Source organism: Myodes glareolus, chromosome 12, assembly GCF_982192425.1.
Source record: "Myodes glareolus chromosome 12, mMyoGla1.1, whole genome shotgun sequence".
In the NCBI taxonomy this organism is placed as follows: domain Eukaryota; kingdom Metazoa; phylum Chordata; class Mammalia; order Rodentia; family Cricetidae; genus Myodes; species Myodes glareolus.
Genome location: NC_142037.1, coordinates 22,394,921 through 22,516,923, shown reverse-complemented (window position 1 = coordinate 22,516,923; position 122,003 = coordinate 22,394,921). Strand labels below are relative to the sequence as shown.

General features: G+C 40.2%; 1 protein-coding gene and 1 non-coding gene across 4 annotated transcripts; one reads left to right on the top strand and one right to left on the bottom strand.

Annotated features, from left to right (window-relative positions):
- Positions 1–13,483: 13,483 nt before the first annotated feature.
- Positions 13,484–13,591, bottom strand: LOC125405464 (U6 spliceosomal RNA). The gene has a single exon (XR_007233574.1). It is a non-coding gene; the product is annotated as a U6 spliceosomal RNA (small nuclear RNA).
- A 15,558-nt stretch (positions 13,592–29,149) lies between these two features.
- Positions 29,150–116,286, top strand: Xpo4 (exportin 4). 3 transcript variants are annotated; one of them, XM_048442033.3, is made up of 23 exons: positions 29,157–29,320; positions 46,021–46,126; positions 51,348–51,489; positions 55,619–55,757; positions 66,369–66,485; positions 67,188–67,341; positions 77,940–78,052; positions 82,147–82,304; positions 82,541–82,715; positions 90,718–90,894; positions 91,441–91,583; positions 92,036–92,181; positions 93,048–93,225; positions 98,312–98,471; positions 99,036–99,205; positions 101,259–101,433; positions 103,409–103,702; positions 104,435–104,615; positions 106,680–106,798; positions 107,992–108,122; positions 108,783–108,900; positions 109,664–109,756; positions 111,628–116,286. In XM_048442033.3, the coding sequence occupies exons 1-23, from the start codon at positions 29,252–29,254 to the stop codon at positions 111,823–111,825; spliced, it is 3,456 nt and encodes a 1,151-aa protein (XP_048297990.3). In that variant the 5' UTR covers positions 29,157–29,251; the 3' UTR covers positions 111,826–116,286. The 3 variants fall into 3 exon arrangements, with proteins under 3 accessions (XP_087768251.1, XP_048297990.3, XP_087768250.1); XM_087912124.1 differs by lacking the exon at positions 29,157–29,320 and adding an exon at positions 51,083–51,237 and having other exon boundaries at positions 46,015–46,126; XM_087912125.1 differs by lacking the exons at positions 66,369–66,485; positions 67,188–67,341; positions 77,940–78,052 and having other exon boundaries at positions 29,150–29,320.
- Positions 116,287–122,003: the final 5,717 nt, after the last annotated feature.

The following is a 122,003-nucleotide window of genomic DNA, read 5'->3' as shown; positions in this document are numbered from 1 at the left end:
TGCTTCTCTGCAAACAACCACTCTTGCCTTAACATCTTTTTAAAGATTTATCTTGACTTACTTACTTTAAATATTTTCTATTAGTAGCTGTGTATTATGGTCATTTTTAAATATTCTCTACTTCAACCTCTGTTTCTCAATCTATTTCTGTCGTAATCTTTAGATGATGAGTTTTCAATTACTTAATATAAGTAATATAATTACTTAATATAAGTAATATTAAGCGCATATGTAAGTAGTCTTTGAACCAAATAATGTATCATGGTTATGTTGATTTTTCCCTTTTAGAATTGTTACCTTATTTTTCTAATTCGCATTACTGTCTAAGCCTTCAGAGGGTTTGGTTTTGTTTGAGGTTTTTCCTCTTATGGGGGTGAAGGACCCACCCTCCAGCCCACCCCACCCCGTTTCCTGTTTCAGTCTCAGGAGCATCTGTGCAGAGCCAGGCTGTTTCCAGGAGCCTGGATGAGGTTGCTTCCCAACCCTGACAAATAGCTGTCATCTCTGGAGTTCTCTTTGTCTCTCTTCCTGGGCTGGATCTTATTTTTGCCAGATGCCAGACCTTTTATGATTTGTGCCTGGAAAAATATTTGTATGATGAAAATGCGCCCTTTTCTACCAGACTGAAAATGTGCTTGGGTATAAAATTCTAAAGTGAAAATCGAGCATACAGCCTTTGTCCGTCATCCCTTTTTCCCTGCTTTCAGGGTTACAGGCATCTAATGTCGTTCTGTTTGGTTTGTTTGGTTGGGTTTTTTTTTTTGTTGTTTGTTTGTTTGTTTTTTTGAGGCCGCCACACTGTGTAACTGGCCTCAAACTCATGGTCCTCCTACCTTTGGCTCAAACAAGTCTCATTACGGGTGTGTGCCACTGGGTTCTGCTCCTCAGGCTTGGTGGTTCCTTTGCTCTTAAAGGCCTCTAGGATGCTCTCTTTATGTGTCATGAAGATGTTCCTTAACAGATCGTTGACTTCATGCCTCTGCATGGTACTGAACCCTCAGACCTGTCAATCTCACCACCCATACCCTTCAGTTTTTAGACATGTTCTGCTATAGTTTCTTTGACCTTTATTCTGTGTTTTACATGCCTGTATCTTGTACAATGAATCTCCTGGACACCTTCCAGAGTTCTTAGGCTTAAACCTGGGTGTCAGGAAAGCCCAAGTGACTTTTTCCTTTATTCTCACCCCCAGTCTGTCAGCACAGGAGATTTCTGTGACCTCAGAAGGTAGGGCTATCTTCCTCCTGCAATCCTGTATCCCTACAGAGCAGCCAGTTTTCTAGTGTACCTGGACCCACGAATTCCTCCACTTCAGCCAGTCAGAAGCCCTCTGTTATGTCACCTAACCTGACTAAGCACTCTGAACCAGAGTCCCATGCTGGGCTTGCTGGCACATACCTTTAATCCCGTATTTAGGAGGTAGAGGTATCTTTGTGAGTTCAGGGTCAGTTGGAGAAACACAGTGGGACCCAGTCTAAAATAAATAAATTGGAGTTCCATAACCTATCTCTGGCTTTGATGGATTTGCTTCAGTGGTGCTACCCAGGTATAGTCTAAAGGGTATTACAGGGGCTGGAGAGATGGCTCAGAGGTTAAGATCACTGACTCTTCCTAAGGTCCTGAGTTCAATTCCCAGCAACGACATGGTGGCTCACAACCATCAGTAAGGAGATCCAATACCCTCTTCTGGCCTGCGGGTGTACATGCAGGCAGAATATTGTACATACAATAATAATAAAGAAAGAATTTTAAAAAAAATAAAAATAAAGGGTATTACAGAGCCCAAAGACAAAGCAATACTGAAGAAAGGTACAGGAGGAGGGTCTGGGCTTCTATGGCCTTTCTGGGTGCCACCCTTTAGGACTCAACATTTAGAAGCTCCCCAAACTCTAGCCTTGAGAGTTTGTATTACAAGGATTTCTTTCCATAGTCATGTGTATTTACTAGATTTCTTTTGCTGTAATAAAGACATGACCCAAAGCAACTTGGGAAGGAAAGGCTTTATGGTAGCCTACAGTCTTAGTCTATCATGAAGGAATTCAGGGTGGAGCCTAGAGGCAGGAACTGAAGCAGAGACCATGGAGGAGTGCTGCTTACTAGCTCACTCTCCATTGCTTGCTCAACCTGCTTTCTTTTTCTTTTTAAGCAGGGTCTCACAATGTAGCTATGACTGATCTTAAAACTCTCTGCATAAGCCAGGCTGGCCTTGAACTCATAGAGGTAACCCTTGCCTCTGCCTCTCAAGTACTGGGACTAAAGGCTTGTGCCATCACACCCGGCATTCAGACTGCTTTCTTATACACCTCAGTGATGTGGGCTGTCCTGTATATGTGTTGCATTTGTTGGTTGATGAATAAAGCTGTTTGGGCCAGTGGCTTTGCAGAGTAAAGCCAAGTGGGAAATCGGAACAGAGATAAAGACTAGGCAGAATCAAAGAGAAGCACAACTTACCTGGTAAGTCACAGCCTCATGGTGATACACAAATTAATAGAAATGGGTTAACTTAAGATGTAAGAGCTAGTTAATAGAAGCCTGAGATGATAGGCCAAATGGTGTCATAATTAATACAGTTTCTGTGTGATTATTTGGGTCTGAGTGGCCAGAAAACGACCTAGCAGTCTCTGTCTCTACCTCAGGACCACCCAGGGGCAGCACCACCTTCTTGAGGGCTAGACTCTCACAAATAAATCATTAATCAAGAAAATGCCCTACAGACGTGTGTACAGGCCAATCTGACAGAAGCATTTTCTTAATTGAGGCTCCTCTTCCCAGAGGACTCTAACTTGTTTTAAGTTGATTTAAAAACAAACAACACTAACCAGGACAACATGATTGATTCCATCCTGGCCACAGAGGTCAATGTACCCCTCAAAGGGCTGCAAAGTCCCAACCTTAATCCTACCTTGGTTTTTCAGCTGACTAGTCCCCATTCTCTGCCAAGGGGCTGGCAGGCAGAAATCAAATCCTTCACATAGAGAATGACATGTATCACTTTAGAGATTTCAGGGATTAGCCTGGCGGTGGTGGCGCATGCCTTTAATCCCAGCACTCGGGAGGCAGAGGCAGGTGGATCTCTGTGAGTTCGAGGCCAGCTTGGTCTACTAGAGCTAGTTCCAGGCTAGGCTCTAAAACTACAGCAAAACCCTGTCTCGAAAAACCAAATATATATATATGTATATTATTAATATTAATATATAATATAAATATAATATATATAATATAAAAATATATATGTCAGGGATTGGGGAGTTGTTGCTGTGTTAGGACTGTATTTAGGAAGTACATGTATTGGAGTGTATTAGTTCTGTTGCTCACCACCGTGACTGAAGCCCCTAAGGAGAGTGTATTTGGCTCATGGATTCAGAAGATCCATCATGGCAGAGAAGGTAGGTGGCAGCTGTCACATTGCATCCCTACATGGGGGGCAGGGGGAACTGGAGAGTTGGCTCAGTGGTTAGGAGCACTCACTGCTCTTCCAGAGGACCAGGATTCAATTCCCTGGCGGCTCACAACTGTCTGTAATCTCAGTTCCAGAGGACCTAAAAAACACCAATGCACATAAAATGAAAATAAATTTTAAAAATATAAAAAGGGTGAGAGAGTACACAGGAAATGATCCCCATAAAACCTCAAGCCCTACTCTCAGCAACCCACTTATTAAAAACTTCACAACCTTCCCAAACAGTGCCACCAGCTGGGGAACATGTGGGCTTGGGCAGGACATCTTACCATTCAAGCTACAATAAAGATCAAATATATATTTCAGAATATCACAGCTTGCCATCTGTGTCCCCTCTTCTACCATTTCCTGGAAGATTCCAATGACTTGACCATTCAGGACTATTAAACTTTTGGAGGAGTAGGCATTTTTTTTTTCATTCCCCAGAGCTCATCCTTGTTTGTTGATCCGTTAGTTTTGTCTCACACCTTTAATATCTGTCTTCATCTCTCTGCAGTTATTGCGTCAAGGTGGTCTGGGCTGCTTTCCAACTTGTCTCTACTCCCTCTATTCTTTTTAAAAAGCTTTGTGCTGCCTGTGTATTTTGTTCTTTCACTTTCATTTTGGAGGTTTTCCTCATATGACTCTACCTTGTTTGTTTGAAATAATAGCATTACTGGGAGTGGGAGGGTGTTGGGAAGAGGGGTGGAAATGGAAACTTTTATAATTTAATAAAATTTACTTTAAAAAAAGAAATAATAGCATTATTAAGATATAATCACTTATTATAAGATTTGCTCATTTAAAGTGTCCAGTTCTACCACATCTGTAATCCAGCACTTGAGAGGCTGAGGCAGGAAGATCATGAGTTTGAAGCTAGCCTGGGAAACTGCAAAAGATCCTATGTCAATAAAACAAAACAGGGAGTCAGAGAGATGGCTCAGCAGTTAAGAGTACTGGCCCCTCTTCCAGAGGACCCTGGATCCACAGAGGCGGACAATAGAACAACTCCATTTCCAGGAGATCCATCACCCTCTTCTGGCCTCCAAAAGTACTGCATGCACATGCTACACAGACACACAAGCAGGACAACACCCAAACTCACAAAATAAAATAAAAAGTTAAATACACAGGCCATCCAAGGAAGACAACAAAAAGCACATAATTTTGTAGGTCTTAGCATGTGCATGTAGCTGCAAATGATAATTGTATCACTCTCACAAAAACCCTGCCCCTTCAGCCATCCCCCTTTCTCTCCCACCTATGGATCCCCTCGGGAAGCTGTGGTCTCCTTTTGAGCTTCATGGATTTGCTCTTCTAGTCACTACCCCATCAGTAACCTTAAGTACTGGGTCCCATTGTGTTCAGTTTCTTTCGATGTTTAGCAAAATGTTTGCTTGGTTTATTCAGGAGCACCTGTCAGCACTTCTTTGCTTTTATGGCCAAGCAGAATTCTGTTACCTGGATCTGCCACCTTTTATTTGTTCGGTCCTCAGTAGATAAAATTTGGATGGTTTCCACTGTGGGTCTTTCATGAAGAGTACAGACAGACATGTTTTCATTTCTCTTGGGTGTCCCCTGAATGTGGAATTGCTAGATCAAATGGTAAGTTTGTGCTTAACTTCCGGGGCACTGCCAAATTGCTTTCCCAAAGCAACTGAACCAGCCTCCATCGCCCCATGGATGCAGGACAGCACCGAGTTCCCCATCCACACTGACACTCATTACCTGCTTCTATCCTGTGGCATTTCACTGTGGTTCTGATTAGCATCGCCCTAAGGGTCGAATGGGACTGAGCTGCTTTCCATGTGCTTCTTAGTTATTTTTGGATCCTTAATGGGAAAACGTCTCCAGATTCTTCACCTATTTTTAATCAAATTTTATTTCACTCATGTGGGTTGTGAAGGTGGTTTATAGATTTCATGAGCAAGTGCCTTAGCAGGAATATCATTCCCAAACACTATTTACCATCCCTAGAACATTTTGATTTTCAGGGTTTTTTTTATTGCTTTTGTATGCATATGGATGTTTTGCCTACACGTATGTGCACCATGTATGTGCAGTGACTGCAGAGGCCAGAAAAGGGCATTGAATCTTCTGGGACTGGAGTTAAGGATGGTTGTGGGCCCCCATGTGGGTGTTGGGAATTGAACCTTGATCTTCTGGAAGCTCAGTCAGTGCTCTTGACCACTGAAGCATCTTTCCTTTCTCTCTTTTCTTTCTTACTTGCTTATTTATTTCCTTTTTTAAAGACTTTTTTTTAATGTACATTGGGGTTTTACCTGCATGTATGTCTGTGTGAGGGTGCCAGATCCTCTGGAACTGGAGTTACAGACAGTTGTGTGCTGTGGGATAATCCTTCTGTACACTCTGAATTTATATTGCTATGATTGGTTTAATAAGCAAGCTGACTGGCCAATGGCTGAACAGGATAAAGTTAGATGGGAAAGCCAAATTGAGAATGATGGGATGAAGGAGGGTGGAGTCAGAGGAGACAACCACAGAGGAAACTGAAAGTGAGATAACAAGTCATGAGTTGCATGACACAGCATAGATAAGAAATGTGGGTTAAAACTGGGCGGTGATGGCACACACCTTTAATCCCAGAACTTGGGAGGCAGAACTCTGTGAGTTCGAGGCCAGCCTGGTCTACAAGAGCTAGTTCCAGGACAGGCACCAAAACTACAGAGAAAATCTTGTCTCAGAAAAAAAAGAGAGAGAGAGAGAGAGAGAGAGAGAGAGAGAGAGAGAGAGAGAGAGAGGTGGGTTAAGTATAAGAGTTAACTAGTAACAAGCCTGAGCTATTGGCCAAGCATTTGTAATTAATATTAAGCCTCTGTGTCAGTTACTTGGGAGCAGGCACTCAGGACAGGAAAACTTCAAGAATTGTGACCTGCCATGTGGGTGCTAAGGAATTGAACTCAAGTCCTTTGGAAGAACAGCCTGTTCTCTTAATAACTGCTTCCTTATTAAACTCTTCTTCATTTCTTTGTTTTTTGGAGACAGGGTTTCTCTATGTGGCCCTGGTTTGTACTGGAACTCAATTTGTAGACCAGGCTGGCCTCTGCCCCCTGAGTTCTGGGATCAAAGATGTTCTCCACCATGCACAGCTCTTAGTGGTGTCTTCTCAAGCACAAATATTTTTAATGATAATAACGTTTTTTTTTTGCAGTCCTGGGCTCTACCAGTGAGCTCCATTCCTAGCTTTTCTGAACCCAGGTCCTCTAGAAGAACAAGTGCTCCTAACCTTTGAGGCATCTGCCCAGTCCTTGTATTGGTTTTCTGAATACTAAGACAATTCAATGAGAAAAGAATAATCTTTTGGGGAAGGGAATTAAGTGGGAGTAGAAGGGAATTAAGAAAGGGTAGTTGTGGAACTGGAAGGATGGACTCAGCGCTTAAGAGCACTGCCTGGTCTTACAGAGACCAGGGTTCAGACCCCAGCACCCACATGGCAGCTCATAACCATCTGTCACTCCAATTCCAGGGGATCTGATGCCCTCTTCTGACCTCCGTGGGTACCAAGTATGCATGTGGTGCTGTACATACACACAGGCAAAACACTCAGAAAATAAAAATAAATTTAAAACATAAACAACAAAAAGCAGAAAATCAATTGCATATTCAAGGAACCTAGTTCCATCTCAAGTATTAAAATAAATAAATAGGTCATAGATCCAGAGGTTTATTTCTAGACCCTCAATGGTGTATAACTATCCCTTTGCCACTTTTTTAAAATCATTGTTTCCATATTTTTGTCATTGTTTTCATATTGTTGCTTTGGTATTTGTTTTGAGACAGGGTCCTACTCTATAGCCCGACCTGAAACTCACTATGTAGATCAGACTGACCTTGAATTCACACTGAATTTGCCAGCCTCTGCCTCCTAAGTGTGCACCACCACACCTATCTCCACCTATTTTTTTTTCTTCTTTCCTTCCTTCCTTCTTTTGTTTTGTTTTGTTTTTGACATTGGTCTCACTGCTGCTAGCTCTGGCTGGCCTGGAAGCTGCTTTGTAGACCAAGCTGGCCATGATCCCACAGAGATCACATGCTCTTTTCTCCCCATCTGTTCTTCCTTAAAGCACCAAGCAAACCAGAATCTCCACTTGTAGTTTGTGAGTGCCTGTGTCCTCAGTCTCTCTCCGTTTGAGGTTCTGAGTCAGGGTCCCTCACTGAGTCTGTTGCTTGCCATCAGACTGTGGGGATCCTTCAGTCTCTACCCTCTCCCATCAAGTGCTGGGACCATAGGCACATGCCAAGCTGCCTGGCTTTTTACAAGGACCCAAACGGAGGTCCTTATGTTTATATGTCGGGTACTTACTAAGCCATCTTCCCAGGCGTACTGCACTCTATTTTAACTTCCCTTTCCTTGGCCTTCATCTTCCTTATTCACTTAGCTCTTTTCTTCTGAGGAAGAGAGAGAGCCAAGGTAGGAAGTGTGGGGCCTCTTGAGTTCTAGCGGCTTCGACCAGGAAATCAGCTTCCTGCCTGGATCCTTCTAGACATCGCTGCCAGTGGGAGCTACCTGGTGGCCAAGGCTATGTGACGAGGCAGATGCGTCAGGTTTGAAAACTGGCTTCGGGCTGAATAATTCAGACTGCCAAGATTGTTCCACTTAGTACTGTGGCTTCCTTTTCGTTTTCAGACATGTTCACTAGCATATGGCAGTTAGAAGAAACAGTGGACTTTAGTGGAACTTGTGGCTCACACCTGCAGTCTCAGTGCTCAGAAAGCAGAGAGGCAGGAGATCGCTGCAAGTTCAAGAGCAGCCCGGGCTTACAGCGTTCCTGGCCAACCTGGGCTACAGTGTGAGATCCTATCTCAAAGGCCAATAGCACTTGGGAGTCAGAGGCAGATGGATCTGAGTTGGAAGCTAGCCTGGTCTACAAAGTGAGTTCCAGGGAAGCCATGGTTACACAGAGAACTCCTGTCTCAAAAACAAACAAACATAAAAACTGTCAAAAGTAAATGAGTAAATACAGAGGATTTATTATGGGGATTTGATTATAGCTTCTCCTAAACACCTTTCTTTCTCCTCTTTCCTTGCTTCCTTCTTTCCTTCCTTCCCTTTCCTTCTTGTTTCCTTCCTTCCTTCCTTCCTTCCTTCCTTCCTTCCTTCCTTCCTTCCTTCCTTCCTTCCTTTCTTCCTTCCTTCCTTTCTTTTTTGAGACAAGGTTTCTATTACAGCTTTGGCTGTCCTGGAACTCACTCTATAGCTCAGGCTGGCCTCAAACTCACAGAAATCCACCTGCTTCTGCCTCCTGAGTGCTGGGATTACAGGCATGCGCCACCACTGCCCGGCTAGATGCTGTTTCCAAATAGTATTTTTGTCTTGTCTGTTGAGAGTACTGTTTATGTGGTTGCAAAACCTGTACTTCAGACTAAAGCAACAGTCGGGATCCACACAGTTTCTTTTTCTACCTCCATTTGACAGGTGATTAGACTCTCACCTAAGTCTGTTGCAACACCGTATCCAGGCAGACCAAATTCAAGAATCCAGCTATGAATCCTTCTGGTCTTCCACCACGGCCTCTCCAGAATCACTCTCAGTTGTGTAGCAGTGTGCTTGGAGAAGCCCGTTCTCCCATCCTACCTCCATTTCCTGGGAACTCTACCTTTTGGTTGACACCCAGTTCAGCTCTTCCTGACAGACCCCTCAGCCTTTCCTTCTAACCCATCTCCATCCCTCTGTGTCAGCTGCCAATCTCCAGAAACACTTTCTACCGGGGACCTTGGGACTCCAGTAGGCTGGAACTCGGTAGGCCACTTCGGCGGTCCTCCGTCAGGTTCTCTCCAGACTTACACTTGGTCCTGGAGCAGCCAGCTTGCAGGAGCCTCTACTCCCATCCACCTGCATTTCCTACAGATCTCAGCTCTTTCCCGAAGCCCCTCTCAACCTTTCCTCCTAGGCCATCTACATCCTTTCTGTCACCCACCAACCCGCAGAGGCCCACAGCCGGCACAATGCCTAGGATCCAGAGGGCAACAGCAACAAAAGAATGGAACACCCACCCAACAAAGACACCACCAAATACGGACACCAGAAACACTTCAAATGTAAGTCCGGATGCCTGATTCCAGACAAAACACAAACAAGAACAGTCAAGACACTATGCCCTCACCAGAAGCCATCAGGCCCTAGTAAGTGTGATGATAGAGCTGAAACACAAGACAAGAACTTCCAAATAGCAACCACCAGTATGTTCGAGGACCTTAAGGGATACGAATAAATGTTTCGGTGGCATAAAGCAAACCATGGGACGAAATAAAACAATTCAAGACATGAAAGTTGAATTTCAGAAAGAGATAGAATCACTACTGAAAACTGAAACAAATAAAACTGGAAATAAAGATTTTACAAAGTAAACAAAATAATCTCACCAACACTTTACAAGGCGTGGAAGAAGTCAGGTGTGGTGGCGTATGCCTGCCTTTAATTCCAACATTCAGGAGGCAGAGGGAAGCAGAGGCAGGCAGATCTCTGTGAGTTCAAGGCCAGCCTGGTCTACTGAGTAAGTTCCAGAACAGCCAGCCAGGGTTACTTAGTGAAACCATGTCTCCAAAAAAAAAAAAATTGGAGGGGAAATAGACAAGATCTCCTGAGAAAATTGGGAGCTGGGGATTGGGGGGAGAGAAGGAAGGAGGGAAGAGGAGGGGGAGGGAAGAGGGAAAGAGAGCACGAGGGAACAGGACAGTTGAGATGAGAGGAGGACAGAGAGGGAGAACAAGGAAAGAAATATCTTGATTGAGGAAGCCATTAAGGGGCTAGTGAGAAACCTGACACTAGGGAAATTCCCAGGAATCCACAAAGATAACTGCAGCTAAGACCCTAAGCAATAGTGGAGAGGGTGTCTGAGCTGGCCTTGCCCTGTAGTCAGATTGATGACTACCTCAACTGTCACCATAGACCCTTCATCCAGCAACTGGTAGAAGCAGATGCAGTCTGCTAAGCACTGGGTGGAGCTCCCAGAGTCCAACTGAAGAGAGGGAGGAGCAATAATATGAACAAAGGAGTCAACACCCCATGATGGGGAAACCCACAAAAACAGCCACTGGCAGTGGGACCAGGATTTATCCCTAGTGCTTGAACTGGATTTTTGGAGTCCATTCTCTTAGGAGGGATACCTTGCTCAGCCTAGTTATAGCGGGGAGGGCCTTGGTCCTGCCCCAAAGTGATGTGCCAGACATTGTTGGCTCCCCATGGGAAGCCTTACCTTCTCTGAGGAGGAGATGGGGGGATAGGGTGGGGAGTGGAAGGAGTGCCTCAGAAAACAATAGAAAAGATTGTTTAAATAAATAAATTTTTTTAATGGAAGAATTTCAGGTGTGTGGAAGACAAGATAAAAGAAATAGATAGCTCAGTTAGGGAAAATGTTAAATCTAAAAACATCCAGGCACAAAACATCCAGGAAATCTGGGGCGCTATGAAAATACCAAATCTGTGGATAATTGGTGATAGGAGCAGAAACACAGATCAAAGGCACAGAAAATATTTCTTTAAAAAATCATAAAAGGACATTTACCCAATCTACAGAAGGAGGCATCTACCAAGGTATGAGAAACATACAGAATGCCAAAGAGACCGGATCAGAAAAAGAATTCCCCATGACAAATAATAAATACTAAATGTACAGATCAAAGAAAGGATATTAAAAGCTTAATGGGAAAAAGACCAATTAACACATAGGCCCCTTGGAATAACACCTGATTTCTCATTGAAGACTCTGGAAGCCAGGAGGGTCTGGAGAGACGCTGTACAAACTCTGAAAGACCAGAGATGCCAGCTCAGATTTGAATACCCAGGAAAACTATCACAACTAACGAGAAAGAAAAACATTCCACAATAAAACCAAATTTAAGCAATTTCTATCTATTAATCCAGTTCCACAAGGACACTAGAAGGAAGACTTCAGTCTCAAGACGTTAACTATGTGCAAGAAGACACAAGGAATAAATAATCCCAAATTTGTCAATCAGAGGAGAAGAAAACCCACACCATAACAGCAGAATAGCAGGAATCAATAAACACTGCCCATTTGATAACTCTGAATATTAATGGTCTCAATTTCCCAATAAAAAGACATAGACTAACAGATTGGATTAGAAAAAAAACAACAGGATCCATCATTCTGCCGTGTCTAAGAAAACACATCATCATTAAGGATGGGAAAGGATGGTGTGTTCCAAACAAGTGGATCCAAGAAGCAAAACAGACTTCGAACTAAAAATCAGAAGAGATAGGGAAGGGCACTACACATTCAGTAATGGGAAATTTACTAAGAGGATATCACAGTTCTAAATATTTACTCACCAAACATAAGGGCAACCAAGTTCATAAAAGAAACACCATTACAGCTCAAATCATGTATCACATAGTGGTAGTGGGGACTTCGATACCCCACTCTCACCAATAGACAGGCCATCCAGGCAGAACTAAGCAGAAATGCTGGAGCTAAATAATGTCATAAATCAAATGCAGACAGACAGGGTCCCAGCACTGAGAGGGGGAAAGTCAAGGCAAGCTCCCCTCCCTAACCAGGAAGTTATCTTCAATTGACAGCCACTTGCAAAAGAAAAATCAGTTTTCTCCAAAGGAGGTCCACTGGGTTTATAAATCAGAGGCGGGGGTAGGCCCCATGCTGAGCAGTACCTAGCCAACACTAAACAAACTCAGTAGTTTTCTGGTAGTTTTTTTTTTTTTTTGTCTTATTGGTCTTTTGCTTGTTTATTTTGTTACCCGTTTTTGTGGATTGTGTGATTGTGTGTGTGTGTTTCTTTTTTATTTGTTTAGTTTTTTTTTAAGAAAGAAAGAGGATGAAATTGGGTGTATGATGGCTGTTCTTAATTGTCAACTTGACTACATCTGGAATTAACTAAAAGCCAAGCATCTGGGCACATCTATGAGAGACTTTTTTTTTCTTAGTTAAATCATGTTAAATGAGAAGACCATTTTTTTTTTGTTTTGTTTTCTTTTGTTTCAAGACGGGGTTTTTCAGGGCTGGAGAGATGGCTCAGCAGTTAAGATCACTGGCAGTTCTTCCAGAGAACCGGGGTTCAATTCCCAGCACCCACATGACAGCTAACAACTGTCTGTAACTCCAGTTTCTGGGGATCTGATACCTTCACACCAATCCACATAAAATAAAGTTAAATAAACTTTTTTTAAAAAGGGGAGGGGTTCTGTGTAGCCCTGCTTTCTTTTTAAACCACCCACTTTTTAAAAAAGTTATTTTTCTAACTTTTTCATTTTTCCCTTTTATTGAAAATAGAGAGGGCTGGAGAGATGGCTCAGTGTTAAGATCACTGGTTGTTCTTCTAGGGGACCTGAGTTCAATTTCCAGCACCCACATGGCAGCTCTCAACTGCTTTTAATTCCAGTTCCAGGGGACCTAACACCCATAGCAAAATACCAATGTGCATAAAATAAAAATAAATACATTTTTAAAAAGAAAGAATATAGCATATTTTTCCATACAATATAGCCGATTACAATTTCCCCTCCTCCACTCCTCTCGGTTCCTCCCCACTTCCCTTCCCATCCAGATCCGCTCCCTTTCTGTCTTTCACTAGAAAAGTAGCCTTCATTTATACCAACAGTATGCTCTCGGAGAAATCAGGAAAAATAATGTATTCCCATAAGTTCCCCTAAATAAGTATTTAGGAACATATCTAACCAAAGAAGTTAAAGACCTCAGTCAGACGTCGTTGGTGGTACACGCTTTTCATCCCAGCACTTGGGAGGCAGAAGCAGCTGAATCTCTATGAGTTCGATGCCAGCCTGGTCTGTGGAGCAAGTTCCAGGACAGCAAAGCTACACAGACAACACCGGCTCCAAACTGCCTCCCCTAAAAGCTAAAGACTTCTATACTGAGAATGTCAAGATATTAGAAAAGAAAATCGTAGACGTTAACTAGACCTTGTGGGTCATGACCCCTTGTGTGTGGGGGGGGGGTTGCAGTTGTTTTTTTTTAATTGCTCTTTTGGCTCTTTGATCTTTTGGAGACCTACCACCTAGCTACCAAATAAATCATATGGAGGCTTTTTTTTTTTTAATGCTTCATGAATTTGCATCTTATCCTTGCACAGGGGGCCATGCTAATCTCTGTCTCGGTCCAGTTTTAGTATGTGTGCTGCCGAAGAAGTGAGCACTTGATGCCCTTTCTTTTTTTAAAAAATTTATTACATATATATATATATATATATATAGTGTTCTAGGCACCAGATCTCATTATAGATGGGTGTGAGCCATCATGTGGTTGCTGAGAATTGAACTCAGGACCTCTGGAACAGCAGTCAGTTCTCTTAACCTCTGAGCCATCTCTCCAGCCCATATGGAGGCTTTTTATTACTTATGAATGCCTGGCCTTAGCTTGGCTGATTTCTAGCCAGCTTTCCTTCATTTAAATTCTCCCATCTACCTTTGGCCTCTGGGCTTTTTTCCTTTTCTTACTTCTGTAATCTTGCCTTAAACTCCTACTCCGTGGCTGGTTCCCAGCATCCTCCTCTCCTTGTTCTCTTGCTCCTTGATCTTTTCTCCTATTTATTTTCTCTGCCTGCCAGCCCCGTCCATCCTTTCTCCTGCCTTGCTATTGACCATTCAGCTCTTTATTAGACCAACCAGATGTTTTAGACAGGCAAGGTAGCACAGCTTCATAGAGTTTAAAGAAATGCAACATAAAAGAATATAGTACATCTTTGTACCATTAAACAAATGTTCCACAGCATAAACAAATACACACTTTAAAATAGCATTCCATAACAGGGGTTGAAGGATCCTTTCACAAGGGTTGCCTAAGTCCACTGGATTACACAGATATTTACACTATGATTCATAACAGTAGCAAAATTACAGTAATAATAAAGCAATGAAATAACTTTATGGTTGGGGATCACCGCAACATGAGGAACTGTATTAAAGGGTTGCAGTGTCAGGAAGGTTGAGAATCACTGCACTGGATGATGGAAAGACAGTTCATGTTCTGTGATTGGCAGGATTAATCTTGTGAACACGACTATATTTCCAAAATTTGTTTGTATATTTAATCCAATGCCTATCAAAAGTCCAATATCATCTCTCACAGGTTTAAAAGAAAACAGAACAAGTACATGTGACCACAATAGTCCATGAAAAGCTAAAGCAATTCTAAGGAGTAAGAACACAGCGGGAGGTATTACAATACCCAACTTTAAATCATACTTTAGAAATATACCAATAGGGCTAGAGAGACGGCTCAGAGGTTAGGAGCATTGACTGCTCTTCAAGAGGTCCTGAGTTCAATTCCCAGCAGCCACAGGGTGGCTCACAACCATCGATGAGATCTGGTGCCCTCTTATGGCAATCAGGCATACATGCATACAGAACACTGTACACAGAATAAAATAAATCTTTTTTTTTTAAAAAAAGAAAGAAATATAGCAATGAAGACAGCCTGGTACTGGCAAAAAGTAAACAGGAGGACTGGAGAGATGGCTAAACATTAGAGGCCAGACACAACAACAACAACAACAACAACAGCAACAACAACAACAACAACAACGCATGCACAGGAAGAGCAGTGGAATAGAACAGAGGACCTGGAAATAAAACGACAAAGTTATGCCCACTTAATTTTTGAAAGGAGAAAAAAAAATATACATTGAGGCAAAAGATAGCCTATTCAATAAATGATTCTGGAAAATCCTGGTTTTTACCTGCAGAAGAATGAAAATTGAATTCATATCTTTCACTGTGTTCAATACCAATTAAAAAGGACCAAAGACCTTCACTTAAAACCAGAAACACTGAAGCTTCTATGAGAAAACACAGGGGTACCTTCAAGATATCGGGGTAGGCAAGAGCTTCCTAAGGAGAACAGCACAGGAGTTGCCCCAAGTATCAGCAGACTGGACTACATGAAAATAAAATGTTTCTGTACAGCAGAGGGAGCTATCACATAGCAAACACCACACAGGGTGGGCCAGAATCTTCACCAGCTATATTCCAGACAAGGGACTAATATCCAGGGTTCACAAAGACTTACAGTAATTAAATATCAAGAAATAAAACCGCCAATCATCAAATGAACGCGTGAACTTAACAGTTTTTTTTTTAAAAAAATGAGAAGCACAAATTGCCAATAGATGGTTTTAAACGTGTTCCAAATTCCCTACCAGGGAAATGCAAATTAAAGCTACTTTGAGACAGCACCTCAGCCAGCCCAGAACGGCTGTCATCAATAACTGACAACAAATGCCGGAGAGACTGTGCAGAGAAAAGAATCTGTGCTCACTGTTGGCAGGATGTAGATTCATAGCCACACTGTGGAAGCCGGTGTGTAGATTTCAGAACTGTGAAAATAGAGCTGCCATATGACCCTGCTGTTTCTCTCCTTGGCATCCAGTACATGTATAATTAATTAAACAAAAGATCAGTTATTTGACAAGATAATAAGATGGCAAACCCTTAGCCAAACTAATCAAAGAGAAAAAATTAATAAGAGTTGAGATATTGCTGGGCAGTGGTGGCACATGCCTTTAATCTCAGCACTCAGGAGGCAGAGGCAGGCGGATCTCTGTGAGTTCGAGGCCAGCCTGGTCTACAAGGGCTAGTTCCAGGACAGGCTGTAAAGCCACAGAGAAACCCTGTCTCAAAAAACGAAAAAAAAAAAAAAAAGAGTTGAGATATTACAACCTGCACTGATGAAATGCAAACAGCAGAGGGAGATGTTGCTACGCTTTTGCAAGGGTGATCTGAGCTCCATCAAATTTCTTGGCATTGTTTCCGTGGAGACAAAGGCAGTTCAGCAAGCTGCCTGAAAACTGCAGCTTTTTTTCCCCAGGGATTTCTTTTTTATGTCTGTGTTTTCTAGGAAGGTATTGTTAACACTACTCAGTCACTTAGAAATGTGACATATTTTGCAACTTTCTATTACACTCACATTTTCATTAGGTGCTACCTTTCCTCCAAGGTGAAAACATAACAGAATAGCTAGACACTCTTAAATGACGTAGTGTTTTACTGTCCTTGAACTACTGTGAGCATCCATATTCATTTATTTCATGTTAAAGCAACGAAATGATAGTGGGCAATATTAATCTGGAGCATAATCTGAGCACCATTTTGCAGATATTGAATGGCTGAAATTAAAGCCTAAATGTTTGCCAAAGCTACAGGGGGTGAAGTGTGTACAGAAGTTGATCGCAAGTTTTGATAATGTCAAAAGAATAAAGCAGGGGCTGGAGAGCTGGCTTAGAGGTTAAGAGCACTGGCTGCTCTTCCAGAGGTCCTGAGTTCAATTCCCAGCAACCACATGGTAGCTAACAACCATCTATAATGAGGTCTGGTGCCCTGCAGATCAGATCTGCAGGCATACATGCAGGAGGAATATTGTATATAAAATAAACAAATTATATATATATATATTAAAGCAAAGAGGATTATCTGGTTTGGTTACATACTTTAGGTCATTATTATTTTTTTAACTTAATTTTTGCACCATTGAACCTCTAGACTGAGAATTTGGAACTTTGGAGAAAGAATTAACACCATAGGAAAAAATATGTCATTGCTTCAAATACAGCTCTTTATTTTGAATAAACATAAGGACTGTCCTGATTATGTAGACTTGACACAAGTTAAAGTCATTCAGGAAGGACTTTCAATTGAAAAAAAAAATGCTTCTAAAGAGTAGGCTATACGCCTGCAAGTTATTTTCTTATTTTTTTTCTTCTTTTTATTGGTATTTATTGAGCTCTATATTTTTCTCTGCTCCCCTCCCTGCCTCTCCCCTTCCCCTTCAATCCTTCCCCCCTCCCCCCAAGGTCCCCATGCTTTCAATTTACTTAGGAGATCTTGTCTTTTTCTACTTTCTACTTCCCGTGTAGATTAGATCTATGTAAGTCTCTCTTAGTGTCTGCATTGTTAAGACATTTTCTTAACTGGTGATCAATGTGGGAGGGCCAAGCCCATTGTGTGTGATATCAATCTTGGGCTGGTGGTCTTAGGCAGTATAAAAGAAAGTAGGCTGAGCAAACCAGGAGGAGCAAGCCAGTAAGCAGCATTCCTTTACGGCCTCTGCATCAGCTCCCACCTCCAGGTTCCTGCTCTATCTTCAGTGATGAACAGTGAGGTAGAAGTGTAAGCCAAATAAATTCTTCCCTTCCCAAGTTGCATTTGGTTGTGGTGTTTCATCACAACAACAGAACTCTGAGACAGGATAGAGTAGGAAAAGTTGCTTGGAATACTCTTTGATAAGAAGCCTTGAGGGTTTGGGGTGTGGGTCAGGGACACAGCACTTGCCTAGGACATTATAAGACCTTGGACTTGATCCCAGGCAAGATTAAAGACCAACAAAACAACCCCCAAAGTGGGGCTTGAGCTTTGTTGGGAGAAAAGTAAGATATGCATCTTCTCTGGAGACAGAGCTCCTGCCAAGGTGAGGACAGAGCTCCAGGGTAAAATGTCTGCTTGTGGATTTGAGTCTGTGGTAATTTGAATTGAGAATGACTCCCATGGGCTCATATATTTGAATGCTTAGCCCCCAGGAAGTGGAACTCAGGATTAGGAGGCAGTCTGCTGTGTTGGAGGAAGTGTGTCACTGCGGATGGGCTTTGAGTTCCTATTTCTTTGCTCTGCTGTCTGTGGATCAGGGTGTAGCTCTCGGCTGCTTCTCCAATACCAGGCCTGCTGTCATACTCCCCACACGGATGATAGTAGACTTCACCTCTGAAACTATCAGCAAACCCTCTATTCCGTGCTTCCCTTCTGAGTTGCCTTAGCCATGGTGCCTCTTCAAAGCAGTAGGACAGTGACTAAGACAATGACCAAGCACTGCAAAGGTTTATAAATTAAATCTCAATTTTTCTTCAAGCATTCGAGTATTCAGCATAAGAACTAGGTGACACACTGCAGAACCCTACAATGATAGTGGCTCCCTTGATTTCAGTCACTGTTGGAGGAGAAACTAACAAGGAGCGTATGAAGAATACTCAGATTTTAGTTGGATAAACTTTAAATAGAAAAAAATATCCCAGTCCTGTGGCTCCTGTTACCACTGAAGGTTGTGCAAATGCCCTGGGTCTGGACAACCACCTGAGACCATGTTGGTGTCCGGGAACCTTGCTGCTGACAAGGGCCATACTGATCTGGGTGGTCTGTGGTCAGTACCGGGGCCTTGGTGACGCGTGGGCCCAAGCTGCTATTGAGGGCCAAGCCTGGGGCTGTGCCCCTGCGGCTGCTGGGGTCTGTGATGATGTCCATGGCCTGTGTTGCCATAGGGGTTCATAGAAATCATGCGTGTTGAAATCCAAGGGGCTTGTGCTAAGCCAACCCCATTCCTCACTGGCCCTTGGGATAGCTGGCCCGACCCCTTGCTGGACACTACAGCAGAATTGGCCCACCCCAATTGTAGAACTAGACCCCTCCCTCTTACGCCCCCCCCCCAATCGGGAGGGATGACCCCGGCCCCACACTTCATCATGGGCATGGGAAATCTAGCCTCAATGGCATGGGTCTAGGAGAGCTTGCTCTGTCCCTTGCCTGAGGGGGCAGTTCCAGTGGCCCAGACCCACCAGCTCAGTTACCACCCAGACCCACATCTTGGACCTTGGGTTGACCCACCCTAACATCTGCCCCCTCTATTACCTGCTAGAGTTCATGAAGGACTGGTTCTGTGAAGAGTCACTGCAGGATCCCCATGACCCAGGGCACAGCAGGCTATCTGGGAGGAGCTTCAGTGGGAGTCCAGTGATGATGCTGGGCCAGAGGCCTCCGTGTCTCACGGCCAGGAACATGTTACGGGTGGTTCTGATTGGACAAAAGAGTATCCTGTGTGACACACCGCAGCATCCAGTGCCACTAGGCTGGATGAAGAGGTGTTGGAAAGACGGAGGAGTGAGGTGAGTTTTTGTGTTTGATTTGTTTTTAATTGATTTGGGGGAGGATGCTACCGGGGTGAAGGGAGGGTACAAAGGACTGGGAAGTGAGTGGGATTTGGGTGCATGATGTGAAATTCCCAAAGAATCAATAATTATGTTATTAAAAAAAGAAAAAAAAATTCAGGTGGGAAAGTAGCTTGGAGAGTAAAGTCGGGCTCTTGTTAGGGGTCACTGTTTTTAGAGATTAAGCTGAGGAAGGTTATAATGAAGAAGTAAAAGGAGAAAGGAATGGGGTGAGAGAAAGAAAAGATGTGGGAAGTCATTGTCAGCCACTAAGACAGAACATCTTGTTGTGCACTCCCTGTGTGTGTGTGCGCGCGCTATATCCCCTTAGAAAAAGCAAGAGCCTTCTCTCCCTCTTTTTTCTTCTGCTCTCTCTCTGTTCTCCATCCCCGCCCTCCTATAAACCTCTCAGGAGGGATCTGTTGCTCGGTGTGACTTTGTGGAGTCCCTTTATTTCAGCTTATGATCCATCATTGAGAAGCCAGGGAAGGAACTCAAGGCAGAAGCCTGGAGGCAGGAACTGAAACAGAGATGGTGGAGAAATGCCGCTCATGCATTAGTTCTGCATGGCTCCCTAGGCTTGTTTTTTTCTAAAGTACAGGACGCTCTGCCCAAGGGAGGCACCACAAGGGGCTGGGCCCTCACATTTAAATCATTAATCAAGAAAATGGCCCTCTGGGTGGTGGTGGCACACACCTTTAATCCCAGCACTTGGGAGGCAGAAGCAGACAGCTCTCTGTGAGTTCGAGGCCAGCCTGGTCTACAGAGTGAGTTCCAGGACAGCCAAGGCTACACAGAGAAACCTTGTCTCGAAAAATCAGTAAAAAAAGAAAAAGAGAGAAAAGAACCATAGCCACGCCCCTAGGACAGTCTGATGGAGGCAGTTCCTCTTCTCAGTTGTCTCTGGTTGGCACCAAGTTGACAAGACTCCAGTACACTCCCCAGTCCTGCAAAGACGCTTTTATTAGTCAGCTTTGTGTGGGCTACTGGTGGGAAGAAGAAAAAGAAACGCTGTCCAGCTTATAGTTTTGGTGATTCAAAGTCTAAGACTAGGTAGTGGTGGGCATTGCTAGGCTTCTGTGACCACGGGGAACTGCCACGAGAGAAGGGCATTTCAGAGCGTAGTCGGACCTCCAGGCAAAGTCGAGAAGCTGGCAAGGCTCCGCAGCTTTGAAACATTTATGGACGGTGCAGTAGCAGCTCACACCTTTCATTCCCGAACTCAGTGGGAGAGGTGGGCAGGTCTCCAAGCTCGAGGCTAACCCAGTCTACAGAACAGGACCACAAAAAACTCTTTAACAGGACTTATCGATATAGTCATGTGATTCTGGGCTTTTGTGTGTGGTTTCGATGTTGCTGGGGATTCTGATCACCGAGCCAAGCTCCTCTCTTGTTTTAAGTCTATTCTGATTTCCAATGTTTTTATGATCCAGTCATGGTAGAGTGTGTATTCCTATGATTTAAATTTCACCTAGCTTATTCAATGTACTGACATAAAACTATTTACAGGGGCTGGAGAGATGGCTCAGTGGTTAAGAGTACTGACTGCTCTTCCAGAGGACTCGGGTTCAATTCCCAGCACCCATATGGCAGCTCACAACTGTCTGAAGATCCAGTTGCAGGGGATCTGACACCTTCACACCAATGCACATAAAATAAAGTTAAATAAACCATAAAAAATATTAAAAAACTATTTACAGTATTCCCTTTCCCTATACTCTTTCTCTGTAAAATCAGTTGTAATGAACCAATTCATTTATGATCACACTTTTTTTTTTTAAGCAAACCTAAAGGTTTGTTAATTTTGTGGATATTTTCAGAAAACAAATGCTTAGTTTTGTTGACTTTATATGTTTTTTAGTCCTTTATTTCTGCTTAAAAATCACTATGTTTATTTCATGTGTATGTGCATGTGTGTGTATGTGTATATATGTGTGTGTATGTGTGGTTAGAAGATAACTTGGTAGCTGGTTCTCTCCTTCTGCCATGTTGAACCCCGGGTTTGAACACAGGTCATCAGATTTGGTGGCAACCACCTTTACTCACTAAGTCAGCTGGCCCACCTCTCCTTAATCTTTTTCTTCATTCCTGCAGTTTTAGTGTAATTGTTTTTTTTTCCTAATTTAAGTTTTTTTTTTAAAAAAAAGGATTTATCTACATACTTATTTATTTATTTTTGGTTTTTCGAGACAAGGTTTTTCTGTGTACCTTTGAGCTTGTCCTGGAACTTGTTCTGTAGACCAGACTGACCTCGAACTCAGAGATCTGCCTGCCTCTGCCTCCCAAGTGCTGGGATTAAAGGTGCGCACCACCACCCCCCAGCTGGATTTATTTTATTTTTGATCAAATGTCTAAGGACACGAGTGCAGGAGCCCTCAGAGAAAATTTCCTGGAGGTGGCATTACAGATGGTTGTGGAAAAACTAGATTTAAGTACTGGTAATTGAACTGGGGTTCTCTAGCTCAATACACTCTTAACTAATGAGCATCTCTCCATCCCTCTAGTTTAAGTAGCCAGCCTACTCTTTCTTTTTCCCCTTCTTTTCTATTTTTTACAAAGTCTGTGTAGTCCAGGCTGACCTTCAACTTGGGGTCTTCTTGCCTTCATTCCCGGATGGGAAGATTGAAGGCTTGCACCACTAGACTCAGCTCTTCTTTTGGAGTGGAAGGATTGCTTTTGTTTTTTGAGACAAGGTTTCTCTGTGTAGCCCTGACTGTCCTGGAACTCACTCTGTAGACCAGGCCAAACTCAGAGACCTGCCTGCCTGTCTCCCAAGTGCTGGGATTAAAGGTGTGTACCACCACTGCATGGCATTCAGTTCTTGTTTTAAGAAAATGCTTATAAATACACATTTTCCTTTTCTAAAAATTACATTTATTTAGGTTGTGTGGTGTAACGCCTGCATCTGTGTTACCCTCTTGGTACAGTTCGCATGCCACTGCACACCGTTCGTGAGTCGGGCAAGGGCCTGGAGATTGAAAGAACACATGAGACCTGGGTCCATTCAAAATGAGATCAGCCGAATGCCATTTATTCAAACTTAGGAAAAACCTTATACACCTAGCTGCTCCACAAGGAATTCCTCCCAGGTAGGTGGGAAATTGCCACACCCAAGATGGAGTAAACAATGCCCTATAGCTAATCACCAAGCAGGGCAGAGGGAGCACAGGAACAAACAGGAAATGCTGGCTGGCCAGAGACTACTCAAAATGAACCGCGGGAGCAGGGGTAGACCCATGGGCCCTACAGTGTGGGGGTGTGTCATGGAGCATCCTAAGTGTCAGAGATCTCACAGAGATCTGCCTGCCTCTGCCTCCTGTGTGCTGCGATTAAAGGCATGCGACACCACCGCCCAGCTATAAATTCCTGCATATCTTACTAATCTGTATATTGATCTGTTAGTCTTATTGGTATCCTACAATTTGGTTAAATGCTAACTATTCAGGTTATACAGACAACACAAGGGAAGGGCTCAGTTCCAGGTTTCTTGACATCAAATGCCAGTCACAAGTCCATACATATGATCTATTGGCTTTAAATTGAGAGTTAAAACAAGCCCCTGCTCAGGTTTGGTAACTGACTATAATAAACCACAAAACCTCAAGAAAAAAAAACCAAATCTTTATTTAGTTTCGTTTCCTGTTGATGTGATAAAACACCTTGACAAAAGCGCTTCAGGAACCGGGTGATGGTGACACAGGCCTTTAATCCCATTTAAGCCCAGCACTCAGGAGGCAGAGGCAGGTGGATCTCTGTGAGTTCGAGGCCGGCCTGGTCTACAAGAGCTAGTTCCAGGACAGCCAGGACTACTACACAGAGAAACCCTGTTTTGAAAAACAAAAAACAAACAAACAAACAAAAAACGCTTCAAGAAGGAAGGAAGAGTTTGGAGTTTGCTTCAGCTCACAGGCCGAGGTACATCCCCACAGAGAAGTAAGTCAAGGCAGGTGCTTGAGGCAGCTGGCCACATCCCATCCACTCCCAGGAAGTACCCCTTCTCCTCAGAGCCCAGCTAGTGAGGAGAAGTTCTGACCCTAGCTGATAACCAGATGATGTTCTCAAGCTTTCTAGGTCCCCCATCTCGTCATCTCATCAGCTCAAGCCTGAGGTGTACCGAAAGTGGCTTGTCAACAGCTCAGACCTGAGGTGTACCGGAAGTGGCTTGTTAACGGTAACTAACGGTAACTCCAGTCACTCAGGGAGTTCCCAGGCTTTTGGGTGCTCCACGCTAAGAATCAGAAGTAAAGGGCAAACACGTGTTTAAATAGCTGGACTAAAACAAGCAAGAGGACAGAAACTTTAAAATACGTTAGTTGTAGGGTGGTGGTAGCACACACCTTTAATCCCAGCACTCGGGAGACAGAGGCAGGCAGATCTTTGTTGAGTTTGAGGCCAGCCTGGTTTACAAAGAGAGTCCCAGGACAGCCAGGGCTCCTGTTACACAAAGAAACACTGTCTTGAAAAGACAAAAAACAAAACAAAAATGTTAGTCTTTTGTTGTTGTTGTCTAGGTTTCTCAAGATTCCCTGGAACTGGAGTTACAGCTGTGAGTTTCCAAGTAGGTGCTGGGAATTGAATCTGAGTCCTCTGGAAAAGCAGCCAGTGCTCTTAACGGCTGAGCCATCTCTCCAGCCCCTACAACCAAGTTCTTAAGTGATTGCCATACTGCTACGGCCTTACATTACAAAGTTATCTCCACGTACTATGTTCTTTGAATCTCACATATTTCCAATGGCCTTCATTTCACAGAAGACCAAACTGTATTAAGTACTCAGGAAACAGTTGACAAGATACAGAGCCAGGAGTGGTGGCACACACCTTCAGTCCTAGAACTTGGGAGGCAGAGGCAGCTGGATCTCTATCAGTTAGCTCCAGGCCAGCCAAGGCTACATAATGGGACCTGGTCTAAAATTTGGGGAAGGGAAATGAAAAAGAAAAGAGTAATTGAGCTAGAAAGAAAAGCAGCGGAGAGATAATGCAAACCCAATGAACTGACTCGAATTTCTAGCCTTTGTGTATCTTCCACAAGAGATTCCCCGACTCTACTGCAGGCACTGCCTTGGTCCAAATCAATTAATATTTTAAGGGTATTATTTTCCATCTGGAAATCCTTAAAATATTTTTGGTTCCAAATTATTTTTTAAAGACTTATTTATTTATTATATATACAATGCTCTGTCTACATGGATGCCTACACATCGAAAGAGGGCATCATATCCAGTTCCAGGGGTGGGACTTGGGTCGCCACAGTCACCAGGGCAAGTGCTTTTCCTTGCTTAGTTATCACACTGGCCACAGAGTTGTGAGCCACCAGGTGGTTGCTGGGAATTGAACTCATCAGTTCCAAATTCTTAAAATAACCCATCTCTATATTTTAAAGTTATACACAACAGTTGGTCTTCCCTTTGTACCAGATGTCGCAGCAGCGGGGCTAGGTAGTTGTTTAACCAGTGTTTCCAGAAAGTCACAAAATAAATTTGGCCATAAAAATAAAACAAACCTGACCAGTTTCCACTTTAAAAACACCAACAACCTTGTATTTCCTTGGAAAACGACATAATATATTCAGTTGATCACTACTGGTGAGGAACAAGCAGGAGTATTTTGAAGGCGATGGTCTGACAGACGTAAGAAAACTCTTTTGAAAGTACAGGGGATGTATCAGAGAAAGTTTAACACCTTTTATTCAAAAATTTTTGAGATTTTATTTTTATTTTAAGTGTGTGGGTGTTTTGCTTACACATATGTCTGTGTAGCATGTCCGTGCCTGGGACCCACAGAGGCAGAAGAGGGTGTCGGGTCCCCTGGGACTAGAGTTACAGAAGGTTGCAAACCATCCTGTGGGTGCTGGAAATTGGACCTGGGTTCTCTAGGAAGGGCAGCCAGTGCTTTTAACCTGAGCCCTCTCTCAAGTCCTAATATTTACTACTTTAAAAAGATTACAGTGTATGGTGGGGGGGTGCGTGTGCCACGGTCCAGGTGTGAAGGTTGGAAGACAGCTCGCAGGGCTGGTTTGCTCTTCCCACCGTCCAGGGTTCCGGGGATCACATTCTTCAGGCGTGGAGCAATGCCCTCACCTGCTCACCTACTGGTTGTCGGGAAATGTTCTGGATTTGACCCTTTTCTAGGCTCTAAATATTTTGCTCATGGCTAGTAATATCCACTGCTTCGATTTTACGTTATGAAAAGCATGTTAGGCTAGAACACTATTCCTATTACCCCCCCCCCCCCCATGTAACCATCATCACCGTCTTAGTTTTCCAATTCCCTTTATTTGACTGTGTATGTGTATGTACAGGGACTTGCATGCCCCAGTGTGCACATGGAGGGCCAGGAACTCATGCGCTGCTGCAGGGAGCATCCATGCGCTTGTGTGCACAGTGCTGGAGGTCAGGCTTTGGGCCTGCCAAGGGCCTGCCAGTTCTCATTTAGTTGCACGAAACAAGTGCTTGGCCACCCGAGGCCCACTCTAAAGCATTATTACGCTTCAAACATTTTTTTAAAAAACAATATTCATTCATCATATTTTGGCAGATATATAATGGTATCAGCTAGAATCATTTTATATTTTTTTTTGCAGCTTGCTATAATTGGCTAAATATTTATTGAGCATCCATTATGTGAAGCACTAAGATAACTGCTTAGGTTCTTAAATTCTTTAAAACATATTTATAGTTGGTCACATCCCAATGGCTTGGGAGGTCACCGGGCCTAGGGAAGAACCTACAACCACTGTTTTGCTAAATGACATATTTATGCTTATAGCCATATATTAGTGCTGCCCCCGCACCTTGATCAAAGAAGTTTCTCTCTGTACTAGTTAGCATTTAGTGTAGACTCGTAACTGGTTAAAGTGTTGAGAATAAGTGTCTACTGAGGTCTCAGTTCTAAATGGGACATATACATCAACCCTTGTCCCCAAGGTTTAAGTATCATCCAGGAAGAGGGGAAGAAAGAATGGAAGAGTCGGAGGGTCGGGAGGAATGCTGTGAGATGCCCTCTGATGGACACGGCATGGTCACTGCGTCCAGGAACACAATGCAGCTATGATTTCCTGTCAAGAACATGTCAACGAGATCGGTCAGAATTCCAACAAGCAGCACTAATTAGTCTCAGGGGCCAGGGCTGGAGAGATGAACTGGCGGTTAACAGCATTGGCTGCTCTTTCAGAGAGAGGACTTGGGTTAGATTCCCAGCACCTACATGGTTGGCTCCTGCTTGTCTGTAACTTCAGTTTCAGGGGATCTGACACCACCTTCTGGCCTCCATGGACACCACCCATGCACCAGGTGCACAGACATAAACATAGGCAGAATTCTTGCACACATAAAACAGAATTTCTTGTTTTATTGATATTTATTGAGCTCTACATTTTTCTCTGCTCCCCTCCCTGCTTCTCCCCTCCCCTTTAACCCTCCCCAAGGCCCCCATGCTCCCAATTTACTCAGGAGATCTTGAGTAATCTTCCCATGTAGATGAGATCTATGTAAGTCTCTCTTAGTGTCCTCTTATCTAAGTTTCTGGGATTGTGGTTTGTGGGCTGGCTTTCTTTGTTTTATGTTTTAAAACCACCTATGAGTGAACACATGTGATAATTTTCTTTCTGTGTCTGGGTTACCTCACTCAAAATAATGTTTTCTAGCTCCATCCATTTTCCTGAAAAATTCAAGATGTTATTATTTTTTTCTGCTATGTAGTACTCCATTGTGTAAATGTACCACATTTTCCTTATCCATTCATCAATCGAGGGACATTTAGGTTGTTTCCAGGTTCTGGCTATGACAAACAAAGCTGCTATGAACGAACATAGTTGAGCATATGTTCTTGTGGCATGATTGAGCATCCTTTAGATATATACCCAACAGTGGTATTACTGGGTCTTGAAGAAGGTTGTTTCCTAATTTTCTGAGAAATCGCCACACTGACATCCAAAGGGGTTGTACCAGCTTGCATTCCCACCAGCAATGCAGAAGTGTTCCCTTTTCTTCACAACCTCTCCAGCATAAGTTGCCATCAGTGTTTTTGATCTTGGCCATTCTTACAGGTCTAAGATGGAATCTCAGAGTAAAACAGAATTTATATAATATATTGAGCCTTCAGGCTGGCCCAGGTGCACACAATTCTTAACAGGAAAAGCAGTCATGAATGGCATCTTGGCTAACTTTAACATCTGGTAATGAGGTCAAAGGCACTTCTTTTATTTCTCAAGCAATAAAACATCTCATTAATTTACTTTCTCAAAAATAGTAAAGATGTCAAACTAAAAAAAAAAAAATTGGCTGAGCATGGTGACACACGCCTTTAATCCCAGTACTGGGGAGGCAGAGGCTGGTCAATCTTTATGAATTCGAGGCTGGCCTGGTCTACACAGTAAGTTCCAGCAGCCAGGGCTACATAGAGAAACCCTGTCTCAAAATAAGGTGTGTGTGTGTGTGTGTGTGTGTGTGTGTGTGTGGCAGGGGTGGAGAGATGATTCAGTGGTGCTGCTCTTCCAGAGGACCTGGGTTTAGTTCCTAGCACCCACATGGCAGCTCACAACTGCCTGTAACTCCAGTTCCAGGGGATCTGACACCTTCACACAGCCACACATGCAAGCAAAACACCTAGGCACATAACATAATAATAAATAAATCATTAAAAAGATACAGTTCTATTGCAGAGACACAAAACCGAAAAGAGAGAGAGAGAGAGAGAGAGAGAGAGAGAGAGAGAGAGACAGATTTATAAGTCTCAGGGAAAACCAGAGAGCTTCAACAGAAGGAATTCACAAATGGATGTAGCCCCAGAAGGTAAAAAAAGGCACTCAGTAGCAGGTTCAGGAAAAAGAGCAGGAAGAAGTCAGCTCAAAACAATGCAAGTACTTCACCCAGGCAGCCTCTTGAACATTGAACTAGCACTGAGCTAGCTAATGTCAGGAGCACGTGCCTGTACACAGGCTTAGAAAAGAAAAATTAAGACAGCAATAACGACGACAACAACAAAAGCCCTAAAGAACGGGCTAGAAGTCCGTGCTGCAGTCACTGTAAAGCACCTTTCACCACAGAACCTATACTTAGCATTGCTATTATCAACCCCTGAAGCACAAAGCTGGTGGCTGCGAGCTCTTAGTGGATTCAGGAAGTCAAACCAAAAAAAGAGAGTGAGGTTGCACGCCTTTAATCCCAGCACTCAGGAGACAGAGGCAGGCAGGTCTCTGTGAGTTCGAGGCCAGCCTGGTCTACTAGAGCTAGTTCCAGGACAGCCAAAGCTACACACTGAGAAACCCTGTCTCGGAGGAAGGAAGGGAGGGAGGGAGGGAGGGAGGGAGGGAGGGAGGGAGGGAGGGAGGGAGGAAAATAACCAAGCCTTTTATCGTCGGATGCCCGCCCATTCCTCACAGCAGGAGCAGGAAACGCTAGAGTTTTGGGTGTAGGTGCACCTAAATGAGAGCACCGGTAGAGTGCTTCCAAGGCTAAGAGATGCTGCTCCACGCTGGAGAGCCTACGCCAGGGACAAGATGGGTACCACACTGGCTAGACACCTGTACCTTGCCCCACACCTAATGGGCTGCGCGGCGAGAGTTCGAGACCGCGGGGCCCGCACGCCGGGAGCCACGCATGCGCAGAGCTCAAAGCAGCGCGGGATGCCCGGCCGCGGCTGACAGAGCCAACCCCCCGGCCTCGTCCGGTGCCGGCTGCCGCCGCCCTCACCCCAGCGCCGCGACCCGGCTCACGCTTCTCGCCTGCCAGCTGCTCAGGACTCGGCGGTGCCGTCAGACCGCTGAGGGCGCGACGCCGACGGCGGCTGCGACGGCCCCGGAGGCGCGAGAGGCGCCGGGGTCGCGGCGGCGATTGGCCGGCCGCGGCGCCTGCTCCCATAATGCAGCGCATGGCGCGTCATTGAAGAGAGACCATGATGGCGGCTGCGCTGGGGCCCCCAGAAGTGATCGCTCAGCTGGAGAACGCGGCCAAAGTTCTGATGGTGAGAACTCCGGGCCCCGAGAACCGCAGGATCCGTGGGACTCCGGCTGGCTCGACAGCGGCAGGCCTGCTGTCCGCTGGCCTGGCGGCCGGGAAGGGCCTTGGGATGAACCCTGAAGTGGTGGTGGCGTGGCGCAGGATTCTCCATCCTACTTTTCTCCTGTCTTGGTCCCTTACTTTCTAGAGCTTGTCCTCTTCCCTGGCCGCCCTATCCTCTGCCTGGCATTGGGGTGTAGTGGTGTAGGATGGAGAGTTTCCTGTGCCTCCTGCTTCGCCCTATATATACCGCGCTGGGCAGACTGGGTAGCAGAGCAAGGCACGGGAGGGAGCTAGGGGTGAACCCCGCAGGACTTGGGTCAGGGGTCAGTCTTGGAACTGTGTGCATGACGTTGAGTAGTTGATCCCGTTAGGGGAGGGATGGCACAGCCTGGGTGCTGTTCGCAACCCTTGTTCCCTCGTGCATCGGGTCCCCTAGCTCTTTGCCTGACATGCAGGCAGCTCTGGGTAACCGCAACCGGCACGTGGACGGAGCGGAGCGGCAGGAAGGAGGGAGGCCAGTCTTTGGGACCAAGGTCGTTGGGGCCAAACTTGGTCCAGGACCGAGCTCCGTGTGTGTTTCGAGTATTGGAAAGCTGACTCTATGGTACTCGGTAACATCAGTCTCACATAATTTGATGAGGGTGTTTGAGCAGGACGAGTCAGGATTATAAACAGTATTTTCTACACAGGGAGCAAAAGTAAGAATAAACTTCGTTCGGTTACTCAGTCAACTGTGTGTCTTATGTTTGCTGGCTCAGCTTGATTTCTTTCATTTTTCTTTTTGTAATTTATGACAACTGCGTTTGTAGATTATTTTTGAAATTTATAGGTCCTTTTTTTAAACTTAACGATTTAGACTTTCTAAGAATTGAATGCAGCCCGATTTTTTTTTTTTTTTTGTACCCCGGACTCTTTTACTTTTAGGTTAGTGAGGATTGTGTTGGAGCATCATGTTTAAGAATATTTTAGCTAGGGCCTGGAGAGCTGGCTCAGTGGAGCACATATGCTCTTCCGGAGGACCTGAGTGGGTTCCCCGCACCTATGTCAGTTGGTTCCATCCACTTGTACCTTCAGTTCCAGAGCACCTGCACTAACATGCACATACCCACGTATGGAAATAAACACATAATTAAAAAATAGATAATGTTAAAACGTTTAAAAATAATGCTTGAACCAATTCTAGCGTTGTTATTAGTACCGTCCATTAAGTTTTGTCTTCATATGCAGTATCAGAAGCTTTAGCTTTTGGAAGGTGAGAGGAGGGGCTGGAGAGATGGCTCAGGACTTTAAAACACTTGTGGCTTCCTCAGAGGACCTGGGCCTGAGCACACGTGGTGATTCACAACCATCCTTGACTCTGCTTCCAGGGAATCCAATGACCTCTTCTGACATCCACAGGCCATGCAGATAAAACTTATAAATAAATCCTTAAAAGATTTTGGATTAAAAATTTAATTAAAAGCTTAATAAAAGTTTACCAAAATCTCCAAATACAGCGTCCCCACAATACCTGAAAATTTCTGAGGAGTTAGGGCTATTTTTTTTAATTAGATTAAACAACACAGCAGTGCTCTAGTATTTAAGTTGATAGGTTACTTGATGGTGTACATCATTGGCCTCATGGAATGTAGTATTTGTGCTTGGCAATGCATCCTTTTTCTTTCCTGGTAAGGCTGGTTTTTATCACAATGCTTATATGTGGGTAAGAAAATGGTACTAATATTCTATTAATTGCTAGAGTTTGGGTCCTATCTTATGAATCCCTGTAGCAACTTTGCACTGTTGAGAGAAACTGAAATTCAAAGCAAATTAGTGATGAGACTGATCAAAACTCAGTTCACCAGACACCCCCATTTCAGAATTCTGAACTCTTTACTTTGTAGCATAGGCTAGGTTAGAACTCATCGTGTAGGTAGCCCATGCTGGCCTTGACCTTCTGGTGGTGTTCTCAGAGTGCTGGTTATCACAGGCATGAGCTTTATTCTTTTGAATTTTTTATTCAACATGTTGTTTCTCAAAACCATATTAATTATCCTGTTACATTTTCTTATTTGATGGGAGATTTCTGTAGTGGTACATTTATAATCAGGCCTTGTAAGGTTATGGAGTAAAGTACTGAACATAATGTATTGGACCTACGGGGTGCCAGGTAAAGAGGGTTGGCGAGATGGCTCACTGGATAAAAGTTTGTGAGTATGCACAGAATAAATGTGAAAAAAAGTCACGGTATTATCTGGCATAAGGAATGATTTTTGTCTGAAAGGTATTAATAAATGCTTTCTGTACATACTACTTTATTCACGACCAAGAAGTTACCTGCTGGAAAGTAAATTTGAAGGTAGATGAGCTGGAATGATGAAGGGCTATTGTAATTCAGCCATGTGTGTACAAGTAAAGTTAGCGATTCTGAAAACATGGTGGAAATGGGAAAAAAAGGTTGGTTTTTGTTTTGAGATAGGGTCTCACTTTATAGCATTGACTGGCCTGGAACTCCCTGTGTAGATCAGGCTGGCCTGCTTTTGCCACCAAGTGCTTGATACCACCATATACTCTGGAAAACATGATTTGGTTTTGAGACAGTGCCTGTCCTGGAACTTGCTGTGTAGTCTACACTGACCATTAATTTTCTATTTCCCTGCCTCAGCCTTCCAAGTACTGGGATTAAATGTATGCCCCACCTTGCCTGCCTGGAGAAGTATTTAAATATGCTTCCCAAATTAACTTTTTAGAAAGATTCAGGTTGTTGACCTTTTTTTAAAGCATAATTTTATTGATTTGTTGGGGATTTCACATCATACACCCTAATTTGGCTCACCTAAGAGTCCCTCAGTAAAGGGTGTTGGCTTTTGCTTGAGGAATTTAACTATTTTTTTTTCAAGAGGATGGTAGATATTTTACAGAGTAAAGCCAACCATACTCTATGCTAACATTCTCTTCATTTAGTGTTTTCCTGATGTCAAATTTAATCAGGTTACCTAAATGTAGACTTGAAAACTTGATGTTGAGTATACATATTTTATGACTCACAAATTATAGGAGAAAAATGGAATGCATTATTTTAAGTAAATAATACACTATTTTTTCCACCCTGTTCTCTCTTCTTATGTAATCTGCATAACAGTTTAAATAGGCTTTGACCTTTTGCACTGACTTTTCCAGCACACAATTTGTGGCTTTTCCTTTTCCTTTTTATCTATCTATCTATTTTTTTTTGGGGGGGGGGGACAGAATTTCTCTATGTAGTTTTGGAGCTTGTCCTGGAACTATTTTTGTTTGTTTGTTTGTTTTTTTTCTTTTTTTTTAAGATTTATTTATTTGTTATGTATACAACATTCCATGTATGCCTGCACACCAGAAGAAGGCACCAGATCTCATACAGATGGCTGCGAGCCACCATGTGGTTGCTGGGAATTGAACTCAGGACCTCTGGAAGAGCTGCAAGTGCTCTTAACCTCTGAGCCATCTCTCCAGCCCCTGTTTTGTTTTTTTTTTTTTCAAGTCAAGGTTTCTCTGTAGCTTTGGAACCAGTCTTGGAACTCACTCTGTAGACCAGGCTGGGCTCGAACTCACAAAGATCTGCCTGTCTCTGCCTCCCAAGTGCTGGGATTTAAGGTGGTTCCACCACTACCTGGCTCAGAATTAGTTTTTTTTAGTTGGCAATTGTATGTATTTTGGGGGGACCAGGTAATGTTTAGATACATACATATATATTGTGTAATTCCAAATCATGTCTTTTTTCTTAAAGAAAACTATAAGTGTGTCATAGCTCACACTAAGGCTGGATTTGTAGTTTTGCTTTTGTAGGTCAGGTTATTCTATTTTCACAGATTTGTGTAATTGTGTTAGTTGAGCATAATTTTATCAACAAATAAAGAGAAAATGCCTTTCAAATAAGAAATAGTTAATAGAAGAGAGATGGGGATTTTTCTCTATTCACTTGTAATTGTGGGAAGTCAACTTGGCTCTAAAATAATAATATTTCAGAGTAGAGCCTTTCAGAGTTTAGAATGTGTATAATTAGTCTTGGGTGACTGTTAAAATTGCAGATTCCATTGCTTTGCTTTGCCTAAGAAGTCCTGATTAAATAGGCAGTATTTCATTCTGTTCCCTGGTCTTCAATGGCTGAGAACCTTTAGGTCTGAAAGCTCAGCAAAGTTGTTGGCCCCTGCTTTACATTCCAGCTGTAAGGCTGTTCCCACTAACTGTCTCGTTTTTCTACTAGGGCTGCCTACATAATTTGCAGGGCCCACTACAAATGAAAATGTTGAAAAAAAATGAGCTTGGAAGTGCTGATAAAAGTTGTAAAATATAAAGCACTTTCTTGTTAAATATTTATTATAAAATGTGGCAGGAAGATGGCTAAGTTGGAGAAGTGCATGCTGGGCAAGCATGAGAACCTCCATTCAAATCCTCTGAAGCAAGATGCAGAAGGGCATGTGTGTAATCCCAACACTGGGAAGACAGACAAGCAGATCCTGGAGCTTGCTGGTCAACCAGCTTAGCGATTTGGTAAGCTCTGGATCCAAAAAGAGACCTTGTCTCAAAAAGACAAGGTGGAAAGCAGTAGAGGGAGGCAGTCCACCTCTAGCCTCCACACGGCATTTGACAGTCATCTGAGGCGACTGCTGTATTTGAGCAGACTGTGCAGTAGAGGAAGGCAGGCAGTCCTATGGGAGAGTCCGGAGATGGATTTCTCAGGTTTGAACAGACCTGCTTTTCTTGCAAAGGCTAGCAGCAAGCTTTGGCTAAGGTCCTGCTTGTCAAGCTTCGTAGTGCACTTCTCCTGCTGCACATCTCTCTGGCCACTGCAGTTTTTTTATTCTTCTATTTTTCATCCTACCACAAGGACACAGTTCCTTCTGCCTGAAGAGTGTTCTTTACTTTTCAGGGAAGCTTTCCTTTGTCAACTGGAAGGTGAGGTTCATCTGCTCTATACCCCCTACATTCAGAATGCTGTTAGACTCTTAATATATGTTAAGTTTGGGGACCCTGCTTGCTTTCCCTTGACAGTTTATACCTAGCATCTGGCATGAGGCTTGTCATAGAGCAGTTGCTTTAGTATTATGTTGAATGAAGAAAATGAATGACTAAATGCAGAAGGGAGTGGGATGTTGTGGCTCAGTGGGAGTGAGCAGGTATGGCCTATATATACTAAGTCCTTTTACCACCATAATTACTGTGAGTTTGCCTATCCGTGGGTCTTGGGAGTTGTCGACTGTCAATAGAGGTGGTGAGTGAGAATGTGAACAAGACTAGGGTGGGAAGTATATTCTTAATTTTTTTAAAATTTATTTATTTTGTATATAGTGTTCTGGGCACCAGATCTCATTACAGATGGGTGTGAATCATCATGTGGTTGCTGGGAATTGAACTCAGGACCTCCGGAACAGCAGTCAGTTCTTTAACCTCTGAGCCATCTCTCCAGCCCAATCTTAATTTTTTTAATGCCAAAATAACTGATGAGGGGGAAATGACTGTATATGTATTTGGGGAAGCTGAGGACTACTTCCCCAAACAGGCTTAAACTTTTTCTCAACATTCATCTTACAAATTAATCAAAACTATTGTAATCTGTAATATAGTCATGTTTAATTATAAAATTATTTGCTTTTACCTACCAGGTGGCATCATAGAAAAGTTGTGTGTGTGTGTGTAGGCACATGTTGAAGTTATTGAAATCATGAAATAGTAAAGGTCTGGAATATCTGTTTTTTTTTTCTCCAACAATGATGGTGTGTGTGATATTTAACAAGTCAGTTAATGTTGGTGTCCTCTAAAATAGAGTAATGAATGGGACTGAAGACACAGCTGAATGGCTAACAGGTACTGCCCTTAAAGAGGACGTAACTTCAGGTTCTAGCACCACGTTAGGTGACTGACAATCTCCTTTAACTCCAGTTCTAGGGGATCCTATGCCTCTGGCTTCCAAGGGCACCTACACTCATATGTACACACACAGAGACCCCTCCTATACATAATTAAATAAATCTTACAAAATTAAATAAATTAGGACAATGAAATCATAAAAAGAATAAAACAGAAGTAGGGGTCGGTTCAGCAAGTAAATGTTCTTGCCATCAAGCCTCATGATCTTAGATTGATTCCTGAGACCCACATGGTAGAAGGCAAGAACCAACTCCTGTAAGTTGGCTGAGGTACACACACACATACACACCTATACAAATAAATAAAAGTAAGAAAAATTAAAATAAGATGCCTTGAGAGTTATAAAAGTTTAAGTAATTTATGTTAAAAGTGCTTAGTATAATATCTGGCACATAATAAGTGCTTTATAAATTATAGCTGGGTTTTGTACCTTAATGTATCATATAACCTCACATCAAAACATATAAAATCAAGACAGTCTTGGAGTACTAAGTAAATACTTATCAACTTAACTCTCAAGTACTGTGAGCTGCTAGCACTTGCTTTGCTCTCCAGTGTGGCTGTTGACATTTGCAGTGGTACACATGTGCTAGTGCGTCACATCCAATATGACTTGGGTCATAAAAAGTCAATATGACTTGGGCTAGAGAAAGTGAGGGGATTAAGGACAGACACACAGACACATGTACAGTGAAGCTAGGGTCAAGTGGAGTTCTCTAATGTTTCCACTCAGCTAACACTTCAAACTGGACCTCAGTGTGTTTATTAGGTATCACACAGGGCGAGGGGCTAGCTAATTTGGGTAGGAGATCTCTGTACATAAGCAATATCAGGCTGTGAATATCCGGGAGGAGGAAGCTACATCTTCTAGTTTTGGCACACATTGTTCATACGCCATACTTGGACTCCCAAGAAAGGCTTTACTATTTCTCTTTAGACTGGCCCATATGGGTAAATGGCTTTGTTGGTTTTCCATGGGCTAATTGGTCTTGGAGTCTGCAACAGTCTGTGCCCATGTCAAAACACACAAAATTCACTCAGGACTTCCTTTGTACCCTAGTGGCTGTGTGTTATACAACACATGTCTTTGTGTATCTCTGCATTCATCTTCTGTTTTGTAAATTACTGATTCCTATTTGAAATATGCTGATTTAAATTTCTTCTAGTTGTTGGCATCCCCACTGTCCAAATGCACTAGTAATGGATTCTAGATATCCGTTTTTAAAAGGCCATATATTCTTATTCTGGTTCCTTTTCTTGGTCTTGCATCTTCAAAACATAGTACTTTATAAAATATCAATAGTACACACATTGCTAAAGAGAAGATGGGCATAATCTGTTGCTTTATGAATGTAAATTTCATTCTTTAGACTTATAAAACAATTAGAATGGTCACATAGGCTGGTTATGGTGTGTATACTTTTAATCTCAGCACTTGAGAGGCAGAGACAAGTGAGTTGTGGGTTTGAAACCCCATCTGGTTTAAATAGTGAGCTCCAGACCAGCCGGGCTACAGTATAAGACCTCATCTAAAAAAACAAATGAATAAACAAACAAAACAGTTGTAACTGGAGGTTTCTCTCCAGCTCACCAGTTCCCGAATAACTACTCTCAGGCTTAATATTAAGTATAATGGCTTGGCCCATAGCTCAGGCTTCTTATTGGTTAGCTCTACATATAAATTAACCCATTTCTAATAATCTGTGTATTGCCATATGACTTTCTGGTGTTACCTGTTCTCTAGTACATCGTTGTTGCTCTGGTGGCTTCTGGCATCTCCCCAACTCTGTCTTCTTTCTCCCTGTATCTCTGGATTTCCTGCCGAGCTATATTTTGTTCTGCCATAGGCTAAAGCAACTTCTTTATTAACCAATGGTAATAAAACATATTCACAGCATACAGAGAGATTATCCCACAGTACATAATGATCAAACATTGATTTTTAAAATATGATTAAATGATTAAAAATCATTTTTTAAAATGATTTAAAAAATCATTGTTTTATGTACATCTGTTTTTAGCATAATTTTATTTTTAAGACATCTATTTTTAACATATCTTTATTTTGAGACAGTTCATACTTGAACTGCCTCAAAGCTGAAAATATGTTATCACATTTGTGTATCCACTTGTTATATTTGTTTATTTTGAGGCAGGATCTCACTGTGTAGCCTTGACTGGTGTGGAGTGTGAAGAGATCCACCTGCCTTTGCTTCCCCAGTGTAGGAATTATTGGTGTGCACTACCATGCCCGACCATGCACGTGTTATTTGAGATAGGGTCTCTTGTCAGGACCAGGGGCTGATTAGGCTCTGCTGACTGTCCAGACATCTGACTCTCTGCCTCCCAAGTGGAGGTTTACAAATGTGCCCCCCACATGCAACTTTTGTGTAGGTGCTAGAAATGGAACTCAGCGCTTTACTGACTAGGTCCTTTCTGCAGCCTCTTCGATGCCATTTTAGCAAAACAGGTTGCCCTGTATTCTTGACACTGAAGTAATTATGTCAGACTGGATAAGAGTGCTTACTTTGTTAAAAGAGTAAGAAAGGTATTATTTTTATTCTTTTATTTATTGTTTGTGTGAATGTATACATGTGTGCATGGACACATGCATGTGTGCAGTTGCTTGTGCAGTCTAGAAGAGGGCATCAGATCCTCTGAGTTGCCGGCAGTTGTTATGGGTGCTGGGAAGTGAACTCTGATCCTAAGACTTAAATCATTTCTGTAGCCCTCCTTCTTTATTTCTTTCTTTCTTTCTTTCTTTTTTTTTCTTTTGTTTTTGTATTTTGAGACAGAATTTCTCTGGAACCTGTCCTAGAACTTACTCTGTAGACCAGGCTAACATCGAACTCACAGAGATCTTCTGTTTGCTTATTGAGTGCTGGGATTAAAGGTGTGCGCTACCACCGCCCAGCGTCCCTATTCTTTAATTGGTTGTATAATGTGAGATGTATTTGTTTTTGACCTACTGGTACTCTACTGTTTTTATGTGGTTTTAGCCAGAGAGTTGTTTAAAATATTCAGTTAGCTGTTTGATGGGGAGTGGAATGCAGGGTTTCAAGTTAACTGAAAAGTGCGTAGATTCTCGGACATATCCACATGCCCAATTTCTGGATGTTTTTAGGATTTTTGTTTTTTGTTTTTCAAGACAGGATTTCTCTGTGTAGCCCTGGCTGTTCTAGAACTCGCTTTGTAGACCAGGCTGGCCTTGAATTCACTGAGATCTGCCTGCCTCCCAAGTGCTGGGATTAAAGGCATGTGCCACCATCACCTGAATGTGCCCAGTTTCTACATAGCAAATCTTAGTGCGTTTCGTTTAGTCTTCCGAAAAATATAATTGAAGCTCCCTTTAACATTATTCCCTAGTTTATGTTTCTTCTTCCACAAAGATACCTTAAACTCACTCTATTCCTGCTTCAGTGTTCTGAGTGCTGGCATTACAGGTGTGTGTACTGCTATACCTGATTTTGAGTATTTTTTGTGTTTATTAGTTGGTTTTACTTTCTACTTTAAGTTGTCTAGCACAATTACTAGCCATTTTTCTATTACATTTTGATTTACTTGGATTGGATTTGACAGTGTAGAACACGAAGTCCTCAGAGAACAGTATCTTCAGAAAGATAGCTTTGGACTGACAAGAAGACTCAGTGGGTAAAGGCACTTGCCACCAAGGGCCACGAACTGAGCTTGGTCTCCGGGACTCACTATGTGGAAGGAGTGAGCTGAAGATAGCTTTATTTCTCTTTTTCCATAAAGTCTGGAGTTAGCATCAGTGTTGCTGTGGTGAGTGATTCTAGATGCCAATAAGTGCTCTAGATTTTTTTCTCGCTGTTTTCTTAATCTCTTGGAGTGGGGGAGGTGGGGAAGGGGCTTCCATCTTCTAGTTTATGGCTTTAGGAAGTGAGCAGAGCTATACAAGGCATGCCATTTCAAAGGAGAAGTAAAAAATGTATTTGCACCTGAAATATTCCATCCAAAAGTTTGCTAATCTCATATTGGCTGGAATGAATCTGATAGCTGCTCCTACTGAAGAGAGGATTGCAAGAAACTCAGCAGGTGCATTGCTCTATGACTAAAGTCAAGATTGCCTTGCAGTAGAAGAAAATGCTCAGATGTGGAGGACATAGGTGTCATCTTGTTAAAGTGTTAAAAATCTTAATTATTTAGTGTGTGTATATGTGTGGCATACTCTTACTAGGGAGTACATGTGGAGGTCAGAGGACAACTTGCAGGAGTTGATTAATCAAACTCAGGTTGTCAGACTTGGTGGCTGTCTCACTGATCCTTTTAAAAAAAACAACTTAGAAGAATTAATTGCAAAGTGTTAGTTTTTGTTATGTGTGTCTTACTCCTTTGGTAGAATTTCAGTTTTTTACTGAATAGCCCTGTGTTAATTTTAATGCAGTCTCTCTCTTCTAAAGATTGACTGATATTTTACTTTACTTGCAGTGACTTTAATATTTAGAAGAGTAATTGTGCTAGTTGAATTTATTAATTTTGAAAAGGGATTTGTATTTGCTATTTATTGTTTAGGAAGTTTTTTACTGCCCTGACAAACCTGTGTTTTCTTCCTAACATTTTATTAATGTTTCATTTTTATTTTTTTTATTTTTTTTTAAAATATTTTTTTATTTATTATGTATACTATATTCTGTCTGTGTGTGTGCCTGAAGGCCAGAAGAGGGCACCAGACCTCATTACAGATGGTTGTGAGCCACCATGTGGTTGCCGGGAATTGAACTCAGGACCTTTGGAAGAGCAGGCAATGCTCTTAACCACTGAGCCATCTCTCCAGCCCAATGTTTCATTTTTAAATCTTAAATTCTCCTGTGTACAAAGTGAATTTATTACTTTGTACGAAATGTGTAGATTATCTAGTTGTTACTGCACTGGCAGCCTGGCCTGTCTGACCTTTCCTCACTGATGTGTCTTACTTAGGTCATGGTCTGTTCCTGGGTGTTCTCCGCATGGTTTTCTTTTGCTTCAGAATGGGGTGTGTGTGTTAAAATCTTTGCTCTAATGCTGGCTTTGAATTTTAACCATTCTTTCTTAAGTGTCTGTGTCTGGTTTGGCAAACTTTTGGCCTTTTTCATGGATGAGGACTGCTGCGATTTTAACAGGGTTGTATTATTGTTAATTTTGAGAGAACTGTATGCTTACTTTTAAGTGTAGTAGGTCCTAGGTAGTTGACTTCTCATTGCCAACGGGAATCTCTGAAAGGCAGATAAGTATCTATCCTTGAGATTTCCCTTGGACTATTGGTGCCCAGAGAGGGTTGGAAGCCAGGCTGCTTTGTTGTATGTCTGCTTCTTGACATTAAAGTGGGATTTAAGTTGTGTAAAGGAGTTATGAGATAGTGTAGAACTGTCTGCAATCAGGAAAAGATTAAGATAAGATGAAGGAGAAAAGATGAGAAATATATAAGGCTGTGTGGGAAAGGGGGCACACGAGTCAAGACAAAGTTGTAAGGAATATTTTGCAATGCATTGGAGAGGGTGGTAGAAAATGAAGAGTCTTAGCAAAGGTAGATACATGGAGGGTTCAGCATCCTGGGAGGTGTTTAGATACGTCTCATGTATTACCCAGCTTCGCTCTTGGTATATAGTCACTTTATTTATTTTTTAAACTTTGAGAGTAAGAATAAGATCACTTCTGGAAGAAAGTTTGTCTGAGAAGGGTGGACTGAGAGGAAGACATAGTTGGTAGGAAGGACAATTTTGAAGTAACTACTGAGGAGCTTGAGGCATTAATCAGGGCCATCCGGAGAACTTCTTATGGAGCACTGTGAAACACGGATAAATAAGTTTATTATTTATTTAATTGTTTGGGTTTTGTTGGTTTTTGTTTGTTGTATTTTTGAGAGGGGGCTCACTATCAGGCTGACTCCTAACACAAAGATCTGTCTGCCTCCCTAGTGCTGGGAAATGAGGTCTCTATGTAGGCCAGGGTGGCTTAGAACTCAAAGAGTCATCTGCCTCTGACTCCTGAATGCTAGGATAATAGAATAAATGTAAAGTATCAAAACATATTATCCTATATGAGTAGTTTTAAATTTAGATAGGAACAGTTCTAAGAGCCCAATGTTCAAGAAAATGTAGTGAAAACTTAAAGTTGAATAAATTCTCATTGAAATCTTCATTGATTGAGTCAAAAGCTACTAATATTTGTGTGTTTGGGTGACACATCTGTCATTTTGTAATTAGAGCATGAAACCATCTATTAAAAAAGCTAAAAAAAGTGTTAATTAGATCTTTATAACTTCAAACCATGTTTTCTACTCTCATAGTGTGGTTTTCTGTCTACAAATAGTACCTGATTATTCAATACGACTTTAGCGTCCCATCTTCCATCTTTCATGAATTGTACATAATATGTATAGGAAGCCAGAATGTTAGTTAGCATTTTCTGCTAGTTAAACGAGGCAGAACTCAGTTTACCTCTAGGTTAAACACTGATGTGTACTTGAAGTCACATTCTTATTGACTTGGCTCTCTTGGGATTTTAACAATTTCCAAATCTTGATTTCTCCATTTAAAAGAGGGAGATAACTCCTACAAGGATATTCCTGGAACTAATGAGCTAATATGTAAAATTTAGCATGCTACCAGATAGTTTTTTTTTTCAGAACTCAGATCTGATCTACCAGATAGTTTTATAATGATTATAACTTTATGACTATTATTGACAGTTTAGAACAGTCATGGCTTCCTAGGGAAAGAACTGGAGGTCTGTAGAATGGGGATTGGAATTGGTGACTGTTCCGAAGAAAGGCTTAGCAGCACAGCAGTAGAAGCAATTAGAATAAACTGGTGGATGCAGGGTTTATGATTGGTTAATTCCTGTCTTGTCTTGTAGAATCATGTAAGTGCATTACTAGTTCTGGCATAGTGCTAAGCATACAGTCCATGTCAAATACATTCTGAACAGATGCTGCTCAAAGTCTTTGAACCCTATATATTATATATTCAGCATACTAAAAACTAAGCATGTCATTTAACCCCTGCATTGGTAAATAATCTCCAGATTTCCAGTTTTGGGTTCTTCTGACTTGAGTCACTGTCGCTTTTTACCAGATTTTGTGAACAGATCTGCTTGTCTGTATTGGTAGGATGGTGAAGCTGGGGACAGAAACATCAGTCTTTTGTATTGGATTTGTGAGCGTTTGGTCCCACAAGTGCTCTTTACCATGGAGCCATCTCCACAGATTTCTTGGAATTTACTGGTGGAAATAATTTACTGTTTGAAAGTCGTTGCCAAATCGTTTTAAAGAACTTTTTTAAAATTTTTTTATTGATATTTATTGAGCTCTACATTTTTCTGTTTTCCCCTCCCTGTCTCTCCCCTCCCCTCTTTAATCTTCTCCCAAGGTTGCCATGCTCCCAATTTACTCAGGAGATCTTGTCTTTTTCTACTTTCTTCTTCCCATGTAGGTGAGATCTGTGTAAGTCTCTCTTAGTGTCCTCTAAGTGTTGTCTAAGTTCTCTGGGATTGTGATTTGTGGGCTGGCTTTCTTTGTTTTATGTTTAAAAACCACCTATGAGTGAGCACATGTGATAATTGTCTTTCTGTGTCTGGGTTACCTCACTCAAAATAATGTTTTCTAGCTCCATCCATTTTCCTGAAAAATTCAAGATGTCATTATTTTTTTCTGCTGTGTAGTACTCCATTGTGTAAATGTACCACATTTTCCGTATCCATTCATCAATCGAGGGCCATTTAGGTTGTTTCCAGGTTCTGGCTATGACAAACAAAGCTGCTATAAACATAGTTGAGCACATATCCTTGTGGCATGATTGAGCATCCTTTAGATATATACCCAAAAGTGGTATTACTGGGTCTTGAAGAAGATTGTTTCCTAACTTTCTGAGAAATCGCCACACTGACATCCAAAAGGGCTGTACTAGCTTGCATTCCTACCAGCAATGCAGAAGTGTTCCCTTTTCCCCACAACCTCTCCTTAATAAGTTGTCATCAGTGTTTTTGATCTTGGCCATTCTTACAGGTGTAAGATGGAATCTCGGAGTTGTTTTGATTTGCTTTTCTCTGATGACTAAGGATGTTGAACATTTCCTTAAGTGTCTTTCAGCCATTTTAGATTCCTCTGTTGAGAGTTCTCTGTTTAGGTCTGTACTCCATTTTTTAATTGGATTATGTGATCTTTTGGTGTCCAATTTTTTTGAGTTCTTTGTATATTTTGGAGATCAGACCTCTGTCTGATGTGGGGTTAGTGAAAATCTTTTCCTATTCTGTAGGCTGTCGTTTTGTCTTGTTGACTGTGGCCTTTGCTTTACAGAAGCTTTTCAATTCAGGAGGTCCCATTTATTAATTGTTTCTCTCAGTGTCTGTACTGCTGGGGTTCTATTTAGGAAATAGTTTCCTGTGCCAGTGCGTTCAAGGGTACTTCCTACTTTCTCTTCTGTAAGGTTCAGTGTGGTTGGTTTTATGTTACGGTCTTTGATCCATTTGGATTTGATTAAAGGACTTTTATAGTTGTTGAGTCTACATATTCTTTTTTACTGTTTAATATTTTTATTTACATGATTGTAAATTATACAATTTCTACCATTTAGTATTTTGTATAAAACCATTTACAATATGCAAGATTTTCAAATTCAACAAGAAGTATCAAAAACTACATGTATGTACCAAGTTTACAGGCTATGGTTAAGCTTTATCTTTTTTTTTTTCTTGGTTCTGCTCCACGGGAGGTTTTGTTTGTTTGTTTGTTTTTTTGTTTTAAAAATACTTTCAGGAGAATAAACATCCAACCCGTTTTCTCAGCTTTAAAAAATGTGATTAGAAATATACAGTTTAATAAAATATAAAGACAGTGGTTGATCAAGTACTGATTCATCAGTTACACTTTAAAACTTAATCATCTGTACATGAGTGTACAATAAAGTTTTCAAACAGTGGGTGTAAAACTGCAGTACTTTACATTCTTTTACTATTTTTTATTATATATACAATGTTCTGTCTGCTTGTCTGTCTGCCCACCAGAAGAGGGCACCAGGTCTCCTAGATGGTTGTGAGCCACCATGTGGTTGCTGGGAATTGAACTCAGGACCTCTGGAAGAGCAGCCAGTGCTCTTAACCTCTGAACCATCTCTCCAGCTCAGTACTTTACATTCTTTATCACTAGCTGCTCTTGAACTTTTGTGCTCAAGTGATCTTTCTGCCTCAGCCTGGCAAATACCTGGGACAACAAGCACACAGAGCAACAGCTTTCTTTCAATAAAGAAATCATGGCTCTGGATTTAGGAATCTGAAGTATATTCTGTCCTGCAACATATGTTGACCTGGTGATTTTATTGTGTGTATAATATCCAAATAGGTGGTGGTTACATTTTATACTATACATTAATATATTCATACCTTTACTTTTTATAAAAGTGAGTAGTGGAGTGGTTTAACCCCATTAGCTGTAGAAAGAGTTTTTATTTATAAAATAGCTAGCATAAGGACCATGAGAGGAAAAATGATCCAGACACTCCCCAGGTAACCCAGTGTTGATTTGTACACACAGCTGTGAGTGGGTGGTGTTGACTAAATGCAGTGTTAATGATGGAAACCTTGAAACACAGCTCATTCTGTTCTCCTGGTGAGAACAGAGTTTGCAGGCAAAAGGACAGAATTTGTAATGTAACTAGTTGCTCTCAATTTTTTGTTACTAAATCCAATTAAACTCAGTTCTGTAATAGAAAGTTTTTTTTTCCTGGAGAACTGTAGAGGGTGCTGTAACCTTAGGAATAATGTGCACTGGCTTTAACTAGTACAGGCATTCACAGGGCAAGAGTGTCACAGTGTTCAGAGAGACTGATAACGCATAATATGTTACCCTGATTATTTGAAGAATGTGTTTTCATCTTTAAGATTCTTTGTTATTGTTAAAATTACACAATCTCTCTTTTCCTTCCTTCCCTCCTTTTCTTTTCTTTTTTTTTCTTTTTTTCTTTTTTTTTAGATGTTGTCTCATTATGACAACATGTGTCCTTGGCTGGCCTGGAGCTTTCTCTATAGCCCAGGCTGGCCTCAAACTTAGATCTACCTTCCTCTGCCTCTCTTCAACGTGGGTGACACCACACCCAGAACAGTAGCCTTTCTTAATATGATCCAGGTAAATTGTAGAACAATAAATGTTATTTCCAATATCTTCCCCTTCCCTCCAGTTATATCAGAAGATAGTCCAACCATGGAATGGGAATATATATTTTGGATAAGTATGCTTTAGCAGAGAAACAGCTTTGGAAGATAGGCTATTGCACCAAAGCAGAATTTAAAAGTCTAGGCAGACTTCAGACGTTGTTTTGGTAAAGAAGATATCTTGCTTTTTGGCTGATTGAATTTAGTATTCAGAGAATTTATAGTGGTCTATGAATTCCAGGTAACATTTGCAGATTTTTAGTAACTTGGATTCAGTTTCCTCAGTACTGAAGAGTTTTGACATTTGAAGTTAGTTAAATTAGTCTGAGTGGTAGATTTTGAAGCAAAGGGTGAGGAGATCACCTATCTTTTAAAGTAGTTCCTTTTCTAGATTTAGGCAGCTTTGAACAGTTTCGGAGACAAAGCTTGTTTCTTTGTTTCTTCCTGGAACTGTATTTTTATATAATTTTTTTAAAGTTCTGTACTGTAGTTCCTTAAAAACTTAAGCAAAAAAAAAAAAAATCCCTTCTCCCCTCTCCTCAAAGTGAACGGTTTTTCTCCACAGTGGGTGGATGGATCAGTGTCGTACAGGCTTTCTCATTTGGTTGCTCTGTCTTTGTTTTTGCTCTAAAGGCCCCACCTTCCATGGTCAGTAATGAACAACGCCAGCATGCAGAGCACATACTCCTATCCTTTAGGAAATCCAAATCACCATTTGCAGTGTGCAGGCATATTTTGGGTAAGTTTTCTCTTTAAAAATATTTTGGCATGATCAACCGTTTTCTTTCTGTCTTGAATGTTAGTTGTTATAATCCCTTTTAATCCCTTTGTGCAGTTAGTCCCTTTCACTAATGATTTTCTATTAGGTTTGGGGGTAGTTATATATTTTCTCTCTTTTAGTTGTTTTCCAGTTGTTCTTTTAAAAAACTGGTTTATATTCAGCTTCCTTATATCCATATTAGACACTTCTGGGAAAGTTATCGATATAATAAATAAAGCGGTGGTTTGTAAATTTTGTCAACTTACTTTATGGGTTCTGTCTGACACATAATTTGGAATGGTCTCTTTCAAACAACTCTAGGGATGGTAGGTCTCTTGTCAAAGATGGCATTTTGTTAGAGCTGTATCTGATAGTGCCATTTGCCTCTTCTATATTTTTTGATAATAATAAAAAGGGAGATTTCATTCATTGTTTTTATTTATTTAGTTATCTATCTATTTATTTACTTGTTTGGGTTTTTCAAGGCAGGGTTTCTCTGTGTAGCTCTGGCTGTTCTAGAACTCACTCTGTAGACCAGACTGGCCTAGAACTCACAGAGGTCCATTTGCCTCTGCTTCCCGAGTGCTGGGATTAAAGGCGTGCGCCTCCATGGCCCAACATTGTTTTTATTTTATATTTTATGTTGGCCTTTTTGCTTAGTGGGAGGTATCTTTCTTATTGCTCATACTTAAGCTTCTTAAAAATTTTGAGTCCATTTATTGCTACAAAATTGATGACTTGATAGGATCTAAAACATCTGTTTATTCTTGTGATTTTGGTAGGGTTTGTCTGTTACCAGTACTCTGGTTTCCATACAGAAATAAACTATGATGATGATCATCTCTTCTAAACTGTTTTACATATTAGGGCTTATGAAGTGAGAGATCTTGGGTCATAGTGGAAGAGTTCTGTTGAATTATGAGATCTGGCTGCCAGTGGTGCGTGCTGCACATTGTCAGCTTGAAGAGGTCGGCCTCTCTGGACCTCTGCCATCTGTGAAATGAGAATAATGACGCCATATGCCTTCGTGGGCAGGCTTCTTAAGGTCTTGGGAGATGCTGGTGTTGTCATAGAAAATAAATGTGTGAGCAATAAAGTAAACATAGTCACATTACTTTATTTACTAGGATTTTTGTTTTTTGAAGACGACCATCTAAAATACATGGCTGTTTTTTCTGACAGAAGCTAGAAACAGTAGGAAGATTTGTCTCATTCAGATCTTACCTTTAGAGCAATAGTTGTAACAGCTGTCTTTTCAATGCAAAGTGAGGCCATTTATGAACTTACCAGTGGTCAAGTTTTATACTTGAATGGATTTGTTTCTATTGCTAAAAAATGTGTTCTTTTACTTGTACAGTATATTTAATTAATGCTAAATAAAAAGAACTAAGATATCAACCTAAAGAGTTTAAAGGGGATAAGAACTCATCTTACCCTGAAATTATTCTAAATCAACAGGTGTGAGAGACCATTGTGTTAAACTGTTAACCTAAAGTAATTGGAATTTGAGGTTCACTTGAGATACTTCACCTGCCTCATCTAGGGTTCCCCAGTGTGTCATCTGACTTTCTGTTGAATGCAGCTGTCAATGTTGACTAAGTTATATGCATTTTGTTAGCACTTATTTTCTTATAGCACTCTGTTTCAGAGCGTGTGTATTTATGACGTACGGTGCTTTCATAAGGTCTCAGCGTGTCTGGACACACTGGAAAGAGAGAGCAGTGTCACGATTTCTAGTTGTGCTTAATCCTGGTCGTGCTTTCAGAGTCAGCTTGGGTTTCACTGTCTATCATTAATGTATTGCAAAGCCCTTGATTACATAATGTTTGCATCTAAACTTCACCAAAAATCTTTTTTAACCCCTTACTCAGTTGCCACCAGCACAGAAGGGCAAATTCCTCTAAGAAGACTTCTCATACGAGTGGCAGTCAATCACAACTCAGAATTTTCACATTCTTACTTAGGGGTTAGATGTCATTTTGTAGAATGTCTGGGAAATATATTCTGATAAAGGGGAGATTTTTCTCTTTCATGCTTCCCTTCTTTGTCCTCTTAAAACTCTTCCTTTACTGCTGACTTCAGGTTTATGTGTTTCTCATTTTTCCTCACTTCTTTCTCCTACCCTTTTGTTTCCCTTTTAGTTTTTGCTTTCTTTGCTCGTGTGTGTATGTGTGTGTGTGCGTGCGTGCCTCTGTGTGTGCTCCTCTGTGTGTATCTATGCCTCTGCCTCTGTGTGGACGTATGTGTGTGTATACTGCATGCTTGTGTATTTCCCCTCGAGTGAACTTTTAGATTATTTCACCTAAGAAATCTTTGGCACTCAGGAATCTACTAGTTTTTTAGGGTTAAATTTTCGTTTAAGAACAAACAAGCCTGAGTTTAATTCTTGCTAAAGAAATAACCAAGAAATGTGAGGAATTGGCCTTACTACTTCTGAAGTCACCTCTGTAGCACTTCTTTGCCTTCTCAGGGAGACTTGGATTCCATTCGCTTACCTTAGGCAGCCAGCACACAGTGAAACAAACCAGAATATCCAATAGGGCCAGGAAACGTGACTTCTCTGTATTTGGAAAATTGTCTTTGGTAACACTGTCAATTTTACCTTTCAACTGAGACTTTACTACCTTTGGTAGGTGTAGGTGTCATTATGCTAGGAGAGCTGGCATTTCAATTTACAGCCGTATGATTTGAACAGAAGCCTTTCAGGTCAGACTGCAGTGACTGATCATCTTTTGTTTTTAGAACACTTTTTGATTAGTTTAACTTTATTACTCAGTTCACTTTCAGTTTTTCTCCAAAGAGTGCTGTCATGTTTGAGATAAAATATAATTTATTATAAGCTGGGCAGTGGTGGTGCACGCCTTTAATCCCAGCAGTTGGGAGACAGAGGCAGGTGGATCTCTGTGAGTTTGAGGCCAGCCTGGTCTACAAACTGAGTCCAGAACAGCCAAGGCTGTTACACAGAGAAAGTGTGTCTTGAATGCTCACCCCCAAATGATTCATAGTCCATAACTGTTGAAGTTACTGTGGTAGCAAAGAAGACAGATGTTCTACAAAGCAACCCCAAGCAGGTGATTGCAGCGCTGTTGTAGCCAGCAGCAGCTCTTCCTCCAGGGAGACAGACATCCTAGCTGAGTTGTCAGCTCAGCAGGAAGACCTTGCAGTGTCAGACATCTTCATGGAACAGTGAGACTGAGGCTTGTGTGTATGAAGAAGCTCTGCTAGTGAGTACTGGCTAGCTTGCAGAGCGCTCTAGCTCCACTTACACGTTTATGCTATGTGTAAATATACTCTTTGGGTAGCTAATAATAGTGTTTATCAGAAACTGCAATACTTTTGAAAAAGTCCTACTTTTCAATTTAGAACTTTACTTTCTCTTCCAGTATTTCTCCTTTCTTTAGACAGTTTCTTAATAAATTAGACCTTCATTTCCTGCCATGTAGAGGTAGATGTTGAAAAAAAGTTAAAAAGTGTCTCTTGAAAACTTTCAAATGTTAATTCTTGTGTAGAACAGAAAAAGGACTAGGGTAGAGGCATATGTAGTTTAAAATAAGGGTGTTTCAGGACTCATGACTGACAAAAGTGCCTACTTGGTCTTGCCTTTGGTGGCATGTGCTTAGCATGGATTAGTGTTACTTAGGGAGTCATGTGACCGCACATTTCCTCTCCATTGGGACATCAGCTTCTGCATCTGTAATACTGTTCCTAACATCCTGTGAAGCCTTCGTATTTTACCTTCTTCAAATCTGTAGTTAAGTATTTCATTGTAGGTGGACACGAAGACAAACCATCATCCTCTCAGAGAAATCTATAGTGAGATTCTTTAACTTCACCAGACACAGTCATATTTCTTCTTAAGAGAGATAGATATACTCTACCCTCACTCTTGGAAAGTTAAACTTTTTTTTTGGTAATGAGATCACATTTTTGGAAACTATTCATTTTTTTTAAAAAAATTAATCATTTATTGTATTTTAAAGTTTCTAAATTTTTGTGACTTCTAATCATCAGTCTCAATCAGTTCATGTTAAGGTAGCACAGACTAATCAAAAATGTAGAAACAAAAGGCCCAGATTGGTACTTTTACTTTTGCTGTATTCAGAATTCCTGTCTACAGTGACATACTCTTAGTCAGGGCGCACCTTTTCTCCTGTATTTTCATAGTTAATGTGTTAGGAACACTAGCAACATTTTTAATGACCCGAGTTTGAGTTAGAAAGAAAACGGTGCATGTCAGTACTTCTGTCTTGAGTTCTAGAAGGCACCATTCTAGGCCTGGAGTTTATTTCTTGTGGCTTTCAGATACTCATACTCAGTGATCTTGGTACATAATCTGAAGTCTATTCAGACTTAAGAGTTTCACATGGTTATTTTGTAGACCTTCCGAGAATTTCTACTTTTTCTTGACTTCATTTTGACTGTTTCTCCCTTTTAATAATGCTGTTTGAAAACTGTAGCAGTATACACTAAGAGAAAAAATAGACAATTAGTATAAAATATTTCTAAGGTGTGTTAATTTTCTATTTTTTCTCTGGTTTAGGTTTTAGTTCAACTCCTCTGAGTTTGCCAGGTAGCTGGGTTTCTAAGTGTAGCCTCGGGATTACTCAGTTTGATCAGTACTGCAATCAGAAAAGTAAGGAGAACTTCTCACCTTGTGTAAATGTGGCTCATTGTACTTGACTTGAGACAAAGACCTTCCATGTGGCTGTTTATTTCTGAACTTGCTATTGAGGTGGGCCATCCTGCTGAAGGCTTACTTAAAAGCTGCAGTATTTTGGCAGCATGACTCATCACAAATAGTAATGTTCAAAGACCAGTTTAATAAGATATTTTTCAAATAAAACACTCCAGTTTTGCACAGGGTGAGAATCTTAGTACGCTTTCTGATTGCTTCATATTTTTATTTTTACCTTTTAAAGCTGTGTTATTTTTTAGTTCTTCATGCTTTGGAAGTAACAGTTGAAGAGAGGTGAGGAAAGTTTGTGAAAATTGTGATCGGTGATTAGCTGCCACCTGCCTGAGGTGTCTTCTGAGAGGAACTAACCTCTTTGTGGTGCTAGAGCAAGGTCACTGGATTAAAAACAGAACAGGTAACCATCTTATTCCTTGTCTGAAAAGTTCTGTCTTAAAATTAATAAATGCAAAATACACAAGATCATATGAATTACTGTTTAAAGAGAAATTTTAATTTTCTTCCCAGAAACGAGTAAAGTGGACTATGTCCTTTTTCAAGCTGCCACAGCCATAATGGAAGCAGTTGTCCGAGAATGGGTTCTCTTGGAAAAAGGCAGTATCGAGTCGCTGAGAACATTCCTCCTAACCTATGTCTTGCAAAGGCCTCAGTAAGTACTTGGGGCGGCACTGCTAAAATACCCTTGTTCAGTCTGTGATCTGTCCTTTTAGAGATCCCTTCTTAATGATGATGTTTATGGGCAAGCTCTATGCTAGGGCTTGTAGTTTGAAAATTCATATATGGGGCTGGAAAGATGGCTCAGTGGTTAAGAGCTTTGCCTGCTCTTCCAAAGGTCCTGAGTTCAATTCTCATAAACCACATGTGCTCACAGCCATCTAATGAGATCTGGTGCCCTCTTCTGGCCTGCAGGGATACATGCAGGCAGAATACTGAATACATAAATAAATAAATCTTTGGGGAAAAAAAAAGAAAATTCATACATCTCATTGTAGTTTGCTTTCATACTTGATGAAATCATAACTTTCCTTAAGTTTCTGATACTAAAGAAAATAGTTTTATTGTTGAATTTTGGAGAATTTGGTTATAAATACAACTTTACTTTTGACTTTGTCAGAACTTACCTTTACTTGTTCTTAGGTGTGTGGTAGGGTATTTTATTTCTTTTAATATGTTTACGAAGCTTAGCATGGACTAAGTAATATAAGATGTAGCTGCATATCCCCAAGAGGAAGAGGAAGAAATTAAGCCATCAACAAGCCAAATGGTACATGTGTGTGCATAGAAAATATTTTAGAAGAAAAAGCGCTACATTCTTTGTTTACTTTGAAAAAGGTCAGATTTTAGGAGAGGTAAAGTGAATTTTTATTAATGCTTAAACATTTTTACAAGCCTATGCGTTTGTTCCTGTATGGAATAGACACATTCTTGTTTTATTTTAGTGATAATGATGGTTGTTTTGATCTTTACCCTGGCAAAATAATTTGAAATAAAATTTGATAGTGTATTCTCATGGTTAAAAAGAAGTTGAGAGAAATCTTTGCGTTTATATTTATGTAATAAAAGGAACTAAACATAAAGTCTATGTTTATCTGTAGCAAGAGTTTAAAGAATTAGGGGCTGAGTATGTATGTAGCTCAGATTTTCTGTTTTGTTTTAAACTAGGAGGGGCACATCACACCTGATTTCGAAGGCAAAGGCAGAAGGATCACTTCAAGCTCAGGGCTAGACTGGCCTACAGTATAAGAGTATTACTAAAAACTGAAAGAAAAAAAGAAAAGAAATAGTTGTATGCCACTAGTAGCTTTAGTATTTAGACCCCTATGTCTGACGAGCAGTCTTTGTGACACCCTGTTCCCAGGTCTAGGTATTGTCATAAAGCCTCTTTATTTCTCTTGGTTTTTGTTCTGTTTTCACTTTAATCAAACAGTGATTTGATGGCACTTTTCATGTGATTGAGTCAACTGTTGTCACGGGGTGTCTTTCCTAAGTAGTTGGGGTCTCAGTAGAATTTTTAACCTCCTTGGCAGCCTTTCCCACTCCATTCCATGAAACCCAGAACTCTGAGAACTGGGGTAGATGTGATGTGGGAGAGATATTCCTTGATGTTTATGTATGTGCTTTCTTCTACTATCCAGATTAATTCCATTCTCAAATCATTTTGATTAGTTTAGAGACTATTTTAGAGTTGATTACGAAAGGTTCTGTGTTGAAATAGTTCACTTGATTTTCCCCAACTGTGTGTGTGTTAGTGCTGTGTATGGTATCAGGAGGTGGAACCCAAGGTCTTGTGTATGATAGGTAAGCACTGCCTCTTCCCTACACTATTTTGAGTACTTCTTAAAACTTTTGGCAAAGATGATACAGCAGCACAGTGAACACACACACCCCTTTCCTGGTAGAAGCTCAGTTAACTTGTTTTCATTTTTGTTTTTTGAGACAGGGTTTCTCTTGTAGCCCCTGCTGTCCTGGAACTCATTCTGTAGACCAGGCTGTCCTGGAACTCCACGGGCCTTTCCTCTGCCTCTTGAGCTGGGATTAAAGGCGTGTGCCACCACCACCTGGCAACTCAGTTAACATCTTGTCACATCTGAGCAAACTGCCATGCATAACTACAATGTTGTCATCTTAAACTTGAGTGTGTCTTTCCTGAGACCACACTGTCAGTAGTCTAATATCATTCTGATTGCATATTCTGAGTTCCTCAATTATTTTACTAATGTTAGGTATATCTTTCCATTATGGGCCATTTTTCTTATTAATATGCAGTCTGTCTCTTTGTCTCTGTTAATGTTTGCTTTCTATCATTAGGTAAAATATGTTGTCTTTTAGTCCAGGATTTGATTACAAGTTAGATGTTATGTTCATTTATTATGCCAAAGTATTTTATGTGCATGAATAGTTTAATTTTTATTAGATGTATTTATTTTATATGTTTGAGTTTTTTGCCTGCATATATGTCTGTACCACATGTGTGCCTGTGAAGGTCAGAAGAAAGTGTCAGATCCTCTAGAATTGGGGTTATAGATGGTAGTGGGCCACCGTGTATATGCTGGGAACTGAACCCATGTTCCCTAGGTCAGAAGAAGGTGTCAGATCACCTAGAATTGGAGTTATAGTTGGTAGTGTATGTGCATGAGCCTTAGAAGGGCGGTAAGTGCTCTTGGCTGCTGAACCATCTCTCCAGCTGCTTTGTATGGATATTTTTTCTGTATGTGTACATGCACACCATGTGTGTGCCTGGTGCCCCAAAAATTCAGAAGAGGGCTGGAGTTATAGGTGGTTTTGGGCTACTAATAGGTGCTGGGAACCAAACCTAAGTGCTTTGCAAGATCAATGAGTACTCTTAACCACTAAGCCAGCTTTCCAGCTCCTGTTACATCCCTTTAAAGTCAGAGTAATTCTGCTCCTTTTTTTTGGTCTTTAATGACATTGACATTCTTATTTTATAGAATCTAATTTTTCTAATGCACTTGCTCGTGTGGATTAAAGTCAAGTAGCAAATTTGGTGTACTATATAGGTAGGATTATTATATTATATATAGATAGCTTATGTTGTACAGTCTAGTGTGCACGGGTCCTCACCACTACATGTACAGGTTTGTTACACTGTGTCTCCTTTCCAAGGGGCAGATAGCATAATAGTCAAGAAAGAAATGTGCCTTCCTGTTCTGCTACATTGACTCTGTGACCTTGCCTGATATATGTGACTAATATTTCTTGCTAACTTTCTGATAATTAATGGAGTTAACAGTGTTTTTTGAACATGTTAATTTACAAAAACCCCTGCATAAAGCTCAGTAAATGTTTTAATTTTCTGATCCTTGCCAGTAGAGGTTTTGTTTTGTTTTGTTTTTGTTTGTTTGTTTGTTTGTTTTTTCCCCATTTTAGGCAGGGTCTCACTATGATGTCCTGCCTGACCTGGAACTTACTATGTAGAGTAGGCTGGCATTTAGAGGTTCAATAGCCTCTGCCTTCTGAGTGCTGATATTAAAGGCATAAGCTACCACCCCCAGCCCAAATCTGTATTTTGTAGGAATATTTTGACTTTAGTCTTGATGTCGGGACACATGCTTGAAAGTAAATGTTCAATAAATGTCTTCTATATGGTAAATTCTGAGTTTTACGTACACTAGTGTGCTTAGAGTGGGGTGGTGATCTTCAGGGTAGAGTTTAGTTGTAGCAGGTAAGTCATGCCACATGCTGGTGCCTTGAGCCCTTATGATAGCTTTCTGCAGGAAGTGACACCACAGTTTTAGCAGAGGGAATAGACGTTCATAGGCCTGGCAGTATAAGAGTGTGGAGCCAGGAACTGAGGTTCCATATGCCTGCTGTACTGAGTGTATGAGGTCAGAGAGCAGAGAAGGCACTTGGCTATTTAAAGGCGCATGAACTGTATGTATAACTTAAGTCCAAACTGAAACACATTTGAAAGGAAAAGTAAGCATTATTAATAATTAATCAGGACAATAGGACATTGGGACTCTTCCAGGAAATCTGGGATTGGTCTTGTTGCCTATGGTAAGGGATGTGACATGTCCCAAGGGTGCAAGGGCACATCTTTGTGACATTTGAGAGGTTACATTATAAGGTTGCTGTTTCTGTAGGCTGACCTTTAGGAAGGGGTTCCGAAGAGGCATTTAAGTCTCCGTGCTCTTGTGATCAATAGGCTTTTACAGAATGCCTTGGCTGGGAATGGATGTTTGTACTGTCGCTCAGAGGTGCCACCTATCTTAATAGTAGATATAGGTAAATGTTTTCACACTTTTTATGTTTTGCAGCCTCCAAAAATATGTTCGGGAACAGATTCTATTAGCAGTAGCAGTAATTGTAAAACGAGGATCATTAGATAAGTCAATTGACTGCAAAAGCATTTTTCATGAAGTCAGCCAATTGATAAGTAGTGGCAATCCCACTGTGGTAAGTATGCTAACTGCTTGTATCTATAAAAATTTTTCATTTTGCCTATCACAGTAGCATTTTGGCAATAGTATAAAACAAAAACATACAAACTAATGTGCCAAGCAGTCTTATTTGTTTAGGCATTTCTTCTGATTTTTAAATATGTGTGTATAATACAGATAAAATATATTTAGCCTTTTTGTTTGAGTCTATGTTTTTATATGTTAGTACTGTGCTCATAATCATTTTAATTGATTGTAAAACGTGATGAGTGAATATATCGTGATATTCTTTTTTCTGTGGGTGGGGAGACTTGGGCTTAGCATGTAACCCTGGCTTGCCTGGGATTCAGAGATCTGCCTTTCTCCCTCTGCCTTCTGAATTCTGGGATTGAAGGCATGTGCCACTGTACTTGGGTTTTCATTATTCGTCATCATTTCTATTGAACATTTCCCCACCCTCAGTTTTAATAATCATTGGAAAGTACCAATAATTGTAGATACGGTTGAGTTAAAAATAAGTGGTATCTGGCATAATAAAAATCATTAACTACACCATGACTTCATCTGTCAGGTGAGCAAATGTCAGGCTGTTGTTCTTGACCAAATTACTTCAGGGAGCATGAGTTCCCCTCCTGTCCTCATTTCGGGAATGTCTGGTTGTAGTAATTTTGCCAGAGGCTGGAGAAGCAGAAGTTGGTATTACAGACCAGCTCTGATTGACCCTTCTAGATCTGTCCCTCTAGAACTGGGATTGGTAGTGCCTGGCAATAAGTATCAGATGTTAAATATTCTTGGTAGTTTTTTTTTAAACTATTCACAATTTATTTTCTTGAATTACTTGAGAACTATCTGTGTGAGGCTCTACGCCATTCCTCAGGACTCTTCTGTAAGAGTATGGCACTTATTTATTTGTCATGGTGGGACTTGAGCCCAGACCCTTGACAGGCAAGTGCAGTGCTACGGAACCACACGCCTCCCTCATGTATAGACTATCTCTGTTTCTGATGTAGATCTGCACTAGTGTTAGAGCAGGTTGTAGAATGATGGTCACATAACTTACATGAACTTGTAGTGTTCCCTTTTATGGTAATGATTGCAAGTGCAGCCAGGTGCTTACTACCCTGGATGTCCTGAGTTAAATTACTGCCTCCCCCTCCCCCCTTTAGTTTTTGCTTTGGGACATCTTGTTGCATTTTGATAGTCTGGCTTGTTGCGGTGGACAGGGTTCGACTGGAACTGTGACACCGAGACTGTGAATAATGCTTCCTGGGCAGTTTGTTGGTTCTTCCAGCTGGGGCTTTAGTGCAGGAGTCTGCAGCTTATCCTTGCCCTCCTGCTTGTCTCTTGGCACTGGGAGAATACAACATAGGTAACTTGTCTTGCCTTTCCTAGTCCCTGATGGGGACTGAGTTTTCTTCTTTTTCCTTACAAAAAAGTAAGTTCCTTACAAAAAAGTTTGATGTAGCACAAAAAGTAGTTCATGGCAGCTTGATAATTAGACTTGTTTGAGCCACCAAAATAATTATGTTCTACAGGTGAAAGAACAGACAGTGTGGTTAGGAAACATTTTGCTATACCCACAATACATACATTTGGATAAATTTAATATCCTTGATATTCTTTAAATTGTCAAAATAGACACCCCCACACATATATACCCTGCTCCCATACCTCACACATACATACCTGCCCTCCCCCTCATACCTCACACATAGAGTTTTTGAGACAGTCTCTTATACAGTGAGCTTCAGACTAGTCAGTAACACAGTAACAGACTGTCTTTGAACTTTTTCTTTAGTTTCCAGTGCCCTAGAATTGAAGGCATGTGCCACCATATACAACAAGGTTTTCTTTTTAAAGTAAAATTTCTAAATAACAGGACCAAGGAATTCTAAATTATTAGCATTTCAGTATGTAGAACCATTTTCAATGATAGGATGGAATGAGATCGCTAGCCACATTGAAACAGTAAATTAAAAAAAAAAATCTCTATATTCAAACAGACAAGCAAAAAGCAGCCCGGTGGTGGTGGCACAGCTCTTTAATCTCAACACTTAGGAGCCAGAGGCAGGTGGATCTCTGTTTTGCAGACCCTGGCAGATCTTTCAGTTTCTGGACAGCTTGGTCTACAGAGTGAGTTTCAGAAGAGCCAAGGCTACACAGAGAAACTTTGTTTCGAAAAACAAGCAAACAATCTCTTTGTTTATGTGTTGAGTGAAAAGCACACATTGCCATTTGTGCTTGTCCTTGCAGAGAGGTGTGAAACCAGCCCCTTTGGAAGATCCAGAAAATGAGATTACAGACTGGTGAAATGTTCTCATTTATCTTTCTCTTGAATGATGAAGAATTTGTGGGAATGGTCCAAGAATTTAAGGCTTCATTATAGTCTCAGAGACATGAATAGCCTTCAAAGGAAGGAGTAGAGCTTTGGTAGGAAAGTAGCTGGAACAATCAATAGCCAGAAACCTTTATATGGTGGTTTTATCTGATATATGAAGAGGTGCCAATTTTCCTTAAAATCTCCCATTTGCTATTGTATATACATGTGTGTATGCCATAGCACTTGTGTGGTTAAAGGACATCTTTTGGGAGTCAGTTATCTCCTTCAATCATGAGTTCCAAGGATAGAACTCATGCCAGGTTTGGTGGCAAGTACCTTTATCTCTTGAGCCATCCAGCTAGTCCTATTGATGGTTTTCTATAGATTAAGAAAGAGTTGACCTGAGGAGCTATTAAGTCAGATAACTCAGTTCCCTCATGTCACTTCTAGAATGTAAGCTCCATGAACCTTCACTGGCCAGAAACTATAGCTTGGCTACTTCCCTTCAAAATATTGGTGTTGGTTATCTATCTTCCTGCACTAGTCTCATGAACATATTTACATGGGTTTTGGGGCAATTAGCAAGTGTAGAACACTGATTTTTTTTCTTGCTTTTTTTTTTTTATTAATACTTAGTTACAGCTCTGTCAAGTACTATCTACTTAACTGGAACAAATAAACACTGTAAATTCTCTGGGCATTAGTTTCTTAGCATGTAAACCAGGTGTCCTAATATCATCTCAGAGGCTGCTCATGCAGCAACTGTTTGTACCATGTTCCTAACAGCCTCCCAACCTTTCTTTGCAGAATCTTGGAAGCATCAGCTCTAATAATTCACCCTGTATAACTATTTCAAGTGTTGGTACACTTTCCTGTCCCATCTGCCTGGTCCCAAATAGCCACTCTGAGGCTTAATATTAATTACAGATGCTCGGGCAGTAGCTCAGGCTCATTACTTACTAGCTCTTACATTTTGAGTTAATCCATATTCCTTATTTACAATCTGCCATGTGATGGTACCTTTATTAGTATGGTACATTGATCTCCTGTTCCCTCTGCATCTGCTGGTGAGTCCTCTGACTCTGCCCTTCCTCATCCCATCATTCTCCTTTTTCACCTAACTTTATCCTGTTCAGTTATTGTCCAGTCAGCTTGTTTATTAAACCAAACAAATCATAGCAACACATATTTATACTGTGTAAAGAAATATTCCACAACAGACAACCGTATCTGCCGGTGAAAGCTAATTATTGTGTATATACAATAGCCCATAGCTTAGCTTTCCTTTAAATGCTTTAAAGAATTATGATGTGGTTTCTTGCAAGTCATTTTATAGGAAACTTCATAAGCATGTAAAACATTGGGAGTGGACATTTGAGCATAGTGCCTTGCTTTATCGCTGTAAAGATAGAGATCTTCAACCTTCATAAAACTTTTTTTAAAAACTACTTTTTTTATTGAAGATAGTTTTTTTTAAATACAATATATTCTAATTATATTTCTCTTTCTTCAATTCCTCCCATATCTTTTCCAGGCACTCAAATCCACACCCTTTCTTTATCATTGGAATACAGTTATCTGGACTGGTGGTGGTAGCTCATGCCTTAAATCCCAGCAGGTGGATCTCTGTGAGTTCCAGGCCAGCCTGGTTTACAGAGTGAGTTCCAGGACTGCCAGGGCTACACAGAGAAACCCTGTCTCAAAAAAAAAAAAAAAAGAAAAGAAAAAGAAAAGAAAAAAGAAAGAAGAGAAAAAAATAGTTATCTAAAAATAATAAGACAAAACAAAAACAAACCAGAGTAGGACATTAAACCTTTTCTTAGATGGCATAGCTTTCTATGTGCCATGGTATATTGTTGGTACAATTGAGAACTATGTCATTTCATGCTCATCTTTGTGAGCAGGCTGCCTTCCGTGATTCTGATGAATACTGTGTTTATTTCATCTCAGTTGGGAACTGTCAGGCCTACTGTCAAAACTAGTTTGAGAGAGCTAGGGAAGTTCTCTTTCCTAAAAAAGTGGCTTAGGTTATATTTTTTTCTTTTTTGTTTTTTCTTTTGTTTTGCTTAAGTTTTGAGGCTGACATAGAAACTACAATTTTAATCTATTTCATTTTTGCTTTATTTCCTTTGGACATAATAAGCTAAGCCTACGTTAAATCATTTTGAAAGATGGTTAATGCAGCATTTAAGCCTCCTTTCTTCCTGTTTTTCATGTTGAGCAGAAGTGGGTGAGAAATTCACTTGTCTACCCAGGGCTGCCCCTGGATGTGATAGCCTAGTTAATCTCCCTTATCGCAAAGTCTCATTGATGTTTTCTTAGAAGAGCAGCTGGAGGTCTGCTACATAGTATGGCAACCTTTCATACACTTTATTCTTGGTAATAGAGATCCCGAGGCAAGAGCCAGGCTATTATAAGAGACAATCCTCCCTCTGAACAAGAGCATTCTATTTTGTCAGCTGGAGTCTTGTGCTTGTGAACGAGGAAGGCAAGCTGTCTCTGAGGTTTTTTTTTTCATCAGCATGAAATGAATGACTTTGACGAGAAGTATGAGTGCTATTGTAAGAATTTTAATATGAAGACAGTTTTTTAAATTGTCACCCAGTAAGTAAACTTTTGAATTTCTAGTACTTCAATGAAAAGCCATACTATGTAAACAGTTTCCTTTGAGAGCGGGTGTCATGTATCTCAGCTTGAGACAAAAATTTGGGATACAGCCATGGATATCTTAGACTTCTCCATCTCCCAAGTACCAGAATTACACCAACACCCAGTTTTATGCAATGGCTGCAATCAAAAGCAGAGCTTCATGCATGCTAGGCAAGCATTCTACTAGCTGAACTGCATTCTCAGCTCATGAGTTGTAAGATTGAGACTTTATTGCACTGTTTTTTATTTGCTTTATTGTTCTAAATTTATAAACAACAAAAATGGGAGTAGAATTTAAGAAGGATTACTCAGTAGTTCATAGCACTTACTATTCCTGTAGAGGATCTGGGTTTGGTTCCCAGCACCTACATGGTGGCTCACAACTGTCTGTAATTCCTCTTCCAAGAGTTTTGATGCTGTCTTCTGGTTACATTCCTAAACGCAAGCACTCACACACATAAAAATTAATCTTTTACGAAAATATTAGGAAACATTCATTTATTTTCTTCCTCTTCCTTTGTCAACAATACAAGTAACTGAAGATTCATTGATTCAAGCAGTATTTAACAATCCTCTTCTTATTTCTAAATGATAATTTATCTTGCATTCTAATTGGACAGAACTAGATGGTAGTTAAGAGGTAGGACCAAAACAGCCCAATTTAATGATAATTATAAAAATACTGCCTTCACTCTACCTTATTCTAATTGCTGCATTTACATAGTACTTACTGTACCATCCGTACTACTGTGTATACTACGGCACTACGCCTGTAGTTTATCGGCTGCACTACAGGACCATCCATGAGCCGTGCAAGGGCCTGGAGATTTAAACACACAAAGACACACAGAGACATGGGTCATTCTTGAAACAAGAATGCCCCTTTAGGCACTGGAGAGATGGCTCAGAGGTTAAGAGCACTGGCTGTTCTTCCAGAGGTCCTGAGTTCAATTCCCAGCAACCGCGTGGTGGCTCACAACCATCTATAATGAGATCTGGTGCCTTCTGGTGTGCAAGCATACATGTAGGCAGAATACTGTATACATAATAATTAAATCTAAAAAAAATAGAATGCCCCTTTATTGTCTACCAGAGCCACTTATATATGGATCCTTAACTGATAGCCACGCCCTAGGCAAACCCACCAGAAACCACTGCCATCAGGAACTCCTGAGGGTCTCATGTTCAGAGTAGCTACAAACACAGGAAAAACAAGTTGTTTTGCTCAGAGCAGCTGAACAAGTTGTTTATAGGAAATTCAGGGTCTGGGTTTACAGCCCCCAACACTTAGCAATTTATCATTGCATTTGAACCCACCATAAGTGGATTAGAGATGAGACTTTATTAGCATGATAATGAAATGCCTTGCCTACAATTAAATGAAAAACAGAATGTTTGAATTTACATTTTTCTGTTTCTCTGGTCTACACAGTAGGCATCTTGTATCCCTAAGGATTCCTACAGAGTATTTTTATTTATAATGTATCTCAGACACCAGCACAATAGATTTTGTTACTTGCTTTCTAAATTAACAAATGAGAATGATCAGTAAACTGTCTGCTGGTGGTGTTATGTTGCCAACTTGAGGGAACCTGTGAAGCAGACATAATCGGCAAGCAAGGAGAGCTGACATCCTTTTGTCAAAGGACTTAAGGCCTTTTTTCTTGCGTGGTTTCCCAAGTAGTCATTTATTGACATATAACTGATATAAAAGAACTTCTTTTAGAAAAATGTAAAAAGTGTAAGTTTTTTAAATGTTTTTGTTGAATTTAGAAACTACCAGATGCAAACTTATTGAATTTAGAAAGTAACATATGAATTTATTCCTTATGATCTTAGATAAGTGAAGCATTCTTGTGATAGCTTCTTAAAACTGAATTGTGCTTGTAGTTTCAGTCAGATCCCTCTTTGGTATGAAAATCTTCTGTTTCTTGGTTTTCATCAGATTTCACTGAAATTCCAACGACAGCTTTTGCTTTTGACCTCTGAAGTATCAGAGTCATTGTCTATAGTATAGAATGCTATCTGGCCGGGACTGCCAGGGCAGGGATAACACTTAAAAGTGCTGGTCGTTGGAGGGAGAGTAAAAGGCACTGCACTGTGTCTCTTGAGCACTGAATGCCTGCAGCAAGCAGACAGGAACCTTCTCCAGTGGTAAGTGAGACCCACAGTTGGTGCTCTCTCCCAAGCAGAGTTGGTAGCTCTTACTTCTGACCTGGGAAATTCTCTACTGGCGCTGCTTTTTACTTTCATTACAGTATAATGAGTGAGGGTAACGTGTCGTTGTAAGGGGGTTAAATGTCAGTTAAGTACTAAAAGTGAGTAAACATGGGAACCCAGAATCTTACACGTTTATGGTGTTCTTAGTTGTCTTGTGAATAGGGAGAACTATTGTTGATATATAGCAGAGTGCTTTGCTTTGTTCCTTTATAATCAGGTCTTGATTCACTTTCTCCAAGGAATGAGTTTATTTATTTGGCAGTCTTTAGTTAGAGTAGTAGTGTAATTAGAGTTCATGATGTTAATCTCGTATCCATACAAGATTTTCAAATTAATGAGAGATTGAATTCTTCAGTGTTTGTAGTATTTGAAAATATTGCTGAATTCAGTTCTTTGGAAAGTGATGATTTTAGGTAGGGCTCACAGTGGCTTTGCTTTCTCCGTATTGTAGAATTGTCTTCATGGATCTCCTGTGTTTCTAACTGATGTAGTGAAATACAAAAGTTTGTACTTAACCATTTCTTGTTTTAAAATTAAATGGAAAAAGGAGTACAAAGTTTATAGATTGTTATCTATTCTGTAACTAATACGGTACAAACACTAAGGAATTAAAAGAGCTATAAATTACTGTTTCAATAATAATTCAGACAAAAAGATTGTAGGTAATTTTATCTTCTTTGAACTTTCTTAACCTTCTAGTTTTTCTAAGATTGAGATCATACTGTATCATTTTCATAGACTGAGAAAATAATTTTAAAACCTGTGATGAGAATACATTTTGTTCTTGATGTTCATGTATTGAGAATAAGGGCTAAAGGAGTGTTCGTCTGTAGGATCCCTTTCCACTTTTAGGAGTTCTTTTCTCATTTTTCCTTAATATACAACTACTCTGATTACTGGGAGTGGGATAGGAGAATGAGACTATATGCTCACTTGCCTTTAAGGGTTAATGTCTGCATCCTAAATGTGAGCTTGCTTGTGGGGTAGCTCTGTTTACTGATGCAGTCAGCCTCTTGGCTCCCCGTCTGCTGAGCTGTACTGTGTAGCTAAAGGAAATGTACTTGTGGGACGACTCAGTCACCCAGCTAAGTTCTTTTCAGCTTTACCTTGGTTTTTTCCTCCATTCATTTGGCTATGAATATGAGCTTAGGAAATATTTATTTAATATGAAAGGAAATCTTTATTGTAAATATATGTTTTAATAATTAGTTAGGCATTGTACTAATAATCTGAATATGATCATAGTTTGAAACTATACCACTTTGTGAAAGTACCAGAAACCAGCCTGCATTAAGTTATAATGTTACTTGTGCAAAGGTATTTTAGAGCATTCTTAGTAAGAATGCTGGCAGTTTGCCTTTAACAAGCTTCTGTTTTCATGTAAGTTCATGTGGGAACTGTGTTCCGTGACTGATAGCTTACCTGAGATTCCGAAGTTAATTTTCTTGTTTTAAGAAGATATTTTTTCAAATATTTTAACTCTTGATAATATTATAGACAATAAGGTCTTATTTAGAAAGGATGGATGAAATACTAAGACTAACTTACAAAAATATAGGCTACTAAATATTGTCTTTAGAATTATAGAGTCTTAGAAGTTATTAGGTCTAGTGAGTTAATATTTTCCTACAAGTTTTATTAATTTAATTTAATTTTGTCTATTATTTTATTTAGTGTATTTCCCCCTCTAAATCTCTCATAAGTGCACACAAGTGTGTGTGTGTGTGTGTGTGTATTTCTACATATAATCACATTTGCAGATGATCAATTTTATTTGACTGTATCTGTGACACAGTGATAGCTTTCTGGGGAGTATATTTGTGGCAGTGTCACAGTATATAGTCTTAAGCTGGCTTCAAGTGATCCCTTTGCCACAGCCTCCAAATACTGAGGATTTGAAGAACTATGGACTATGATGCTTCTATGCTCAGCTGACACCTGGCACTTTAACCATTTAAAAGGAAGCCATTTTAAAGTGAACATTATTTTACTTGATAACTGTCTGAAATCCCTTTGAGCAGTAAGACAGGGATGATTTTCTCATTATGAGAGGCTTGTACCTGATTTCTCAAACCATCTTCTTTAGTCTACAATGGTATTTAAACAGGCACATATTTTTTCTTGAAGATTTAGAGCTGAAAGAACTTTTGTATTAAAGTAGTGTATATTTTGAAATAAACTCTGAATGTGTGTGTGGTGGGGACTGGGCTAAGTTCATTTCTTATGAGGAGCATTTGCCACAATGACCCAGGTTCAACTCTCAGTACAGCCAATTATTAAAAACCCAGGTGTATATGTGTGCACAAAGACTAAGAGTATCTAGAGAACGTGCATCATTTTAGAAGGCACCTTTGATAGATAACTTCCGGACTCTCCAGCCTGTATGAAGTTACATACCTGTGCTTATTTTCATTGATATTAAGAGGTAAACAGTAACTACTTCCTTTAAAAATTTGAAAAACATTTTTAAAGGAAAATTTTAAGTGCTTTTTAAAAAGTAGGTTTTTTTTTTTCCTGTGTAACTGTCACTTACCTTAAGCAAATATCAGCCTTACAGTCTTTAGGAATTTTAACTTTATATCTATTTGCTAAGATTTGCCAAGCTAAGCATCTGTAAGGTCAAGGTACTAACATCAGAAGCATTTCTGAACAAAGATGTTGCAGTTGGTGGGGTGGGTCCCACTGTGTTCAGCTGTTGTATAAGCTTGCAGAAATAGTATCATCTTGACTTTAATCTTTCGGTTGTTCAGAGGTAGTGTGCATATTTCTGTTTAACCCCTGGAAGTGCGCCAAAATAATTCATATCTTATCTCCATCCTTATTACCTTGGCTCTAAATAATCTGTGAATAAGATTAATGAGTGGTATTCTATCTGGTGGATCCAGTGAAAAAGAAAAGTTTCTTTCTTTGATTTAAAAAGTTTTGAGGTACTGTTTGATATTTTGGAGACTAAAGTCTGTGTTACTTTTCAACTGTTTGAGAATGCTTTTACATTCATCAGAACATAGAGTGGGATACCCGAGTCTGAATGTTGGTGGCCTCTGGTAATAATCTATCTTCTTCAAGTCATGGTCCTTTTAGGTGTAAAAGGAATGTATGGGTTGTTGTGTAAGTTAAATGAAACAGGGCATTCAACAATTACTTAATTACTTAATAATTATGTAAAATATCAGTTGAACTCTAGGATTGAGTGAGTCGTGTCTTGAGCTCCAGTCCTACACTGATGTGCGCTGACTTGCGCTGAGGTGCGCTGTTAGCATTTACCACATTACTTTGCAAAAGAGAGCAAGTCGTCTTAGTTGCACCCAGGTCTCTGCTTGGCAGTTAGAAGCTCCAAAGCTCAGACAGACAGCATACAGAGAATATATTTGAGCAAAATCTGTTGAAACAAAGCTTTGAAAAAAGTCATGCCTTACAGTTATTTCTTATTGAATTTAGCAAACTCTGGCCTGTTCTATTCTAACTGCACTATTGAGTGAGTTCTCAAGTTCAAGTAAAACTAGCAACATTGGACTGAGTATGGAATTCCATGGTAACTGCAAACGAGTCTTTCAGGTACTGTTTTTTTTTATGTTTTAATTATTAGACAGTCTACTTTTTGCCCAGTTTATTCCTAATGGCAAAAAAATTTGTTTTGAATGTTTGATAGCTTACGCCTGAAGACTTGTATTGAGATTTCAATATTGGATATAGTAAATAGGAGGGTTTGTTACTGTAATTGGTAAGTTTATTATTCAAGACTCATCTTTAAACAGCAAAAAGAGAATATTATAATAAATATCCTTAGCTTATCATTTTATCGTGTTTAGCTATAACTATTTCAGTTGATAGGATTCTGCTGGCCTTAAAAATAGAACTGGCACAATGCCGAAGAGGGTCATGCATTTAAAATGTTATTGCAGATGGTGAGGGCTCTTTGTCTCTCGTGTGTATTGTTTGGCTCCGGAGTAAAGTTATGTGAAGGCACTGGCTTGAGTCCTAAGGCTCTGCACTATAGCAACTGACTCTTCCAGCTCTACAGTCACATTCACCTTCACAGGGTTTCCTGCATGGAGGAGCCTTTATATTACAGTCATTGGTACCTCTTGGAAGCACACTGATGTAAATTTTGGTTAGAGGCTTCAAGATGGAAAACATTCTTAAAGAAGTAGAGCAATCTAATGGAAACCTTAAGGTTCATGTTTGTTTTATGGTTCTAAAAAGGAATGCATTTTGATTAAGTGTCATACAAAACTTTGTGTGATTTATTGAGCATAGGAAGAAGACCTTCGCCAGATCTTCATGTTAACGGTTGGAGTTCTGCAGGAGTTCAGCAGGCGGGAGAATCTCAGTGCTCAGATGTCTTCAGTGTTTCAGCGGTACCTTGCACTAGCCAACCAAGTCCTGAGCTGGAATTTTCTCCCTCCAAACTATATCCTTTTCGTAGTGGGAAGGGCTGTGTTTGTGGTGACTTTGTAGAAGACTTAATCATAAAGCTCAGTCCTTTATAGTCTTAGCTTTTTTCTTCTTTTTGGAGAAATGGAATTTTATTATACCATAGTATAGTAAACTATGTAGAACATGTAAAGTTGCATTTACTACTTTTTTGAAGAGAGTTGAGTATATGAAAACATTTGGTGTCTAATAAGGCTGTTGCTGACTGAGGAAGGAAAAGCCAAAATGTGCAAAATGTATATTTATTCAGCATTAGAGACATTTTCTTCTTGGATATGTGATTAAATTAGATTTTGTGACTGGCTTTCTTTACTTAGAAAGGGTCTGGTTTTGTCTTTATGAATTGTTTAAGTGTATGTATTAAGTTAGTGATAGGCTCTCGGTCCAGAGCATTTGCTGCCAGGCGTCTCGTTGTGCCTTAGGGGACTGTAGTGCCTGCTTGTCGCATTGTTCATTCAGGCAGACCTGGGTTCAAGCCTTAGTTGATCTCCAGCAAATTACTGAACCTTTTTTAATAATAATTTTTCCAAGCAGAAAGAGATGTTGGTTGTTGACTAAATTAATGAAACAGCATAGTTAACACACTCAGTTAGCAGCTCTTGGCATCTTTGAGTAAAATGGTCCTACAGTTAACTCCCCATGTCATGCTCCTTTTATCTAATGCACTTGTGCCAGCTGTAGAAAATTAAATATAACCTGTTCTAGATGTCTTTAATCAGCCCTTTCCTGGGGCTTTAAGAGAGTTTGTTTCAGAGGAAATTGCTGTTTCTAAGATTAGAAATGGAGAGTTCTGTCAGAGCTTTAGAATGAAGCTCATCTTTGTTTCAACAGAGTCAAGATCTGCTGCATTTGTGTGCATAGGTTTGAGACCTGTAAAATTGGAGACTTAAGGTGCCTGGTAAGCTTTGATTTTCAAGTTACTATATTTACCTACTAGAAAACTAACTGTGAGAGGCAGGTGGTATGAGATAAAGTGAGCCACTGACTCGTTAAACCAGGAATTCTCCAGGCTTCTTTGCCAAGGGCAGTCACATTGGAATGAATGAAGCTTGCTATCAAGTTAACTGTATTCTCCTTTTATACCTATCCTTTATCTTTCACCCATTAACCAACTTTCTATATTTAATCTATAAATTTCTTTTTTAAATATTTATTTATTTTTATGTGCATTTGGTATGAAGGGGTCAGATTCCCTGGAACTGGAGTTATACAGACAGTTGTGAGCTAACACATTTCAAGAGATCTGATGCCCTCTTCTGGCCTCCTTGGACACCAGATACTCACTTGGTGTACAGGCATACATGCAGACAAAACTCCAATGTACATAAAATAATACATATCAAGCTGGGTGGTGGCACATGCCTTTGATCCCAGCATTCTGGAGGCACAGGCAGGCCAATCTTGAGTTTGAGGCTAGCCTGGTCTGCAGAGTTAGTTCCAGCGCAGCGAGGACTACACAGAGAAACCATCTTGGGGGTGGGGGGAAAGTCATTTATGGTAGTACAGGTCTGTAATCACAGAATTCACTTGAGAGACTGAAGAGGGTGGATTACTAGCAGTTCAAGGCCAGCTAGAGTTACATAGCAAGACCAAGTTTCAAGAAAACCAACATACTAAGACGTTGAAAAAACTTGGAACAGATTTTAAATTACCAGTCCATATGGAGCTATCAAAACATTAATTATGTATGTAGTGAAATCAACAAAAATTACACTGCATATATCATAGCCAATTCTAAAGTGTCTGTTTTAGAGGAAAATATAGTTGACAGAGAGTTACTGTTTTGAAAAGAAAAACAGTTCTCTAAGAGTTTGAAAACAAAGTTTGTCTGAAAGATACACACTCAAAATATTTTATGGCATCTGTAGATAAAGCATTGGACAAAAGCTACTGCAGTGTTACCAAAGAAAGTAATTCCTCTAAAGGTCTTGAGGGTGACTGAATGAGGTGTGCATCCTGAAATCTCAGCCTTCAGGGGTAGAGTCTAGAGAATCAGAAGTTCAAGGTTATCCTCTACTATGTTGTGAGTTTGAGACCTGCCTGCGATATGTGAGATCCAAAAGAGAGGGGCGGGATCTGAAAAGATGTCTAATCTGGTAAAAATGCTTGTTACTCTTCCAGAGGTTTCAAGTTTGGTTCCCAGCACTGATGTTGGACATTTCATAACTGTCTGTCTGTCTGTCTCCAGGGGACATAATACCCTCCTCTGACCTCCACGGATACCCATACACACATGCATAGATACACGTATACATAAATGATGCTTTAAAAAAAAAATCTGGAGGGCTGGAGAGATGGCTCAGAGGTAATTAATAAATAAGTCTTTAAAAAAATCTGGAGACACTGGCATCGAATGCTCAATTCTCCTGCCTCAGTTTCGAAAGTTCTTGTATGTACCACCATGCCTAAGTCTTGAGAATATTTTTCTACTTCATGCTTATGAGTGAATGTTTATGTGACCAGTGAGTGATTGGTATTGTTCCATATATTGGTGGGCTGGACTACAGCTCTGAGTACTCTTTTGAGTAGGTAATTTTAACATATAGATGTAAGTAATATTTAAACACACATTTTAAAAAATTCGTGGGACTAGGGGTAGACATTATACTCATTTACCTCTGCATATTATTGTGTATTTTTTTATTGTGAAGGTACGAGCGACTTAGCCCAGTGGTAGAGTTCTTGTTTAACATGTGCAAGGCCCTGGGTTCAGTCTCCAGCACTGCAAAAAGGTTCTTTGTCAGTTTGACACAAGGGTCATTTGAGAAGAGGGACCCTCAACTGAGAAAATGCCCCACCAGATTGGCCTATAGGCAGTGCCATCTCTAGGTAATTGGTCCTAGATTGTTGAAGAAATCAAACTTAGCAAACCATGAGAAACAAACTAGTAAGCCAGCACATGTGGTTATAGTGCTGTGGTTAAAGTTATATATCTTTACTTTTTGTGGTATCCTTCAAAGCACAAAAATTTATAGTTTTGATGATGTTTCATTTACCTAACTTTTAAAAATTTGTTATTTTTTTTTAATCAGAAACAATCTGATCCATGGTAACAAGGGTTTATAGTCTATGACTTCTGTACTTTTTGATTCACCTTGAGTAACTTTTCATGTGTAGTTTGAGGTGATGAGTCACCATTATTCATATACATGTGAGTATCCAGGTGTCCAGCAGGTGATTATTGACTACAAAAGTGGAAGAGACCAGGATGATGTCTGATTAGTCAGTGAATGCTGGTGTCTCTCTAGCTAGTCTTCAGTTTGGAGTACTGATGGATCAGTGTGGGAGAAACTATTTCTTGGAACCACTGGTTTATAAAAACAAATATGCTTGTTCACCCTGTCTCCTATGTATTTATTACCACCTACTAAATACACACATGGTAGGGTGAGCAAGCTACAGTTGTAGTTCTATTGGCAGTTCATGGGAAGAGACCAAAACCACTGGTAAACTCTGAAGAGTACATAGGAAGGCCTACAACAAAAGTTATCAGGCCCCAAATGTGAGTAGTCATCTACACACAAATGCATGTGAGTGTTCCCAGGAGTTCCATAAAGTGGAAACAAACCCAAGGTCCGTCAGGTGATAAGTGAATAAATAAAATGTGGTATATCCATAAAATGGATATTATTTGTTTAAAAAAATGAAGTACTTATACATGCTAAAACAGGAAAACTTTGAAAACATTGTACTAAGAAAGAGTCTGTTGTGAAAGAAGCCATTTAGAGAGTACTTGAATACCTGATCACATTTATGTGTGATGTTCAGAATGAGCAAATTGGAGACAGCTCACAGTGGTCACCAAGAGCGGTGGTGTTTGGGAAGACACAGGAGATGAGTGCAAGGCATACCAGACTTCCTTCTGGGTGATGAGTCTGCTCTAAAATTAGATATGTTCATGGTACACAACTGGGAAGATAGTAAAACTACTGAGTCACCGAACAAGTTGTATAATATGTGAATTATGTCTCTGTGAAGCCTTTAAAAATATCTGGCGAGCCAAGGTTTATCACGCTGCTTTACTGATTAGGTACACTCCTTCACGTGCCCATTAGTAGAATTGTATTGTGGGGGATGGTTTGGAGCGAAGATGCAATTTGGGGAGTCATTACTGTTATGTGGGACATTGCAGGACTGATCCCACTTCCTTAATTTCAAAGAGCTTTAGAAAGCCATGGTCTTGGAAAACAGAAAAAAACCGAGGAGACTGAGAAGACCAGCTGAGTGCATGGAGAAGAAAAGATGAGTGTGTCAAATAAAGGTAGTCAGCACCTATTCCCAAGGGTAACTGGGAGATTATTTTCAAATGTTACAGTTAATTGAACCTGTGGGAATCTGTTTGAGGGAGAAGGGCAAAGCTGTACCTTAGAGGCAGATTGTGTCTAGAGAGTGAAGAAGTAAGGTGAGTGTAGATAATCCTCAGAACATATCAGCTATACTGCTGCCAGACTGGAAGAAGTATTGGAGAGACGGAAAGATCTAGAAAAGGTGTGATGCTGCAGTGCTAGGCCCGTGACACAGATGCTAAGACAGCCCAGGCTCAACTGAGGTAGTGAGGAAAGTAGGAAGCCACTTGGTAGTGTGGGATGCACGCCTTCATGAATCAGGGTCTTGTTAAATTCTGGTTGGATCTGCCCTAAATCTGTTCGAAAGTGGAGGAACACCGTGTGGAAATCAGCATCTGATAAGAATATTTAAATACAGATGGAACACAGGGTTGTGAAGTATTTTCTTCTGTCTTCTCTGAGTAACTAGTTTTACACCAACTAATGCTTCTGTTGCTGTCTGATTAGACACGTTGGAAAGAAAGCAAGTAAAATGAGTAATCAGTATTTGGAATTATATATGCATTATCCTTTCCAGGTGTGTTTCCACATTTCAAAAAAGCTATCCAAAAAGAAACAGAATTTCTGATCCTGGGTCATTGGGAGGAAGGAGTCATTGACAAGCAGACTCTTAAGTCTTTGGGCACAGTTAATTTTGCTAACTGTAACCTGTACAATTGTTCAGGAGATTCTGATTAGTTTTGTAGCTCTTAGATGTGTTGTTCCTGCCCGCCTTTCCTCCTGTCCATGCTGTGCCCTATTCTCCCCTGGGTTCTAGACCCAGTGCTTCTATGTCATTGCTGTAGAGGGGCATTTGCAGCGCAGGAACAGTGAAAGTGCTCAGAGAAAGGAAGGTGGACCCAAAGCCAGTTTATGTTCTCTTTCTTTCCCACACAGAGCTCATAGTACTTTGTGTAGTTTGTGCAAGAGCAAGAGGGATGGAACGAGTAATTTTTAAAGTCTAATGAATGAACTTGCTTTCACAGTCTTAGCTTAACTACTTAGAAACTTAGGCCAGGGATGTCTTAGAAGCTGAAGCTTGTGTGTCATTGGGAACTTGAGGCATCAGTTTGGGCAAATCTGATTTAACTACTATAACTATAATACTTTTCGGTAGAAAATGATTTATTTAAAATTATTTAGCACGTGTAAGGAATTCTGTCTGCTGAGTTCTTAATTCCCTAAGCAGCCTAGGTTATTTTGGTTCAGTCATTCTCTGTGAATGCCACAGCAAGGCAGTCACGGAGTGTGCTTTGCAGCTTAGAGTATGGTGTTCCTTAATTTGGACAGTGGTGGTGGTGGGACTAGAGCTGCCTCTGGGTTATGTATGTCTTTCCCACTCTAAGTTTGAGTGACAAGCGAGTCATGAAATCAGGACTGTGTACACGTGCAAAGTTTAGGTTTATTCATTCCTAAAATGAATCCTTGGAGACCTCTGTGCATTTTAACTCAGACAGCAGAGTCATTGTTTTTAGAAAGCACATCATGACCATGGGAGTTTAACCCTTTGCGCTCTGTTGTTGTTGGAGCTTTTTTGTTTGTTTTGTCTTGTTTTTTCAAAACAAGAATCTTTGTGTAGTCCTGGCTGTCCTGGAACTTGCTGTGTAGACCAGGCTGGCCTCAAACCCACAGAGAGCCACTGGGAAATTTTCTGTACAAAGCAGTTGTCACCAATAAAAAATTACTGGTCCATTCAGTTGAACATACAAAGGCAGTTTTAAATGGTCTTCTGGCAGTGCTCTTGGTATTGTTATATATTTGTTTAGATAAAAATCACATGTTCCCACTGAGAGAGAGAGCTGAGTGGTTAGGGTCAGCCCTGGAATGAGGGTTAACAGTGTGGTCCTGCATTTCAGCTTGAGCTGTTTTTTAATTCCTTGAAAGAGCAAACGTGGTTGTTTGAAGGAAAATGCAAAGCCACTGCCCCCCCCCCCACACACACGAGCCTCACATTCTTAAATGCTTGGTCCCTAGTTGATAGAAATTTGGTAAGGTTTAGGAGGTGGAGGTGTGGCTTTGGTGAAGGTGGTTTGTCATTGGGGCGGGGTGGGCTTTGAAGTTTCAAAAACCCATACTATTCCTAGTTAGCTTTTTCTGTTTCATACTTGTAAATAAGATATAGACTCAGCTACTGCCTTAGCTCCTAATTAAGTGCTTTCTTTATATATATATATATATATATATATATATATATATTTCCTTGGTCATGTGTTTTTTCACCCAATAGGAAAGTAATTAAGACAGTGAACTATGCTTTCTCATCTCCCACCAGCTTTGATGGCTAGCCCTGCTTTCTAATGCATAAGATCGTCGGTGTATCAGAGTGGAGTGTAGAAGAGTTTGAGGCATAGAAATCTCTGGGCCAACCTCCAAAGCAGTGAATGTCCTTGTCATCAGTACCCAAATGTGCGGAGCTTGACTAAATGAATGGAAATGTCATTCAGTTGGGTCAGCATGTTAAAGTTATTTGAACATTTGCTTAGACTCTGGTTCTAAAGTTCTCTTAGGGTTGCTGTGTCTCTGCATGGTTTCAGGAGTTTGCCTGGCTGGGTCAGTGAGGGAATGAAGAAAAGAATAATACACAGACAAGTTGAAATCAGGTGGACTAGGATTTCTGATAGAGTAACCGCAGCACCTAGGAAGCTCAGCACAGCAGTTGACCAAGGAGACAGGGATATATGGCCTATGAGTAAACATGGAGGCAGGATTTATGGTATACTGCTGAATTGAGGAAGTAGGTTTAGCTAATCTTGTGAGGACAGTCTTCAGGCTGTGGGAATGTAGGGGACACTAGTTTGGATATTTTCTGCACGTTATCAACACTATCAATATGCTCGAACCAGGAGAGAAAGCTTTGCCATTTCCTGTGGTCTAAGGCATCATGATCTTTGATGTGATTATTCTGATGTTTTTGCTATTTTGGTTTCTTTTGAATACGGGGTCTTTGTGTAGACAAGGATGGCCTTAAAATCCTGATCTTTCTGTACTTACCTCCTATGTGCTGGCTTACAGGTGTGCTCCTCCTGATTTGTTAGCAGTCTTGATCCAGGTTCTATAGGAACTCTACCTTCATATTTTGAGCATGTGCTGCATTGTTCCTATAGCAGCTTGACCATTTTGTGTTACCCTTGGAATGTACAAGAATATACTGGCTCTTCCATGTCCTGTGTCTTCATCAGTACTGTGTCTGCCTACAGCTGGGATTATAGACATGTGCTCTCAGTTTATGGAGTATTGGAGGTTGAACCCAAGTCTGCGTGCATGCAGAATAATCGCCAACTGAACCACATCCCTACATTTTTTCTTTCTTTCATTATCACAATATGATACCCTTACTGAAGGTGTTAGCAAATGCCTAAGAACTTCTTTGCAGATCTAAGTACCCATATATTTTCAAAGTATTTCCAAACTACAACCCTGCCCTGTAGTTGAGATAAATGTATTTTCTGAGAGCAGTCTGTTATTCAAGAACTTGACACAGAAGACTTAATAGGATTAGCTGGTGAGAGTCATTAGTAGGGGTGATTAAACTTGTCCTCTGGCTCTTGTCTGGTGTGTATTTGACTTGGTCCTGTACTTATAGAATAGGGCAGGTGGTGTGGATGTGCCTTTCATTTCTCAGAACTTTGTGAACTTCCCTCTGTCAAACATTTGAGAGGCTTTTTGTGAAGAGGGGCAGGGAATGTTGATTCTGCTCCAGGCTACAGTAGAATTTACATGTAACTGGCTGATTTTCCAAGGGACTAAGATGACTCAGTTTAGAAGATTTTTAGTGTTTTAGCACCTCAGCTCAGTTAGATTAGATTTCTGAGTTCTGACTGTGGTGATATTTATCTGTTTTTCTTTTTAAAAAACATATTCTAGCCAGGCAGTGGTGGTGCACACCTTTAATCCCAGCACTCGGGAGAGGCCGGTGAATCTCTGAGTTCAAGGCCAGCCTGGTCTACTAGAGCAAGTTCCATGACTGGCTCCAAAGCTACAGACAAACCCTGTCTCGAATTCCCCCTCCCCCGAAAAAAGCCATATTCTACATTAATAATTACTAGAGGGTTGAAATAGCATTTGAAATATCTTCAATTACAACAATATTTGAGAATTACAAATAAAAATTGAATTGTTTTAGTTCTTTACATTATTTTGATATGATCTAGATCTGTGTGTACCTGTTCCCCTCGCAGCGTCATGTAATCTCTATACTGTACACATCACACCATTTCAGGTCATATTGTAGTTACTAATTGTATTTCATACTGACCTTTCACATAATAAAAATTTACCTTTAATAAAATGACACTAAAGCTAGCAAAAGGTAAATGGATTGGTTTTCTGTTTTGAGGTCTAGAGCCTTTGTTTCTTTTCCCAGATGATCTATCTGTTCTGAAGATGAAAGATCCCTTACCTGCCTTGCTGTGAATTCCAAAGACTTATAAAGAGAATAGCTGTCAGACTCTTTTTGAAATATATGATAATGTCATCGGTAAATCTTTCAGTTTGTTTTTCTAAAAGGTAATCAATCATTCAGCCAGTGTGCTATGTTGATGCAGACTGGTGCCTGCTAGGAAATGAATTCACTTTACCTTGAGGACTCTTAATTCTCGGCTGCTTTTTCTTTGCACATTTCAGGCTTACCTTCCTTGGGGTTTCATTCTTTCTACCCACAAGGGGGCAGATAAAGGAAGAGGGAAAAGCTAAATGAGCCTGTTCAGGGTTTCACTTTTGCTAGAGTTGCAGGAGTTTGGGAATGACTTCAGAAAGAAGCAGTGACTTTCTTTCTTAAGACAACTCAATGCCCTTTCCACCCGCTTTAGGCCAAAAAACCAACCAACCAGGCAGGCAGACAAACAACCCCCCCCCCCCCAAATTCTTGTTTTGTTTTGTTTTCCAAGATAGGGTTTCCCTGTGTAGCCCTGGCAGTCCTGAAACTCTCTCTGTAGACCAGGCTGATTTTGAACTCAGATCTCTGGCCTCTGCTGGGATTAAAGGCATGTTCTACCCGTCTTTTGAAAAATGGTTACCAAAGCCTTGTTAGGGCCTTCAATTTTTTTCTGCAAATAATTTCTCCCTAAAATTAATGAGTTGGGTTTTAGGACATGGCAATTAAATGTATGCCAGAATTTATGCACAGATTTTATGCACATCTTAGATGCCTATGTCAAGATTTCTCATGAATGAGAATTTTGCCAAGTTCAGACTCTGTTTCCAATGGAAGGGGCAGAAGTTACCCTCTTCATTGCAGGCGCCTCTTATTTCTTAAAGCTTCAGTTATTATGGCCATGCCGTTGAGTGAATTACGTTCATCAACACCTACAAATGTATATATATGATGGTTAAGTTATTTACAGAAAATTTTTTCTGTTTGAAGCTTATTTGATATTGATATTGAATACCTCAACATCTTATATACTGTTTGAGTCTGTGGGAAATTTTGTTTATTCAGTGTGTGTGTGTGCGCGCGCATTCATGTGTATTAGTGCACGTGTTTATGTGTGTATGTTTGTGTAGAGGATAGAGGACAACTTCAGAAGTCATTCCTTGGGGGCTGTCATTGTTTTTGAGATGGGTCTCTCACTGGTGTGGAGCTTAACAAGTAGGCTAGCTGGCTGTCTAGTGAGTCCTGCGGATCCAGGCCTCTTTGCCTCCCTCAAGACTGGGAATTTTAAATAAACATCTGTTTTCTGTCAACCACTTAATCCTTTGTTTTGACTTAATATTGGGCTACTGTGATCTTAGGGTGGTGGTGGTGGGTTTTTTTTCCCCCAGTATGAGGCATAGTTACTCTTTCATGTTCTTCTCCTGTTTTCCTGTAAACATACTTAAACTGCTGATTTTCCCTATCATCTATATGAGATACATTTTATATATATGATTTTAACTATTTAAGATATTGGGGGAAGTGATGAAGCAAATTTGAAGACATTAATTCTTTTTGTTTGGTTTCTGGTGTCTGTTTTTAAGTCATATTTTTTTCTTCCGTTGCCTCTATTAAGATCTGATTGTCAAGGTTTCTGTACCCCCATGACACGGTGTACATAATGACTAAAACGGTTATCTTACATTCCTGTAGCATTCTTTTTTTCAGCACTTAATGCCTTTTATTCCTTAGCTTCATGCATGAATTATGTAGCATATGTGAAAAGGCTTAAACTGTTTCCATTGCATTCTTTCTGACTGGCTGCTGTTATATTTAGGGTATACTTATAGTTTAGATAAAGTAAGAATGTTATTGTTGTTGACCTTGACACTAGATAACTGGGCAGACATTATATAGCTATGTTCGAATCCTCACAAAATGTGCTGTTGAAGCCAACAGAGTCCTGGCGGGAGACTCTTCTGGACAGCAGAGTCATGGAACTTTTCTTCACAGTAAGTCCTAGTCTTTTTCTCTGGTGAGAGGGGACACCGGAAGAGGAAATACCTTTGTTTTTCTTAAGTAACACATGACAGATTTCTTTTTTTCCTGTTGATTTTTCTTCTCATTAACACACCTGGTGAAGGAAAAATTATATGAAAATCTTGCTAATTAATGTACAAATACTATCTCATTTTGAAGGGCTTAGGTCCCTTCTTAGACTTTGTAAATACAGGACTCCTTTACACTTTTAAAATTTAGAATTCTCTACTAGCTTTTATTTATGTGGGTTATTTAGCTATTGTTATATAATATAGCTATAGAAGTAAAAGACGATAATCACATGAGTTTTGGTCTTTGACTAACATGTTATAATAAAAAATAAACTGAAAAATTCATACTGAGAACTTTAAAAAATATTTTATTTCATTAAAAATACCAACAAGAAACTATTACATCATCATATAAATAACTTCAATGAACAAATACTTTAAAAGCAAGTATAATGAAAATAACTGGGCTTTGGTTTTGTTTGCTTCATATTTTTACTCATCTGATTTAATAAAAGACAACCAGATTTTCCTGTTTTATATTTCATTCATTTGGTATCTTAAATCATATGATTTCAGGAAAAGGCCTCTGTGTGCATGCATGCAGTCCACAAGAAAGCAGAAACGTGTTAGTGCACTTATGGACACTATTTGCAGTGGCTTTGACAGTGAGGCTTCCTTGGACTACATTTTGAAAACTGCTCCTCTAGTGGACTATACTCATAATTATAAGACCTGAACTAAGTTAATATTTAAGAGCAATTTATCTTAAATATTTCAATTATAACTTTTAACAGGCCTCTTAGTGTCAGCTAGCTTCAAGAAGCAAGCAGTGTATTCCCACATGGGCCAGTGAGTTTTGAAATACATATATGTGTGTGTTGGGAGTTAATTTGCAGTTGCAGAACAAGTATGTAGTTAGATCAGTGAGTTAAAATAAAAACCAGTACAATCTAGGTAAACACCAATTCGAAAGAAAAGAATAAGACAGTTTTATTCAGTCTGAATTGTTATAGTTTCTTATCATTTCATGCATTTTGAAGTATGAATTATCCTTTTGTGATTGAACTTTAAAATATTTTAGTACTGTGTTATATATTTTGAAATGTCTAAAGAGTGTCCATCCTTAGGCATACTAAAAAGATCGCTTTCTACCATAGTGGCTTGTTTTGGAGTTCTGGAGATTGCACCCGGGTCTTGTGTGTGCCTGACAAGTATTGTGCCACCAAGGCTCGTTTCTATCCTTCATAAAAGGTGTTTTCTATGGAAATGTTTATTCTGAGCATTAGTCATCTTCTAGTTTTCTTTTTAAAATCAGAGGGAAAAACATAAGCAAGATCGAACAGTACTTGCAATAAAATTTTAAGGACTTTGTGGGATGCTTCATCTGGCAGGAATTGTTTTGATATGAGTCCAAGTTCAGTTCTTTTTATTTGCTCGACAGAAAGTAGGTCCCATTCCAGCAGTTTGTGAAAAGGTGAAAAACTTGCTGGCAATGCTGCAAACAACTCGACTTGGTCTGAACAGCTGTCTAGACAAACCAGACAGCTGTTCCTGTCAGCTGTGAACTACCACATACAAATAACTTTGAATTCAAAAGTTAACCCTTTGCTACTCTGTAGCTATTTGTATTTAAGCAAATTATAAACAATTTTAATTTGTTGCAAAGAAAACATGACTTAATCTTTATTTGAGTTTTGCTAAATTTAGCTTCACTTATGGATTAATTACCAAATTTAATCTCTTTTTTCATTAGATATCATTATTATGCTAGATTTCTGTAGCTAAATATGCGGGAGTGAGACTTAAATTTATTGACTGTATCTGAAATTTAAGTGATTTTGATTGCATTCTCCTCTTCAGAAGTTTACAAAGTTGTTAGTTTTTCTTTTCTTCCTACTCTTCTGGACAGAACTTTTTTGATTAGGATTCTGGTGCTTTGCGCTCTGAATGTTGCCATTCTTAGCTCTCTGCTTTGCTATCTTTTCCACACATAGTGTGTCAGGCACCACTTCACCTATGATTTTTCGATTTGGATTTAGCACAGAACACTCCACACTCTCCAAACCTCATAATCTGCATGTTTCCTGGGTGTTTCAGTGTGAATGACACACTGGTATCAGATGTTTAAACATACTTCAGCAGAGGTCTGTCTTTCTTGCTAACTTGTGCCTTTTATGCTTATTTGGTGAATGGCCTCTCTGTTTGTCTCCGTGCCTCCTTTCTCTGCAGAGGTGGTTATCTGTTTTTAATTGTATGGTACCGTTTAGATTGAAATACATGTTCAATTATGAAGAGAATGCTTTCTCGTGCTAAAATCAGTAGACCATGAATCTATATATCACAAGAATTACTTGTTTAACATGAGTTTTATATGATTCCTATTTCAGAAAACAAATTAATCCTTGCTCCCAGGACAGTCTTTTGATTTGTTTTGTTTTGAGATTGCCAACACTAGCACTCTCATTAAGCACGTTTTTTGTTTTATGTTGTCATCTCTCGTCCAGGAATGAATGGTCATCTGATTCCTGTGTGGAGCAAATTATGTAACAAGTTTCTCTTGTCCCATCCTGCACTGTATCTACTGTTGGTAGAATCTGGTCCTAGACATCTCAGTGAATTTTGATTAACAGGTTAAGATTCAAAGGATGACAGCACAGAATTGTGCTTTTAAGATAAAGAGCTTAAAAGAATGTATTCAAGAGTATGCAACCAAGGCATGCATACAATTTTGTGTGTTGTACTTGGTAAAGCTTAAATTACATTGGTATATAGGTTGAAGTGTTTTTGTTTCAGTCCAGGGATTGGCAAACTCTTTCCTTATATTATCAGGGACCACAGTAAATATTTTAGGTTCGGTATATAATATGGTCATATTCAACTCTGTCATTGTAGTGAGGAGCCCTAAATTAAAAATAAACAATCAAGTAAGTCATTTAACTGTAAGTTTTAGAGCTCTTATACTGGTTTAAATTTCTCTACTTGATCTTAAGAAGCCAAGAGGCTAAAGTTAGTGGAATCAGTTAGCAAGGATTTACTCTGCTCACTGTGTTCCATACTGTACTAGTGAATGCATTTTTAAGAAAACAAGGAAAACATCCTGGTGTCAGGTAATTTATAAATGATTGATAGAGTCAAAACCAACATAACCTGAAACAAATATAGAGTACAATGCTTCATAAAAGAAAGAGGAGGCCTAGAACCCCTTCGTTAAATGCTGGTGAGCAGTGGCAAATGGCCAGTCAGTATCGTGCATGAAGATGAATAGCTGCTTTATAATTTCTTCCTGGCATTTCCTGTTCCATTTTACTATCAGAACATAGAAATGAAATCTTAAATGTCTGAAAATTTAGTAATACCGAAGTTAAGAAGTAATATTCTGAGAACTTTAGATAAAACACTGTAGTAGGTATCAGTATTACATCATTGAAGTAAGATCTAGTTTCTCACTTAAGTAGACTTATGTATTAAATACAAATTTTATTTTAACATGTAGTATTAATAGCAGTGGTGTGGGATAAAATGAAATTCAAACACATCAAACGGTCTCAGAATTTAAGCATCTGCTCCATGTCATGTAGGTGATATTTAGAATGGGTGATAGATACATTTGTTGGTTTTCAAAGTGTGCAAGTGTTTGCTTCCGCTAAGGCAGCATCTATATACTGGATTGAACTTGTCTGCTAACTTTAGCAAGAAGCTGTGGTGAGGCATAGTTAGCATAATACAGATGACTGTCATCGTTGCTGTTTTTAGCTGAAGCAGTATGTCTGACGGGCTAGCATCTGTTTTCTCTCCTTGTCATAATATTCTGGAGATAGTTCAATTTTTAAAATGCAGGTAGCCCTCAAGTAAAAATTTATTAATATGTTTAAAGTCATGACCTATAATGTCGGTTGGACTGAAGGACAATTTTCAGATTTCATTTAACTGAGGAGTTAATTTTCTAGAAATGTCCTGCTACAGTGAATTTTTCTCTTACCTCATTCGACATGGTTTGCACGTGACCCCTTCAAAAGAAGAATTTGTTTTTATGGATTAGTAATTCTTTCTAACAGGTACACCGAAAAATCAGAGAAGATTCAGATATGGCACAGGATTCTCTGCAGTGCCTTGCCCAGTTAGCTTCTCTACATGGACCCATCTTTCCCGATGAAGGATCCCAGGTTGATTATCTAGCACACTTCATTGAGGGATTGCTGAGCACTATCAATGGGTAGGTATGCTCGTTCTTTTGAACGGAAGAGGGAATCTTCCCTTTTCCTCTGGTATTTCATATGGAGGAAAAAAGAAACTAAGGCTTTTTCTGTTCTGTGTTTTGAAGTAGAGTTTTGTGTCTATTTGAAATTAATACAGGCACATGCCTTTACAAGTGAATAATGATAATATTTTTGTGTTTGGAAATAGAGCTTATCTTGTACTGCTAAATAATCCTCATGATTTGGTTTGTAGAATTGAAATAGAAGATTCTGAAGCTGTGGGAATCTCCAGCATTATCAGCAATCTGATAACTGTGTTCCCTCGGAATGTCTTAACTGCCATCCCCAGCGAACTTTTCTCCTCCTTTGTTAACTGCCTCACACATCTCACTTGTTCTTTTGGGCGAAGTGCTGCATTAGAAGAAGTGGTGAGTGACTGTGCTAAGATCTGTCTGTGTCTGGTTGTCATAGGAAATTTGTGCTACCTGTAGAACATTGTCTCATGACATTTATTGTTACTGAGTACTAGTAGCTATTGTGAAAGTTACATTTTATATGTAAATTAGTGGCAGTGTATATGGAAACATGACCTAAATTTCTGTAGATTTAAATTAGTCTTGGAAATTATAATTTTGAGATAATTAGAATGAAATGTTTTTGTCAAATTATACTGATTAGCCCATGTTTAACAGTGCTTAACAGGTATACCAAATACTGCTAAATAACTTCATGGTTGGATGCAATTATGTATAAATTAAATTTTATCTATGTTATTTTGATATTTTTATTTAGGACTTATTTGGAAAGTATGTGATGTGTATTATTTAAAATTGTGTTTTGGTAAGCCCTAATTTACATTCAAATTAAGACTGGTAATAATGCAAATGATTTTTTTGGGACAAGTACAAATTTTCAGGTGCTTTCCAGTTTTTATTTTTAACTTAAGGAAATATACACTAAAACCCCTTGACAACATGTCTGCTTTATAATAGTTACTAATAACTTGAATAATCACTGGAAACAATTGACTTATTTGTACAAGGTAGTGACTTGATAGTTGAAATTGATTTTTCTTGTTATAAATTGAAAGGAGTTTTTTTTTTTAAAAAAAACAATTTTAAAAGAGAAAACACTTTGTATAGATGCCTCTTAGAATTTCATGTTTAATCCTGAGTTTATATCTTACTCTGCCAATGTTTGGCAGTTTGTAAAGCTTCCAGTGTATTCAAGGAATCTGGGAATGATTGTGTTTATGTAATTATGCTCTTTTAGGATTTAATGAGAGGTTTGTGATGGAAAATTATATATTGAATGAGTAGAAGTTCTTAGACATCATATGTGAGATTTTGCATTTTTCAGGATGATAATTTCTGTTCTAAAGATGAAAGCCCATGTTGAAGTTAAGTGTCTCAGCCCTAGTCAAAGCTCTTTGACAGGCTCGGACTCAGATGTGGTTTCATGTGACACACTTCACTGTGCTCCCTCCTGGTCTTCCTCTGTGGAGTGAGATGGAGTCAGGGTTAGCATGTTAGTCATCTGTTCCATGCAGCTACCTTCAGCTTCTCTAAGAGGGTTCTTACATTTAGCAGACTGCCTAGAAAATATGTAATATTTTTGACTTGAAATTTTTATCTTTGAGATTTATTTATTTTGAACAAGAGGCTTTCTGTCAAAATTGGGTGTAAGAGAGTAGGAATCTAAGATCCACTTTAGGAGAAAGATATTTCTTCAGCTTTCCTCCTGCGAAGACATGCTGTGCTTAAAGTTAGGATGCACCTAATAGGTTTCATTGAAGAAAGTGGCTGTTTGTGTCTTTTAATTCTCTCAGTTTAGCTGTTTGTATTTAACGGTTATTTTTAAAGGCAGCTGACTACCAGTTCTGTAGGACAGAAAGAGAAAAGCTGAAGCTCTGCATTGATTGTGGAGGGTACATGAGGGAGGCCTGGGAAGGTTGAAGGTTGGAGTATGGCCCTGTCATGGGACTTGCGTGATTGCTAAACAGATTTTCCAAAATGGCAGTTAAATCTTCATGTTTGGTCATCTTGTACATCCTGGGGATTCTTCAGCTAATAGCTGACGGTCGAGAGCAAACCCAGCCAGGACAGACTGATGTAGGATTACCATAGGGCTCTTACTTCTGTCACCTTTGTTCTTTGGACTACCAGGTAGTTGTAGTACTGGTTCACAGTGCATAGTTGTTGTTCTGAGCTGGAAATCAAATCATTTTTTAAGGAAATTTTGGAAAAATTGAGCATTTAAATAAACAGCTTAGAAGTTCACATGGTGTGAAATGATGATACATTTGGAGGGGACAGTGGTCACACGCTGAGTGATCTTAAACACAGACTGCTTAGGATGACCTTTGGGCTACTTTTTCAACTTCGTTTAGTATGTTTTCTCCTTGGCAAAATCAGGGTGACAGGTTTTTTTGTGATTTTTTTTTTTTCCTCCTGGTTTGTCTGTCTGTTTTGTGGTGGGATGGATGAATTTTGAGAAGGTCTGGATATGTGGCATAGGGTCTCATTCTGTGTTTCCTGCCTCTACCTCTTGAGGTAACAGACTGTATTCTACCATACCTGGCTTCTTTCTGAGGGAAAAATGCCTGTGTGAGGCCAGCCTTTACTCAATGAGAGTGAGTCTCAAAAAGGCACTTTTTAAAAAGTCCCCTTTAAAATAGGGAGCAGAGAGCAGCAATACTCTAGGAGATGGGGTTGGTGCATATGACTGTGTGCTCTGGCTTGACCTTCTGTTGTGGATGACTGAGAAATCTCTGCAGCCTCCCCACCGTGTGACTCTGATAACTAAAAAGGCACATGCTGTCAACACTGATAGTGCTTACATTTCTTCAGCCTATAGACTTGTAGGGAAAGTGGGCATGAAACACAAGAATATTTTTTATGCTTTGTATGTTGGAAGAATACTTCTTCCCAAATATAATGATAATTTTGGCTCTTTAAGAATATTTAGAAGAAAATAACTTAACTATTGTATATTAGATACAGACTATTATTTAAAAGTATTTTAAGAATTCCTTGCAAAGCTGGGTATGGTGGTGCCTGTCTTTAATCCTACACCCAGGAGACATGATTCCAGGACAACCAGTGCTACCCAGAAAGCCCCTGTCTTGGAACAACAACAACAACAAAACCAATAACAAAAAAGAATTGCTTGTTTTGTTTAACTCAACTTGGATCACAGATCTTACTATGCAATGACTTTTGACTTGGATATGAGTCAATTTTAATGTTTTAAATAGGCATTTTAAGTCTTGCAAGAATGTATTATTGTGCGAGTATTGTGACATTTAGTGTAAAGCTTATTTACCATCTCAATGTTTTTTTAATATGGTATTGTTCTATTATAAAATGTTTTGTTTATTTTATGTGCATTGGTGTTTTGTCTGTATGTATGTATATGTGTGAGGTGTCAGATCTCTGGGAACTAGAGTTACAAACAGTTGTGAGCTGCCATGTGGGTATGGGTATTAAAAGCAGCCAATGCTCTTAACTGCTGAGCCATCTCTCTAACCCCTCTGTCTTAAAAAAAAAAAAACAACAGTTATTGTTGCCATATTTACCTTAAGTGATACACACTAGAAAAGAATCTAAATACAACAGATGAATGACATAAAAAATATGGTTCTATGAGTCTTTTTTTTCTATTGATGTGTTCATTAGTGTTATACTGTGTGATGCAAATACTGTTTGGTGTGTCATTGTGAATGGCGGTGTGCCAGTACCTATATGTTTTAAACACTGTGAAATATTTTACTCATATGAAGTATACATTTCATGTTTAAATATAAAGATAGTATAGCGGGAACGACCCTGTATCATCCACCCAGATTAAGACACAGTATATCAAGTTTGGCACAATGGCTCATGATGGTAATCTCAGCACTCAGAAGGTTAAGGCAGCAAGGTGGTAAGTGTGAGATTATCAGGACTGGCGGGTATGGTTCCCTGTTCCCCTCCTGCTCCCGTGATTTGGCTTTTGTTATATAACTTACTTCTACCAAATAATCTTCTCATCGTGTCTACAAGTAGATGCTGCTAATAATTTCCCAACTGGTGTGCCTGGCCCTTTATCTTACTGTCTTCTGTGGTAGTTGACTTTGTCTTTTCTCAAAGTTCTTATAGGCTGAAAATAGGAAATTCTGGGGTTTAATAAGTCTAAGTTCACCTTAGAAGTTATCCTTAAATATAAAATTCTATGTGAAATTAATTGTTCACATCAATTTCATTGCATATTTTTATGTACGTGACCATACTTACTTAGGAAAATAGCCTGGAACTGTGTGGTAATTTGAAAAAGAATGGCCCCTATAGGCTTTTGTGTTGAAGTGCATAGTCATTTAATGCCACTACTTCAGAAGGATTAGGAGGTATGTCACTAGGGGTGGGCTTTGGGGTTTTAAAAAGCACAAGCCAGGCCCAGTGGCTCTCTCTCCCTTCTGTCTGCGGATCCAGATGTAGAACTCTCAGCTATTTCTATACCATCATGTTTGCCTGCATGTTGTCGTGCTCCCCACCAAGATAATGGTCCTAACCTCTGAAACTGTAAGCAAGCCTCAGTCAAATGCTTTATAAGAGTTGGTCACGGTGCCTCTTCACAGCAATAGAACATTTAGACAGGGTGGTAATGTAGCTCAGTGTATGAGCACTTGCCCATCATGCCTGAGGCCTTGAGTTCACGGTTTATTACTTTGAAAATGGGGTGGAGTGAATAAAGGAAGTAAAAGATGTTTGATATTCAATAGAAAGTGCTTTCTAGCCAGGCAAATACCAGTATTCAGAACTCAGGGGTAGAGGATAGCGGAAATCTAGGCTAGCCTGGTTTACTTAAGATCCAGGACAGCTTACAGGGCTTCATAGTGAGACCCTCTCTCAAAAAAGAAGAAAGTGCTTTCTGATTTCATGAGGGAAAATTTGGAGCTGTCATGTTGGTTATTTACTCTCTATGGGGAAAAGCACAGGGGCGTGGGTTGTGGATAGTGTCATTACTATTAGGGGTAGATTTGGAGTTGTTTGCCGATTATAAGCAAATTTTTAACTACCTTAGTATGATGTCTATTTGTATACTTTCAAAATAGCTTATACTAGATTTATATAAACAGGTAGCAATATACAGACTATATTTAATGTACCTCTAAGTTCACAGTAAAAATACAGAATGACCTCTTACACTTCTCCCCTTACCATCAATCTGCCCCATCAAGCCTAGAACATGGTGGTATATGTATTATTATTGGTGCACCTGCATTGACACATGGTTGTCGTGAGCCCAGAGTCCATGGGTCTAAATGTAGGTTCTGGTTGTCCTGGAACTCACTACGTTGACCAGGCTGTCTTAGAGATCAACCTAATTCTGCCTCCTGAGTGCAGGGTTTAAAGGCATGCACCACCACTATCCAGCTCTAGTTGCTCTTTTTGAATACAACATCTAAAATAGAAATAAGGGACTAGTGAGGTGACTTAGTGAGTAAAGGTCGTTTGACTGCTGTAAAACCCTCTGTCCTTCACCTGTTTATCCTTCTACACCAGGCTGTGGGAAACACTGAGCGGTCTTTGTTCTTCCCCTCTTGTCTCCTCTTTCCTCTCTCCACTCTACTTTTCTCTCCCCAACTATTTCTCTGCTTCTGCCCCCCAAGTACTGGGATTTAAATATGTGTACCACTGTGTCCAGCCCTACTACTCTTATTGTTGTCCCTGTAATCTTCATCTCAGAATGTCCTCTATTTGGAATCATGTAATACTGCTCAGCTTTAATCTCTGAAATTACATTCATTGTCAGGCATGGGCCAGAGCAGATTTTCTGTACTGAGAGTTCTTTCCAGATAGTCATTTGAGAGAACATTTCATTGTTTTTGGAATTATATATTCAAAATTGTCAAAGCATAAATGTACATTTTTCTGTTTGAAGCACTTCATATTCATGCTTCTCTACACCTTCAGGCTAGTTCTAGGCAGAGAGAAGTACTGATAATCATGTTTTCATTTCTACTCCCCCTTCATATTCAGATAGAGCAAAGTGGGGTCAAGTAGGTCCCATAAGCTCTAAGCCCCTCTCCAAAGCCTTCTGGCAGTAGGCCTCACAATGCTCAGAGCATGAGCACATAGTGTCTAGATTGGTCTCCTTAGTCATCTGTCTACATGCTGCCAGCCAGGCTGCTGGCCGGGCTCCTGGGTCTGAGCCAGAGTGACCATGGAGCAGAGCCAAGGTATTATGAAAAAGCACTAGCTTAGGTTTCACTTCTCTGGGATTAGACTGGAAGATCCAGTTGCCAATTGTTATCAACCAGACTTCTCACACTTTGCCCGATGAGTTACTTTTTTGGTATATATAGAGAACCAGAATTTTGTGGTTTTGGTTTTCTTTTTTCAAGAAGCTCTGTCTTTATTTTAAATCGCCATCCAATGTGTAAGGGATTTGTGCATTCTATTTGAGATCATTCTAATATCAAGGCTTAATAAAGGCATTGTGAAGAATTCCTTTAATAATATGCACGTGAGGCTTTAACTTTTAAAAACTACTTTTACATTTTGATGCATACCTTAAATATGCACTTAGAAAAATGATGGTTGATCTTTAAAAATGTCCTGCATTTCTCTTTTTGAGTCTAGTTCAGGGGATGCTACTCCTTAGTCCTGTTAGACATGTTTATTTTGGCAAGATAAACTGTTAAGACCTGACAAATGATGTCTGCAAAGTGCATGCCTTGTTAAGTATATAAACAAGCCGCAGTTGTTTCTATGGGAAGAAAGCATCCTATTCACTTCAGGATTCCCGTGCTTAGCTCTCAGCGTTTGATGAAATGTAGAAGGAACAGAGCTCCCTTTCCCAATGTTTATAACCAATATTGTGTTTTGGCTTTTTAGCACTGGTTTGTTGTTGTTCATTTGTTTTGTTTTATTTTTTTTCTGTCTTTTTAAAACTAATATCTATTAACAAAACAGAACAGTTTTTACATGTGTTTAACATACTTTGATCATATTCACCTGAGCCACTGCCCGACACTGTGGTTTTCTTTAAAAAACAAAAACAAAACGGTTGGTATCATGTGCTTTCGTTGCATGTATTACAGTGGCTTTTTGCTGCAAATAAGAGGGAAGCCTGATTGCCTGAGCCATCTCGATACGTTCCTTGCCTTCCATCCCACTCTGTATGCAGGGGCAGTGTCGTCTCAGTTGCATTGGCATCTTCTGCTGTGGTTCCAACTCATCCACGCCTCCTGGTCATTGCAGCTTTTAACATACAGTGTCCTTCAGCAGAATATTAGATCAATCTAAGGAGGGATTTTATACCACAAATAGCTCTGTAGTCTGTTATTTGTGTATCTATCTATTTCTTGAAAAATTCTTTGTCTCAGTAGTATAGTTTTGGTCTGAAAGTGTAACTGAAAAATAGTAGCTATTCATGAACAAGAAAAAACAGGAAATGAAAATTAATTAATAACTGTCTGAACTAGTTAAGACCTTGGCAGTCTGTGCAACGTGATGGTCTTACCAGTAGACGAATCTGTGGGATGGTTGTGTGCATGCCCCTGGGGGTCAGAGGCTCAGCTGGATGGGTGAGGAAAGGCCTGGCTTCTTCTTGGTTTTTGTTTGTTTGTTTTACCTGCTTATTCCTTTTCTAGTTTATTACATATTCTCCTTAGTAGTAAAGAACTTTAATGAAAAGGAAAAATTTACAGAGATCCACCTGTTTCTGCCTTCTGGTGCCGGGATTAAAGGTGTGCTTCATCAGGCCTGGCTTCATCTTTATATTCTTAAAGTACTTAGCTAACTCTAGTGCTGGGATATCTTTCACAGTTTCTAATAATATGAGCTGAGTCGGTAGCCATTGTTTTTTTTTTTGTTGTTGTTGTTGTTTGTTTGTTTACTATATTCTTTCCTAGTATGTGGAATTAGCTGTCCTTTTTTATTAAAATAAATTCTTTGTTGTTCAGGAACTTCTGTGACGTTTTCTCCATATAATTCTTAGCTATCTGATTAGGTCAGTTTGTTTTTACTGATTTTGAAGTTACTTGAAAATGTTGGGCTTGAAGTTTGTAGCCCAGTGGTGGAGTGCTTGCCTGGCATATATGAGACTCAAGATTCTATCCCAGTACTGGAAAAACATATGCATAAGAAGTATTTATTTTTATATGTGTGGTATATATGCAATTTCTTAGCTTTTCAAATAGTCAATATTACTTTCATTTAGAAAATACATTTTTCTTAAAGTACTGATCAGTCTTTTAAATTAAACATTAATTTCATATTGCCAAATAATTATTTCTTTTGTAATTTAGTAAAATTTTAGAAAAGTTAATAAATGCTTAATACTTAGAGATACTTTTCTTCTAGCATGATTTTTTAAATTGTTTCTGTGCATAGCTATATAACTCTTGCACTGCCCATTTGTTTTATGAATGCTCTTTTCTTCTAGCTTGATAAGGATGACATGGTATACATGGAAGCATATGATAAATTGCTGGAGTCCTGGCTAACTTTGGTTCAAGATGACAAGCATTTCCATAAAGGTTTTTTTACTCAGCATGCAGTTCAAGTTTTCAATTCCTATATTCAGTGCCACCTTGCTGCTCCAGATGGCACAAGAAATTTGGTAAGTTTTATATTAGACAATAGAAAATACTAGAAATTTTGGATAGGTTTCCTCAAAGATTTGCTGAGAGAAAAGTTCCTTAGTTTTATCTACTGGGTTCTTTAAATGTGAGCTGTTACGTATAATCATCTTTTAATGTCTCCAGTTAGTTATTTCTGTATTGCCAGGTCCCTGGTAATGTCTTTTATATTAAATACATTTTATATTAATAACATCCTATATTCAGAGGTCTAGGGAATCTTAAGATGCCAAATTGTTGTAATGAAAAATGGCAATCCCCAGTATAAGGGGTGAACTGTAGGTTTGGTAGCTAGCTGTGTTACTGTGTACACAAGGGAGGATTTGTTTCTTTCCTTCTCTTCAATGCTGTCCTCATCCTTTGATGGATACTGGGGCTGCTGTCGTGGTTAGAAAGGTGTTCCAGAAAGCTGGAAATGCATGTTGGTTCTGTCCAGCTCCTCCTGAAGCCACGTGACAGGGCCACAGACACACATGTGGAACATGGTGCTGCATTTTCTCATTGTTTCTCCTCCTTCCACCAAATAGACTGCCAATGGTGTGGCCTCTCGTGAGGAAGAAGAAATAAGTGAGCTTCAAGAAGATGATCGAGACCAGTTTTCTGATCAATTAGCCAGTGTAGGAATGCTAGGAAGAATTGCTGCTGAACACTGTATGCCTCTTCTGACAAGGTACACACAGTCCCGGAAACCCCATGGAGAAGTGCTCTCTGTTCACAGTAACCTAGAGAGCTTTAAAACCCCCACCCTGTGCCCCGCACACTGGATCCAGTTGATAGAAGCGTATCATAACTGCCTTTGGCAGTCCAATTGCAGCTCAGGCACTACAGCATAGATGACAGGAATTTCGGGAAACATGGCATGAGAAGTGACTTGGAACAACCAGTTTCAGGTGCCTTTCATAAACATTGCTTGCTTGTAAAGTGTTATTTTAATTCTATGTCATAAAATAGAGATTACAATCCTCTAGTGCACTTGAACAGTTGTGTACCGTAATATTTTTTGAATAGGTATATTTTGTGCAAACATCTTAGTTTATGTTATTTGGTTATAAGGAAATTATCAATTTTCCTAAGCTTTCCTATCCTGAACTTTATGAAGCTGTTGTTTCTTTCCTCTTTTAGTTTATTAGAAGAAAGGGTAACAAGACTCCATGGTCAGTTACAACGACATCAGCAACAGTTACTTGCTTCCCCTGGATCGAGCACCATTGACCACAAAATGCTTGATGATCTCTACGAAGATATTCACTGGCTCATTTTAGTTACAGGTTAGTTACTTCTTTCTTCTTAAATGTAGTTGCCAGTGAAACCATTTAAACCCTAAAAGAAGCCTCATATATTAAGAATAATAGTTTATAGCTGGATGTGTAATTTCAGCACACTTGGGAGATTGAGATAGGAGGGTTGTGAATTTGAGGCCAGCTTGGGCTACTAGGGAGACCCAATCTCAAGCAATAATAAAATATATATAGTTCATACATAGTGTTAAATGAAACTTAGATACAGCTGCTGCTGACATAGCAATAGATATATATTTTTAAAAACCACTGGCTGTCATATTCAGGGCCTGTTGTATGACAGATGTTTCCTTTGGATCTCATTGTAGCCCACTGAATTAGTGTTGCTGAGTGGTGTTAATCATCATTATCCCCAACTAACATGGAGAAGCTGAAAGTATAAAAAATGGTCATACTGCAGTTAATTTTTGGAGCCAGAATGCAAATCTAGGCAGTTTGACTTTTAGGGTCTTTTCCTTGACCACTAGACCTAATTAGTGTTTTTATATTGTAATCAAGGGGAAAAAACTTGACTTTAAAATAGTTATGTGTGAATAGATTCCTGATACAATAGCAGAATTCCCATTAACTTGACAGAATAAATTACTCAAGTTTTCAAAGCCTACATGTCACCATGCATTATGAGATTGATGACTAAACCTTTGCTATACTTTTGAGGGTTTTAATTTTCTGAGAAATTGACAGTTTCTGCACCTCATCTTGAAATTAACAAGTTAACATAATTTACTTTTACATCAACTTATGTGATGTATATAAATCAAAACTGAAAGCATTTATAGTGCAATTTGGTAAATAGATTTGTTAAGTGTTCATTTTTAATTTTTTTTAAACTGAAGGCTACCTCTTAGCTGATGATACTCAGGGAGAGACTCCGCTAATACCTCCAGAAATAATGGAATATTCCATTAAGCATTCATCTGAAGTTGACATTAATACAACACTTCAAATTTTGGGATCTCCAGGAGAAAAGGCTTCTTCCATCCCAGGGTACAGCAGAACAGATTCTGTGATTAGGTAATATGAACTCTATAGCTGCGCTCTTGTAATTTATGCTGTCTCATAACTCTGAGTTGATGGGTAGATGACTGGAGGGGTAGGCACGCTGCAAACTGGATACATGAAGGAAATGAGAACTTGGAGAAGCCTCGAGACATAAGGAAGGCAAGGGCATGCTGGCAGGAATTGTCAGGGCTATCTAGTACTGAAAAGAACAAATGTAAAATGATTCTGAATACGACACTTGGAAGTGGCATTCACTCTAATTTACTAAGAACACAGTGTTTGTCTACCAGTAAGCAGTGATGATGTTTGTATAGGCACTCTTCAGGAGGGAAAAACAGATCCTAGAAACCAGATGAGCCTTAGCAAGTATACTTTGATTATGTATATGGAAACTGTGTCCGTGGCTTCTTAAAACTGTCATTATTGTATTATAGAAAAAGTTATCCTAAATATGTGAAACTTGAGAGCCCTGTCACCAGCATTTACAAGACAGCAAGAGAGCCTCTGAGAGAATTCACTTTGTCTTCCTATTAATAATGGCAATGTTTTCATCAATTATTGATGATGAAACTAAAGAGGGTAAATCTGAATTAATCATAGTCTTAGAAATAGATTTGGAAATGGTTTTACATTTTCTTTCATTGTCTTTGAGTCTTAGTTGCTGGTAGAGATTATAGGGATGACAACGGCATCAGTTGGTTTTTGCAGTTATTCACGGTTTTGTCCCACTTTTATTTTTTAATGCAAACATGTGTGGGCATTTAAAGCTCTGCAATAGAAGATACGGTTTTCTGTTTTCTTTAAAGTTTGAATATTAAGCTGATACCAAGGAAATATTTGGGGCCTTATTTCCTTTATTGGTACATTCTCTTGTTTGCCCTAAATATTAGAATTCTTAAGCAAAGGTTTCTTTTGAGGTTACGGTTGTGCTTGGATTTTGTTATTTTGTTTGGTACATATTCTAGTGAATGTTATTTCTAGGACTGTTCGTTTCAGAGCTCTGCCGTGACTGCTTTGTCCTAATTCTTGCACTAAGTGCCGTTAGAAACATTTCCCTTGTATTAGAAGTGCTTTTTCAGTTTCTGCATGTCCCAGGTATCTGTGGGAGCAAATCATTTTCATATTTGAGAGCACAGACTATGGAGTGTTAATGTTAATATATATATTAACATTTTATATATATATATATATATATATATATATATATATATATATATATATATATATATATATATACTGGGTGGTATACGCCTTTAATCTCAGGGCTTAGGAGACAAAGGTAGGCCTGTGAATTGGCGGCCAGCCTGGTCTACAAGAGCTAGTTCCAGGACAGCTAGGGCTGTTACATGGAGAAACTCTATTTCAGGAAGAGATGGGGGGAGGGTGAGAAAATGTAATAGCTAGTTTTTTTTGGTTTTTTGTTTTTTAATCTAAAGAGTTAGTGTAAAATTGATTTGATATTTGGGAGAAACAACCTTTGCTTCACTAAAAATGTAGTCCATATTTCTGAAGAAACTGTCATTTAAGAATGAATCAAGTATCTTCATGGGTTGAGCATTTTTGGGGCCAATGGGATACATTCTTGAACAAAACAAGCAAAGTCCCCTCCACTTTTAGAGTTCTTACTAAGGGAGAGCAACTCAACAATGTGCTGGATGTGTTGGAGGACAGAAAGCATCGTGGGCGAAGAGCCAAGTAGGGCAGGGCAGCTGAAGCTCAGACTCCTGCAGGATCTGATATAATCCTAAGCAGTGTGATCCACGTGGCCTTTGTTTAGATGATTTCTGAGCAAGGATTGAGGTTGGTCAGGGAGTCTTGAAGGTGCCCAGGGTAAGAGTGTTCTAGGCAGAGTAAAAATAAAGTAAAATAAAACAGCTAATGCAAAGACCAGTCATTCCTGGTGTTCTTGCACAGCAGCCAAGATGCTAGAGTGGAGTGGGTTTTATAAGAGATGACTTGTGAAAATAAGTAAGGAGGTAAAGAGGTACAGTCTATAGGTCTTGTAAGACACCTTTGCGTTGCAGAAGATGGAGGTGCTATTGTAAGGTATGAATGGGGGATAGTCACACATCACAGCACTTTCCCTGATTACCATGATTAGAGTGCATATTGGAAGTGGGGAGACTGCCTCGGGGTCTAGTCATGGTTATCAAAGAGAGATATGGCAATGTTCAGATTATGTTACGGCAGTGTTGCTTATAAGACTAAGTTAAGGACTAGCTCATCATGATTTCTTTTGATTTATGGGATGCAAATGTAATACAGGACCAATGTGGGAAACTGAGTGCTGCCTGATATATAAAGTATTTATGAAAGGATGCTTGACTCAGGTACTGATCAAGAAATATTAAAAATTAAAAAGTATTTGGCTCAGTTGTTTCTTCAACTCCAGCTTTTGATGGGATTTAAGAGTACATCAGGGTGGCATGGGAGCCCTGAGGCAAAGTGTCAGGCAGTGAGAGGAAAGAGGCAGGAGGAAAAAGCTTGTGTGACCTATGTGACTGACTGTGGGTTGGAGAGGCCCTGGCTCTCATAGGTGAGGCAAGGTGCATTTGCAGGAAGGAAGTAAACTGTTGTGTAGAGTCGCTGTCTTGTGGAAGGTGGAGTTAAATGTGACAGGGCACTGTGGGAAGCAGTTGCTTTTCAGTCTTGGGAAGAAGACGGAAACTGGCCCTTGAGTTTGTGAAGGGTTTCTGAGAGAGCTCTCCAGTCTCCTGCTGATTTCTGGGCATGGCATAGAGAAGGGAAGACTCCCTAGGGCTGCCTGACCTCTGCTGCTTCTACCCTTTCACCTTTCTTCACTAGATGAAAGAAAGACTTGAGCTCACTCTCTTTATGGACTTGCAGGTGTGTGGGTGCCCATAGAGTACCAAGGAAAAGGGCAGTTCCAAATTGCCTGTTGGTGATGGCCATGTAGCTAGGATGCAGTTCATTGCATCATATAACACCGAAAGGGGATCCAGTACTGGGTCAGCTGGGATGATCTTGAGTTTTGTCATATGACTTGTAAGTAATTCAAATAGTGGATAACCTTGGTGTTGGAAAAATAGCTTCTGTTTTTTAATGGGAGCAGTTTTTTGTTTTGTTTTGTTTTGTTTTTCTCTCCAGTGTTTACATCTCTTAAATGAGAAAGGAACCAACTTTGGCTCAACTTTGACTCATTCTGACAATAAGTAATATTTATTCACAAGTAGATAAACTAAGTAGGAGACCTTACTGTGTTAACCCTTCTGTGTTATCCCCAAGAAATACTCAAAATAAGGCTGAGACTGTAGCTCAGTGGTAGACCACTTGCCCAGCCTGTACAAACTTCTGAATTGGAGCCCTGGCACTGGAGGAAATTTGTTGTTGTTGTTGTTGTTGTTGTTGTTGTTTTTCTTTTTTCTTCTATTTTTTTATTTTATTAAATTATAAAAGTTTCCATTTCCGCCCCTCCTCCCAACACCCTCCCACTCCCCCCACTCCCTCTCCTCCTCCCTCTCCATCCCTAAGAGCAGTCAGGGTTTCCTGCCCTGTGGGAAGTTCAAGTTCCCCCCCCCCTCCAGGTCCAGGGAAGGTGAGAATCCAAACAGACTGGATCGCCAAAATCCAGTATATGCAGAGGAAGCAAGTCCCAGTGTCATTGTCAATGGCTTTTCAGAAAGACTCCGAGCCAGCCACATTCAGAGAATCTGGTTGGATCACGTCCTCGTTCAGTCCCAGTCCAACTGGCTGGAGGAAATTGTTTTATAATTTAAATTTGTGTTACATTTTGTTCTACGGTATGCTAAGTATTACAATAGTAATAAGTCAATCTAGAAGACTTTTAAAATACTTATAGTTTTATCATCATTGGAAATTCATGTGAAGTATAATATATAAATGTCTATATCAAAGAAAATCGCGTAATTGGTAAATAATTTTCTTTGGGAAAATAAAGTTCAAATAAAGGAATTTTATTTCTTTTGAATAAACAGTAGTGACATTCAACACTGCAAAGATTGAGTTGCAGTACATACTTTTAAAGTACTAATATAATCATTTGATTTCAAATTCTGTTAGGCTTTAAATTATATCTAAAACTTTTTAATTTTATGGGAAATTTACAATGCATCATTATTGATAAACATGAGGTTATTAGGATTTCTGTTATTTTTGTTCACAAATTCTGTTCTAAAATTTAGAAAGTTGGAGTACTGGTTTATGAGAAACATGTAAATAGTGAGGGGGAAGGAGGTTTTTAGGTGGAAACTTTCCTGGTTTAAGAAGGTCCAGAGAAGAGAAGAATCTTTACTAAAGACTGGGAACAGTAAACAGATAGATGAGGGGGACGTGGGAAGTGCTGCACAGGCAGCCAAGGAAGGGAGCTCTTTCAAAGGGGCAGGGTGGACAGTAGCACTGAGAACTTCTTGGCGAGAGATCAGAGGGTCAGTAAAGAATGCACACGTCTACCAGTTTGCTTACACAGAAATTTCAGCCCTCTTGAGAGCAGAAGGAATGGAGCAGTAGCCTAACTGTAGTTATTAACATTTTAGTGTAGGCCCTGATATTTATTACAACCTGTGCTTCCTTATCTTTTGGCTAAAGTCAAGTTGAAAATATATAATTTCTGGTATGTTACTTCCCTATTCCCATATGTGTACTTATGTAATTGTTCTGGGAAGGATTATTTTAAGATATCATTAGGAATAAATATTATGAGACAGTATGCTGGGCCATGAGATTTGTAGACAAGGCTCAGTACTTGTGACATTCTAATAAATCTATTCTCAGATCTTAAAGCATAACAGGACTTGTCTTTTGTGATACAAACATTTAACCTGCCTACTGGAAGAGTGCTGAAACGTGGGCTTAGACTATGAATATTTAATTCTGTGTGTTCCTCCATTTTTAACTGGGAGCCACTCTCTAGACAGTGATGCTGAGATTTACATCTGCAGTTACAGCCCGAGCAGTGTTTCTCATCTCTCCTCTTTCTTGACTCTGGAAGACCAGAAATAATGTGGGTACTTTATCTTTAACTCTATTGGTAATTTTTACATGTAGCCTGACATAAAGAAACAAAAGATTTTTATGGAGAAAAAAAATAGGGTTAGCAACTTCTGTTTTCTCCCCACAGGCTGTTGTCTGCAGTGCTAAGAGTCTCAGAAGTTGAATCTCGAGCAATAAGAGCAGATCTCACTCATCTACTAAGCCCTCAAATGGGCAAAGATATTGTTTGGTTTCTAAAACGCTGGGCCAAGACTTATCTCCTGGTAGATGAAAAACTGTATGATCAGGTGAGGATGTAAAACCGGTTACTCTTTTTGAGTTTATGATGATGGCAAGTTTAGAGATAAGAAGATTTTTGCTTTACTTACAAGAACTGTTAGCAGGGTTTAGTAGAGAGGCAGGTGGATCTTGGAGTTCAAGGCCAGCCTGGTCTTTACAGTGTTTCAGGACTACACAGAGATACTCTGTCTTAAAAATAAAGAGCTGAGAGATACTTGGGACTGAAGTACTGTTATATTACTTTTCTTAGAGCGTTGATTTGGTTCCATTGATGTATTAAGATACATCACCATTCCATTGGATTCATATGTTTTTATATTGTCTGAGATATGTATGTCTGTATTTATTTTAAATGTCAGCTTGTTAATAACTATGAGACTTGAACTGACAGAAAAATTAGCTGAAAAGCATGGACGGGTTGGGGGTTATCTTTTAGATTCAAATGAAAAATTATAAAAGTGATATGAAGTGAGCACCTCCTCAGGTTTTGATGGTAGTTTCGGTGTAGATTTTCTGTAGGTTACTTTTTACCTACTCATTCTGACCTTAGAAAATGTATCTCTTCTCTTAAGATAAGTTTGCCATTGAGCACAGCCTTTGGAGCAGATACAGAGGGTTCCCAGTGGATTATTGGCTACCTCTTACAGAAGGTCATCAGCAATCTGTCAGTCTGGAGTAGTGAGCAAGACCTTGCAAATGACACTGTACAGCTCCTTGTCACATTGGTCGAAAGAAGAGAAAGGTGAGGAGTGGGGTGGAACACAGATTTCAGTTTGCTCTTTAGTGACTAGCAAATTGTAGTAATATCTAAGCCCGGTTAGAACCTACATTTCCAGAGTAGGGCTTTTAAAACCTCATCACAGTGTTGTTACAGATGCAAATGGCAGCTTACCCGTATAATGGAGAACTGCATTGGCGGCTCTTCCAGAGGACCCTGATTTGATCCCAGTACACAAGTGGTAGCTCTCAACTGTATGTGACTCTAGTTCCAAAGATGCCCTTGTCTGGCCTGTTTGGATACCAGGCACACACAATTTTCCCAGACATATGTAAAGGCAAAACACTCAAACATATAAAATAAAAACCCACTTTCATGTATTAATATTCTCATTTGATATTTTTAGTCCCCCACGTGCACACGCTTGTGCGCGCGCACACACATACACACACGCACACACACTTTTTTAGTTTTTACTTCGAGACATGGTTTCTTTGTGTAGCCCTAGCTGTCCTGAACCAAGCTGGCCTCAACTCAGAGATCGACCTACCTCTGCCTTCCATGCTTGGATTGAAGGGGTGTGCCCCCCCTGCCTGACTCAGTGATTCCCATTTGAGCATTGCACATAAAAGATCTCTGTGGACAGAGTTTGCTCTTTGTTCCCAGCCACTCAGACCCAAATAATCACACAGAAACTGTATTAATTGCAACACTGCTTGGCGTATTAGCCCAGGTTTCTTATTAAATAACTCTGAAATCTTAAATTGACTCATTTCTATTAATCTGTGTATCAGCATAAGGACTGTGGCTTTCTGGTAAGGGTCCTAAGGTTCTGGTGTGTCCTTCTCCTTCCGCGGCTACACAGCCTGCTACGTGGCATCTCCCTGACTTTGTCCACTTTCTCTTTATCTCTGGATATCCCACCTGGCTTCACTCTGCTATGCCATTGGCCAAAACAGCTTTATTCATCAGCCAATAAAGCAACACATATACAGAAGGACACCCACATCAGATCTCACTTGGGCATGAGATTTAGAGCTAACTGTACCTGTCACCTTGCTTTCCCCAGAGAACCTGATGAGTTACCTATAGGAGTATGGAGGAGGGGATATTTGCAGGTCATCTGCATCACCAAAAACACACTCTCCCAGTGGGTGACTCTTGTGAAAGCTCACCAGTTGCACAATTGGGGGCAGTCAGAGCACAGAGCAACCGCTTAGCCAGCAGTTGATCAGCACGGATAGAAGCTGGGAGATGGACTTTCTTACTCTTAGAAGTTTCCTGAACCTCTTCGCAAAGAAATGACTATACAGCCGTTCTCATTTTGCAGTCAGAAAACTGAAGATAAAAGCACTTAAGTAAAAAATTTTATGTTTGTGAGCAGTTATTGGGATTGAAATAAACCCAGTGTGGTTCCAGAGTCCATGTGCACTTGTGATGCTGTTCTTTAAAATTACATCCAGGAGCTGGAGAGACAGTTCAGCAGTTAAGAGCCCCCATGTCTTCCAGAGGACCCAGTTTTGGATCCCAGCACCCACATTGGGTTTCTCACAACTGTCTGTAGCTCCAGCTCCAGAGGACCCAGTGTCATCTTCTGGTAGTTTAGGCCCCTGTACACATCCCACATACAGACACACATACTCACACACAAATAAAATGTTTTTAGGAATCTCATCCAGTCATATTCCAGTGCTCAGGAGGCTGAGGTAGAAAGATTGCAATAATGTGACCAACCTGAGTAACACAGCAGCGTCTTGCCTTAGCAGATTTTAAATTAAATGTTCCCCTCTTTTAAATGTTTTTTTTGCCTGTGTGAGTTCATTGCAACATGCCTGGAGAGCTCATCAGATCCCAGAAACTGGAATTACAGGTGGCTATGAATCATTGTGTGTGTGCTGGGAACTGAGCACAGGTCCTTTGCAATAGTCATTTTTACTTAACCTTTGAGCCAGCTCCCCAGCCCTGTCTGGTTCTTATTTTCTTAGTAGGGGTGTGTGTGTGTGTGTGTGTGTGTGTGTGTGTGTGTGTGTGTGTGTGTGTGAACAAGACACACCTAATGTTTTATTTCTATTTGTAGGGCAAACTTAGTAATTCAGTGTGAAAACTGGTGGAACCTAGCAAAGCAGTTTGCAAGCCGAAGCCCACCTCTTAATTTCTTGTCAAGCCCAGTACAGAGGACACTGATGAAGGCTCTGGTCTTAGGAGGTTTTGCACATATGGACACAGAAACAAAGCAGCAGTATTGGACGGAGGTAAAAAAAAAATTTCTCTTCACTTTTGATTCTTCTGTCACCCTGCAGATGTTAGAAAATAGTCTGAAGACATAAACACCTCACAATAACTTACCTTGTGTTCTTCCTCCTCATCAACCGTTTGAAGCTTATTACTTGATAACTACTGTGTCAGGGCTTACCCAGCCATGCTTGTTTGACACATTGAGTATTACTAATGTTTTCTATGCTCAGGTACATTTTTCCCAACCCAGATGAGAGCATGAATTGGTGTATCTTTATCAGAATGTGAAAAGCATGGTGGGTATCTCAGATATAGAGCACTAGCTTTAGCATGCCAAGGCCTTAGGTTAGTCAACCTCTCCCCAAAAACTGAAAGAAAGAAGCTGACATGAAGAACCACAAGGCATTCTTCGCCTTGAAAAAAGGAGATGCAAATTGCAGTGTATTTGTTTTCTGGCGCCTCTCTTACCACAGTGATCTGAGCAACAGATTCTGTCTTGCATTTATTTAGTAGATTGCCTAACTGTCCAAAGAAGGTGTGCATTGTTTCTAAGGTCTGCACGAATGTGGCTTCTGGTATTTAGTGACAACCTTTGACACTCCTTTTGTCGTAAGTTCTCTGTACTCTGCATTCCAGTTTTCTCAGTCCATAAGATACCATATTGGAGTAGGGGCTCACTTTCCAGTATGGCTGAATCCTAATTTATTGCATCTCATTTTGTCCAATTGAGGTCACTTTCTGAGGTTTTAATTCAACCCATAGCGTGGGCACTTTCTGTAATAATTTATAACTTGAATCAAGTGTATATATAGAGGTCTGGCTTCTGGTCCTTTTCTACAGTGTTCTCTCCCCTCTTTTCTAAAGTATTCTCTCTCTGTTTTTCAAAACAGATTTTGTGTGTGTGTGTGTGTGTAGCCCTGTCTCCTGGAACTTCCTCTTTAGACCAGGCTGGCCTCAAACTCAACAGATCTGCCTCTGCCTCCCAAGTGCTGGGACTACAGGTGTATGCCATCTTGCCCAGCCTAGATGTTCTTAATATCTGTGAAGGTAAGGTGGCTATGACTTCATAGCTAAGGTAAAACAGACTGACTTTTTTATTTTTCATCCCTGGGTCCATAGAAATGGTAGTTAAGAACATGCACTACTTCCTAAGGACATAAGTTCGTCTTTGGGTGGCTCACAGCTTCCTGTAACTCCAGGTCTAGGAGATCTAATGCCTCTGGTTCTCTTAGCACTTGCATGGATGTGTACATGTCTGCCACATATAAGCGTACACATGTAACTGGCGGTTGACCGCAGTCATCTTTCTCAGTTGCTCTATATGTTTGAGGTAGGTCTCTCACTGTGTCTGAAACTCTGTTTTCAGCTAGACTATCTGGCCAGCAAACCCTGGGCATCTTGTCTCTGTCTCCCCAGCACTGGGATTATAGGTATTTTATACACATGTGCAATAAAAACTAGAAAGAAATTATAAGAGAATAAAAATTTTTCAAAGAATGAGATTCAAAGAACTCTATTCTGTGACTTGGGTGTCATTTTTTTTTTGTATATGGCACAAGGTATGAAGATTCTCAAAATGGACAATGTACCTCAAACCTGTAATCGCAGCACCTAGGAGTCAGGCGGGAACACTGAGAAATTGAGACCAGCCTGGGCTATCTAGCAAGATTGTTTCTAAGACTTATGGGGTAGGGAAATTAGTGGTTCAAATAGTTCTTATTTTGTGTGCTTATCCTGTTCCAATAAAGAATATTTTGGGAGCCAGGTGTGGTGGTTCATGCCTTTAGTTCCAGCACTCAAGAGGTAGAGGCAGGGGGATCTCTGTGAGTTCAAGGCCAGTCTGGTCTACAGCGTAAGTTCCAGGACAGCCAGAGCTACACAAAGAAGCCCTGTCTCAAAAACAGACAAGAACTTTTTTGGGAAACATGTTCATCCAAGTTGCAGGACTCAGTCTGTGTGTTCGGAAGGTCATGCTGTGATATGCTTCCACAGGTTCTTCAGCCTCTGCAGCAGCGATTCCTGAGAGTGATCAACCAAGAGAACTTTCAGCAGATGTGCCAGCAGGAGGAAGTTAAGCAGGAGATCACTGCCACACTGGAGGCCCTGTGTGGCATTGCTGAGGCCACCCAGATCGACAATGTAGCCATTCTTTTTAATTTTTTAATGGACTTCCTTAACAATTGCATTGGGTTAATGGAAGTTTACAAAAATACTCCAGAAACTGTCAATCTCATTATAGAAGTTTTTGTTGAAGTTGCACATAAACAGATATGCTATCTTGGGGAGGTAAGCTCTTTCTAGTTTTCTTCCTTCGGGATTACAAGTCTCTAAAGCAATGATACTCCATTTTTCGCTTCACATTTAATGCGTATTTGTATGCTTCAAAGTAGAAAGTCGTGTGGGGTGAATATAAGTTCTTATTCCAAATTTTGTTAGAGGGGTGCTAATATATTAAATATTGCTGTACTCTTACTATAATTATCCTTTTATTGGGCTTTGGTGGTTTTGTTGTTGTTTTGTGGGTTGTTGTTTGTTTGTTTGTTTGTTTTGTTTTTGAGATAGCGTCTCTCTACGTAGTCAAGGCTGGCCTCAAACTCACAGAGTTTCATCCTCCTCTGCCTCCCAAATGCTCAGATTAAAGCTTTTTTTGTCTTTGTTAATACTGTGTGTGTGTATCTGTCTGTCTGTCTATCTATCTTGGAGGTCAATTGTGGGTATCTTCCTTTATTTCTCTCCACCTTACTTTCTGATGAGATAAGGACTCACTGACCCTATAGCCAAGCCAAGCCAAGCACACCCAGCAAGGCCCCCTTGTCTCCTCCCTCTGGTACTAGGATCCCCAGCATGCACCACTGGGGATGCTGCTGCACTCAGGTGGTCATGTTTGGCAAGTACTTCTCCAACTCTCAACCCTTCGTTACTGTTAATATAGAGCTACTATTGCAGTTTAGAGTACATGTAAACTTGGGCTTATCTGCTAGATCCCACCAGGTAATACCACTCCTCATTTTCTTACAGTCCAAAGCTATGCATTTATATGAAGCCTGCCTTACTTTGTTGCAAGTATATTCTAAGAACAATCTAGGGCGGCAAAGGATAGATGTTACAGCGGAAGAAGAGCAGTACCAGGACCTGCTTCTCATTATGGAGCTTCTCACTAACCTTCTCTCCAAGGAGTTCATAGATTTCAGTGACACAGGTAAAGTCTCTTGAAGTGGTTGTTGTTACTGTCTTTGTTAAAACTACAGGTTATTTTCTTGAAGTAAAACCTCACGAGGAGGTTGAGTTTAGAGAACAAATGGAAGTAAATCCCTTTGGTTGAAATGAAGGGGGAACTGAAGACCTTTCTCATGTCTACTTAAATATGAATGTAAACTTTTATTTATCCACTTCTTTTTTCCTTCTGTATAAAAATCAGTTTATTCTACAGCTACCACACATGCTTTTTTATCTAAAAGAGAAATGGCTTTTGCCTCTTTTTCTCCCCGTTACGCAGTTCTTAATAAACGCCAGCTGCTGGCTTTTTTCATAATGCCATGCAGAAGGTGCCATTGCTATTCCCACTTTACTGCTGAAGTAACAGCATACATGCATGTAGCTAGTAAGTCTGAACTCACATTCAAATCCTTGTGTGTGTCTATGGACCCTATTCTTTAGAGCAGTGGTTATCAACCCGTGGGTTGTTGTGGGAGTTCCCTCTGTATGCTGTGATTATCATTAATGACTAAAGAACTGCTTTGAGCCTATTGCAGAGCAGGGTAGGCCGGAGCAGAGCTAGGCAGGGAGGACTGGACTGAATGGTGGGAGAAAGAAGGGCGGAGTCAGAGAAGCTACCTAGCCTCACTGGAGATAGACACCAGAACTTTTCCTGGTAAGCCACAGCCTCGTGGCGATACTCAGATTAATAAAAATGGGTAAATTAATATGTAAGAGTTAGCCAATAAGAAGCTAGAGCTAATGGGCCAAGCAGTGATTTAATTACTACAGTTTCTGTGTGATTATTTTAGGGTTGGGCAGCCAGGAACCAACAAGCAGCCTCCTCCAAAAGTGGGTCATGACCCCTGCAGTAGATATCCTGCATATCAGATAGTTGTACTAGTAGCAAAATTGCATTTATGAAGTAACAATGAAATAATTTTATGTTTGGGGGTCATCACAACATGAGGAACTGTATTAAAGGGTTGCAGCATTAGGAAGATTGAGAACCACTGCTTTAGAGTAATATTTCATTGGCTCTTTCATGCCCTTGGAGATGATTGCCCATCAAACTCAACGCTTTATAGATACAACATGTGAAATCCCACTGGGGTGAGAAGTACTGGATTCCAGATGTGATAGGCTACCTAACATAGTTCTCCAGTATCATAATACGGGGATAGAACGCTAATCTCCACCATTCTGCTAATAATAAAGACCTTTTAGAACATTTGTGCTTGCTAGCACTATGCTTGGCAATTAGTAGATGAGACAAGATAAGCTCTTGTTCTTACAGACAAGAGCGTGGTCAGTCAGTAAAACTCACACATTCATGCAGTTTACCTCCACTTCCTTCATAAGCCATTGTTAGGTTTGTTCTCAGAGAAGCAGGCAGGAAGAAATGCAGCTGCTTCAGAAACTAGGGGGTGAGGGGCTGTTTACGCCCAATGCCTTTAATTGCTTACTCTTGCCTTCGTATGTTTTAAATGTCTCTCCCCTCACTAGTTAGCTTTACCTCCCTGCTAACTTTGCCTTTAAACCTGAAATAAGAGAGTTGCTTTATAAGAGAGTATCATATCATATCATTGCGTCAGGTCCTGCAGGCATTCACAGTCGGAGATACCTTTTGATTTTTTGAAGGTTCTCCAAGCTATTACTGTAGCAGCCCCCAATAGTCACCGTGTCCAGTCCTTGAGATTGTTCTTGCTCTGTTGACTTTTGTTGGTTTGTTTTTCTTGTTTACTGTCTGCCCTGTTAGTTTCACAGTTCAACAGGCTTATCCTCATTAGCTAGAGGTGCTGGAGTGAAATACCAAAGCGTTAAATGTGTTCACTTTGATTTCTAGAATGTCTGTTGCTCTTACTTATCCACAATTATTGTATCTGGTACTCAGATTCTCCAACAAATAATACAAAATGATGGCATGGCCTGGGCTTATCAGATTTCTGTGTTACCCATTAATGGATTTCTTAGGTCTTTGAGCTTGGCTATATTTGTGTTTTTATAAAGGAATATGAGCTTTGGAGATGTAAGTTACAACTGTCCGGTGTGCCTTCTATTTTGATAGATGAAGTGTTTAGAGGACACGAGCCAGGACAAGCAGCAGGCAGATCTGTGTCAGCAGCCGATGTCGTTTTATATGGAGTAAACCTAATTCTGCCTTTAATGTCACAAGATCTTTTGAAGGTAATTAAAATAATATGAACACAAAGAGTGTATTGTATCTCTACTTCAGTTTACTCTGCTTCTCTCAGTGCACATGCCCAAGTGCTCTGTGCACAGGTAATTAGTGACTCATTTCATCAGGAAAACAGTTCTGCTAGCAGTTTTAATTTTCTTAGAATTTGTCATTTTGTTCTTAAACTTCATTATCAACCAAAGGAGCCAGCTGTGGTGGGTATTTTCCAAGCCCTTCCATGTAGAATTGGGATGGTAGAAACCAAGATTAATTTTTAAATTTTTTGCACATTATGACTGTATTGTGCCGTGGTTCTACCAGTTGGTATTAAAGGTGGGTGACCACTGAGGTTGCCCTTTACTCCTTCCAGAAGTACTCTAGGAGAGAAGTCTTTTGTTTTAAGTTATCACAGAAGGATAAGGACAAGAACAAGGATCCACTGGAGAAGGAAGAAAAGGGTGTGTGTCTATGAATGTATCACATGCACGTGTGCACACACCTGTGTATGTGATAAAGGGTGGGAAAGAGATGGTGTGGTGCGGAGCAGAAGTGTTAGTTAGGGGTGCCTACTTAGACTCTCCCCAGGTATTTTGTTTGCTCTCTGAGGAATGTCTGTTGGGCAGTTCCTATCAACCCATGAACCTTGGGTTTTTGTAACAACTCTTAGGATGAGAGAGTTTATTCAGCTTTGTACACTGGTTTGCTTTTAGTGTTTGTCCATTCCATTGAGTCAGTCATCGTAAACATTTGGTGCACATTTTCTTTGTGGTTAAACTAGACTGCCTACTTTCCCCTCGGCTCTTCAGATCTGTCCAAGTAGAAAGATGAAAAGGACTGACCATTCTAATTATGCACAACTTTTAATAGTTTAATATGTTTTCTAACATACTTATGTGGAAATTAACACGTTAACAAAGGATCGTTTAGTTTTTTGACTGCCTTGTTCATTTGTTCAGGATAAACATAGAATATCAGGATTTGTCTATATTTCCTATTAGCCTTCCAGAAGATAATTCTTTCTATTATGTATTTTTTTGATAACAGCTACTAAAAAGTTTCCTTCATGTAACTTATTTACATTTCTTTAGGGCTTGGTGTTTTTATATGTTATATACATCTTAGAGAAATCATTGTACTACTTAAAAGTTTGTTAGCTGTTTTATTTTATTAAATATCAAGATATTTATTATTTCTTTTTCAGTTTCCAACCCTTTGTAATCAATACTACAAATTGATCACATTTATTTGTGAGATTTTTCCTGAAAAAATACCCCAGCTTCCTGAGGATCTGTTTAAGAGCCTGATGTATTCTCTAGAACTAGGAATGACCTCGTATCCTTTACGTGAACTTTGTTATTCAAGGAGGGGGCTTCTTATTTAAAGTTTTTTAAATGATTGATTTTCTTTTATAGTTGTTTTATTTCGTCAAAAACATGTCCCCTCTATAGCTGCTTTAACTTTTTCTTTCTCTCTTTCTTTCTCTCTCTTTTTCTCTTGAGACAGAGTTTCAGCCCTGGCTGTCCTGGAAATCATTCTGTAGACCAGGCTGACCCCAGGCTCAAAGATCTGCCTCCTGAGTGCTGGGTTTGAAGGTTGACACCACCATGACCATCTCTGATTCTGTTTCTCTTGTGAATTTATATGATCTTTCCCTTTCATATATGTAGCACCTGGCCCCTGGTCTTCACGTCATTCCTTCATTAGGTCATGTGATATATTGCAGCTGGTTCTGTAGTCTCAGCTTGCTGACATTATAATGTCATCATCTTGCAGTACCATCTGCAGAAACAAACTAGGCGTCACCGGATTAGACTCGAAAGCCTAGCTTTTTGAGTCTTTCCTAACTCAGTTAAGACTTTGCAATCTGGTCTACCCCCACTGTCTGTATTCATTTCTACAAATAGTCATGTACGTAACGTAGTTGTCATTTAGTTTTGATCTTTTATAAAGTCGGGTGTGTCTTCTAGTTTATTCTTTGACCATTGTGTTCAGAATGAGTTCAGAAGTATGCCAGCTCTGCCTTGAGGCCTTAACACCATTAGCCGAACAATGTGCTAAAGCACAAGAAACAGATTCACCACTTTTTCTAGCAACTCGGCACTTCCTTAAGGTAAGATGTTTGGTGAGTAGGTTGGCAAACTATCTTTTAACCAAGCTAAGTGGTACTTGCCTACCATGCCAACTACTGGGGCTAATAAAGGAGTGTTGCCTCAGTTACAGAGTGAGTTCAAAGCCAACCTGAGCATGTTAGCAAGACCTCATCTCAAAGTAAAAAGAGGGGAGCTTTTTAAGTGTGTGTGTGTGTGTGTGTGTGTGTGTGTGTGTGTGTGTGTGTGTGTTTGATGTGTATGAGTGACCTGTCTTCATGCACACAAGAAGAGGGCACCAGATAGTTGTGAGCTCTCATGTGGTTGCTGGGAATTGAACTCAGGACCTCTGAAAGAGCACTTAACCACTGAGCCATCTCACCAGACTCATAAAATTCTTGATTCATGTGTGTAGGTTTGGTTTGGTTTGGGTTGGTTTGGGTTTTGACAGGATTTCTCTGTGTAGACCAGGCTGACCTCAGACGCATAGATCCTCCTGCCCCTGCCTCCTGAGTGCTGGGTTAAAGGTGTTCGCACCACAGCTTTGTTCACTGGTTTTTCCTTGAAGACCAGTTCTTTAGAAACACGCTCTCTTCTGCTTCTATTTTGTGTTCTTTAACGATGTTGTAAATGTAGATTCCACAGAATGTTTTTTAGATTAAAAAATGATTTACTAGTAATGTAATAAATTGACTATAACTGCTATCCCTTTTTCAGGCAGGGAGGGACTAGAATTTTAAATAGTTATCCTGTATTTTATAACGATATCGTATTGTGTAATTTCAGCTGGTTTTTGATATGCTGGTATTGCAGAAGCACAACACGGAGATGACGACTGCAGCAGGAGAGGCGTTGTACACACTGGTGTGCTTGCACCAGGTACTGACGCCTTCTCTGTGGACACGACGGTCCCCGTCCACCAGGTCTTTGTGTCTCCCGGACAGGGGCTCAGAGACCCAGTGCCGTGTCCCCGGCTCAGTGCTTTCAGCTCCTTCATGAGCTCTAGAGTTGTGTTTTTGTATTTATCTGAAAATCTGTGTCAGATCAAAAGAATTTATTTTCCCTTCTCTGTTATGAGCCATTCTTTGTCGCATATAAAGCCCCTCTTCTTCTAGACGCTGTGTGCCATGTGTAGCTCAGGCTGTGAGAGACACCGGGACTTCAAAGAAAGCTTGTGCTATGCTCCTGTAGCAGCTTCCCATAGTATTTCCTTTCAGCGTCTTCCTTTTTCCGTCACTCCCCTGAAGGCTTCTGCCTCGCTACATTCTCCCCTTCCCCTTCCCCTTTTTCTGTTTCTCTCTCTCTCTCTCTCTCTCTCTCCCTCTCTCTCTCTCTCTCTCTCTCTCTCTCTCTCTCTCTCCCTCTCTCCTTTCTTCCTCTTCCCTTCCATAACCCACTAAATAAATATCCAACCTCAAAAAAAAAAGTATTTCCTTTCATGTGTTTGCTCCCTTCCATTATGTTGCGTACTAAGACAATGGGCTTCTTTCCTCTGTGTACAAGCAGTACATTCTGATTACCTTGTCTGATGGCTTTTAGACTATGTACATTTTAGAGACACTCAAGGGGGCTCAGAGGGCACTTTAGGTACTTGCCACTAAGCCTAATAACCTGAGTTCAATTCTTGAGTCCTATATATGTAGTGGACGGAGAGAACTAACTCTGCAAGTTGTTTAAGCACACACAAACAAACAAATAAATAAACAAACAATCTAAGAATATTTATAAGAGATAAGAAGGATGGTGAAAGGAGAGGACCAACTCCTGCAAGTTATTCTCTGACAACACATATACATAAAAGAGTGTAAAAAAAAATGGTTTTTGTCCCCTGGAAAGACAGAAAGCAGAGTGGACACTTTGGAACAGCTAGTGTGGTTCTTGCTGCCTGACCCCAGAAGCACTATCATTTCTTGGCAGTAGGTCAATGATTTGAAGTTATACTGGCTCCCTCCTGTCCTTTGGAAAGGGCAGCTAAGGTAGCCCCGGCTCAGTGCTGTAGACGATGAGGGTGGGAATTTGGGAAACTGTACCCTACTTCTCTTTTGCTCTACATGATGTCAGATTTCATCATTTTATTGTCGTGATATCCCCAGAAGCTCATGAAAATTAATGGCAGACCAGCTTTCTCCACAGCACTTCTGGCCTAGGTGACTTTCCCTCCAGCCTCTGCCCACTTACCTGTATATTAATGTTATGAGAGAGAATACCAAAGATACAAAATACCACCAGTCCATTATCCCTGCCCTTTATCCAAAGCCATTGGCTACAGTGCTGGCTTGGGACTTTCAGAGTGTTCTGCCTCCACCTTGGGAGAGCTCTCAACCTCCACACTTGTGCTGCTGTGCCTCTGCTGTCCTTGGAGCTGCGTGGGCAAGGTGTCTGCATGAGCCACTAGAGAACTGTTCACCATCACCATACAGACGTAGGGCTTTTGTACAAAATGCAAACTAAATAGAAAAGGCAGTACCACAAAGCTGGGACCACATGGAGCCAGATTGCCTGTACTGTTGCTTTATAAGTGTAAGTTTGAATGTGTTACTTCATCTGGCAGAACATTCATCTGTCAAATGTGAACTTTGGTAGTGTCAATCTCATAGCAACCTACATATTAAATGAATTAACCTACAAATAAAGTGAGAACAGTAAGCACTAATTTGGAAAGAGTGGCCTGCCCTGCCTTAGAACCAACCCCATAGTACCTGCTAGGATCCCCGGAAAGCATTCTTATGACTATCTTGTTTCTTTTGCAGGCTGAGTATTCTGAACTAGTTGAGACATTATTGTCAAGTCAGCAAGACCCAATCATTTACCAGAGATTAGCAGATGCCTTCAACAAGCTCACTGCAAGCAGCACTCCTCCTACCCTGGACCGGAAGCAGAAGATGGCCTTCCTAAAGAGTTTAGAAGAATTTATGGCAAATGTTGGTGGTCTCCTTTGTGTGAAATAAACCGCAGAGCTATATTCTTAACTTAGATCCTTTCTGCAAAGTGCACTGAATTGCTGAAAGTTGACTTGAGTCTTGGCCTATTCCTCAGTTCATTTGACCATTTGGATTTTGGAGAACCTGAGACTTCGATGTGGAATTTGGTGAAACAGGAGAGGTCAACTTAAAATCAGCTTCTGTTATTAGGTGTTAGCCATGATCTGCCATATACTTGTCTTCTAGATTCTGAATGGTGATTTAAAATTTCAAAATGCAATTCCATATATGTGCAAACAGATATGGGCACCATGAAATTCCTATTCAGTGCCTTTTGCCCTTTTATCAAAGCATAGGTGACTAGCCAAAGGTGGTATGTTTTCAGAATTATTTTTCAGAATGTCCATAGATTCCCCTCATCTCTTGGGGAATTGGTTGTAGGGGTGGATTCTTGGGCCCTACTGTGCATCTTCAGAATACCTGGTTGTTAGCTCTGGGGTCTCCATTTTGATAAGTTCTTCCCCTTTGTTATCCCTAAACATTTTGAATCAGTGCAAGAGATGGTGAAAACTCGTCAGAGATTTTATGCTTTTCTACTTTTTCTCCCTTCAGTGATTATAATTATGCAGGAAGAAAAATCATCAGCGAGTGTTTGTTAGTTTCATTGTTCACCTTCTCCCCCTTCCTCACCTTCCTTCCCTTTTGTCCTCAGCGTTGCAGGTCTTGTGTAATTATTGCAGGTTTCTAATCAGACTGTGATGCCTGAACTTGAGGGAAATGTGTGTATATTTCTGTTCCGTAAAGTTAACTTTAGGAACTGTAGCCATTTCATTGCCTTAATTTTAAGAGGAAAAGACAAACCAGATTTGTTTTAGAGAGAAATTAGTCTTGACACGTAAGAGTTGGCTTAGGGTATTAGCTGCTATGACCCTTCTGCCCCTTTGATTATGTATTTATGTGTGTTTCCCAGTGAAATGAAACGAGAATCCCTGTGTGGTTACCTCTCTGTGTTTCTGTCCAGCCACACAGCCCGTATCTACTCTGGATGGCTTGCTTAAGCAATAACTTTTTAATAGATGTGAATTACCACTTCACACAGACTATTGCACATTGGGGCATTAGGGGCAATAATTATGCTAAAGTGGGTGTTATTCTCATGTCACAGGAGCCACACTAGTTCAGTTTCAGAGACTAAAAATTTATCTTTATCCAGGCATAGTCATGAATGCCAGGCTAGTCTGGGTTACAAAGTATGATCTTTCCTTTAAAAAAAAGAGAGAGAGAGAGAGAGAGAGAGAGAAAGAAAGAGAAAAATTCACTTTAGATCCTCTGGCTTTTCTAATCAGGATTTTTATACTGTTACTGTGCTTCACTTAATTTTGTGTGCCAGTTTTAATTATGAAAATAAAAGCTCATTTATAAACAGCAGTCCTTGGAAACTGCCCACTGCAGGACCAGTCACAGAGTACAGTGGCAACAAGATGCTTCTGGCCCAGGTGCATCTGAGACTGCCGTGGAGGGACAGGCTCCTCTGCTGGTCTTGTCTCTCTGCTAAACCTGAACCGCATGCACAGTGTGTGCATCTTAGCATCTGACGCTCTGGAGACGTTGTGTGGCTCTCTATAAACAGAGCATCCCATTCCTGTGATAGTAGGTGTGAGGTGACACAGAGCTGAGGGCCATACCTTTTTGAGAATCCTTTCTGCTATATTGATCACCATTTAGTAACAGTAAGTATGGAGGAAGAAAAATCTCTAAATACTACAATCTCTACATGCCCTGTATTTTAAATTCTTGGAAAGGAGTGCTTTTAGATTCTTTTTCTCTTAACTTGAAGTGCTCTACATCAGTAATTGCTCTGTTTTGTGTTGTTCTTGATGTCTGTGTTTCCTCAGCGGGTGTGGTTTGTGTGTGCCGTGTGAGTTGTAACTATGGGCCTAAGTTCACGTGAAGATGGGTAGGGAAGGATGCGGTAAGAAGGCATCTGAGTATAGCTTCTATACTGACAGAACTATATTTATGAAATTGTCCGGATACTAGTATGATACTCCAGTTCTGTTACACCACTTTTAATTGAAGGAAGATTTATTTTAGATTGGACCAAATAATGCTTAAATGATCACCAGAACATTGATTAGTGGCCAACTGGCAGTGAATGACGCCACCATATTTCAGATAATGGGAATGCCACTTGTACCAACTAGATTTTTCAGGGTGTGTGTTTGCATTTGTTTGCTTTATTGAGTATTTGTTTAGTTTGGTCTTTTCCTTTGCCCTGCTTTGTTGTTTACAAGTGCTTTATGAACCTCTGGGTTTTGTTGCTGTCCACTTCCTGATGCTCTTTACCCAGTGGGTATTGAGGCCATGGATTTCATGGTCACGAACTAGTTTTCCAATTTAAACTGACTGTTAAATCATTGTGCACTTTTTAAAATACATGTTAAGAGGACACTCGCTGTCAAGTATTTGACTTTTCCTCTTTTGTGTTAAATTTCATTTGTTCACAGCGAATCCTCTAACCTATATTTCCCCATTCTGTTGGTCGCCTTGCCTCACCTTATGCTTCTTGACCTTTTCTTTCCCAGGGCGCAATCACTAAGTCAATAGAGTCGCCAGGCAGGGAGGTTGTATGCTAACAGTGGTGCTGATATGACCCCCTCGGCTGTGCTCTTGTGGCCTCTGCAGAGGGTAGTTTGACTGATGTTTTTGTGCTGGGTTGTTGTATTTGACAGTGTCCTTTCTAACACAGTAGTTGAATATTATTCTGGGGGAAGACTGTTTTGTCAGTGTGACTGTATTGTTTTAGTCTGATACAAATGACATTTTGTGTGTACTTTGTCGAGCTTTTCCCCAAACGTAAAAACTTTAATGATTGTATGGAAAAATATCTAATGATAATCAGATACTTCTGTCCCAGTTTTCACTTCAAAACCAAACAGATCTATAATCTTCCCCAGTCAGCATCACTCAGCGCTCTTCCTGCGGTCAAGGCTGTGTCACCGTCTGTCTCCTCTCTGTCAATACTTGACTGAACCCCTCAAGTACTGTCAGGGCGCTAGCTGTCAGTTTCAAGTATTTCAGGACAGAGTCTCCTAGGGATAGGTAGTGTTGTTTGTACCCTGAAAATATTTTTTTTTGTTGTTATGTATTTACATATATTTTGTCTGCCATCTCTGTTAGTAGAGGTGATTGTCATGGGCCCTGTCTTGCGAGTGATCACTACCGGGGTCTCAATAACACACTCAGCATTTGAGTCTGAAGGAATTGCAGTGTTGTGCAGAGGTGTCTCTTGTTTTTTATTTTTTTCTTTCCCCTAAGAATGAGGAACTCATTTGGATATGAGGTTTTTAACATTATAAATTTTCTATAAAATTTCCCACAGAATAACAGATAATTTGAGGCTGTAATAGTATTTTTAAGTTACTTGAAAATGTAAGTGGGTTTTTTTCAGGAAACATTGCATTTCTTTAAAACTTAACTTTCTAAAATTAGAAAAATGTCCAAATTAGACATCTTGCTAAATTCAAGTTGATTTAAAGGGCCATGGTGCAAGTTTAACTTCACTTTTCCTTAGGCATAAGAATTGTGAAGTGTTCCTGGTTGGTCATAAGGGGAAACCATGACTTATATAGCCAAAGAGTACATTTGGTTCAGGTCAAAGTAGAAGATTAATAATGGACTTTGATTTTGCTAGTTTTGAAGATGGATGGAGAAATGTTTCTGTTGTGTAGATGTGTGTGGAGGTCTCTGTAAAGACTGTACTGGTGAGGCCTCCTGGCCAGTGAGAGATGTGTGACTGGCAGTGTAGGCAGCACTCTGTACCCCTGTGGCCTGCTCTTCACCTGTCCCAGAACTTCCCAGTTGTGGGAAGGTTTGGCTTTCTTGTTGTGTCTGCATTTTTTTGGCCTCTTAGCTATTAGGAGCTGTCAGGTGTGTTCTGGCAGCTAATTTCCCTAGCCTGAGGTTATTTACCAGGTCTGCACTATGTACCTACTGGGGGTGGGGGTGGGGAATCTGACCTCAAGTGTGCTCTAAGCCCAGGTTTCCTGGTGTGGTGTCTTTACCACGAAATCATGACAAATGGCAAACCCTGGTATTGTGATCCTATTCTCTGTACAAAAAGAAGCTCCATGCAGTGAGCTGTGGTTTAGTGACCACAGAATGTCAGCACTGCTATCATTCAGCACGTGTAACATTTTTAAATTTATAAATATTAAAGTTTTAAACTTACACTAAGACTTTTTAGTTTATTTTTTTTTTAAGAAACCCAGGGATGAGTATACTGTCTACATATTTACCTCTATTAATATAACTAATGAAGGCATTTAATTTTTGAAAAGATATTGCAGTATGATTTTAGGAAATAAACCAAGGCTATGTGTTAAGCCAATTATAACCTGAATATCAAATTGATAAAACTTGATTTGTATTTTTTAAATCCTTCAATGGGCTTTAAAATATGTGTTTTCACTAAATATTTTTATTATATTTTGGTTTGACCACGTGTGATTTGTTCATGGGTGCTGTATTAGTGTTCTGTTGCTTTGAAGAGATACTATGACCACAGTCTTTCTTATAAAAGAAATCATCTAATTGGGGGCTTGCTTACAGTTTCAGAGGGTTAGTCCATTATTATGGTATGAAGCATGGCAGCACACAGACAGACATGGTGCTGGAGAAGTAACTGAAATCCAGATCCACAAGTAGCAGGAAGAAAACACCACTGGGCCTGGCTTGGACTTTTGAAACCTTGAAGCCCAATCTTCCCACCCCCAACACCCTTCTTTCAACAAAGCCACACCTCCTAATCGTTTAAAATAGCACTGCTTCCCAGTGGCTCTTAATCAAACCACCACACTGTACTCCCAGGCCCCTAGAGGCTGGTAGCAATATCATAAAGGGAAAAATGCAGTCAAATCAGAAGTTTCTATAGTCTATAACAATCCCAAGAGTGTTTAAAAGTCTGAAGTTCAAAGTCTCTTCTGAGACTCTTGGAACTCTCTTAACCATAATATCCTGTAAAAATCAAAAAGCAGATCACATACTTAGAAAATCCAATGGGACAGGAGATACATTACCCTTCTGAAAGGGAGGGAAGGGAGCACAGTGAGCAAACACTGGACCAAAGCAAGACAGAAGGCTAGTAGAGCAAAGTCCAGATTCTGCATCTGTGTCTGACCTCCAGCTCCTTCCAGCACCTCTCTCGGGTTGCTTCTCTTCCCTCCTAGCAGCTTTCCTTGACATACACAGCTCTGTCGGAACAAACCCTAGCTTCACCTTCACAGCTTCACACAGTGGTCTCTGAGCCTCCAATCAGGGAAGACCTCAGCAGCTTTCCTTGGCCATGAAGGGAGATTACAAAATCCCTTTCTGGAGTTTTGACTCTAAAGGTAGAACCACAAGTATTGTGCCAAGTATTGTTCCTGCTCTGCTGGGACAGGAGCTTGGCCCCCTTTTTTGCATCAGCTCTCTGTTGATGATTTCCTTCACCTTTTAAGCTTTTCTTTAATTCCTTCCACGCTTTGGAAGCTGAGTTGGGTAGGACCAAGTCACCACTCCCTTTACTCCAGTCAGCATCAAGCTTTCCTTTTCCTTTTTAATCTGCTTGAGCACTGGACTTAGCTCCATGCATTTCCTGGTGCTCCTTTTCTCCTAAAACTGCATTTTTCATTTTTCCTTGCTCAGCTTGCTCCTTTGCATTATAGATCTGCGTAAGTGACCAATGATAGCCTCACAACAGAGTCCATACTAGGCTGTCTTGGAATTTCCTCTGCCATAGCCAATAATTCACAACTTCAATTTAGCCTCAGACAGATTTTTTGGGCAAGGAGAGAAAGCAGCCACATTCTTCACAAAAATATCAAAACAATAATCTTTGGCCACTTACTAGTGTTCTTGAAACCTCTTGAACAAGACTATCATAATCTACATTGCTGTCATCACCACTCTCTTCCATGCTTCAACTTCAGCCCATTAAGGCCCACTTAAGGTGCTCAACTGCTTTCCTCATCCAAAGTCCACATTTTACCCACAAACAGCAAGGTCAGACCTGTCATCTCAACACCCCACTTCTGTTAAGGACTTCTGTCTTAGTGTTCTATTGCTGGAAGAGACACCATGACCATAGCCTTTCTAATAAAAGAAAGCATTTAATTGGGACTGGTTTAGTTTCGGAGGTTTACTTCAGTTTAGTCCATCGGCAGCATGGGAGGGAGACATGGTGCTGGAGAAGTAGCTGAGGATTCTACTTCCAGATCCACAGGCAGCAGGGAGAGAGACTGGGCCTGACTTGACCGTTTGAAACCTCAGAGCCCACCACAGTAACATAATTCAGCAAAGCTGCACATCCTAATCCTTTCAAATAACACTTGCCCCCTGGTGGCCGAGCATTCAAATCTATGAGCCTGTATGGTTCATTCTTAAATGTTAAATCACCACAGGTGCTATAACTTAAATATGCATGTTAGTTGGCTGTGAGACAATAGGTAGACACTACACTGGGTATATGTATTATACATTGTTAACATAATTTATTTTTAGTGAGTGGATCTGTGTATGGAGAATTTGTATGAATAAGTACAGGTGTCGTCAACGACAAGAGGAAATCCCCTAGAGTTCAGGTTACAGGTAACTGTGGGCTGATGATGTGGGAGCAATGTGTGTTCTTAACCTCTGTGCCATCCTGTCCCAGCTTCACCCCAGGTGATTTCACAAGGAAACAAATCCATACAACCAGAAGCAAGATAGCATCACCACATGGGACTATCCAGATCCTCAGGATATCCAGTATTCTCATAATCCCATAACTTGAGAAATAATTTTAGGATGATTGATTAAGTCATTAAATAGAGACAAAATTATAGTAAAGAATTCAGGAATTGAACTCTGGCTTTTCAAGGGTGTGGTGAACTACTAGTTTTTTTCTGCACACCTTTATTCTTTGTCCTGTTTTAAACCTTGTATATATATGTATACACATACACACATAGGAGGGAACAAATTTCCTCTGAGTATGTGCAGGTGTGCACTCCTGAGCTTGTGTGCACACCTGGACTATACATGAAGGCAGGAGGAAGATGTAGGTGACCGATTTTATCACTTTCTGTCTTAGTCCCTTGAGGCAGGGATCTGGATCTGAATCTGGATTTAGGCTGGCAGCCAGAAAGCCGAAGTGATCCTCTTATCATCCCCCCGAAATGGTGCCTGGGTTACAGATGCACACAGCCACACTAGGCTCTCTGTGGGATTGAATTCAGGTCCTCCTAGTATATACTGAACTTATATTGAGTGGTTTGGGTTTGACCAGGACCATGACATATTGACTCCTGGTTTGGTTTGTTTGTTTTGATATTAAATGGGAGATTCCTGGTGGGATCTTGTGCCTTCTGGCTTCTCTAAAATTACATTTCTATTAAACTTTATTTAAAAACTAAGTGGAAACAGAGGGCATAGTTGGTCAAACCGAAGAGGAAAGTCATGGTGAAATTCCACACAGTGCATTTGGCATAAATCTGAGCATACAAGTTAACCTACTGAGCTCCTCTGTGTTGAGTGGATTTTTAATAAAGCACAAGAACCAACTGGGTAAAGTCGCTGGTGTTTTCAGAAAGTGAAATGAAAAAACTGATACTGAGGCTGGTGCTGCAGGCCTGCCTGGATTCAGGTCCTGGGACAGGGAAGGGGTGTTGGCAGGAAGAAATGAACTGTTCAACCTCCAGGTGAGTTTCATACAAGTGGCCAGCTCCAAATAGCTCCAGCCATCTTTATTATATATTGAAAACAAGCATGTCTTTCCATACTAACAAGCTTTTCTGATCCTCCAACATTAACCTCCAGCAAAAACAAGTATGTCAAATATGTTTTTTCCCCCAACTTTTACATCAAAACATCTTTAAACCAAAACAGCACTTATCATTTTGCAAGAACAAACTGTTTTTACAGAACTAAAAGGTGATTGACACAGGCACACATTTTCAAGAACAGCAATTTTGTTCAAAACATATTTACAGAAATGGGGCTGATCTGCCTCCGATCCTGTCAGCCTCTGAGTCAGAACAGCTCCCGGTGACAGCTGGCATCTCCAGACAAGACACCTGAGAAGCATCAGCTCCCAAAGAATTTTAGGGGAAAAATATTCAAGGAAAAAAAATGGGGTTTCCAGGAATGATCACATCTGTCCCATACATGATTGACATGACACTAAACTGCCAAGAGAATCCGTGTTACAGGAGAGAAAAAGAGCACTCAGGTCACATGGTCCCAGCAGTCTGCACTGTCCCAAAGTCCCCCGGTCCTTCCTGAGTGAGGCTCCCTGTGGGCTTTTGTCTCATCTGTTGAACAAGCACTCATATACTGGTCTGAAACTAGGCCACATGACTCCCATCAGGCTGGAGAGATGGTTAAGAGCATTTTTTCATGCCGAAGATCCAGGTTTGATTCCCAGCATCCATATGGTGGCTTGCAATCATCCATAACTCCAGTTCCAGGGGTTCCAGCATCATCTTCTGGCCTTCCTGGGCATTGAGTGCCTATGGTGCACAGCCATACATGGGAACAAAACATCCACACAAAATAAAAAATAAACAGTGGGACTTAGTTGGGATGAGGTATTATGTTATCATAGTGGTGGGTTTCTTAAGGGTACCTTTTTTTAATGTCTATGTGTGAATATTTGCATGAATGTGTGTGTGCACCATGTTTGTGTCTGGTGTCTTGAAGTCAGAAAAGGACATGAAATGCCCTGGAGCTGGAGTTACGGGCTTGTGTGAGGCATGGGTGCTGAGAACTGAATTTGTCCTCTACAAGAGCAATTCCCATTGTGCCATTTCTCTAGCCTCCTGTCTTAGGGTTTCTGTTGCCGTGAAAAGACATCATGATGATGGCACCTCTTACAAGGAAACATTTGATCGTGGTGGATTGCTTAGATTCAGAAGGTCAGACTGTTGTGATGGGAAGCTCGGCAGTGTGCAGGCAGGTGACAGAAAGAGCGAGCGGGGAACAGCAAATCGACTTACACTGGGTAAAACCCACCCCCACAGTGACACACTTCTTCCAGCAAGGCCATAACCACTCCAGCCAATTACATTTTAACTATCACACCTCCCAAAATGAAACTTTAAAGCAGTGACAGATAAAAGAGTAGGAGATGCTCATTAAGTTCCATTTTATTACTTCTAAGGCTACATTCGCTTTACTTGGTAAATGTATCCTAACAAAGCCTTAACCTCTAACAGTTGTTAAATACCATGTGTGTTCACCAGACTGCAGGTGGGTTAAAACATTAGCTATAACCACTCTTGTGTCTAATGTTTCAAAATGACCTTGTTTCCAGTCTTAGTCCACTTGTCCTATACAAGAAGATGCTGCAGTTGACTAGTTTAAAGAACAACAGGATTTCTCGTGGTCCTGGTGACCAGGACATCCAAGGTGAAGGCATGGGTCTGGTGAGGGCTTTCTACTTTGTTAGCATAGCTGAAGTTGAAAAGCAAGAGAGAGCAAAACTGTCCAGTCCATTTAGAAGGGACATATTGTCATCAATGAGGGATGAGTCTTTAGGTTTCATCAACTCTTAAATGCCCTACCTCCAGATGCCATCATTGGCTACATCTGAATTGTTAGTTTTGTTAAAAGCAAGCATTTCTGTTGCACCTGCTACTGCTATTATCCAACAAGTGATTCCCAGACTTGAGTTTCCTGCCAACACTATTTTATGACCTAGTCTATTAACAAAGGAATGTTACTTAACCTGATTAATAATTTTAATTATCTTCAATTTATTTGAAGTTAAAATCTTAATTATCCGATCTTAAATTATCTATTTATTTATTTTTGGTTTTTTGAGACAGGGTTTCTCTGTGTAACAGCTCTAGTTATCTAACTCGAATTATAGACCAGGCTGGCCTCAAATTCCCAGGTATCTGCCTGTCTCTGCCTCCCAAGTGCTGGGATTAATGGTGTGTACCAGCACACCCGGCAATACATTATATGTTTTAAAGAACCAAACATTGTGGAATTGTGAGTCCTTTCTATTTCAAAGGCCAAAGTTAGAGGATCACTCACCAATAATAATAATAATAAATACTCATAAGGTCAGTGGTGGCACATGCATTTAATTCCAGCACTTGGGAGGCAGAGGCAGGAGGATGGATTTCTGGGAGTTCAAGGCCAGCCTGGTCTACAGGAATTCTAGGACACTCTGGGCTACA

What these genes read in the sequence shown, in the direction of transcription:
- Xpo4 (XM_048442033.3), top strand. Translation starts at nt 29,252, where the DNA reads ATGATGGCGGCTGCGCTGGGGCCCCCAGAAGTGATCGCTCAGCTGGAG. An exon ending in CTAGAACTAGGAATGACCTC is followed by an intron (nt 108,123 to 108,782) that starts GTATCCTTTACG and finishes CATTGTGTTCAG; the next exon opens with AATGAGTTCAGAAGTATGCC. An exon ending in CAACTCGGCACTTCCTTAAG is followed by an intron (nt 108,901 to 109,663) that starts GTAAGATGTTTG and finishes GTGTAATTTCAG; the next exon opens with CTGGTTTTTGATATGCTGGT.